The sequence below is a fragment of the Syngnathus leptorhynchus genome, chromosome 2 (genome assembly GCF_054491065.1).
Source record: "Syngnathus leptorhynchus isolate UIUO chromosome 2, UIUO_Slep, whole genome shotgun sequence".
Taxonomy (NCBI): Eukaryota; Metazoa; Chordata; class Actinopteri; order Syngnathiformes; family Syngnathidae; genus Syngnathus; species Syngnathus leptorhynchus.
This window is the reverse complement of record NC_141196.1, coordinates 25,071,109-25,193,004: the sequence shown is the minus strand read 5'-3', so window position 1 is coordinate 25,193,004 and position 121,896 is coordinate 25,071,109. Positions and strand designations below refer to the sequence as shown.

The 121,896-nt window shown below is 43.7% G+C and overlaps 2 protein-coding genes across 3 annotated transcripts in view; both read left to right on the top strand.

Annotated features, from left to right (window-relative positions):
- Positions 1-414: 414 nt before the first annotated feature.
- On the top strand, positions 415-80,678 carry hars (histidyl-tRNA synthetase). Of its 2 annotated transcripts, XM_085905840.1 has the most exons (14): positions 449-611; positions 1,370-1,701; positions 1,952-2,041; positions 7,616-7,735; positions 7,821-7,916; positions 8,963-9,088; positions 18,194-18,301; positions 18,372-18,470; positions 29,233-29,326; positions 55,896-56,023; positions 56,139-56,411; positions 56,538-56,654; positions 58,669-58,815; positions 80,284-80,678. In XM_085905840.1, exons 2-14 carry the CDS (start codon positions 1,591-1,593, stop codon positions 80,341-80,343), a joined length of 1,569 nt encoding a protein of 522 aa, XP_085761966.1. In that variant the 5' UTR covers positions 449-611; positions 1,370-1,590; the 3' UTR covers positions 80,344-80,678. The 2 variants fall into 2 exon arrangements, with proteins under 2 accessions (XP_085761967.1, XP_085761966.1); XM_085905841.1 differs by lacking the exon at positions 1,370-1,701 and having other exon boundaries at positions 415-611.
- A 29,005-nt stretch (positions 80,679-109,683) lies between these two features.
- The window catches only part of hvcn1 (hydrogen voltage-gated channel 1), a 40,596-nt gene continuing 28,383 nt past the window's right edge, over positions 109,684-121,896 (top strand). Inside the window, exon 1 of the mRNA XM_085934968.1 lies at positions 109,684-111,118. Coding sequence (XP_085791094.1) covers positions 110,945-111,118 — 174 coding nt within the window. The 5' untranslated portion in view covers positions 109,684-110,944. The remainder of the gene's footprint in view (positions 111,119-121,896) is intronic.

The following is a 121,896-nucleotide window of genomic DNA, read 5'->3' as shown; positions in this document are numbered from 1 at the left end:
GGATGGATCAAAATCACATGGGGATGGGTTAAATGCAGAGGACAGAGCCCTTTGAGACTGCTTGTGATTTAGGGCTATATAAAAACTTGACTTGACTTGACTTGACTTAACTCCCTCCCCGACCACCTCAGAGCACCCCAATCCACGGACTCTTTCAAAACTGGACTTAAATCTCACCTCTTTACTCTAGCATTTCCGTAATTCCTGTTCTCATATCCTGGTTGTCGTCCAGTTGTTTTATACTTGTCCTTGCTTTGTATTCTTGTTTTTACTTGCCATGTAGCACTTTGAGATTCCGCCGAATGTTAAGTGCGTTATAAATATAATTTATTATTATTATTATTATTATTATTATTATTATTATTATTATTATTATTATTATTATTAGCGATCGAGAAAGGCCCATCCTCTGCGCATGCGCGCCTCAGGTCGTGCAGGAGCCACTGATCGTGTCTTGACAAGGGTTTTTCGACACAGACGTTAAGTGTGGGTGTTGAGCTAAAATACACATTTGATGAACAATGGAAGGCAAAACTCAGATCCAAGAAGCAATTAAAACTCAAGGTGACATGGTTCGTAGGATGAAGTCCGAGAAGGCAAGCAAAGAGGAGGTAAGCGTCGTTATAATTGCGTACAAGTGACCCGTCATTATACCGTTTAGGGGTTAACATGGTGTGCCCATGTCACACATGATGAGTGCATGAAATGGGGGAAGAAATCGAACAATAAAGAAACTCAGATTACAGTCATTATCGTTATATATGTATATTAGATATTTTTATTATTTTCCTCCGGAAGGTGTTCATCGGCGGAATTGAACTACGAATATAACGACATTCATTGTTAGAAAAGGGATATAGAGAAGCCAGGAATGTTTGCAAAAGTCCAGGAAGCATCATAAATTACTTCTAAAATTGTAATTTGGTCTCGGCACTAACATATTTACTTTTCCTAGTGGCGTTTTAGTTGTACTCAGACGTCTGACGTCAGGTAACTGGGTAGACAAGCAGCGGTATTTGCAAACTTACTTAAATACTCAAATCATTATAATAAAATACAATGACGATCTACGCTTATCCGGGTAACTCTGACAACACCTTTACACCGTTTTAGTTTTAAACTGATTGTCCTTGAATCTGTACGCTACATTTTACCGCAGTTCTTGGGGGAACAGAAGCTTTGGGACCATTGACACAGTATTAACGTCGTGCACTGTACACTGTTACTGCTGATGCAATCTTTACAGATTGAAGCAGGGCTGTATCTATATGTGGATTGCTTTCGATCGGATACTTTGATTGACTTCGTACATCTTATGTTCTGTCCTTTTCAACTGGGGTATCGATGCATCATACACCGCCACCCCTAGTGATAGGGTTGCTTACCACTTTTCTCCTGTTCTTCCTGCCTGACCGTTGGTGTCCTGCTGGCCATTCACGGAATATATTGACCATCTATGGAATGCGTTGTACCAACTGGCTTCTTCATTACTTTGAATGGCTTTTGGGTTGGCTGCCACAATACCATTGGATGATACACTCCTGAATTTTGATTTATTTTTGACACTGTTTTGTGCCCTCTGTTCTTGAAATGAACATGTTCGCCATGTTTGCTGTCCGGACCCACTCTGGTACTGTTGGCTTGCAACTCGCAAACTGTGCCAAATCTCAATGTTCTTTGATGGGAATCACTGTGGCTCAGGTATGTACTATATTTATGTCTAGTATTTCACATGTATGTGCTTGTTTCTTTATTGCATGTATATCACATTTTATAAGTGTTGTAAGCACATATAAGGATTTTTTTAAATCGTTTTTGTGGACCTTTCAATTTATTCTGAATCGCCAGGACTAGGAATCCAGATTCTTTGTAGAATTGATTTTTTTTTTCTTGCACTCCTAGTTGTGATAATGCCATGTTATAAATTCTATTGGTAACTTGCCCAACACAGATTGACAAAGAAGTTGCCAAACTTCTACAACTGAAAGCGCAATTGGGAGGAGATGATGCAAAACATCAGTTTGTTCTTAAAACAGCTAAGGTAAGGTTCACTGTGCAGCAAGTGACTTAAGATATTCTTTTGATCATCGAAACAATCTAAGGTTTGCTGGAAATCTGTAAAACTGTGTGAACATATCTTTAGTTTTACTTTTGAGGGGAAAGGCGGCTCGGTGGAGCACTGGGTAGCACATCCGCCTCACAGTTAGGAGGGTGCAGGTTCGATTCCACCTCCAGCCCTCCCTGTGTGGAGTTTGCATGTTCTCCCCGTGTCCGCGTGGGTTTCCTCTGGGCACTCCGGTTTCCTCCCACATCCCAAAAACATGCTTGGTAGGCCGATTGAGCACTCCAAATGGCCTCTAGGTGTGAGTGCGAGTGCGGATGGTTGTTCTTCTCTGTGTGCCCTGCAATTGGCTGGCAACCATTTCAGGGTGTCCCCCGCCTACTGCCCGATGACGGCTGGGATAGGGTCCGGCATGCCCGCGACCCCCGTGGGGACAAAGACTTACAGAAAATGGATGGATGGATTTTAAGGGGATTGTAAGTTTTCAACAAGATGTTTGTTGCTTTGGGAATATGTGTATATTCTATGTAAGCTTTATCATTTTTGTTTTCTGCTTATTTTTGCCACAATAAATACCAGCCAGATAGTAGTTATTCACTGTTGAACTAAGACATCCATCCATCCATCCATCCATCCATCCATCCATCCATCCATCCATCCATCCATCCATCCATCCATCCATCCATCGATTTTCTGTACAGCTTTGTCCTCACTGGGGTCGCTCTGTAACAAAAACAAACAAACAGAAGAACCCTTTAATACCCAAAAATTGTAACGCATCACTGAAGACCAGTGCGGGTTTTGCAATCCAAATTTTATTATTGTAAAAATCAATATGAAGTTTATTGTTTTTAATTCAATTAAAGTTCAACTATTAACAGATTATGTACATTTCACAACGTGAACTGATTGGTCTATCAGACCTGCAGGATGTGAAAATTCAAGACTGAGACGACACTTTTCTATTATTTTACTTGAAGGGCTTTTCTATTAGATTTTGTGACCCACAGCCACTTTCACCATTAATATGCATAGTTGGAGGTAAGACTTAGCCAACAGTACTTGCCTCACCCAGTGTGCAAGCATGGGAGTGGAACTGTCAAAGTCAAACTCTGCTTTATTGTCAATTTTTTCACATGCCAAGAAACACAAAGAGATCGAAATTTCATTTCCAACTGTCCCACGGTGACAAGACATATTACATCACGGACAAACAAAACATTCAAGTAACAACACAAAAAGTAAAAACAAGAAGGCACATACAATGAATAAATAAGAGCGATGAATAAATAATAAATAAACAAGAGGAGGAAAAATGGAGAAAGTGTGCATACAGCAGACAGTCAGAATATAGCGCAAGAGTAGTGCAAGGCAGCCAACGTGGCCCAAAAGGCCAGGACGCTATGCAACTGAAGGTGGAGAAGGAAGAGAGTTCAGGATCCTAACAGCCTGGAGTATGAAGCTGTTGGTGAGTCTGGTGGTGCGGGAGCGCAGGCTTCTTTACCTCTTCCCAGAGGGCAGCATATCAAACAAAGTGTGAGCGGGGTGACTCACATCACACACAACCGTGGTCGCCTTGCGGGTGAGATGGGAGGTGTAAATATCCTTCAGGGAGGGGAGTGAAGCACCAATAATCCTACCAGCTGTGTTCACTATGCGCTGCAGGGCCTTCATGTTGTATTCAGTGCAGCCAGCACCCCACACAGCGATACAACTGAAGAGGACGCTCTCAATGGTGCCACGGTAGAATGTGGTCATGATGGCTGGTGGAGCACCTGCTCGCCTGAGTTTCCGCAGGAAGTACAGGCGGCGCTGAGCTTTCTTCGCCAGTGATGCAGTGTTGGTGGTCCAGGAGAGGTCTTCACTGATGTGCACCCTCAGGAATCTGGTGCTGCTCACTCTTTCCACCACAGCACCATCGATGGTCAGTGGCAGGTGTTGGGTGTGACCCTTCCGGAAGTCAACAACAATCTCCTTGGTCTTGCTGACGTTCAGCATGAGGTTGTTGTCCCTGCACCATGTGGCCAGAAGGTCGACCTCCGAGCTGTATCGAGTCTCGTACTAAGTTCATTTTGTTTTTCACCTATCAATCATTTCAGTGTATTGAGTCTCGTCGCCCTTGGTGATGAGACCCACCAGAGTCGTCCATCCATCCATCCATTTTCTGAACCGCTTTGTCCCCACGGGGGTCGCGGGCGTGCTGGAGCCTATCCCAGCCGTCATCGGGCAGCAGGCGGGGGACACCCTGAACCGGTTGCCAGCCAATCGCAGAGCACACAGAAACGAACAACCATCTGCACTCACACCTAGGGGCAATTTGGAGTGCTCAATTGGCCTACCAAGCATGTTTTTGGGATGTGGGAGGAAACCGGAGTTCCCGGAGAAAACCCACGCGGGCTCGGGGAGAACATGCAAACTCCACACAGGGAGGGCAGGAGGTGGAATTGAACCCGCACCCTACTAACTGTGAGGTGGACGTGCTACCCAGGGCACCACCGAGCCACTATACCACCAGAGTTGTGTCGTCAGCAAATTTCAGCACGCGGTTGTTGCTGTATTATCATGGTTGTCATCTGCAAAATCAAGGAGGTTTCTGGTTTCTCCTTTAGAATATGAATTTGAACAACTATGTAAATTGTGATGGTTTGATTTCTGTGGCTTGTACAAAGTAGACATAATAGAAAAGTATTTTATTATTCCAAGTAGAGAAAAAAAAGAAATCTGCATTTAAGCCATTACGGGAAGCAAGTGGGAAGCAACTATGCAGGTTTGAAATGTAGCTAATACCTTTAATTCTGTATTTTTGGGACTATAAGTTGCTTCGGAGTACAAGTCGCACCAGCCATTAAATGCATAACAAAGAAGAAAAAGAGGTGTAAGTCACAATGGTGTCTAAGTCACAGTCAGTGACTCAATGCTTGGTCTGGTAGTGTCTCTTGATATTGAATTCTTTCAAAACAGCCACAGTCTCTTGGCAAATTAGGCAGACACAGTTGTTTATTTATGTGAAAAAATACTCCAATTTCCACTTGTCCTGGAAGCGGCGGCCCTCAGTGCCAACTTTACCTTTTTCTGGTTGTCGCCATTTTAGAAATGAGCTGGAAGGGTCAAGAGTCGTGCGGTTAGTGTGTGGCCACAGGGCTGCTGCCATCTTCTGGTGAAATATAAAATAGCTTTTTTTGGACATAGGTTTTTTTTTTTTTGACGGGCCGCATAATATTGATTTTTTTTGACAGAGGCTGCGGGCCAGTGGGAAATTGGACACGGCATTTGGCCCGCCGGCCGCATTTTCGACATGCCTGCAATAAAGCCAATGAAATCTTCATTCTTTGTGGTACTTTTATACAACTCTGGTTACTCCGGGAATAGAAGATGCGGCGCTTCCACTTCTACGTCCCGAGTAGAAGTCGCACCTCCGCCAAACTATGTAAAAAAAAAAACTGCGACTTACAGTCCGGAAATTACGGTAGATTTGGAGTGCGTTTTATTTGTATTTTATTTAACGTTAATTCATTCAGGTAAGGCCATTGAGAAAAGATTCTCTTGCAATGCCAAGTATACCATTAAAAAAAGCAAAAATGGTCTATACAATACAGTTGTGACACTACCGTAATTTTCGGACTATAAGTCGCGGTTTTTGTCATAGTTCGGGTGGGGGGGCGACTTATACTCAGGAGTGACTTATGTGATTTTTTTTCACAAATGTTCAAAATTCAAAAAAAAAAAAGGGAACTCTCAGCTGGCCTGGGAACGCCGGGGGATCCGGATGTGCTGGACGAAGTGGCTGGGGAGAGGGAAGTCTGGGAGTCCCTCCTAAAGCTGCTGCCCCCGCAACCCGACCCCGGATAAGCAGATAGATGGAAGGATTGTTTTTTCCATTTTATTTAGTTCAAGACAATCGTGTTTGACCAAAAGAACAACAAAATTGTTTATTTAATTATTTATTTACTTTCCAATATTTTAAAGTTATCACTGCACCAATCATGTATTTGTTTTTTCTTCTCCGTTATTAAGTTGGTACTGCACAATGCATTCAATAATTTCTTCACTCTCAGAGTACTCAGTCATACATTAGTTAAAAGGGACATTTCTATTAAAACCCTCTTCTAAAATATGTATTGGTTTAGCTTTTCAAACACCTCATTGTGCACCTCATTAATTAAACACACATATACCGTAATTTTCGGACTATAAGTCACGGTTTTTGTCATAGTTTGGGTGGGGGGGGGTGACTTATACTCAGGAGCGACTTAGATGTGATTTTTTTCACAAATTTTCAAAATTCAAAAATCCGCGATGTAGTGAAACCGCGTTAAACGAACCACGATGTAGCAAGGGATTACTGTCATTTGAACTGCAAGTGACGTCACCCGTGCCGCGTGGCGGTTGTTTACATAAAGGGCAAAGGATTTGATCACGTGATGACGAAGATGACGAAGGGCCCCACGTACAACCGGCATCATAAGCGGCTTTGTTTGTAAGTGACACGGAGGACGAAGAGTTTCAAGGATTTAATGATTTGGAGTGACACAGAAGATTTGAAAAACTATTATGGTTTTAACGCACGCCCAGTCTTTCTCGACGGGAGCTCTCTTTCACCTCTGTGGATGGAAGTCGGGGGCCGGCGCTCGGCCGGGTAGCTGTCCAGGGACGGTGGATGGGGCTCGGACATGGCTTTTACGCACGCCTGGTCATACTCTACGGAGCTTTCTTTCACCTCCGTGGATGGAAGGTCAGTAGTTGTTGGCTCGTTGAATTCTTGTTAAATAAAGAGGCGTTTACCAAACCCACGTCTTTCCTGGTACTTTGTTAACGCTACAATATAGTTATATACTAGATCTCTGCAGCGCACGCGCGGCGTTGTTGACATAAAGAACAAGGAATTTGATCAATGGATTTAATGATTTGGAGTGACAAAGATCGTTTGATAATGTTCTTGTCATATGATAGTTATTTAAAATATACTTTATATATCGTTATATGGGTCTGTGGAATAATTAGAAATGCAACTTTCAACGGGTCCGACGTCAGCATATACGGCTTATACACGGCATTGTTTACATAAAGCACGATCGATGGATTTAATGAATTGGAGTGACACAGATGGTTTGATGAACGTGTTATTTATGTAATACTTACTTGAATAACTCTGAATGTTACGTCAGGCCTGTTCTCAGCTCCTCGTTCTGTATATGTCACGTTAGCATACCGTATTGTTTAGCCTGTTGTTGCTGGTTCATGTCTGTTTTTGGTGTTGGATGTTGACAAATAAATTTGCCCCAAAAGTGCGACTTATACTCCGGTGCGACTTATATAGGTTTTTTTTCACTTCATTGTGCATTTTATGGCTCGTGTGACTTATATTCCGGAGCGACTTATCCGAAAATTACGGTACATAACTTTACCTGTCTTTTTTTGTTGTGTGTTATAATAAAATATTTTGAAGAAACCTATTCATCATTCTGTCCACTTCACAGTGTAGCTTGCAGTTTGAAACATTAAAAAACATAGAATAGTTCATCATTTGCAATTGACAAATTGTCCTTGTTTCAGGGAACGAGAGACTACAACCCTAAGCAGATGGCAATAAGAGAGAGAGTTTTTAACACCATCATCAACTGTTTCAAACGTCATGGCGCAGAAACCATTGACACACCTGTTTTTGAACTAAAGGTCAAGATTCTCACAGCCTTACACAAATGTAAATGATTGATTACTTATCTTTGCGACATAACACTTTGTGCTTGTCGATATGTAGGAGACTCTGACGGGGAAATATGGTGAAGACTCCAAACTCATCTATGACCTTAAAGACCAAGGAGGAGAGCTGCTGTCCCTTAGATATGACCTCACCGTATCCTTAATGTATACATCCATCCTATGTCATAGTCAAGGGGGTTGAGGCTTACATACAGATCTCTCATATTTAAAGCCCAAGTATCATGGTAATGAATTCTACTGTTTTACGTTTTACTCATTTAGTTGTAGTCTACATAAAGTGGAACAGCGATGCTTTTTGTCTGAATTCCTCGTTTTGATACCATCACAGGTCACTCTTTTCTACTTGTTCTGAGGTGCATGTCAAAGCAAGCCGTTTTGGTGCGGTCTCTTTAAATGCAAATGAGATACTTCACATTCCCCAGGCCGCAAGATGTGCACCTCCCTTTTGACATATTTGTATTTTTTTTTCAGCCGAGATACGCTTTACTTGCGCCACAAACATTTTGATTGATTGAAAGATATCAATGGCAGAAGACTTGTCCACATACATAACCTGTAATAAAATAAATCCCCTCACAATATTTATTAACGTCTTGTAAACAAGCACTGCAGTCAAGTTAGAAAATAAGCTAATGCTAACGCCCAGCATTGGCGAGAAGCTAACGAACGCATTTAACACATTGTGTTCCCTAAGAATAAAACAGCATCTTCAATGCAATTCATCTGATGCAACTATTCAAAATACATCCTCAACAAGTGAAAACATAGAGCGCACAGCTCCAAAATCAGCAGAATGACTGACGCTAATGCAATGAAAACGAGTGCATAGACAAAGTGAAATACAGTTTAATATTTTGTCATCTCATGCTAACCGCTTTACTGTTTCAATCGTTTCCATCGTTCAGAATTACACTTATTACACTTATATACATATATTGCACTTTTCAACACTCCTGGAGAGTCCAAACACACAAGAAAATTGTTTTAAATGCAAAAAAGTCAGTTTTCCATGATGTGTCCTTTTAAACAACACAAAATATGAAACTCAAATCATATATTGTTTTTCATCAGTTTCTCCAGAAAACCAAATAAGGGAACTACCAGTTTAAGAAATTTTAAATCATTCAGATGACTTCTATCACAACAAAATGATGTTTGCCTTAATACCCTCACTTCCAGGTGCCATTTGCTCGTTACCTGGCGATGAACAAAATCACCAACATCAAGCGCTATCATATTGCTAAGGTTTACCGCCGTGATAACCCTGCTATGACCCGTGGACGCTATCGAGAGTTTTACCAATGTGTGAGTTCATTCAAATTTGCTCTATTCAAGTTCTGCTGTTAACCTTTTGCTGATTTTCCCAATTTGGTCTGTCAGATGTTTTCTGATATTACCAGAATGTACAAATGTCAGTTTTGACGAGAATGTCCTCCAGAATATTATTTATTAGGGCCCGAGCAGCAAGCGCTGTGAGGTCGCTAATGTTTTTCTAGGAATTATTTGGGCCTGAGCAGTGACCGCTGTGAGGTCCCTATCTTTTTTTTTTGTAGGAATTACCGCAATTTTCGGACTATAAGTCGCTCCGGAGTATAAGTCGCACCAGCCATAAAATGCACAGTAAAGTGAAAAAAAACATATATAAGTCGCACCGGAGTATAATTCGCACTTTTGGGGCAGATTTATTTGTCAAAATCCAACACCAAGATCAGACATGAACGAGCAACAACAGACTAAACGATAGGTATGCTAACGTGACATAAACACAAACGAAGAGCTGAGAACGGGCCTGACGTAACATTAAGAGTTATTCTAATAACTATTACATAAATACCAAGTTTATAAAACCATCTGTGTCACTCCAATTCATTAAATCAATCGATCGTCCTTTATGCAAACAATGCCGCGTACGCGCGCCGTCGGACTCGTCGTGATTATGCATTTGTAATTATTCCACAGACCCATATAACAATATACAAAGTATATTTCAAATAACTATCATATAACAACAATATTATCAAACCATCTGTGTCACTCCAAATCATTAACGCCATCGATCAAATTTTCTCGTCCTTTGTCAACAAAGCCGCGCGCGCGCCCTGACGTCAGCCTCGTCGTTATTCCACAGATCTAGTATATAACTATATTGTAGCTTTCACAAAGTACAATCAAAGTGAAGTGAGTGACAATCAAAGACGTGGGTTTGGTAAACGGCTCTTTATTTAACAAAACAAGAGTTCAACGAGGCAACAAATACTGAACTTCCAGCCACGGAAGTGGAAGAGAGCTCCATAGAATAGGACCGGGCGTGCGCAAAAGCCATGTCCAAGCCCCGTCCACCGTCCCCGGACAGCCACCCGGCCGAGCGCCGGCCCCCGACTTCCATCCACAGAGATGAAAGAAAGCTCCGTAGAGTATGACCGGGCGTGCGTAAAAGCCATGTCCAAGCCCCATACACCGTCCCCGGACAGCCACCCGGCCGAGCGCCGGCCCCCGACTTCCATCCACGGAGGTGAAAGAGAGCTCCCGTCAAGAAGGACCGGGCGTGCGTAAAAACCATAATAGTTTTTCAAACCTTCTGTGTCACTCCAAATCATTAAATCCTTCAAACTCTTCAGCCTTCGTGTCACTTACAAACAAAGCCACTAATCATGCCGGGAGTACGTGGGGCCCTTCGTCATCTTCGTCATCCCGTGATTGAATCTTTGTCCATTATGTAAACAACTGCCGCGCCACTGACGTCACTTGAAATTCAAATTATTATTATTTTTTTTAATTTTGAAAATTTGTGAAAAAAATTCTCATAAGTCGCTCCTCAGTATAAGTCGCCCACCCCCCCAAACTAAGAAAAAAACGTGATTTATAGTTTGAAATTTATGGTATTTTTTTATTTTTCTTGGTAAAGCATCGCATTTTGACACCCAAAACATGCACGGAAATTCATCAAATGTACATTCATCAGCTCTGATGAAAAAATTGCAATTTTGAAGTTGTCATGAAGAAAATTGCTCTGTAGCGCCACCTAGAGTGAGGAAAAATCCCATTGACCCAGTACTGTGAAAATTGACAGGCACGCGTAGCACCCCGAGATGTTCAAAAAAGATCCATGCCAGCCCATGTCTAAAATGAATAGGATAAGCGTTATGAATGTATTAATATCTAGTTTTGGCTGAAATTTTCACATTTACAGAAGTCATTGTCCTAAAGGATCCAATCCGATGGGTTGTACCATCTTTAGACCTGAGAAAACAACTGGGAAAAAATAGTTTTCAAAATGACAACAGTGGGTCAGAAAATGTTAACTTTCATATTTTCTTTGACATACAATGAAAATCTTAACTACATGAGCCGAAATATCTGAAACGTCACATGAATATACCGTACTTTTTGGACTATAAGGCACAGTTTTTTTCACAGTTTGGGCGGGGGGGGGTGACTTATCCTCGGGAGCGACTTATATGTGAATTTTTTCACAAATTCTCAAAATTCAAAAATCCGTTATAAACGAATCGCGATGTAGCAAGGGATTACTGTAATTTGAACTGCAAGTGACGTCAGCGGCGCGGCGGTTGTTTACATAAAGGACAAAGGATTCGATCATGGAATGACGAAGATGACGAAGGGCCCCTCGTTTGAATGATTTAATGATTTGGAGTGACAGAAGGTTTGAAAAACGTATTTACTTTTTTTTCGTGTAGCAACTTGTATATGGTTTTATCGTTACAGTCCAGTAAATGTTGGCTCGTTGAACTCTTGTTAAATAAAGAGCCCTTTACCAAACCCACGTCTTTCTTGGTACTTTGTTAATGCTACAGTATAGTTATATACTAGATCTGTGGAATAACGACGAGGCTGACGTCAGGGCGCATGCGCGGCGTTGTTGACATAAAGGACAAGGAATTTGATCGATGGATTTAATGATTTGAAGTGACAGATGGTTTGATAATATTGTTCATATATGATAATTATTTGATATATACTTTATATATTGTTATATGGGTCTGTGGAATAATTAGAAATGCAACTCACGCAGAGTCCTACGGCGCGCGTACGCGGCATTGTTTATATAAAAGACGATCGATGGATTTAATGAATTGGAGTGACACAGATGGTTTGTTAAAGGTGTTATGTAATAGTTATTTGAATAACTGAATGTTACGTCAGGCCCGTTCTCAGATCCTCGTTTGTGTATATGTCACGTTAGCTTACCGTATCGTTTATCCTGTTGTTGCTGGTTCATGTCTGTTCTTGGTGTTGGATTTTGACAAATACATTTGCCCAAAAAGTGCGACTTATACTCCGGAGTGACTTATATGTTTTTTTTCTTCACTTTATTGTGCATTTTATGGCTGGTGTGATTTATACTCCGGAGCGACTTATAGTCCGAAAATTACGGTAGTAGTGGAAGCGTTGATAGGCGAACACGATGCTCAGGCACTCTTTTTCTATCTGTGCATTAGGGATGGATATTGATAGCAACCTCTTGATTCGATTTTGATTCTGTAGGTTTCAATTCGATATTGATTTAAATGTTTCGATTCAGTAAAAAGTAATTACCCAAATAATTAATAGTACCTGTTGGCAATTTTTAAATGTTTACTTTAATGCTCATAATAACACATGGTATGTTCCTTCACAGTACCTTTGAGCAATAAAACATCTGAAAACAAACATTAGCAGGCAGCACCATGACAATAGCGAGCCATTTAATAGGACAAAATTATGGGTATGTGGAATAATTAGAAATGCAAATCACGACAAATCCGAGGTCGAGCGTATGCTGCATTGTTTACCTAATAGATGATCGATGGATTTAATGATATGGAGTGACACAGATCGTTTGATAATGTTGTAATATGATAGTTATTTGAAATATACTTTATATATCGTTATATGGATCTGTGGTATAATTAGAAATGCAAACAGTCTGACGTCAGCATATGCAGCGCATATGCGTACGCAGCATTGTTTACATAAAGCACATCGATGGATTTAATGAATTGGAGTGACACAGATGGTTTGATAAACGTGTTATTTATGTAATACTTACTTGAATAACTCTGAATGTTACGTCAGGCCCGTTCTCAGCTCCTCGTTTGTGTATATGTTACGTTAGCATACCGTATCGTTTAGCCTGTTGTTGCTGGTTCATGTTTGTTTTTGGTGTTGGATTTTGACAAATACATTCGCTCCAAAAGTGCGACTTATACTCCGGAGCGACTTATATATGTTTTTTTTTTCACTTTATTGTGCATTTTATGGCTTGTGCGACTTAAACTCCGAAGCGACCTTTAGTCCGAAAGATACGGTAGTCGCGACCTGATGACATTTGAATGAGTAATTCTTCTGTTTTCGGTGTTGGATTTTGACAAATACATTCGCCCCAAAAGTGCGACTTATACTCCGGAGCGACTTATATATGTTTTTTTTTTTCACTTTATTGTGCATTTTATGGCTTGTGCGACTTATACTCCGAAGCAACCTTTAGTCCGAAAGATACGGTAGTCGCGACCTGATGACATCTGAATGAGTAATTCTTCTGTACTTTAAAGCGCCACTTATACTTATAGCGCCACCTAGTACACTTTGATGTCCTGCACCGAACCCATTGATGAAATCCATCTGAAAATTTTGCAGAACAACTCAAGATGTTGATTGAATACGCCCTACATCGAAATTTGTGACTTTTCATTAAACGGTGCAGCTAAGTCTGGTGATGCACCATGACAATAAAACCTGCTGCGTCTTGACCCAGATGATCTTATCTTCTTCAAATTGTACACATTTGATGATAGTCCCGGTCTGAAGACGATCTTATATTTTAGTACTAGCGCTACCTCTTGGCTCGAGAAATTTAAAGTTTAATTTTTTTATGTTTCTCTGCTAGCGGGTTAACCTGAGGGGTATTCCATAAATTGGGTCATGTAAAAACTCTGAATAAATTAACCCTGAAATGAGGGAAACTCTGGCTCCGTTCCAGAAAGAGAGGGAACTTAAACTCTGGGTCAGTTACCGTGGTAACTTACTCTGTGAACATAACCTGCTCGCTGGCACGCTTACTATGATACCCAGAGTTTCAAACAGTCTCCTCCCACACAAAGAAAGCGCGGAATCAAGGATTGGCCGTTCATTCAAAATCCGATCGACATCGAAGCCGTAATAATTCGAAAAGCTTTACGCCGTGAGAGAATCTTCTGACCCAGATTAGGGACGTTTTATCATTTCTAGAAGAATATATTTTCAAACGCTACAGCTTTTTTTAAAACAGTATATTTTATCTCATCAACTTTCTAAGGCCGTGGGATGCTTGATGGTGTAGTGGTGTCAAACTCAAGGCCCGGGGGCCAGATACAGCCCACCACATCATTTTATGTGGACGTTAATGAGTGTTTGTGTAGGGGACAGCGTCACGTTTTAAATGACTACAATAGGTATAAAACATAAATGCCTTTGTGTCAAGTGTTAATCCACCAAGTGTAAAATTTATTGAGAGGACGTTGGAAAACATTTTGTTTGGGGTTTAAATTGTTCGAAGTAGCCACCGAATTAATATTTTTGTTTGAAATTATAATGACTTCGTTTAATAGCGTAAGACCATTGAAAATAATTAAATTAAAATCAAAGTAAGATGCAATCACAGCCTATCAAAACATACCTTACCCTTTTGATTAATGCTGGTGTTCCTCACTCTACCTTCTTTGCAAGAACCACACTGGAGACAGTTTGCCCTTTTAGCACTTGCAAGTGGAGAAAGCCTTTATCACCTTGTAGGATACAGAGGTGCTTGAAAACAGTGTTGATGGTGCACTGCTTCCCCCTCCTGAGACGCCGGATGGTGTACCAAAATTTTTTCGAAGCCGTCCGAAAGTCATTTTGCATGGCCTTGCCAAACTCCTCTCACGCCCGGGTTTTTGCCTCAGCAACCACCGAAGCCACGTTCCGCTTGGCCATCCAGTACCCATCAGCTGCCTCCGGAGTCCCACAGGCCAAAACGGCCTGATAGGACTTCTTCAGCTTGACGGCATCCCTTACTGCCGGTGTCTACCAGCAGGTTTGGGGATTGCCGCCACAACAGGCACCGACCGGCTTACGGCCACAGCTACGGTTGGCTGCCTCAACAATGGAGGCACAGAACACGGTCCACTCGGACTCAGCGTCACCCGCCTCCTCCGGGACATGAGAAAAGCTCTGCCGGAGGTGGGAGTTGAAGCTCTTCCTGACAGGGGATTCTGCCAGACGTTCCCAGCAGACCCTCACAGTGCGTTTGGGTCTGCCAGGTCGGACCGGTATCTTCCCCCACCATCGGAGCCAACCCACCACCAGGTGATAATCAGTTGACAGCTCCGCCCCTCTCTTCACCCGAGTGTCCAAAACATGCGGCCGCAAATCCGATGACACAACTGCAAAGTCGATCTAGGGTGTCCTGATGCCAAGTGCACACATGGACACCCTTATGTTTGAACATGGTGTTCATTATTGACAAATCCGTGTCGAGCACAGAAGTCCAACAATAGGGTTCGGGGCGTTCCTCCCAATCACTCCCTTCCAGGTCTCACTGTCATTGCCCACGTGAGCATTGAAGTCACCCAGTAGAACGATAGAGTCCCCAGAAGGAGCGCTCTCCAGCACTTCTTCTAAGGACCCCAAAAAAAGTGGGTACTCTGAGCTGCCGTTCGTTGCATAGACACAAACAACAGTCAGGAACCATCCCCCCACCTGAAGGCAGAGGGAGGCTACCCTCACGCTCACCAGGGTGAACCCCAATGTGCAGGCGCCCAGCCGGGGGGCAGTAAGTATGCTCGACGCCTCTCACCGTGGGCAACTCCAGAGTGGAAGAGAGTCCAGCCCTTCTTGAGAGGGCTTGTACCAGAGCCCAAACTATGTGTGCAGGCAAGTCCGACTATGTCTAGTCGGAACTTTTCTCTCTCACACACCAGCTCGGGCCAGAGAGTTGACATTCCATGTCCCTAGAGCCAGTCTCTGCAGCCGGGGATCGGATCGCCAAGGTCCCCGCCTTTGGCCGCCGCCCAGCTCACTTTGCACCCGACCCCTTTGGCCCCTCCTACAGGTGGTGAGCCCATGGGATTTTTTTTTCCTATTTAATTAATTAAGTAGGACTGTCTCTGAAAGTCATCTTGAATTTAAAATGGCGGCTGTGGCTCAGGCAGTAGAGTGGGTCGTCTAGCAACTGGAGGGTCGGTGGTTCGATCCCAGCTCTGTCACAGTCACATGTCGTTGTGTCCTTGGGCAAGACACTTCACACACCTTGCCTCCAGGTCGCCATTGTAAATGAGAAAATGTTCTCAATTGGCTTACCTGGTAAAACATTGAATTCAAAAGAAAAAAAATGTTTACAAAAGTGTTTAAAAATGCAAATAAAGGTGTTAATAAAACAATAGTGTATAAAACTACACTAGGCTGAGTGGCCTAGTAGTAGAGTGTCCGCCCTGAGACTGGAAGGTTGTGGGTTCATTATAAAAATGGAACCCATTGCCTCCCTGCTTGGCACTCAGCATTAAGGGTTGGAATTGGGGGGTTAGATCACCAAATGATTCCCGAGCGCGGCACCGCTGCTGCTCACTTCTCCCCTCTCCCCCAGGGGATGGATCAAAATCACATGGGGATGGGTTAAATGCAGAGGACAAATTTCACCACACCCAGATGTGTGTGTGACGATGATCATTGGGACTGGGGGGACTTTAAAAGTCTAGTGTGGATATTGCAACATATTTACTCTTATTTATATTCTTTATTTATTATTTAAATAAATGTTTTTGAAAGTCAGTTTGACTTTAAAATGTTTACAAAAGTGTTCAAAAATACAAAAAATGTGTTTAAAAACAATAGTGTATAAAACTACATAAAAGTTCATAAAAGTCTTATGTGACTATTGTAACAATGTATTTTCTCTACATCGCGGATTTTCACCTATCGCAGCTGGTTTTGGAACCAATTATCCACGATAAACGAGGGATTACTGTATCATCAATATGTTAATGTATTATTTTTTTTAACGTGGCTCTGGTGCCCACAAAAAAAAAATTAACGATGCAGCACCAGCTGTATGCTTCACCTAAATCGATTACAATTTTGTTGAACAATATGTACTAGCCCAAAATTTACAAAAAAAGTCTCTTCGAGCCATATGGTAAAACGAACAGGATGTTGGCCATTTTTTATTTACTCTATAATTTATTGAGGTCTTATCAAAGTTGCTTTCAATATCATGTAAATTCAATTCCAATGTGCCGGTATCTCAACAAGCCAGTACCCCAACGTTGACAGCGCTGCAAGGGCCCTGTATAGTTGCTCGTAGATCTAGTTAAATTATTTATGTTGGTATGTACGTAGGTAGGTAGTTATTTTTGCCTTTTACATTTTTGCTGATGACCAAACGTATATACAGTAATCCCTCCTACTTCGCGGGGGTTACGTTTCCAGACCCACCCGCGAAATGGGAATTTCCGCGAAATAGAAACTAGATTTTTTTGAAGTATGAGCCATAATTTTAACACTTCAGAACACTTAAACTGCTTTCTAAACTTTCGCAATTATTATACATGTAAGTACATTCATATCAATGGACTGTGCGCTCCGCATTCATGCCTTAGCGACGAGACTAACAGTGTATTGCTATGTCCAGATGAAGGCCACCGCCGGTGGAGAGAACGCCCTGAAGTCACATGTGACGATAAAGTATACTGTACTGACTCTTTAATTTATTCATTTCAAAACAAGAAAACGACTTTTAAACATAAGCTATCATTATTAAAGGAAAATGAAGAAACTCAAGTGGCCGCGAAACCTCGTGAAATGATGAAATTTCTGCGATAAAATCATTAATTTATTTTTGAAAACCCGCGATACAGCGAAGCCGCGATAGTTGAAGCCGCGAAGTAGGAGGGATTACTGTACGCAACAATTTCAGATTGAGGTAAAATGAGAGAAATGCAAAAGACATAAACATGCTGGTCATCAGTTTTTACTAGGGGTTCCGAAAAAGTTGACCACTTTGACCAAGTCGATCAAGAAAAGGGTTGACGCTGTCTTTTGCCCTGGTTTCTTGATTATGCAATGAATGGCTTGTTGGAATAATCAATCCAAAATGATTTGTGAGTGAGAGCCCTAATTTTTTTTATTTTATTTTTTATTTCTTCATTTTTTTACAATATTATAAGGTTATCCTTCCAAATGGCTGGAAACATCATCATCAATCGTACTTCATCGGCCACTACAGTATCTGTCTATACCAAAGACTTTGTTTGAATTATTATTCTTTAGTTAGTAGTATTTGTTAGTGGAGCAGGCATCCCTTTAGTAATGTTGTTGTTGCTTTGTTGGTCTTAGATGTTTTTAGATGATTTTCAATTCATAACTGCTGCATTTCAGAATTAATTCTCTGCGTTGTAGGATTTTGACATTGCTGGCCAGTATGACAGCATGGTTCCAGATGCTGAGTGCTTGAGAATTGTCCATGAAATCCTCAGTGAGTTAGGCCTTGGGGACTTCCGCATCAAGGTAACATCACACAGATCTTTAAATATCATTTGTACTGAAAAGTAATTAAGAAAGGACATCTGTGTTTAAGGTCAACGACAGACGCATCCTTGATGGGATGTTTGCTGTGTGCGGTGTTCCAGGTGATATGTTCCGTACTATCTGTTCAACAGTGGACAAATTGGACAAGGTAGGCAGAATTTCTTCTTTGTGTACACTACCTGTTCATTTAGCAAATGAGCATTTTAATTTGACACCGCCGCAACCATTTGTAAACGGATCAAGCCTATATACTTTTTACCCAAATTATTTCTGATAGGCAGGATAACAGTCTAAACTTTCATTTAACATGGGAAAAGGGAGGAGATCAAATAAGACTTGGCTAAGGTGCACCAAGCATGTTGCTTTTTTTTTTGGGGCAGGGAGTTTGATGGAGCTCAATTTTTGTTGCCTCATTCCCAAATGACTTGTTCAAGCAAACAAATCCCTTGCAACATGTGGAGAGATGACAGTGGCTGAGTAATGGAGCATCTGCCACTATTTTTGGACATAAGTAAATTGTACCGGTCCGTCAGTCTGTCAGTTATTGTGTTGAACTAGTGAGTAGTGAAGATGCTCCTGCTTCTGTCTCTGCTGTACTTCTATTTGCTATTCATGATCAAATGTGCAGTACATTTAAAGTTAAACTGACTTTTCAAAACATTCTTTCGTGCAGGGGTGGCCAACCAGTCCGAGACTAAGGGCCACATATTTTTCTGTGTTACCGCAAAGAGCAACATCATACACGAGCACACATGAACATCACCCCATCCCTTCCTCTTACACACACACACGCGCACGCACACACACATACCTCTGCTCAGTTAAATTTATTGTGTGACATTATCATGTCACATACCAACATGATAATGACAGAAATTGACTCCTACAGTACTAAGACCAAAGATCACATGTTCTACAATGAACATCGTGTGCATTGTCTCACACACACAAACTCTCAGTTCAACAAAGTCCACAAAAAATCATACATAATACAATACAATAGCATTTTTTAACTTACTGTGCATGTCGCTGGCATTCCTTGCCTTGAACAATCTTCTTCAAATCTGGCTTGTATTCCGTTGTTGCCACACGAAGCAATTCTTTCACATGGGTGTCAGTCAGAACAGATCGATGCTTTGATTTCAGGTGCTTCAGGGTAGAGAACACAGACTCGCAGATGTATGTTGACCTAAACATTGACAGTATCCTCAGCGCAGCCCGTTTGACATTGGGGTATTTTTCCACTGGCACACTTTTCCAGAACTCAATGGTCCCTTCTCTTAAAGCAGGTTTCAGTTGGTCCTCCTCACAAAGGTTGATCATCGCCAACTCAGCCGCAGCCTCATCTGACTAGCGGGACTTTCAAACAGTCCGTCTCCGCATTATGGGTCCGCGAGGAACGTAATCTGTGGCCTTTTCAGTTGTAGATCACGGAAACGGATGAGAAAGTTCAGTCTGTCCAAGTGAGACAGCATGTCGACCATTTTGAGAGCGAAATTGACACAAATTGTTTCCTCTAATGGGTTTGTCCCTCGTTTGCAGGATTTCACCTCATGCGCATGCATGTTTGACAAAAATACCATATTGAACTCAAGCGAAGCAAACACGCACCAAAAAAACAAAACAAAACAAACAAAAATGACAAAAAACACAAATGTTGATATGAACGTAAAAGAGCCGCATGAAACCAGGCAAAGAGCCGCATGAAACCAGGCAAAGAGCCGCATGCGAGCCGCTGGTTGGCCACCCCTGCTTTAGGGCTTCACTAAAACTCACAAAGTCACAATAAAACAAACTACCGTAAACGTGTCACGGCTCAGGTCTGCTCGTGCCATGCTGGCCGTCATCCAATGCGGAGCTGTGGCGCTAATAAATGCTGATCGATGCCACCTGTGCCCTTGTCACCGGCTCTTTAAGGCGTGTATTCAAACCCCACAAGCCCGTCAATCTGCGGTGGTTGGTCTGCCTCGATTGACATATGCCTGTCACCCGGTTCTGCTATTCCACCTGATGCCCATTTGCCTCAGCCGCTTTGTAGCGCGGTGCCTGTTTCCTGATTCACTGTTTAGCTCCGACATACATCCTATTGGTTTACAATGCACATTTAAGGTTGTATTTTACTGGTCAAAGTTACATCAAAGTATACAATTTCATATGAATTTATTGCATGTCTTTTGCATTCTGCACTGCATGTGCCATTATCACGATGATATATTTTCAATATTGTAATGCCCCTCAGTGCGTCAAGGATGTTCACACGCTTTGATTGCCGCTTTTATTATAACAGAAAAAGGCAACAGAAAAACACTTGCATAGAGGAGTTGCTGGTGGCCACAACTCACACACATGCGCTCCACACACTGACTGATTGCCAAGCTAACCAGTTCGCACAATTTACATGCATGACGTCAGTCCTCACTCCTGGCCCCGTCCTCACACGCACAACTACAATGAACAGATAATACAAGACCTTACAATATATTCTGCAGCCCCACTTTAAATTATGCCTTCTATGTATGGGTAGAAAACACAGTAGTCGTTCCCTTATTAAAGCCCAAATATCTGTTTTACTCATTCAGTTGTGGTCTATGTAAAGTGGAACAATGATGCTTTTGTCTGAATTCCTCATTTTGACACCATCACAGGACCCTCTTTTCTACTTGTTCGGAGGTGCGGCTCAGAGCAAGCCGTTTTGGTGCGGTCTCTTTAAATACAAATGAGATACAGTAATCCCTCGCTAAATCGCGGTTCATTTATCGCGGTTTCCCTACATCACAGATTTTTTTTTCCAAATCAAAAAAAAATTTTAAGTCAAAATAAAACTTCTAAATTGAGGAATTATGGCACAAAACCTGACCACATGCCATCAGAAGGCAAGGAGTGCCCAGACAATTGCAGTGTGTACACTTGTAACTTTTTATTAAAAATAAATAAATAAATAAATAAACAAATAAATAAGAATTCTAAAAACACATTTACAGTGTTGTACCTTGTTATAGAAAAATTCTCATAAGAGTTCTAAAAACATATTTACAGTATGTACATTTGTACCTTGTTATAAAATAAATTATAATAATACCGTTTTGGCCCAAATATAAGACAATATTTTTTGCATTAAAATAAGTCTGAAAAAGTGGGGGTCGTCTTATATTCGGGGTCTCAACATTATATCCATTTTCACTTGTGCGCAGCGGTAAGTTAAAGGTTGCTGGTATCGACTGAGTATGTTGCTGTGATTGTGTGCGTCTTTGACACAAAGTGAGTACCGTATTTGTGAGTCACTGAGAAGTCATATGATTTGTACCGTATTTTTCAGACTAAAAGTCGCTCCGGAGTACAAGTCGCATCAGCCATGAAATGCACCACAAAGGGGGAAAAAACATATATAAGTCGCACCGGAGTTTGAGTCGAATTTTGGGAGAAATTTAATTGACAAAATCCAACACCAAGAACAGACATGAACCAGCAACAACAGGCTAAACGATATGGTTTGCTAACGTGACATAAACAAAAACGAGGAACTGAGAACGGGCCTGACATAACATTAACCGTTATCCAAATAACTATAACAAAGGACACCTTTAACAAACCATCTGTGTCACTCTAAATCATTAAATCCATCGATCGAATTCTTCGTCCTTTATGTAAACAACGCCGCGTGTGCGCCGTCGCGTGTGCGTCGCCACGTGTGCGCCGCGCCGCTGACGTTGTACTCGTCGTCAGTTGCAATTCAAATTATTCCACAGGCCCAAATAACGATATATAAACTATATATCAAATAACTATTATATAAAAAACAATATTATCAAACCATCTGTGTCACTCCAAATCATTAAATCCATCAATCAAATTCTTCGTCTTTTATCTGCGTGTGTGCTGCGCTGCTGACGTCGTTAGTTGCAGCTCATATTACAGTGATCCCTCATTACATCACGATTTGTTTATCGCAGTTTCGCTACATCGTGGATTTTTTTCCCCAAATTAAAAAACAAAAAATTCAAAATAAAACTTTTAAATTGAGGAATTATGACACTAAAGTTGCCCACATGTCAGCAGAAGGCAGGGAGTGCTCACACAATTGCAGTGTGTACACCTGTACCTTTTTATAAAAAAATTTATAATAATGAGTTCTAAAAACACATTTAAGAGTGTTATACCTTGTTATAGAAAAATCGTAAATAATAACAAAACTGTTCTAAAAACATTTACAGTATGTACACTTGTACCTTGTTATTAAAATTGTTATAATGATAAAAGCTGTTATAAAAACACATTTATAGTATGTGTTAAGAATTCTCCATGTTATTTATGGTATTCAGCCGTGCTTTGATTTGAGGTTGGGTGCTTTATTTTGAAGGCCGTTTTCAGCCGATACCATTTCAAATCATTAAATCTCCTGACTCCGGAAGTCAGTGAATGGAACTCATTGTCAGTGAGGCTCCAGTTATTCCACAGCTATAGTGAGCCCTCATGCAGTTTAAAGTGAAATTAACATGCGAAGTGATCAACTTTACCAGTAAGTAATGTGTTAATGATCAAGTACAAATTTGTGAATAATTTCACATATAAGTCACTCCTGAGTATAAGTCAACCCCCGACCCAAACTATGAAGAAAAAAAAATGCGACTTATACTGAAATAAATACGGTATATAAATTTCATTGTTACTACTGTCCACTGTTGTGCCGGTTGTCCGATCGCGGTTTGCTTTGTGTTCGCGCCGTTTGATTGACAGCTCCGGCGCCCTCATAATCGACTGAGTATGTCGCTGTGATCGTGTGCGTGTTTTAGAAAATTTGAATATTGTGATAAAGTTCGTCATTTTCTGTAATGCAATCAAAAAAACAAAAATGTTTTACATTCTCTTAGTGAAACTATGCTCTCTATCGGTCATCCATCGCTCCCACGCCGCTCGCAGCTTTACTTTGATTGGCCGGTTCACACCAATGTCCAGCGGTTGGAGTTCCTTTGTCGTGCCTCGCGGAATGACAGCCAGCTCGGAGTTCATTTGCTTCACTTGTTTTTTCACATCGGCTGTGAGATGGGCATGCATAGTGTCACGCCCGTGCCAGAGGACGCTCAGCCGACAACTTCCTTCAGCCACACCACTTCATTACCGTAATGACTGTCACCTGCTCCCTCATGTTTTTAAACCCTGTCCATGTGTTTCCTCTCTGTCTCTGTTTCTTCTTGTGTCCGCGCCTGTAGTGTCATCGCCAGGTCTCGTGTGAAGGCTCGCGGTCAGAACCTCTTCCTTGTCTGCGCTTGGTCTGAGGGGAATCCCATTTCCCACTCGCTGTCCATGAGCCTCTTTCCGCCGGTTCCTTTGTTCACCTTCCCCCTTCCCTTCAATAAATCCTGGTTCAAGCTGCATTTGGTCGCCCAGCTTCATTCCTTCATGACACATAGAGTCACAGATCAACAGCGATGGTGATGCGTGGAAAAACCCCGACCTGGTCTCCTTAGATACACCTCCCTCAGCCACTCAGTCATCATTTCCTCATCCATCCAGCCCTTTTCATTTGCCTTAATGATGACTTCTACTGGAAACTTCTCTTTAGGCAAAGTCTTTCTCTTAAAAATCACCATAGGCGGCAGTTTCTGTCCCTATCTTTAATCACCCTAACCTGCTGCACATCCTTCCCATCTCTGTCTCGCCAACCTATATAAATCCTTCTCTCGTTCCTCACCGTCCAACCTGGCATACAGGTCGTCATATGCTCTTTGTTTGGCCTTTGCCACTTCTGCTTTCGCCTTACGCTGTATTTCCCTATATCCCTGTTTACTCTCATCAGTCTTCCCGGTGTCCCACTTCTTCTTAGCTAACCTCTTGTCATGTATGCACTCCTGCACTTCCTCGTTCCACCACCAAGTCTCCTTATCGACTTTCCTTCCAGAAGACACACCAAGTACTCTCCTGCCTGTCTCCCTGATCATCTTAGCTGTAGTCGTCTAGTCATCTGGAAGCGCTTCCTGCCCACCCTCAGCCTGTCTCAACTCCTCCCTGAAAGTTACACAACACGCTTCCTATTTTAGTTTCCACCACTTCGTCCTCTGTTCTGCCTTTGTAGTATTCATCTTCCTCTTCCTCACCACCAGGGTCATGCTACACACCACCATTCTATGCTGTCTGGCTACACTCTCACCTGCCACCGTGTTGCAGTCACTGATCTCCTTCAGATTATATCATCTACACATGTAATCCATCTGCGTGCTCCTATCTCTGTTCTTGTATGTCACCAAATGTTCCTGCCTCTTCTGAAAGAAAGTATTCACTACAGCAATTTCCATTCTTTTTGCAAAGATGACTATCATCTGTCCTTCTGCGTCCCTATCTTGAATGCTAAACCTGCCCATCACTTCCTCATCACCTCTGTTGCCTGCACTGACATGTCCGTTCAAGTCTGCACCAATCACTACCTTCTCACCTTTGGGGATACTCTGCATCACCTCATCGACCTCACTCCGGAATTTCTCTAAATTTTCTTAATCACATCCTACCTGTGGGGCGTACCCACTGACAACATTGAGCATCGCACCTTGGATTTCCAGCTTCAAACTCATCACTCTGACATTCTTTTCACCTCCAGAACATTCCTCACAAACTCCTCTTTCAGGATAACTCCTACTCCATTTCTCTTCCCAGCCACACCATTGTATCCTGCTCCTATGGTTCTGGCTTTGCTACCTTTCCACTTGGTCTCCTGAACACACAGTATGTCCACCTTCCTCCTTTGCATCATGTCCATTAACTCTCTAGCTTTTCCTGCCATAGTCCCAACATTCAAAGTCCCGACTCTGTCATAGACTTGCATTTTTCCTGTCTTCTACCTGCCTAAAGACATGCCTTCATCCTCTCTTTTTTCAACCTACAGTAGTCAATTTCCACCAATGCTCTGGAGGTTCACAAAACTGATGGCAGCCGTTGTTAACCCGGGCCTTGTGATGTGGGAAGAAACCGGAGTGTCTGGAGAAAACCCACGCGGGCACGGGAAGTGGAATCGAACCGGCACCCTCGTAACTGTGAGGCGGACTGGCTAACCAGCGCTCAACCGTGCCGCCGCATTTCTGAAGTCTTTTGTCTTTTAAATAAATTTGTAGAGATGCAAATATTTACAAAAATAACAATTATTGATTCTTGAAGCTGGTTGTTGTTGTAATGGGGCGAACCCCAAGCAGTTGATTTTTTATTTTTATTTTATTTTTTTGGTAGTCGAGTAGTTACTATGCACACCTTCAAGATCATTATCCAAACGAGACTTCTAAGACTGTCTTTAGATATTTTTCCCTGTCTCTGTCAAAGTCAAAGTCCGCTTTATTGTCAATTTCTTCACATGTTAAGGCACACAAAGAGATCAAAATTACGTTTCCCACCGTCCCACGGTGACCAGACACAGTATACAACACTCACAATCAAATAGCGCAGAGTAAAAACGAACAGACAAGAGCAACGAATAAGTAATAAGCAAATAACCCAAATAAATAAACAATAAAGAAATAAATAGACAAATAAGAGCAGCAAAATGGAGCAAGCGTGCTAATAGCAGACAGCCAGATCATAGCGCAAAAGAACAGGACGTCATGCAGCAGAGGGTGGAGGGGGGAGGGAATTCAGGATCCGGATAGCTTGGAGTACGAAGCTGTTTCTGAGTCTGGTGGTGCGGGAGCGCAGGCATCTGTACCTCTTCCCAGAGGGCAGAAGTTCAAACAAAGAGTGAGCGGGGTGACTCACATCACACACAATCGCGGCCGCCTTGCGGGTGAGACGGGAGGCGTAAACGTCCTTCAGGGAGGGGAGTGGAGCCCCGATGAGTTTATTTGCAGTGTTCACTATGCGCTGCAGGGCCTTCATGTTGTACTCAGAGCATCCACCACCCCACACAGCGATACAACTGGAGAAGACGCTCTCAACAGTGCCACGGTAGAATGTGGTCATGATGGCGCGAGGAGAACTTGCTCGCCTGAGTTTCCGCAGAAAGTACAGGCGGCGCTGAGCTTTCTTCGCCAGCGACGCAGTGTTGGTGGTCCAGAAGAGGTCCTCACTGATGTGCACCCCCAGGAATCTGGTGCTGCTCACTCTTTCCACCACAGTACCGTCGACGGTCAGCGGCAGGTGGTGGGTGTGACCCTTCCGGAAGTCAATGATAATCTCCTTGGTCTTGTTGATGTTCAGCAGAAGGTTGTTGTCCCTGCACCATGCGGCCAAAAGGTCGACCTCTGATCTGTAGTGAGTCTCGTCGCCACCGGCGATCAGACCCACCACAGTCGTGTCGTCGGGATATTTCAGCACGCGGTTGCTGCTGTAGGTCGCAGTGCAGTCATGCGTCAGCAGGGTGAAGAGCAGCGGACTGAGCACGCAGCCTCGAGGGGCCCCCGTGCTCAGCGTGATGCTGCCGTAAACATTGTCGCCCACACGGATTACTTGAGGCCTCTGCCAGAGGAAGTCCAGTAGCCAGTTGCAAAGGGAGGTACTGAGGCCCAGCTTGTCGAGCTTGCAAATGAGATGCTGTGGAACAATGGTGTTGAATGCAGAACTGAAGTCCACAAACAACAATCTCACATACGAGTCCCTGTTCTCCAGGTGGGTGAGGGGAGAGTGGAGGGCAGAGCAGACTGCATCCTCAGAGGACCGATTGGGTCGGAAGGCAAACTGGAAGAGGTCAACATGGGGGGAAGAACAGATTTGACGTGCGCCAAGACAAGCCGCTCAAAGCACTTTATGACGATGGGGGTCAGTGCCACAGGGCGGTAGTCATTGAAGCAGGAAGGAGCAGGATTTTTCGGCACAGGTATGATGGTGGCAGCCTTGAAGCATGACGGGACGATGGCCTGCTGCAGGGAAATGTTAAAGATGTCCGTGAAGACATCCATCAGCTCCTCAGCGCAGTCCTTCAGCGCCCGTCCCGGGATGCTGTCCGGGCCCGCCGCCTTACGGGTGTTGATAGAAGCAAGCGCCCTCCTCACGCCAACGGCAGAGAGGCACAGGGGCTGCTTGTCCGGAGGGGAAGGAGTCTTCAGCGGGCAAGTGTCGTCCCGGGCGTCGAAGCGAGCAAAGAAGCGGTTCAGTTCGTTGAGCAGGGGGACATCGCCCTCACAGCTCCGCGACGCGGGCTTGTAGTCCGTGATGATCTGTTTGCCTCGCCACAGGCCCCGAGCATCCCTGCTGTCCTTGAAGTGGGCAGTGATTTTGGAAGAGAACGCGTTTTTCGCATCCTTGATGCCCAGGGACAGCTTCGCCCTGGCTGATCTCACGCCCGCTACATCCCTAGCCCTGTAGGCTTTGTCTCTGGCCTTCAGCAGCCCGAGGACAGCCCGTCAGCCATGGCTTCAAGTTAGCCAGAGTGACGACGTACTTAGTGAGGGTCACATCATCAATGCACTTTGCGATGTACGAGGTCACAGAGTCAGCATACTCCTCAATGTCTGTCCAATCGTTGCAAGTGGCCGCCCGCTTAAACATTTCCCAGTCCGTAGTGCCAAAGCAGTCTCGAAGAGCATCAGAGGCCCCCTCAGGCCACACTCTAACTCGCTTGCGAACCGGCCTGGAAGTTCTCACTCTCTGTCTGTACGCGGACGTAAGCAGAACGGTGACGTGGTCAGAATGTCCGATGTGGGGGAGGGAGGTGGCCTTGAAAGCTCCTTTATGTGCAGTGTAGATCAGGTCCAGGAAGCTGTCACCATGAGTTGGAAAATTAACATGCTGGTGAAGCTTTGGAAAGACAGACTTCAGGTCAGCATGATTAAAATCACCAGCGAAGATGATGAAACCGTCAGGGTGCGCCGTCTGCTGATCACTGACAGCCTGATACAGTTCACTAAGGGCCGTGATCCTGTCACCTCCAACGTTGGAAGGCGGGATGTAGACTGCGACAAGCAGAATCGCAGTAAACTCCCTTGGTAGGTAAAAAGGACGGCTCTTAATGATCACAAACTCCGCCAGTGGCGAGCAGTGTCTGCACACAACTACAGAGTCCCGGCACCATTCGTCGCGGATGTAGACACAGATACCTCCTCCATGCGATTTTCCTCCTTAATCAATAGCCCGGTCCGCCCGATAGCACGCGAGCCGCTCCAGTTGCACAGCAGAGTCCGGAATGTTAAGATGAAGCCAAGTTTCAGTGAACACGAGCACACACCAGTTACTCACTGCCCGGTTCGTGGATCTCAGCAGACGAACGTAATCCAGTTTGTTGTCCAGCGACCGAACGTTCGCCAGAAGAATGGAAGGCACGGCCGGGTGAGTTGGGAACGCCGCTAGCCTGGCCCAGACGCCTCCGCGCTTGCCCCACTTCCGCCTCCTCGCACACCGCTTCCGACGCTACCTATCGTAGCTGACGAGTCCGGCGTTGATTCAGGCCGGAGTAGTTAGTCCCAGTGACTTTAATGTCCCCGTATCAAAGTTCAAAACGCCGCAAAATTCGCTCACGCCGATGTCGAGCAGAACCTGCCCGCTGTACTTGTAGCATGACGTGGTAGGAACAGATAAACACATAAAACTGTCTGACAAACACTCATTAATTGAAAAACACCGATCGGTTGGAGGCCGCTTGCGTGTGCACGCGCCGCCATCTTGATCAAAGAGCACGCTGTCTGTCTGTTTCTTTCTTTCTATTATTTTCTTTTTTTTCATTTATTTGTTTCTGTCTGTCTGTTTCTTTTTCTTTTGTTTGTTTCTGTCTGTCTTTCTGTCTTTGCTGCTTTACTTTAGACACGTTTTTTGCCAAAAACCTTGGCATAGATGGTGGTGAAATTACATTTTATGATCAGTAGATTCTGTCAAACATGAAGTTCCAAAATGTTCAATACTTTTGAGTCCTATGACAATCAACTTAAATGATTTTTTTTTCTGTTCTCTACTTTTTAATGTGCTGCTGCTTATATTCCACTCATCTGTGATCCATTGTCCACAAGATGCCATGGGAGGATGTCAAGAGAGAGATGGTGAATGAGAAAGGCTTATCAGAGGAGGCTGCTGACAAGATTGGGGAGTACGTCAGTCTGCAGGGTAAGTGCACAATTGTATGAAATTACTGCGGCGACCCAGGGTGCTAGCTTATAGCTCATATGGCTCATATGCTGAGCTCTTGTTTTGTGAAATAAAGAGCCAGTTACCAAACCCACATCTTTTCTGGTACTTTGGTAATGCTACAATATAGTTATATACTGTGGAATAATTGGAGCTGCAACCGACAACGAGGTTGTCAGCGGCTCACATAGTTCTGGAGTCAACAGCTGTTTTTTCTTCTTTTTTAAGTGACACAGCAGATGAAGATTCCGATAGATTTAAGTAGTCGGAGTGACACGGATGGTTTGTTAAAATTGTTGTTTATATTACTTTTATTTGATATATCTAGTCTGACGTCAGTGGCGCACGTAGTTCCGGAGTCAACAGCTGTGTTTTTTAATTTATTTTTAATGTTTTTATAAGTGACACAAGACGAAGATTCCGATGGATTTAATGATTTGGAGTGACACGGCTGGTTCGATAAAATTGTTGTTTATATTATTGTTATTTGATATATAGTTTATATATCGTTATATGGGCCTGTGGAATAATTAGAACTGCAACTGACGACGACGAGTCCGACGTTAGCGGCGTTGTTTACAGAAAGGACGAAGAATACGATCGATGGATTTAATGATTAGGAGTGACACAGATGGTTTGTTAAACGTGTTATGTTATAGTTATTCGCATAACTGTTAATGTTACGTCAGGCCCGTTCTCAGCCCCTTGTTTGTGTTTATGTCACATTAGCATACCATATCGTTTAGCCTGTTGTTGCTGGTTCATGTCTGTACTTGGTGTTGGATTTTGTCAAATAAATTTCCCCCAAAATGCAACTCAAACTCCGGTGCGACTTATATATGTTTTTCCCCCTTTATGGTGCATTTCATGGCTGATGCGACTTGTACTCCGGAGCGACTTTTAGTCCGAAAAATACGGTACAAATCATATGACTTCTCAGTGACATTTTGCTCCTGACCAGATTGTCGAATTCAGTGGAACCTCGGTTAACGAACCCGTTCCGACAAGTCTGTTGGTATCCGAAATGTTCGCAGTCCAAAGCAATGGTCCCCATAGGAAATAGTAAAGCAAATTGAAATCAAAATTTAACAAAAAAAGAGAACAGATATGGTACAATAAAATGGAGTCAAACACAAAAACTTTAAAGAAAGCATTTAAACATGAGAAAACATTTAGTAAGCAAAGGAAAACTTAACGTTTTGACTGTGAAGTTATGTCCTGTGTGAGTGAATGGCGGTAGTGGTGGTTGGGGGAGGTTACTGCTTGGAGGGGGAATCCCCCGCGATCAGTACACATCCCTTATCTGTCGCTTTGAAAGAAAATACTTGTCAAGCGTCTGTTGCTATTCCTTCTTTAAAATCGTTGAAATTGTCGACTTCGACATGCCGTATTCAGCCAAGATATGCAACACATGCATCGCCGTCTCAAACTTGGCTATCGCTTCTTTTTTCAAAACGATTATTTGCACTCTTTCTCTTCTTTGGAGCCATGATGCAGTACGCTGTGGTGGTTACGTACACAATTCTCCCATGGAACTGTCAAATCCAAATACTTATCGACCGTAAGTAATCCGACCCTCCGTTTAAAGGGTTAAAGTCCCTTCGACCCCGCTGCTATAACGCAGCGCAGCCCACATGGGGAGACAAGAGTTTCCAGGTCGGGGCTGGGAAAGATTCGTCTGAGTCTAACCACCTCTACGATATCAGTTTGGAAAGAATTTATTTATTCTTTTTAGGACGCCAATCCCTTTCAAGTCAACCTGAATCCGGGGCAGAGTAACCACATGAGGCCCGGAATCAAGACGACCGTGCCCTTTTTACTGTGACTCCTTCCCCTTTTTGATTTGTAGCTCTTGTTACCATTCGGATAAATGTATCCGTCTTTGGTAAGACCAAAGAGATTCGTTGATTTACTAGAGCGCACTCGCCCTAGCTCAGTTTAAGATAACTACTTTGAACCAGATCTGACAATTCCTGATTAAAGCTGTCTTTACTTTGAGAAGAATTGAACGGGTTTAAAGAATGACTACGATAGGGAAATAAAGAAAATGTAAAGTTCTAATTACTGCATATAAAATCATGCTCGACATAGTTAATACGAAATAATCGATGACCAAATTAAGGATTAAGAAAAAATGTTAATGACAAAGTAGGAAGAAGAGTTACAAGTCGCACAAACAACAACAATTTCATTCACCAAACTCAGAGCAAAAGAGGAGACAAAAGTTCTAAAATGCTATTTGGTGGAAAAAGTCGAGTGATCAGTTCTCCTTTGTTCAAAAATTCAAATTCTGTTTGAATAGATATGCGGCCTTAAGGAGGAGGACCACGCCTTGAAAATGGCATCTCTCTTCTCTCTTCTATAAGCTTAAAATTTGACAAAGTCCAATTTGAAGACTCCAGAAATTCCAATCTCAAAAAGGATGGAAAATCCATCTTTGTCTAAAGGCGTTTTTGGCTCCGGGCACGCAGTCTCACCATATTGGCGAGAGAGAGCAAGTTTCCTGTCCAGAACCAAGCTTTTATAGGCTCCTCAGCTCCTCCTGTCATTACCTCATATAGGTGAAAGGTCAGAATCCCTGCACTAGGTCATAGAAATATCTAGGTGAAAGGTCAGAATTCTTGCACCAGGTCATAGGAATATCTAGGTGAATATCTGGTCGATTCCATCAGTATAGCAAACAACCTCTTTTGTCTCCCCACAACTCAATACATTAATGTATCGATGGAACAACCATGTTAACTACATGTTGGATATCGATTAAACATTGCAACATCAAAAAAGCATGTTTCACAAGAGTCAATTTACCAGATAATCCTCATTAGCCTTAATAATGGGTTCTTCTAACTTTAACATACAGTGGATCTTCGGTTTTCGAACGTCCCGGTTCTCGAACAATTTGGTATTCGAACAAAAAATTCAAGATTTTTTTGCTTCGGATGTCGGACAAAATTTGGTTGTCGAATCTTGCGAGATGAGCTGAGAGGACCCACATACCAACTGACTCCGTTCGTTAAAACATTCTCGTTTTACTGATTGCATCAACTCTAATCATGCCTCCAAATGAAGCAAGTAGGAGCAGTAAAGCCATCCTAAAACACAAAGACGCTCCTAAAGCAATGCGACAGTGAGCGCCTGGCGCGCTGCGGGCGGTTGCGCGATCAGACCAAATTAAATTATTAAATTAAAAACTTAAATTTTGGAAAGTCCATTAGGACTTTAAAAATGTTTTCTAAATTTTAGCGACCGCTCTGTCACAATAATGCGACCAGCGCGGTGCAGTTGCGCGGTCGGCGGGGCACTACGGTTGCGCATTCGGCGGTGCGCTGCAGAGCGCGATCAGACAAAATTAAACTTCCTGCGCACTGAGGTCCACTTAAATTTTGGAAAGTACATCAGGACTTTAAAAATATTCTCTAAATTTCAGCGGCCGCTCTGTCACAATAATGCGATCAGTGCGGTGCAGTTGTGCGGTCGGCGACACGGTACTTGGCATTTTTTTGCGAAATCTATGATCGTTATCCGAATTGTTCTCTATCAGAGGCGTTCATTAACCAAGATTCCACTGTATATCAGTTTGTAGGTAAAGAGTACAATCGAGACTACAAATATGAATTGGCAGTGTTCTTTTGTTTGCTGAAAACAGCTGATTTTTAAGCCCCTTTTACCCCTTAAGAGCAGTTTGAAGAGAGGGATTTCTATTACAAGTAATATTTTAAAATGCTCTGGAATTGTGGAGACAGAATCCATATTTATCCACATAATCGTTATCTTTAACAGCTTGACAGGATTCAACGATTTAGGTTGACCATTAATTAGGATGAAAGGTGACATGTTCGCTACAAATTGATGATGGTTTATTCTATCAACAGAATTGGTTGATATTGGTAGCTCGTTTACCATTCTAGTTTATAAATGTTAATTTCTGAGCAAGAATTAGTTATGTGGGTAGGTGTGTAATGTTTGAGAGATCAAATAATTTTTTTAATCACTGGGTAGGGACTGACTTGGAGATGGTGTAATCCTGCAGTTCAAAACAGGCTCAATTAAAGCTTACGTATCACAGTAATAAATTCTACTGTTTTATGTTTTACTCTTTTAATTGTGGTCTAAATAAAGTGGAAGAGCAATGTTTTTGTCTGAATTCTTAGTTTTAATAGCATCACTGGTCCCTCTTTACTTGTTTTGAGGTGCAGCTCAGAGCAAGCTGTTTTGGTGCAGTCTCTTAATGGTCGATATCGATGTATATTCCATCCATTTTCTAAACCGCTTTGTCCCCACGGGGGTCGCGGGCATGCTGGAGCCTATCAGGTGACCATTTCCTGAACAGGCAAGTGCTCTGTGGTAGTCTCCTTGTCAACAAATATGTCCGAAGCGTAGTACCGAAGCGGTTGAGTCCTAGGATTCCATCATATTTTTGGCAGAAATGTTTGATATTGAGCTGTCACGGGTCCGCCGCTCCAGTAACCCTGGTCAGCGCTTGTCTGCTACGCACATTGTTCACAGCCACGCCCCAATGACGCACTTAATTCACAGCTACGCCCTGCAGCAATAAACCTCATCGACATAAGCTCAACTCTTCAGCCACACTTTTGTCAGTTTGTATATGATGCTACCCATAGCTCACTGGCTATTCTCCGACTGACTCCCGTTGCCAACCTTGTTCCAACCACTCCTGAATCCTGCCTGGCCTGAGCCACTGCCTGTTCCTGACCACGTCTCTGCTTCTGGTCCTGTCTGCCTGTTTGCCTGATCAGCTCCAAACTCTGCCAGGCACATATGATAATTTCTGGACTATAAGTTGCACCTGATTATAAGATGCACGAGCAAAAATTAGGGAAAAATGTTTTTAGTTTCATAAATAAGACTCACCGTACTAAAAGCCGCATGTGCACGCAAGTTATTTACAAAGAAAGATGGTGCACAGAAAACCTTTTAAAGTTTTAGTAACATACCTTAACATTTTTTTTCCAAACGCTGCCTGTGACACGGCAGTAATACCGCAACAACATGTAACACAGCACTAATAGGGCTGGATAAAAAAAACATACTGGTAAAAGTCACTGAGACGTGGAGGTAACAAAGCAGCAACACGGTAGCACAGCACTAACAGGGCTGGTTAAAAAAGATACCAGTAAAAGTCACTGAGAGCCGTCTTCATCTTCCACCGGTGCACTGAAACCATCGAAGTCTTCCTCCTCAGTGTCGGATTGGAATAGCGTCAGATATACTTCGCCACACACTTTCTCAGTCTCTCTTTCGTTGTTCTTTTTATGCATTTTGTCTAGCTTTTTCCATGATGAGGGTCTGTTAATGCTAATTTTGATCATGCACGAAAAGCTTAGTTACATTAATGTAGCGAGCTACGCATAGCTTCAGAGTAGACGTGACCGGGAAATAAAGAAACGGGTGACGCAACAAGATGTCACATAGGTGTTTCTCTGATCCAGGTGAGTGAGGGCTGTGTGAAGCGCCATCATGACTGCATCCTCCGTTGACCTGTTTGCTTGGTAGGCAAACTGGTACTGGTCAATGTTGGCTGGGATGGCAGACTTGATGGAGGGAAGGATGAGTCTCAAAGCATTTAGTGATAATAGGGGTAAGGCTAACCGGGCGATAGTCATTCAGGCAGTTCACTGTGTTCTTCTTGGGTATAGGGACAATGATGGCAGATTTAAGACAGGTGGGAACCATGGCCTGCTGGAGCGAGAGGTTAAAGATGGTCATGAATACCTCCGCGAGCTGGTCTGCGTAGGCTTTGAGTACCCATCTCGGGACACCATCTGGGCCAGGCGCCTTCATCGCGTCAACTTTCCTCAGGGTGTCTCTGACTTGTTGTGGCTGGAGCTGTAGCTGACTGTCATTCCCTGGTGGCGGAAGAATGGGGTTTTCCCTGCTGTGATGGTCAAAGTGGGCGAAGAACTTGTTCAGTGCATCTGGGAGGGTGCTATCTGATGGTACTGTGACTGTGGTGTTGTTATTGTAGCCAGGCTGAGCCTTAATCGCCTGCCACATACCTCTGGAGTTATTTTTGTGAAGTGTGTCTCGATACCACAATATGAAGGTAGCTGTGCTTGGCCTTCTGAATGCCCCTCCTGTCACGGGTGGAAGCGGAATGGAGCAGGGCGACCATGTGTAGCTTGGACCAGGGTTTATTGGCGGAACTCAAAATACAGACTCAATAACTTGACATGACTTAAAAAAACTAACATGATTTCCTAACCAAAACATACTTGAAAACGACAGGAACCAAAAGGACTTGAAGACGACGCGACAACAAAACAACAGACAACAACTAGAATTGGCAATTTCTGGAGAAATTGCGTGTGAAGGCGAAGGCACTTCACACTATTGTGGGACTCGAAATGATGATTAAATGACATAAAAATGGTAAATTGATGATTAAATAAAATAAAAATGTTAAATTAATGATGATGATGAAAATAATTATTAAAGTGATGTGTTAAAATTGAATGAATGAAAAAAAAATATTGGTCAAGCCGGATTCGAACTCGCACGGGAACAGCGCTCGTGCTCCAAATTCCAGTCTCTTCTTACTGAGCTAAACAGCGGCTTAGTGTTGCTGCGGTGGAATGATGATATTAAACAAGAAATAAAAATGGTAAATGCCGTTAAAACGGTAAAATGATGTTTTTAACTTAAAATTAAATGAATAACTAAATGAATGAATGGAAAATAAATAAATAAAAAATAAAAGAGTTAAATAAACGAGTTAAGGAAAGAAATCATGAAAAAAGTTGTCAGATGTCAAAATTTGAACTCACTCCTGAACGTCGCTCGTGTCTAATGCGCCATTAAGAATGAATGGGAAATTTTAAGGCACAAATTTGCTAATTATGCAAAAACGGTAAATGTTATGAACAAATGAAATACTAGCAGTCATGCCGTGAATTTTTGGAACGTGTGAAAGTTGGAATGAGGTGAATCGGTTAAAGCATGTGGGAGTAGTTAGGTGTCAAAAAAGTGGGAGGAATAAAGTAGGACAATAATAACTAGAATTGGCAATTTCTGGAGAAATTGCGTGTGAAGGCGAAGGCACTTCACACTATTGTGGGACTCGAAATGATGATTAAATGACATACAAATGGTAAATTGATGATTAAATAAAATAAAAATGGCACGGCATTGATGATGATGATGAAAATAATTATTAAAATGTGTTAAAATTGAATGAATGAAAAATTAAAGAATAAAAAAATTATCGCCAACCGGGATCGAACTCCCTCGCGGAAGTGGCTCGTGTTCCAAACGCCATTGTATTCTTACTGAGCTAAACAGCGACATAGTGTTAGTGCGGTGGAATGATGGTATTAAACGAGAAATAAAAACGGTGAATGCCGTTAAAACGGTAAAATGATGTTTTTAACTTAAAATTAAATGAATAACTAAATGAATGAATGAAAAATAAATAAATAAAAAATAAAAGAGTTAAATAAATGAGTTAAGGAAAGAAATCATGAAAAAAGTTGTCAGATGTCAAAATTCGAACTTGAACGTCGCTCGTGTCTAATGCGCCATTAAGAATGAATGGGGGATTTTAAGGCACAAATTTGCTAATTATGCAAAAACGGTAAATGTTATGAACAAATAAAATACTAGCAGTCATGCCGTGAATTTTTGGAACGTGTGAAAGTTGGAATGGAGTGAATCGGTTAAAGCATGTGGGAGTAGTTAGGTGTCAAAAAAGTGGGAGGAATAAAGTAGGATAATAATAAGAAGAAAAATAAAGTAGAATAACAATAGTGTGAAGGCCTTCGCCTTCACACTAACTAGAATTGGCAATTTCTGGAGAAATTGCGTGTGAAGGCGAAGGCACTTCACACTATTGTGGGACTCGAAATGATGATTAAATGACATAAAAATGGTAAATTGATGATTAAATAAAATAAAAATGTTAAATTAATGATGTTGATGAAAATAATTATTAAAGTGATGTGTTAAAATTGAATGAATGAAAAAAAAATATTGGTCAAGCGGGATTCGAACTCGCACGGGAACAGCGCTCGTGCTCCAAATTCCAGTCTCTTCTTACTGAGCTAAACAGCGGCTTAGTGTTGTTGTGGTGGAATGATGATTTTAAACAAGAAATAAAAATGGTAAATGCCGTTAAAACGGTAAAATGATGTTTTTAACTTAAAATTAAATGAATAACTAAATGAATGAATGGAAAATAAATAAATAAAAAATAAAAGAGTTAAATAAACGAGTTAAGGAAAGAAATCATGAAAAAAGTTGTCAGATGTCAAAATTTGAACTCACTCCTGAACGTCGCTCGTGTCTAATGCGCCATTAAGAATGAATGGGGGATTTTAAGGCACAAATTTGCTAATTATGCAAAAACGGTAAATGTTATGAACAAATGAAATACTAGCAGTCATGCCGTGAATTTTTGGAACGTGTGAAAGTTGGAATGGGGTGAATCGGTTAAAGCATGTGGGAGTAGTTAGGTGTCAAAAAAGTGGGAGGAATAAAGTAGGATAATAATAACTAGAATTGGCAATTTCTGGAGAAATTGCGTGTGAAGGCGAAGGCACTTCACACTATTGTGGGACTCGAAATGATGATTAAATGAAATAAAAATGGTAAATTAATGATTAAATAAAATAAAAATAATAAATTAATGATGATGAAAATAATTATTAAAATGTGTTAAAATTGAATGAATGAAAAATTAATGAATAAAAAAATTATCGCCCACCGGGATCGAACTCCCTCGCGGAAGTGGCTCGTGTTCCAAACGCCATTGTATTCTTACTGAGCTAAACAGCGGCTTAGTGTTGCTGTGGTGGAATGATGATATTAAACAAGAAATCGGTAAAAACGGTAAAATGATGTTTTTAACTTAAAATTAAATGAATAACTAAATGAATGATGAAAATAATTATTAAAATGTGTTAAAATTGAATGAATGAAAAATTAATGAATAAAAAAATTATGACCAAGCGGGACTCGAACTCGCTCGCGGCTCGTATTCAAAGGACCATTGTCTTCTTACTGAGCTAAACAGCGGCTTAGTGTTGCTGTGGTGGAATGATGATATTAAACAAGAAATCGGTAAAAACGGTAAAATGATGTTTTTAACTTAAAATTAAATGAATAACTAAATGAATGATGAAAATAATTATTAAAATGTGTTAAAATTGAATGAATGAAAAATTAATGAATAAAAAAATTATGGCCAAGCGGGACTCAATCTCGCTCGCGGCTCGTGTTCAATGGACCATTGTCTTCTTACTGAGCTAAACAGCGACTTAGTGTTGCTGCGGTGGAATGATGATATTAAACAAGAAATAAAAACGGTAAAATGTTTTTAACTTAAAATTAAATGAATAACTAAATGAATGAACGGAAAATAAATAAATAAAAAATAAAAGAGTTAAATAAACGAGTTAAGGAAAGAAATCGTGAAAAAAGTTGTCAGATGTCAAAATTTGAACTCACTCCTGAACGTCGCTCGTTTCTAATGCGCCATTAAGAATGAATGGGGGATTTTAAGGCACAAATTTGCTAATTATGCAAAAACGGTAAATGTTATGAACAAATAAAATACTAGCAGTCATGCCGTGAATTTTTGGAACGTGTGAAAGTTGGAATGGAGTGAATCGGTTAAAGCATGTGGGAGTAGTTAGGTGTCAAAAAAGTGGGAGGAATAAAGTAGGATAATAATAAGAAGAAGAAGAAAAATAAAGTAGAATAACAATAGTGTGAAGGCCTTCGCCTTCACACTAATAAGAAGAAAAATAAAGTAGAATAACAATAGTGTGAAGGCCTTCGCCTTCACACTAATAATAAGAAGAAAAATAAAGTAGAATAACAATAGTGTGAAGGCCTTCGCCTTCACACTAATGACATTTCTTAAGGCAAAGTCTTTCTCTTAAAAATCACCATAGGCGGCAGTTTCTGTCCATTAGCATGGCAGCCAAGCACAACAGTAAAAGAAGACTTTTCGTACCCCGTTGTATCTATCGCAACCGTGCTGGTCCCCTTCTTCTCCACAGTGTGACTCACCGAGATGTCAAAAGTAAGCGGCACCTCGTCCATGTTAGTGATGTGGCTGGGCTGGATGTGTTTGCGGCAATGTGTTTGCTGCAGTAGGAGCAGAAGATGGCCAGCTTTTCATGATAATCCGCTGGAAGTTGCTGCGCTACTGTAGTCCTGGTCCGGATGGAAAAATGGCACCGTTTCGTGAAACGAAAGCACCAAGACGGATTTCCTTGGAAATGTTCAATTTTCATTTCTTCTGCTAGCGTGACTACTTTTAGTCAAATGGTGACTGTCGAAACACTTGTCCCATTCGTTCTTTGCTCAATGATCCACTGGTCAAGTCTTTCCTCCAACTCAGGCCACCTCGCCTTATGTCCGCGGAAACTCAGCTGCGTCTTCATGACTTGTCAGAGCTTGTTTTCCAGCTTCCGCCACTTGAGAACCATCGATTCATTAATCTTAAATTCTCTCGCGGCTGCTCGATTTCCATGTTTCTCTGCGTAGCTGATGGCGTTTAGTTTGAACTGTGCTACAAAAGTGTGTCTCTGCCATTTTCAGGGTTGTTAAAACAACGATGTTCTGCATAACCGACATACCCGTTCTTTTATATACAATCAACACCCATACTTCCCCCTTAACGTTCTCATGGTGTCCTCTACTACGTCCGCCTTACAACAACACACACAGGTTGCACTGCAAGTCAACGCCCACGCTTCCCCCTTTAACGTTCTCGTGGTGCTCTCTACTACGTCCGCCTTACAACAACATTCACAGGGTGCACTGCATGCATAATAGGGCACGCCACTCATTGGTCGTGAAAATACGGTAATATGTTTTGAACAACACTGTAAAATAACCATAAAATAAACTATAAATTGTCACAACATCTAGACAACTGTTTACATCGGCTTGAGGCGCACACTGCACACATTTTTTTTTATGGCAAAACTCCTCTGATGGGAGAAAAAAAAGTTACAGCATGGCCGACAATTCACTATATGGTAATCTAAACATTGTTGAGTCTTTGTACAGTCCAACGGCTGAAAAATTAATACCGTATTTTTTGGACTAAAAGTCGCTCCAGAATATAGGTCGCATTAGCCATAAAATGCACAATAACGTGAAAAAAAACACAAGTGGCTCCGGAGTATAGGTCGCATTTTGGGGGAAATTTATTCGACAAAATCCAACACCAAGAACAGACATGAACGAGCAACAACAGGCTAAACGATAGGTATGCTAACGTGACATAAACACAAAGAGCTGAGAACGGGCCTGACGTAACATTCAGTTATTCTAATAACTATTACATAAATAACACGTTTATAAAACCATCTGTGTTACTCCAATTCATTAAATCCATTGATCGCCCTTTATGTAAACAATGCATATGCACCGCTGACGTCAGACTCGTAAGTTGCATTTCTAATTATTCCATAGAGCCATATAACGATATATAAGTATATTTCAAATAACTATCATATTACAGCAATAAAGTCAAAGTCAAAGTCCGCTTTATTGTCAATTTCTCCACATGCCAGGCACACAAAGAGATCGAAATTACGTTCCCCACCGTCCCACGGTGACTAGACAGTACACAACACGCGCACCAAATAGCACAAAGAGTAAAAACGAACAGACAAGAGCAACGAAGAAGTAATAAGTGCCCGGTCCGCTAGATAGCACGCCAGCCGCTCCAGTTGCACAGCAGAGTCCGGGGTCCAGCGACCGGACAGTCGCCAGAAGAATGGAAGGCACAGCCAGGCGAGTTGGGCACGCCGCTAGCCTGGCCCGGACGCCTCCGCGCTTCCCCCTCTTCTGCCTCCTCGCACACCGCTTCTGACGCTGCTGGTCCGGGGAAGGAGTAGCAGACGAGTCCAGCGATGATGCAGGCATTGTAGTCCCAGTGACTTTAATGTCCCCGCATCAAAGTCCGAAACGCCGCAAAACTCGCTTTCGCCGACGTCGAGCAGAACCTGCCTGCCGTACTCGTAGCGCTACGTGGTGCGATCAGACAAACACATAAAACTGTCTGACAAACACTCATTAAATGAACAAAAACACCGATCGGCAGGGACGGAGAGAGGCCGCTGCGTGTGCACGCGCCGCCATCAATAATATCAAACCATCCGTGTCACACCAAATCATTAAATCCATCGTTCAAATTCCTCGTCCTTTGTCAACAACGCTACGCGTGTGCCCTGACGTCAGCCTCGTCGTTATTCCACAGATCTAGTATATAACTATATTGTAGCGTTAACAAAGTACAACCAAAGACGTGGGTTTGGTAAACGGCTCTTTATTTAACAAAACGAGTTCAACGAGGCAACAACTACTGAACTGTAACAATAAAAATATATACAAGTTGCTACACTAAATAAAATGTATCATATAACTATAACATAAATAGTTCACCGCCACACGTCCCCAAGCACCGGTCCGAGCCCCATCCACCGTCCCCGGACACCCACCCAGGCGAGCGCCAGCCCCCGACTTCCATCCACGGAGGTGAAAGAGAGCTTTGTAGAGTAGGACCGGGCGTGCGTAAAAGCCATGTCCGAGCCCCATCCACCGTCCCCGGATAGCCACCCGGCCGAGCGCAGGCCCCTGACTTCCATCCACGGAGGTGAAAGAGAGCTCCGTCGAGTAGAACCGGGCGTGTGTAAAAGCCATAATAGTTTTTCAAACCTTCTGTGTCACTCCAAATCATTAAATCCTTCAAACTCTTCGTCCTTTGTTTCACTTACAAACAAAGCTGCTAATGATGCCGGTAGTACGTGGGGCCCTTTGTCATCTTTGTCATCCCATGATCGAATCTTTGTCCTTTATGTAAACAACCGCCGTGCCGCTTTTTTTTTTTTTGAATTTTGAAAATTTTTGAAAAAAATTCACATATAAGTCACTCCTCAGTATAAGTCGCCCCCCACCCAAACTAGGGAAAAAAACGCCACTTATAGTCCGAAAATTATGTTAAATAAAAATGTAAAAACATACCAGGTATGCGAAGTTCCTCACTCAAAGTCCCCCAAGCCTGCTTCACGACACCTACGAAGTAATAACAAAAGACCCACCAGAAGACAAGAAAAATAAACTCAAAGCATTACTGAAACCATTACTCATTGAAAACAAAATAGACAGTCATACAATCACTTAATACTTACAGCAAACATCATCCCCAGAATCTATGGCATACCCAAAATCCACAAACCAGGTACACTTCTCCGCCCCATCGTAGAAAGCATAGGGTCAGTCACATACAATCTTTCAAAAGCACTCACAGAAATAATAAAACCATTATTAGGACTCACAGAACAACACTGCAAAAACTCAAAACAATTTGCCACAGGACTCACACACATAAAGGTACAGAAAGACGAAATGTTTATATCACACGACGTCATTTCACTCTTCACAAAAACACCCACACAGGCCACCATACACATCGTGCATAACAGACTATCAACAAACAGGACACTCAAGAAACGCACAAATCAACACAGGACATCACGCAACTACTCCATTTCATAGCCACCTCCACATACTTCCAAAACAGAATCACAATCTACAGGCAAAAGAGGGATTCCCCATGGGAGACCCTCTTTCTGCCATCATGTGCAATTTTTTTATGGAGGATTTAGAACAAAAAGCACTCTCAACAGCCCTGGATACATACAAACCCACACTATGTAGACGCTACGTAGATGATATTCTAGAAAAAACAAAAACAGGACACACACAACACCTTACAGACCACCTCAACACCATAGACACCACTGGCAACATAAAATTCACTCACGAAGAAGAAACAGATCAATCCATAGCCTTTCTAGACATCAACATACACCACACAGACAACGGAGACATACAAATAAAAGTACACAGAAAACACACACACACCGACCAATACCTCCTCTGGACATCAGAACATCCCACTATACATAAACTGTCAGTCGTCAGAACACTATACGAACGAACAACAATAATCACGGACCCGGAGGACAGAACACAGGAAGAAAGGCACATGCAACACGCACTCAAAAAATGTCAGTATCCACAATGGGCAATAACTAAAGGTGCAGAACAGGAAAAGAACAAAAAATACACAACACAGGGGGGAAGAAAAAAGAAAACACAGAAACAAGAACCCACCGGTATGGTGACGCCGTATGTGAAAGGAATTACGGAACACATCAAAAGGGCCATGAAAAAATATAACATAAACACACCTATCAAACCACACACAACACTCCGTCAGATACTGGTCCACCCAAAAGACAGAATCAACCCAGAAAATAAATGCAACTCCATATACGAGATATCATGCAATAATATCGGGGAGACAGGGAGGAATTTCACCACTAGGAAAATGGAACACAAAAAGGAGTGTGAGAAGGAGACAGCAACAAGACAAACAAGATCAACAAAACAACAAGCAGAACATGAACACTACAAGTCAGCCATCACCGACCACTGTAAAAGAGAAAACCACATCATGGATTGGGAAAAGGCCAGAGTCATCCGCACCAAAGAAAATAAACATCAGCGTTGGATCAGGGAGCCCATTGAGATCGGAAAACGAGGCCCGAGGACCATCAACAGGGACGAGGGAGCCTACATGCTCTCTAACACCTGGAGCAGCATTTTGGAGAGGTGAAGGGACAGCAGGGGGCGTGACTAAGGGACAGCAGAGGGCGTGACTCATCTGTCAAATCTGACAGGTGAGGTACGCCTTCATTCATCCATCAGCTGATAAAGACGCGTCACAACTACAGCAGTGACACTGATGAAGGCGGAAGTAAATGCCGAAACATGTCAGGTAATTTTAACCTAAAATTAATTTGTTTGTGATAAAAGAACCAAAAAAAGTGATTGACAAGGGAAACAAAATGAACTTAGTACAACTGACTAGAAATACAGCATGTAAATCAACGCTCAACTTCTGACGTTACACAACACTAGTAGACGGCACACATTACACAACTAACTGCGCGTAACGGTTCCGCTATACTAAATAAACAAATGAAATACTCTCTGCAAAACACCAAACATAAGTCATCGTTCAGGACAACAAAATACATTTGCTGGCGACCGTTAGTCACCGTGCCGCTGCGTATCGGCTGCTCGTTTGATGCGAGGCAAACTTAAAGGAGCGCGCCAAAGCTGTCAATCAAAAGGCACACACAGAAAGCAAACCGCGATCAGACAAACGGCACAATAGTGGACAGTGGTAACAATGAAATGTATATACTCACTTTGTGTCAAAGACGCACACGATCACAGCAACATACTCAGTCAATTATGAGCGTGCCGGAGCTGTCAATCAAGCAGCGCGCACGAAGCAAACCGCGATGGACAAACGGCACAACAGTGGTCCATAGTAACAATCAAATGTATATACCGTATTTTCTGGACCAAAAGGCGCACCGGATTATAAGGCGCACCTTCAATGAATGGCCCATTTTAAAACTTTGTCCATATATAAGGCGCATAAAATAGAAGCTATACTGCAGCAAACTGCGGTTGACTAGGGTTGCAATATGCATCCACTAGCCAATAACCAATGAGCCCTCTGTAAACAATCGCGTTTCTTAAACTATCCTATAAAATGATCAGAACTAACTAAAGTTCAATCTAACACCAAGTTGACCAGCAAACCTTGATTATGGGCAATAGCAGAGAAATGCTTCTTTAATTGTGTCTTGAATGCTTCTACTGAGGTAGCAGCTCCTATAACTGTGGGTAGGGCATTTCAAATCTCTGGAGCCCGAATAGAAAATACTCGTGACCCTGCAGACTCCTTTTTAGCACTTGTGGTCACTAAAAGACCAGCGTTGTGCGAACAAAAATTTCGGGACACAATGTATGGAACAACAAGGTCGGCGAGATTGGAAAGTGCTCTAATATTTTATAGGTTAGTAACAGAACCTTGAAATCACATCTCAAGTGGACCAGGAGTCAATGCAAGTTGGCTTGTATCGGAGCAATATGATTGAACGTTCTTGTCCTTGTGAGCATACTCGCTGCAGCATTTTGTACAAACTAAACTTTTAATACTAGACACCAGAAAACAAAACATTACAATTATCAAGGCGTGATGTAACAAACGCATGTATAATAATTTCTGCATCATGGGTTGAGAGAATTGGACGGATCTTGGGATAATGCGAAGGTGAAAAAAACAGTTCTAGCTATGTCATTAGTGTTTTTTTGAAAAGAGAGCGTTTGATTAAATATAACTCCGAGATTCATTACAGAATCACTTTGGATAATAGAACATCTGTCAAGACTTAAAGGTGCTGATGACGAGCAGGAATGATTATCAACATCTTGGTTTTATCTGGGTTAAGAAGTAAGAAATTGAGAGACATCCATTGTTTCATCTCAGGAAGACATGTTTCACTGATTTCAAGTAGAATTTATTCGCCATGTTTGAGCGTGCCAAACAAGGAATTTGGCTTCGTTACATCACAGTCTCTGTTCAACATTTAGGTGACTAACAACACTCAGGACATGTGGAAATGACAAATGACAATAATCTCAGCCATCCCCTGATCTTAAACTCCCATGAGGGCAAGGAATAACTCAAATCTCCGACTAGGGGAAGTGAGAAATCTTGAGAAGAGACCACAGATGGGAGGGTCCTACTTCCATGATGACCAGGCTGCAATGGATGCAGAGAAAACACATAGTGCAAACAGTGTAGATAATCCAAAAAGGTGTGGAGAGCAGGATGTTATAGCACAGCAATGAGACTCTAAGAGTGGTGTGAGTTCATCAGAGCAACAGCCTGGGGGAAGAAGCTGTCTCTGTGTCTGCTGGTTTTGGCGTACAGAGCCCTATGACGCCGTCCGGAGGGGAGTAGTTCAAACAGACTGTAACTTGGGTGAGAAGGGTCTGTAGAGATTTTGCTTGCACGATTATTACAGAATCACTTTGGGTAATAAATAGGACACTTATCCAGACTTACAGTGGTGCCCTTAAATATGTAGGTTTTGATAACAAGCAGGGATAATTATCAACATTTCTGTTTTATCTAGGTTAAGAAGTAAGACATTGCAAGACATCCATTGTTTAATGTCAGTAAGACATGGCTCAAGATTAAAGCAATCCCGTGGATTTGTCATTTCCAACGGCATATACCGTCATTTTCGGACTATTAGTCGCTCCGGAGTATAAGTCGCACCACCCATAAAATCCACAATAACGTGAAAAAAAACATATATAAGTCGCTCCGGAGTATAAGTCGCACTTTTGGGGCAAATGTATTTGTCAAAATCCAAAACCAAAAACAGACACGAACCAGCAACAACAGGCTAAACGATACGGTATGCTAACGTGACATACACAAACGAGAGGCTGAGAACGGGCCTTACGTAACATTCAGAGTTATTCAAATGATTATTACATAAATAACACGTTTATCAAACCATCTGTGTCACTCCAAATGATAAAATACATCGATCATCGATCGTGTAAACAATGCCGCGTACGCGCTCTGTCGGACTCGTGATTTGCATGTCTAATTATTCCACAGACCCATATAACGATATACAAATTATATTTCAAATAACTATCATATAGCAACAATATTACCAAACCATCTGTCACTCCAAATCATAAAATCCATCGAACATTGATCGTGTAAACAATGCCGCGTACGCGCGCCGTCGGACTCGTGATTTGCATGTCTAATTATTCCACAGACCCATATAACGATATATAAAGTATACTTCAAATAACTATCATATAGGAACAATATTACCAAACCATCTGTCACTCAAAATCATAAAATACATCGATCGTGTAAACAATGCCGCGTACGCGCGCCGTCGGACTCGTGATTTGCATGTCTGCCGTGATGTGTGCTCGCATGCTGTCCATCACAAGCAGAGCTTGCATCCTAAATTGCTGCCCCTACTGGGTTTTTCTTTTTTTTTTTTTTTTACATCACCACACTAAATTCTCTTCACCAGACCTGTGCTTTTCAAAAACTAAAAACAAAACAGCGCTTTCCCCTCCCAGTTGTTGCGTCACGGCCAATGGTGAAATTTAATTCACCCTCGTTCAGTTTAGTTTGAAAATAACTATATTTCTTTTTCAGTTGTTTTTTTTTGTTTTGTTTATTTGTTTCATGAACTTGAATATTGTGCTTTAAAGTGTGAATTGCTTTATTCGTTTTTTCAGTGTATTAAAAATAATATGTGAGGTGATCAACTGTACTAGTAAGTAATGTGTTAATGATCAAGTAAATTTTTTTGAAAAAAAAACACATAAGTTGCTCCTGAGTATAAGTCGCCCCCCCACCCAAACTATGAAAAAAAACGCGACTTATAGTCCGAAAATTACGGTATACCGTATTGGCCCAAATATAAGACGACCCTGATTATAAGACGGCCCTCTCTTTTTCAAGACTCAAGTTTGAAAAAAGACTTTTTGAACACCAAATTTAATTTTTATACAGAAAATAATTACAGTACATCTGAAACAAATTCAAGATTCAAGAGTTTTTTGTTCGCCATGTTTGAGCGTGCCAAACAAGGAATTTGACTTCGGTACATCACAGCCTCTGTTCTACATTTAGGTGACTAACAACACTCAGAACATGTGAAAAATGACAAATATTCTCAAACATCCCCTGATCATAAACTCCCAGGTGGGCAAGGAAAAACTCAAAACTCCAACTAGGGGAAATGAAAAACCTTGAGAAGAGACCACAGGTAGGAGGGTCCCTCTTTCAGGATGACCAGGTTGCAATGGATGCAGAGAGGACACATAGCACAAACAGCGTAGACAATTAAAAAAAGTTGTGGAGAGCAGGATGTTATTGCACAGCAATGACTCTGAGACTCTAAGAGTGGTGTGAGTTCATCAGAGCAACAGCCTGGGGGAAGAAGCTGTCTCTGTGTCTGCTGGTTTTGGCGTACAGGGCTCTATAACGCCGTCCGGAGGGGAGTACCGTAATTTTTGGACTGTAAGTCGCGGTTTTTGTCATAGTTTGGATGGCGGGGGCGACTTATACTCAGGAGCGACTTATATGTGATTTTTTTCACAAATGTTCAAAATTCAAAAATCCGCGATGTAGTGAAATCGCGATAAACGAACCGCGATGTAGCAAGGGATTACTGTCATTTGAACTGCAAGTGACGTCACCCGTGCCGTGCCGCGCGGCAGTTGTTTACATAAAGGGCAAAGGATTCGATCACGGCATGACGAAGATGACAAAGGGCCCCACGTACTACCGACATCATTAGCGGCTTTGTTTGTAAGTGACACGGAGGACGAAGAGTTTGAAGGATTTAATGATTTGGAGTGACACAAAAGGTTTGAAAAACTATTATGGTTTTTACACACGCCCGGTCCTTCTCGACGGGATCTCTCTTTCACCTCTGTGGATGGAAGTCGAGGGCCGGCGCTCGGCCGGGTGGCTGTCCGGGGACGGTGGATGGGGCTCAGACACGGCTTTTACGCACGCCCGGTCATACTCTACGGAGCTTTCTTTCACCTCCGTAAATGGAAGTTCAGTAGTTGTTGGCTTGTTGAACTCTTGCTTTGTTAAATAAAGAGCCGTTTACCAAAACCACGTCTTTCCTGGTACTTTGTTAATGCTACAATATAGTTATATAATAGATCTCTGCAGCGCACGCGCGGCGTTGTTTACATAAAGAACGAGGAATTTGATCGATGGATTTCATGATTTGGAGTGACACAGATGGTTTGCTAATAGTTGTAATATGATAGTTATTTGAAATATACTTTATATATCGTTAAATGGGTCTGTGGAATAATTAGAAATGCAACTTACAACGGGTACGACGTCAGCATATGCGGCGCATACGTGGCATTGTTTACATAAAGCACGATCGATGGATTTAACGGATTGGAGTGACACAGATGGTTTGATAAACGTGTTATTTATGTAATACTGACTTGAATAACTCTGAATTTTACGTCAGGCCCGTTCTCAGCTCCTCGTTTGTGTATATGTCACGTTAGCATACCGTATCGTTTAGCCTGTTGTTGCTGGTTCATGTCTGTTTTTGGTGTTGGATTTTGACAAATAAATTTGCCCCTAAAGTGCGACTTATACTCCGGTGCGACTTATATATGTTTTTTTTTTTCACTTTATTGTGCATTTTATGGCTGGTGCGATTTATACTCCGGAGCGACTTATAGTCCGAAAATTACGGTAGTTCAAACAGACTGTAACCTGGGTGAAAAGGGTCTGTAGAGATGTTGCTTGCACGTTTCCTGGTCCTGGATAGGTACAAGTCTTGGATAGATGGGAGGTTGATTCCAATGATCTTTTCTGCAGTCCTGATTGTCCGTTGCAGTCTGTGCTTGTCTTGTTTGGAGGCCGATCCAAACCAGACAGTGATGGAGGTGCAGATGACAGACTAGATGATGGCAGTGTAGAAGGTCTTCAGCCGCTTCTGTGGCAGGTTGAACTTCCTGAGCTGTCTCAGGAAGTACAGCCTCTGCTGGGCCTTCTTCCGGACAGAGTCTATGTGCCCGGTCCATTTCAGGTCCGGAGAGATTGTGGTTCCCAGGAACTTGAAGGTGTCTGAGGAGAGTATAGTATTACTGCGGATAGTGAGGGGTGAAAGTGGTGAAGGGTCTCGCCTGAAGTCCACTGTCATCTCCACGGTCTTGAGCGAGTTTAGCTCCAGGTGGTTTTGGCTGCACCAGTGGACCAGCCGCTCCACCTCCTGTCCGTACGCAGTCTCATCACCGTCCCGCATCAGTCCGATGAGAGTAGTGTCGTCTGCATACTTCAGGAGCTTTACAGGAGAGTCACCTGAGGAGAAATCATTGGTGTAGAGAGAGAACAGTGGGGAGAGGACGCACCCCTGAGGGGCGCCAGTATTGGTGGTCCGGGTGTCAGATGTGATGCTCCCCAGCCTCACACGCTGTCTCCTGTTGGTCAGGAAGCTGGTGATCCACTGACAGGTGGAGGCAGGCACCGTGAGCTGGATGAGCTTCTGTTGGAGGATGTCAGGAGCGATGGTGTTGAACGCCGTGCTGAAATCTACAAACAGGATCCTGGCGTACGTTCCTGGGGTGTCCAGGTGGTGCAGGATGTCGTGCAATCCCATGTTGACAGCATCATCCACCGACCTGTTTGCCCGGTAGGCAAACTAGAGGGGGTCAAGCAGGGGGCCCTTGACATCCTTCAGGTGGTTCAGCACTAACCTTTTGAAAGATTTCATGACCACAGATGTCAGAGCGACAGGTCTATAGTCATAGGTCTATAGGCTTCTTGGCCACTGGAACGATGGTGGATCTCTTGAAGCACGAGGGCACCTCACTCAGCTCCAGGGAGCGGTTGAAGATCCGTGCAAAGGTGGGTGCCAGCTGCTCAGCACAGACTTTCAAGCAGGACGGTGACACGCCGTCTGGGCCAGGTGCCTTCCTGATCTTTTGTCTCCGGAACATCTAGCGCATTTCCTCCTCGTGGATCTGGAGTGCGAGCACGGCCTCTGCAAGAGGGAGAGTAGGTGACAGCGTTGACGGAGGTGTGGACAGAGCGGTTGTGAGGGGAGGTCAGTATGTAGATTGTGCTGCGTCCTGTTGTTGAGGTCCTGTTGTGTGGGAGGACCGTTCAAACCTGCAGTCGAAACTGTTTAGCTGGTTAGCAAGCCTTGGTCTCTCCACAGGACGGGGGGTTCGATTTTGAAGCCTGTGATGCTCTGCAGACCTTTCCACACTGTTGAGGGATCAGGATTGGCAGAGAGGTGTCTCTCCAGGCTCTCCCCGTAACAACTCCTGGCTTTCCTGACCTCTTGGTTCAGTGTGTTTCTGGTCTGCTTGAACAGGTCCCGGTCGCCGCTCCTGTAGGCCTCCTCCTTGACTTTGCGCAGCCTCCTGAGGTTTGGTGTAAACCAAAGTTTGTCGTATGTGCAGAAGGTCTTAGTCTGCACACACAGATCCTCACAGAAACTGAAGTTGCAGCTTCAAAAACTCCCCAATCGGTCCAGTCAAAGCAGGCTTGGAGATCCACTTCCTCACAGTCCTCACCACAGGCTTAGACGTTTTTAGTTTCTGCCTGTAGGCCTGGATCAGATGAACTAGACAGTGGTCCGAGAATCCTAAAGCTGCACGAGCCACAGAGTGGTATACATCCTTAATTACGATGTAGCAGTGGTCCAGTGTCTGTGCCCCTCTGTTGGGACACGTTATGTGCTGTCTGTATCCGGGGTAGTTTGTGTGCAAGGTTCGCCCTGTTAAGATCACCCAGAACAATGATTAGTGAATTTGGTAGAGGTTTCTCCATGTCTGTCACCTGGTCAGCCAGCATCTGCGTGGCTTCACTCGCACGTGCGTGTGGTGGAATGTAAACAGCCGCCATGACGATCGAGGAGAACTCTCGTGGTGAATAGAACGGCTGGCAGTTTATGAAAAGTGTTTCTAGGAGAGGGCTGCTACACTCAACACCGTGACATCAGTACACCAACGTTCATTAATGTAGAAACAGAGTCCACCTCCCTTTGATTTTCCAGAGAGCTCCGCGCTGCAATCTGCCCGCATTAACCGAAACCCAGCTAACTCCACGGCGTGGTGGGGGGTGCGTCCGGTAAGCCACGTTTCAACGAAACACAGTACGGCGGATCTGCTGAAGTCAGGAGCAGCAGTTCGTCCATCTTGTTCGCCAGGGAGCGGACATACGCCAGATGAATTGATGGTAGGGCAGAACGGAACTCTATTTGCCTCAGCTTTATGAGCGCTATGCCTCGTTTTCCGCGTCATCGTCGTGCTAGCTTGTATAGCACCGCCGCTCCAGATAAAAGCTCCGGCAAATAGTCTGAATCAGAGAGATCAGGAGAGAAAATGCCAGACGAAGACTGTCCGATGTTTAACAGCGCTTCTCTGGTAAAAAGATCCAGGATGGACAGCAGAATACACAGAAAACACACAAAATAAGACAAAGAAACAGAGAGCGACACACCGTGGCGGCCATCCGCGGCGCCATCACGTGATCATCAATCAAGATAAACATTGCGATAAAATAATACAAACTGCTACCGCAATTTTTATTTTTATTTTTCGTGACAGGTGTTCGATTTGGCCTGCAGGAGTTAAGTTCAGCATTCACTTTGAAGATATGTGGCGCCATCTAGCGTTGTGAATGGGTATAATGTCTGGGCCCCAAATGTAAGACAACCCCCACATTTTCAGTCTTATTTCAATGCAAAAAACACGGTCCTATATTCGGGCCAATACGTTAATTAATTAGGTATCATCCACATAACAATGAAAACTAATGTTATAACTACATATACCATATTTTCACGTTCAAATAATAAAAGGCGCAGTCTCAGTTGTGTGCCATGACTGTGTTTAACACACACATAGGGCGCAACGGCTCATAGAGCGCGAGTTTTATATATACAATCCATGCCCACACTTAGCCCTTCACCGTCCTCATGGGGCTTTCAACTACGTCCGCCTTACAACACACACACACACACACACACACACACACACACACACACACACACACACACACACACACACACACACACACGGTGCCAGCAGACACGTTAGCTTTACTTGTTTTACATGTTTGCTTTGAACGGCCGTTTCACACCGATGTCCAGTGGTTGGAGTTCCTTTGTCGTGCCTCCCGGAATGACAGCAAGCTCGGCGTTCATTGCTTCAATTGTTTTTTCAGATCGGCTGTGACGACAGCACACACACACGGGCTGCACTGCAAATTCACACCCACACTTCCCCCGTAAAAGTTCTCATGGCAACAACAACAACAACACACACACACACACACACACACACACACACACACAAGCATACAAGTGTACGTATTTAAAAATGAAGCGGGAGCAAAACTGAGTTTGGTAGTCACATTTTTATTATCGGTAATGGTCATCAATTAAACTGATCGAAGTCCTCATCTTCTGTTTCCGAATTGAACAGCAGCGCTAAATCTCCAACTGACATGCTAGGTTCACTTTCTTCACTGTGAGTCACTTTCCATGCCGTGTGGCTCCTCGGATATGATGCCGGCTTTTACGAAAGCTCGAACAACAGTGCCAGCAGACATGTTAGCATGTTAGCAAGCTCGGTGTTCATTTGCTTCACTTGTTTTTTCACATCGTCTGTGAAATGGGCACACATAGAGTCACAGATCAACAGCCATGGTGAAGCGTGGAAAAAAAACGCCTGTTCCCTTTCCATATGTTTGTGTGTATATGTATCGATAATAATGAGACAGAGAACGACAGCGAGTGTTCAAGTGTGTGACTGTATTGAACCGACGCCCGTGCGTCATGACGTAACACAACACAGCAGTGCTGCTGGGGAAAACCATTGTATGTGGGAGCGGGGGGGTTTCCACTCCCTCTAACATCTCCCCTTTTATGGATGGTACCTTATACATTGATTGCTTCAAGCTCCCACAAAAAAATATAAGAAACAAACACCAAATTTAAATTCATTCATACTGCAAATCCACGCCCACAATTCTCCCTCTAATGTTCTCATGGCACTCTTTAATACGTCCACCTTACAACAACAACACACATAGAGACCACTGCATGATAGGGCGCGCCGCACATTTTGAAGAAAATCTAAGACTTTTATCCGCGCCTAATAAACGTGAAAATACGGTAATGTCACCAAGGGAAAGCAAGTACGTATATACTAAACAGTAGAGGTCCAAGTACCGATCCCTGCGGGACACCACATGTAACATTATTAAGCTCAGAAGACATAAGGCTTCGACGATCTACCTCCATCTGGACCTGTCTTGGGCAACATGCTGTGCATCGCCTCAGTTTAGGTTCATCTCCTTCAGTTCAGCTGTCACCTTACACCGCCATGTGTTCTTGGGCCGGCCTTGCTTCCTTTTCCCAGGTGGAGTCGATCGTAGTACGATCTTGGGGATGTGGTCTTGGTCCATCCTGAGAACATGAACAAGCCATTGGAGTCGGCCGCGTTTGATCTCTCGCACCACACTGTTGCACTTGGTCTTGTATAAATGTGCATTGGGTATTTTCTCGAGCTAGAAGATTTGACAGTTTCCTGAGCCATCCATTGTGGAAGGCTTTGACATTTTTCATGTCATAAGATGTTACTTGCCAGCACTACGACCTGTACAACAATACAGATTTTACAATACTGTTGTTACTTTGTTCTTAATATATATTGCTTGGACTTCCAGATCGTGTATAGCCTCGTATGTCTTTTTGTGCAGAGGTTTCCTCACTGGAGGTAGGTTAAGTCCTCAACATAGTCGAGAGCATGTCTATTCACGGTGATTGGTACATCTGGAGTGGCATTAATTCTTGTCTAGATCTCCAAGTTGACAGAACAAAGTCCATTGAATACCCCTGGGTCTGTCAGTTGTATTCCGCATGACCCAGTCGATGGCAGTCAGGAAGAGAATGGGGGGAAATAGTCCACCCTAGGTGCACACCTGACTCCACACTGAACCATGTAGTTAGCTCACCACTAACAATGATGCTGCATTCAAAGTGAAGGTTGAACATCCCTATGAGAGTGACCAGTTTTGGAGGAACTCCATAGGTCCAAACGATGTTCCATAGGGTGTCACGATGTAGGCTGTCAAAGACTTTACGAAAGTTGATGAAGTTGATGTGCAGAAGAGTGTTCCATACCGAGGCGGTTGACTTCTGGGGTTCCCTGTACAAATAAATGCTATATTTCCCATTATGCTAATATCTTTAACCGTAGAGTCCACTCCTCCTCACCGACATATTGCGTGCAGTATTTTTTTTACTCTTTCCAGGTTATTTTCGTGAGTAGATTTTCTCTGTAGATTTAAAACATTTATCAGCCTGCTGTAAACATGTATTTATTCTGCTGTGCAAATTTGGAGATGCTCTCATTTAATATGGTTTCAGACAGATGTCTGTGAAGTAATTCTTTTACCAAGCACTTAGTGATTGCCTTGTTAAGTGCTATCCGTGTGAATTTTAGCTCAGGGATTATCATGGTTTGTAACATATTCATTGCCACAGAGTGGATGCTTATTAGTCTTTTGGAAGCAACTTCACGTGTTTGTCAGCACCACTGAACTCGACAGCTGTTAATATAGGGTGATGTCAGGGCATGGGAACAGAACTGGACTACAGCCCATCAGAGGAGGGTCACGCCCTTCACAAGCTCTGATTGGCTGAGACTATGATGTGCGTGATTGTTGTGAGAGGTTTTGAGTCGAGGCAACCTTTTTCTATCCACCATTGGCAGGTTGCCATGTGTGCTACCTTTGAAATTTGTCAGTTACACCTTTATGAAATTAGGGCGCCACATGCACAAATTAAGCACATTCTGGAGCACTGCATACTGCACAATCATAATTGAGTGACAGGTAAAAGTTGAGCTGACACGCCCAACAGTGTCTGACAACTTGATGGAGGGCTCTATTTTTAATTGTTTTGCATCGCATTGAATGTATTTGCCCTCCCCATTCAAATGTATTTCTTGGTGTGTAAAATAAACACACCACCAGACATTTTTATTTTTTGTTTACAGGAAGTTTAAAAGCAGCCATTTCTGTTCTTTGTAGGCGGAATGGACCTAGCAGAGCGCCTCCTTCAAGACCAGAAAATGTCTGGGAGTAAACAAGCTTGTGCAGGTCTATCAGACATAAAACTGCTGTTCAGCTACTTGGAACTTTTTCAGGTTACAGACAAGGTATATAATACCCTTAACTATGGGATTATATACACCCAGTTTTGCTATTTTATTCATATCCGCAGTATTTCGTTTAATCATTGTTGCTCTAATGTTGTCATCTTGTCATCTCCAGGTCGTGTTTGACATCAGTCTAGCTCGAGGTCTGGACTATTACACAGGAGTTATCTATGAAGCAGTGTTGTCTCATGCAGGTATAGAGTCATGTTCCACTGAAGTACGAAATGGGTCACCTGCTGATGAGTGTGTTAGTGTGGGCAGCATTGCTGGAGGGGGTCGCTATGATGGGTTGGTTGGCATGTTTAACCCCAATGGTAAGAAAGTACCATGCGTTGGTGTCAGCATCGGCATTGAGAGAATCTTCTCGTACATGGAGCAAAAAGCTGAGGTATGTATGGAATAGGTTTCTGAGCTCTATTGTTTTGTATGTTTTTTCATGTTAAATCTTTATTCTTTATGGCTTAAAGCCATACTGAAGTTTACTGTCAAGAGTCACAGAAACGGTTTTCTTTAGGCTTTAGCTTTGAAGATACGCACAACCGAGGTGCAGGTGATGGTTGCATCTGCACAGAAGAACTTGATGGAGGAGAGACTCAAACTTGTCACTGAACTTTGGAACGCTGGCATCAAGGTTAGGCTTTCTACTTTTCATGTGCAAATGTGGTCAGGATGAGCTGTTATTGCTGTTGTCTTTAAACTACTACAGTGTCATTAGTTTATACTACACACTGATATAATCTATAATCAAATGGGGTCTACTGTATGCCAAAAGTCACACCTGGGTATCTACCGTTGTTTTAAAGTCACGCTTCAATTGACATTCATACAGAAGAGAACAAATGGAAATCTTTTGTATAAACAGCAGCAGGTTCAGAGCTTGAAGTACGTTTCATTTGAATAGGTGGTGAGCCGAGGCCGTTTATCTGCTTTAATTTTTTACATCAATGATCGCTGACAAGGGAGGAATTGATCTCAATTTTTTTAATTTATTGTCATCTTAATCAGATTTTGTTTCTTAGCACATGTAATTTCTCATTTTTTCAAAATCACATTTTAAAATTTAAATCCGCAGGCAGCACGGGAGCCTACTATGTCAGTTGACCCAATAGCGCGCAAAGCTACAAATCACATGACATTATCCAGCCGATCTCAGGCCTACATAGGTATACAACAGCTGTGGGTGAAGTCAAAAGTCAAAGTCAGCTTTATTGTCAGATTTTCACATGCCAAGACACACAGATCGGAATTGCGTTTCCCACTATCCCACGGTGACGAGACATATTACAAAACATTCAAGAAAACAACACAAAAAGTAAAAACAAGAAGGCACATACAACGAATAAACAAGAGTGATGAATAAATAATAAATAAAGAAATAAAGAAATAAGAGGAGCACAAATGGAGCAAGTGTGCATACAGCAGTCAGTCAGAATATAGCGCGAGAGTAGTGCAAGGCAGCCAACGTGGCCTAAAAGGTCAGGATATTATGCAGCCGAGGGTGGAGGGGGGAGAGAGTTCAGGATCCTAACAGCCTGGAGTATGAAGCTGTTGGTGAGTCTGGTGGTGCGAGAGCGCAGGCTTTTGTACCTCTTTCCAGTGGGCAGCAGATCAAACAAACAAACAAACAAGCAAACAAACCAAGTCGGCTGTTGGTGTTCGCTTAACACTACATGGCAAAACGCAAGATATTCTGAGAGAAAGCTTCCACATTAGCAGGTAGCTATGTTATTTATTTGTTGTTTAAGTTTGGCAATGTTTATTACGAGTTGCTGAATGTGAATCAGAACACCCTAGAATGGTTGGCAGTTTGGCGTGACAAGCTATGATGATTACGAGTAAAGTAAGCCTCAACCGTTAGCCTATTAGTTAGCTAGCTAGCTTCTCTCATTAGCTAAGCTACGCACATACTGTGTGACTTAAATTGACGTTATGGTTTGGTTTATTAAGTATATTCTATTGGTGTTGTCGTAATGTAAATGGCCATTGAGGGTGAGGTAATGGAAGGCATGTAAATGATCCAAAAATATGGTATGTGGTACACCAAAAAAAAAAAAAAAAAGGAAAGACATGATATTTTGGTTATTTATAGCAGACTATGGTATAATTTTAACAGTCCAGCCCACGTGACATCTACTGAGGCCGCATGGGGCCCACAATGTGAAATGAGTTTGATACCCCTGCCCTAAACCATGATGTTGAACAATCTTTTTCAGGTCATTTGTCAGTTGTTGCCGCTCTTCAGAGAAGATGCAAAGAGGAGAGCAACTGCGCTAACCAGTGCTCCATCGTGCCAACCCCGTTATATTTATTTACAACTATTTGTGATGTAATGTAAAGCTTGTTTCATATACAAGCATAGGTTCAGTAAACAAGAAATGAGTAATTTTCAGTTTGCAACCCTTTTGGATCATGTAATTAAGCTTTTTGCTAGTATTTCTGTTGATTATTCTCATTGTTTTTAATTGTCGTATATGTTCAGAATAAAAAGTGCTCACTGTGCCTGTTATCATACCAAAGTGTCCCATATTATAGAATCTTTATATTTACACATATACTGTTGCACTACTACTAATCAGTAGTTTACACAATTCAATGTGCCAAAGTACTAATTGGAGATTTTTTTTTTTTTCTTTGCTCGTTTGAAGGCAGAGGTGATGTACAAGAGGAACCCAAAATTGCTCAGTCAGCTACAGCACTGTGAGGATTCTGGGATCCCCCTTGTGGCGATTCTTGGTGAACAGGAACTAAAAGATGGCGTTGTCAAACTCCGTGTTGTGGCCACCAGAGAGGAGGTACAGTGTGCAGTGCACTTTATTGTGCAAATTATTCATATTGTGTTCAGGTTTTTTATTTGTAAAGAAAATGGTGAAAAAGATATATTTAGATTATATACTGTATATGTGTAGATACGTGTGTGTGTATATATATTCAAAGTTCAAAGTCCGCTTTATTGTCAATTTCTTCACGTTAAGACACACAAAGAAATCGAAATTACGTTTCCCACCGTCCCACGGTGACTAGACACAGTACACAACACATACAATCAAATAGCACAAAGAGTAAAAACGAACAGACGAGCAATAAATAAGTAATAAGCAAATAACCCAAATAAATAAACAAATAAATAAATAGACAAATAAGAGCAGCAAAATGGAGCAAGCGGGCTAATAGCAGACAGCCAGACCATAGCGCAAAAGAACAGGACGTTATGCAGCCGAGGGGGTAGGGAATTCAGGATCCTGACAGCTTGGAGTATGAAGCTGTTTTTGAGTCTGGTGGTGCGGGAGCGCAGGCATCTGTACCTCTTCCCAGAGGGCTGAAGTTCAAACAAAGAGTGAGCGGGATCACTCACATCACACACAATCGCGGTCGCCTTGCGGGTGAGACGTGAGGCGTAAATGTCCTTCAGGGAGGGGAGTGGAGCCCAGATGATCTTACTAGTAGTGTTTATGCGCTGCAGGGCCTTCATGTTGTACTCAGAGCAGCCACCACCCCACACAGCGATACAACTGGAGTGGACGCTCTCAACGGTGCCACGGTAGAATGTGGTCATGATGGCAGGAGGAGAGCACTTGCTCGCCTGAGTTTCCGCAGAAAGGACAGGCGGCGCTGAGCTTTCTCTGCCAGCGACGCAGCGTTGGTGGTCCAGAGGTCCTCGCTGATGTGCACCGCCAGGAATCTGGTGCTGCTCACTCTCTCCACCACAGCACCGTCGACGGTCAGCGGCAGGTGGTGGGTGTGACCCTTCCGGAAGTCAATGACAAACTCCTTGTCATATATATATATATATATATATATATATATATATATATATATATATATATATATATATATATATATATATATAATAACCTTGTTGGAGGTACCAAAGCCTACCAGTTTCATATTGGCATTCACTGACTCCCTCATTAGTGAAAAATAACTTAAAAGCCTTTAATTTTCTCAAGTCAAGTTCATTTGTATAGCCCTAAATCACAAGCAGTCTCAAAGGGCTTCACATAGATAAACAATTGACAACTACCATAATTTTCGGACTATAAGTCGCAGTTTTTGTCATAGTTTGGGTGGGGGGGCGACTTATACTCAAGAGCGACTTATATGTGATTTTTTAAAACATTTTTCAAAAATCCGCGATGTAGTGAAACCGCGAAAAACGAACCGAGATGTAGCAAGGGATTACTGTCATCTGAACTGCAAGTGACGTCACCCGTGCCGCGCGGGGGTTGTTTACATAAAAGACAAAGGATTTGATCACGGGATGACGAAGATGACGAAGGGCCCCACGTACTACCGGCATCATTAACGGCTTTGTTTGTAAGTGACACTGTGGACAGAGAGTTTGAAGGATTTAATGATTTGGAGTGACACAGAAGGTTTGAAAAACTATTATGGCTTTTACACACGCCCGGCCGGGAGCTCTCTTTCACTTTCGTGAAGTCGGGGGCCGGCGCTCGGCCGGGTGGCTGTCCGGTGACGGTGGATGGGGCTCGGACATGGCTTTTACGCACGCCCGGTCATACTCTACGGAGCTTTCTTTCACCTCCGTGGATGGAAGTCGGGGGCCGGCGCTTGGCCGGGTGGCTGTCCGGGGACGGTGGATGGGGCTCGGACATGGCTTTTACGCACACCCGGTCCTATTTATGGAGCTCTCTTCCACCTCCGTGGCTGGATGTTCAGTAGTTGTTGGCTCGTTGAACTCTTGTTTTGTTAAATAAAGAGCTGTTTACCAAACCCACATCTTTCTTGGTATTTTGTTAACGCTACAACATGGTTATGTACTGCAGCCCACGCGCGCCGTTGTTGACATGTAGAAGGAGGAATTTGATCGATGGATTTAATGATAAGGAGTGACACAGATGGTTTGATAATGTTGTTGTAATATGATAGTTATGTCAGCATATGCGCATAGGCAGCATTGTTTACATAAAGCACGATCGATAGATTTAATGAATTGGAGCGACACATATGGTTTGATAATATTGTTACTATATGATAGTTATTTAAAATGTACTTTATATATCGTTATATGGGTCTGTGAAATATTTAGAAATGCAAATCACGACGAATCAGAGGGCGAGCATACTCTGCATTGTTTACCTAATAGACGATCTATGAATTTAATGATATGGAGTGACACAGATGGTTTGATAATGTTGTTGTAATATGATAGTTATTCGAAATATACTTTATCTATTGTTATATGGATCTGTGGTATAATTAGAAATGTCAGCATATGCGGCGCATACGCGTACTGCAGCATTGTTTACATAAAGCACATCGATGGCTTTAATGAATTGGAGTGACACAGATGGTTTGATAAACGTGTTATTTATGTAATGCTTACTAGAATAACTCTGAATGTTACGTCAGGCCCGTTCTCAGCTCCTCGTTTGTGTATATGTTACGTTAGCATACCGTATCGTTTAGCCTGTTGTTGCTGGTTCATGTCTGTTTTCGGTGTTGGATTTTGACAAATACATTCGCCCTAAAAGTGCGACATGTACTCCGGAGCGACTTATATATGTTTTTTTTCACTTTATTGTGCATTTTATAGCTGGTGCGACTTATACTCCGGAGCGACTAATAGTCCGAAAATTATGGTATTCTCAAAGCATCCCCTGATCTTGAGCTCCCAAAAGGGCAAGGAAAAACTAAAAAAAAAACTACCAGGGGAAAAATGAGAAACCTTGAGAAGGGACCACAAATGGAAGGATCCCCCTTTCAGGATCACCAGGCTGCAACGGATGCAAAGAGGGCACATAAAATACATAATATGGAAATCAAAAAGTTGATGTCCAGGCCAAAGCGAAGAGCTGTCGGAGGAGCCCTCGATCGTACTGGCAGTGTATTCGAGGAGGGTAATCAAAAAATGAAGGTGCGCCTTTTAATAAGGTGCGCCTTTTGTATGGACCAAATTAAAAATCTGTCATGTTGTTTTGTGTGGCTTCCATAATATACAGAAGTAATATGAAGAGCCGATCAACCAATCAGAGGACATATGTTTTACGTACGTAGATTGGGACTAAAAAAAACAATCAGAGGACTAGACGTTAGAGGAGTACGTACCTTCACCGCCATTGGTAAATAAATACTATCATTTGTGCAAACCTGTAAAGTTGTTTTGTGTGGAGAAGTAATATACAGGCACCCGATGAACCAATCAGAGGACATTACGTTTTACGTCGATTGGGGCGGTAGACCAATCAGACAACTGAATGAAACACTTAGAGGAGTACGTACATCCGCTGCCATTGGTAAATAAATACTATCGTTTGAGCAAAGTACGGACCTCCGCCGCCATTGATAAATAAATACTACCGTTTGTGCAAATTTGTAAAGTTGTTTTGTGTGGCTTCTGCTGTCTATGTGTAGACCTAAAATTAGGTCTACACATAAACCTAACGTAGCCGTCGATCAGGTTACAGAAATAACCACACTTCACCTGGATCAATGATCGTTTAAAACAAAGCAATGCAACCTCTGTTCATTATTGATACAACCTACAGCTGGTTTATGGTTTAATATTTCATATTTAATGGATTTGTCGTCTATTTTAGGTCTATATATAGACGAAATTTAGACGTCTAATTTAGGTCTACCATAGACCTAATTTAGATGTCTATTTTAGGTCTATACAATAACCTAAAATAGGTTACATATAAAATAGGTCAATATCAGGTTACAGAAATAACCACATGTACGGATCAATTTGGTTGTTAAAAACAAAGCCAAACAACTTCTGTACATTATTTATACAATTTACAGCTGGTTGAGACGTTAAAATTTCGAAATATGACCATATTGTTTTCAATTTAGACATGTTTTAGGTCTATACATAGACCAATTGTAGACGTCTAAATTAGGTCTATACATAGACCAGACGTCTAATATACGTCTATGGCTGACAAGGTGGTTGTCTTGCCTCGTTCGTGAAAGGCTGGCTGCCGCGCTTACCGTTTTGTACGCAGTGATGCACCTTGTTCAGAGGCAAGGCCCGTCCTATCAGCGTGTATTTAATCACCGTTCTCCCGTCACTTATAAACCTACAAAGTAGCACATTCGCTAAAGGTGAAGCGCACAGTGGCGAGGGATCACTGTATATACAAGTAATCCCTCGCTACATCGCATTTCAATTATTGCGGCTTCAGTACATAAAAAAACATAGATAAATCACAAATTCAAACTAAACTTTCTAAATTGAGGAAGTATGGCACGAAAGTTGCGAACACGCCAGCAGAAAGCAGGGAGTGTCCACACAATTGCAGTACATACATGTGTACCTTTTTATAAAAAAGTTATGCACGCAAGCACGCGCACACACACTCACGCACACACAAACACACATCATATTTACTATATATTAGTGATACATTATTTTCTGTTCGTCATTTATTCTACATATTAATATCCATACATCCATCTTCTTCCGCTTATCCGGGGGCAGCAGCTTTAGGAGGGACTCCCAGACCTCCCTCTCCCCAGCCACTTCATCCAGCTCATCCCGGGGGATCCCAAGGCGTTCCCAGGCCAGCCGAGAGACTATGAGCGCGTCCTGGGTCGTCCCCGGGGTCTCCTACCGGTGGGAAATGCCCGGAACACCTCCCCAGGGAGGCGTCCAGGAGGCATCCTGATGAGATGCCCGAGCCACCTCATCTGGCTCCTCTCAACGTGGAGTAGTAGCGGCTCTACTCCAAGTCTTTCCCGGATGACCGAGCTTCTCACCCTATCTCTAAGGGAGAGCCCGGACACCCTGCGGAGGAAACTCATTTCGGCCGCTTGTATCCTGCATCTCGTTCTTTCGGTCACGACCCATAGCTCATGACCATAGGTGAGGGTAGGAGCGTAGATCGACCGGTAAATCGAGAGCTTTGCCTTTTGGCTCAGCTCTCTCTTCACCACGACGGACCGGTACAGAGTCCGCATTACTGCCGACGCTGCACCGATCCGCCTGTCGATCTCGCGCTCCATCCTGCCCTCACTCGTGAACAAGACTCCAAGATACTTAAACTCCTCAACTTGGGGCAGGATCTCATCCCCGATCCGGAGAGGGCATTCCACCCTTTTCCGACCGAGGATCCTGCCGAGGGTGTAAAGCTGGTCCACTGTTCCACGGCCAGGACGAAAGCCACACTGCTCCTCAGGAATCCGAGGCTCGACCTCCCGACGGATCCTCCTCTCCAGCACCCCTGAATAGACCTTACCAGGGAGGCTGAGGAGTGTGATTCCCCTGTAATTGGAACACCCTTCTTAAAGAGGGGAACCACCACCCCAGTCGTCCAATCCAGAGGCACCGTTCCCAATGTCCACGCAATGTTGTAGAGGCGTGTCAGCCATGACAGCCCCACAACATCCAGATTCTTTAAGAACTCCGGGCGGATCTCATCTACCCCCGGGGCCCTGCCACCGAGGAGTTTTTAAACTACCTCAGTGACTTCGACCTCCGAGATTGGAGAGTCCGCCTCAGAGTCTTCTGGCCCTGCTTCCACAATGGAAGGTGTGTCGGTGGAATTGAGGAGGTCTTCGAAGTATTCCCCCCACCGACTCGCGACATCCCGAGTTGAGGTCAGCAGCACACCATCTCCACTGTAAACAGTGATGACCGTGCACTGCTTCCCCCTCCTGAGACGCCGGATGGTGGACCAGAATTTCCTCAAAGTCATCCTCCATGGCCTCGTCAAACTCCTCCCACGCCCGGGTTTTTGCCTCAGAGACCGCCAAAGCCGCATTCCGCTTGGCCATCCGGTACCTGTCAGCTGCCTCGGGAGTCCTGCTGGCAAAAACGGCCCTATAGGACTCCTTCTTCAGCTTGACGGCATCCCTTACCACCGGTGTCCACCAGCGGGTTCGGGGATTGCCGCCACGACAGGCACCAACAATCTTACGGCCACAGCTCCGGTCGGCTACCTTAACAATGGAGACGCGGAACATGGTCCACTCGGACTCAATGTCCCCCGCCTCCCCCGGGACGTGGGAAAAGCTCTGCCGGAGGTGGGAGTTGAAGCTCTTCCTGACAGGGGATTCTGCCAGACGTTCCCAGCAGACCCTCAGAGCGTTTGGGTCTGCCAGGTCGGACCGGCATCTTCCCCCACCATCGGAGCCAACCCACCACCAGGTGGTGATCAGTTGACAGCTCCGCCCCTCTTTTCGCCCGAGTGTCCAAAACATGCGGCCGCAAATCCGATGACACGACCACAAAGTCGATCAACAAACTGCGGCCTAGGGTGTCCTGGTGCCAAGTGCACATATGGACACCCTTATGCTTGAACATGGTGTTCATTATAGAAAATCCGTGTTGAGCTCAGAAGTCCAATAATAGAACACCGCTCGGGTTCAGATCGGGGGGGGGGCGTTCCTTCCAATCACGCCCTTCCAGGTCTCACTGTCATTGCCCACGTGAGCATTGAAGTCACCCAGTGGAACGATGGAGTCCCCAGAAGGAGCGCTCTCCAGCACTTCCTCCAGGGACTCCAAGAAGGGTGGGTACTCTGAGCTGCCGTTCAACAGTCAGGACCCGTCCCCCCACCCAAAGGCAGAGGGAGGCTACCCTCTCGCTCACCGGGGTGAACCCCAATGTGCAGGCGCACAGCCGGGGTGCAATAAGTATGCCAACACCTGCTCGACGCCTCTCACCGTGGGCAACTCCAAAGTGGAAGAGAGTCCAGCCCCTCTCGAGAGGGCTTGTACCTGAGCCCAAACTATGTGTGGAGGCAAGTCCGACTATGTCTAGTCGGAACTTTTCTGCCTCACACACCAGCTCGGGCTCCTTTCCAGCCAGAGAGGTGACATTCCATGTCCCTAGAGCCAGCCTCTGCAGCCGGGGATCGGACCGCCAAGGTCCCCGCCTTTGGCTGCCGCCCAGCTCACTTTGCACCTGACCCCTTTGGCCCCTCCTACAGGTGGTGAGCCCATGGGAAGTGGCGAACTTGTCCAACTGTTTAATTTGGAAACAGAAGATGAGGACTTGGACGGATTTGCGTATGAATATTGAACAACAAGGATGTGAGTACAGTCGAGTACATGGTTAAACGGTAGAATAAAGTACAACCAAACTCACTTTCTTGCTCCCGTGACTTTTTTTTTTTTTTTTAAACCGTAAATCATGGCATGCATGCACCCTATAATGCAGTGCGCCCTATTTGTGGATCAAATACGAAATTGCCTTTTAACCCGAAGCGCCTTATCGTTTTGAAAATATGGTATTTTTTCCAAATTCAAGAAATGTGTGGATTTTTACTGGTGCACAAAATGAGCCGTGCATGAACGTCACTTTGTTCAAACAACAAAACTAACACAATGCATGAACTCACAACAAATTACATACCTGCAAATCAGTGTGACTTCTGCTGTTGCCTTTGCGAGACCAGTTCAGACATGCGTCATCACAAATTTACACAATAATAAGCTGTGTTCGGAACTCCGTATTGGGGGCTCTGCCAAATCCCTGAGACCAACTCACCGAACCCCTAGGGTTCGCTCAAACCCAGGTTAAGAACCATGGCTGTATATATCAATGTGTATGTTCCTATATTAGGGTTGTCACAAGAACTGATACGTCTGGTACCAATTAAGTACCAACATGCAAAAAATACATAGATACCTGCTTTTTTGTGGTACGGTCAGAATTGAATACAGTAACCCAGGGGTGTCCAAACATTTTGCAAAGAGGGTCAGATTTGATACACAGTTTTTTCAGACATTTTTTAACGGCAAAAATTTCATGCAAATACACACTGGTATAAAACAAATTTCATTGTCACAGTTGTCTTTGTTTTTCAAATGACAAAACAATCAAATATAAGCACTCAGGCAGATGTGAATCAATCAATCAATCAATCAAGTCAAGTTTATATAGCCCTAAATCACAAGCAGTCTCAAAGGGCTCTGTCCTCTGCATTTAACCCATCCCCATGTGATTTTGATCCATCCCCTGGGGGAGAGGGGAGCAGTGAGCAGCAGCGGCGCCGCGCTCGGGAATCATTTTTTGGTGATCTAACCCCCCAATTCCAACCCTTAATGCTGAGTGCCAAGCAGGGAGGCAATGGGTTCCATTTTTATAGTCTTTGGTATGACCCGGCCGGGGTTTGAACCCACAACCTTCCAGTCTCAGGGCGGACACTCTACTACTAGGCCACTGAGCTGGTGGACAACTCTAAAAACACAAATTCTGCCTTTCATTCATATCTGAAGAGTCAGATAACATTAAACAAACTGTATGAAATATCTTAAATTTAATTTTTCCTCATGAACATTTTAAACAGGAGTTATGAGTAATGCAAAGTTGTCTGTTATTATTAAAACTTAGAACAAGTGAATTTTGCTCGTCATTTACAATATCTTTTAGTAAGTAATAGTTTGTGTCACGTCTACAGATTCATAACATCAACAGTATTAACATGGCCACTTCGTAGCTTGCTTTTGTAATATTTACTTTTGACTCACAGCCCCGCGTGAAGAACCGCTGTTGTGATGCCAGTTCAGATGCGTCTGTGCTTTCATCGCAGGATAACGAAAAAAAGTCAAACTCAGCCTTTGCTTCAAGCTGTCTCTTAGTATCAGAAGAAACATCTTCAATTCTCCTTGCGACCGACAGTGTTACGAGCCAGGCAAACATCGGCAAACTCTTGCTTCTTGTCAGGACAAATTTTCTCCACCAGTTTCATCACACAGTCTTTTATAAATTCACCTTCAGTAAAAGTCTTGCAGTGCTTGGCAATCAGTGTTGCCATCTCGTGGCTCGCCCTTGTGGCATTTTCATTTGACTCACGGGCTCTTGTGTAAAAGCGCTGCTGTGACATCAAAGCACCTTCCAGTTGCTTCAATTTGTTACTGCATTAGTTCCCAGTTAGCTTCTCGTAGTCAGCATGCTTGGTCTGGTAGTGTCTCTTGATATTGAATTCCTTGAAAACAGCCACAGTCTCTTGGCAAATTAGGCAGACACAGTTGTTGCGTATTTCAGTGAGAAAAATACTCTAATTTCCACTTGTCGTGGATGCGACGGCCCTCAGTGCCATTTTTTCTTTTTTTGTTAGTTGCCATTTTAGAAATGGGCTGGAAGGGTCAAGAGTCACGGTTAGTCTGCAGCCACAAGGCTGCTGCCATCTACTGGTGAAATATGAAATTGCTTTTTTTGGACATAGGTTTTTTTGTTTTGTTTGTTTTTTGTTGGCAGGCTGCACATGATTGCTTTTTTTTGACAGAGGCTGCGTGCGGGCCAGTGGAAAATTGGACACGGGCCGCATTTGTAACCCCTCGCTACATCACAGTTCATTCATTTATTGCGGTTTCACACACATAACAAAAAAATTCAAATTCAAAATAAAACTTCTAATTTGGCGAATTATGGCACGAAAGTTGCCCACACGCCAGCAGAAGACAGGGAGTGCTTACACAATTGCAGTGCGTACACTTGTACCTTTTTATAAAAAAAATTAATAATAATAAGAGTTCTAAAAACATATTTCCAGTGTTGTACCTTGTTATAGAAAAATTGTTATAGTAATAAGAGTTCCAAAAACATTTACAGTATGTACACTTGTACTTTGTTGTAAAAAAATGTTATAATAACAAAAGTTGTTCTAAAAACATATTTACAGTATGTGTTAAGAATTCTCCATGTTATTCAGTCGTGCTTTGATTTGATGTAGGGTGCTTAATCTTGAAGACCATTTTCAGGCGATACCACTTCCTGTTTCACGTTCGTGTATACATGTTACAGTGGTACCAGTCATTGACGATGTAAGTGGGTCTCCTAACAAGAGAAATGAACGATCACATATGTCTAGCCTTTAGGACAATGTAGTATTGCTCCAAATGTTGGTTTACATTCCTATTGAGGTCGGTTTTCGCGTTAGCACGATCGCGAATTAGCGTCTTTCCGCTAACTCGTTAGCCTGCCGAGTACTTCTTGTTCACGTTACACGCACACACGTATATTTATATTTTCAATATTCATAAAAAAAGTCTGTATGTTATTTATACTATTAACGTATTATTTACATGTTAGAAACAATTATTTAATGTTCCAATAATAACATTTTCACTTAAATGGTTTCATATACTTTTATTCACAAAAAATGTACAGATGAGCGGGTGACCCGACTTCACGGATTTCACTTATCGCAGGTGTTTTTGGAACCAATTATCCGTGATAAACGAGGGATTACTGTATTTAACTTTTCACTCGGCGAGCTGTGCCGATTCGTGCCAAAACTGAAGGAGCACGATACGCATGCGAGCAGCACAGAGCAGCAGCCAGTGGCGCTGAAGAAGAAAACAGCGCCAGCAAAAATGCGGTTGCTGAAATAACATGTCAACACTTACAAAAGAAGTCACTACTCACACACTAATTTGCTTCATGCTTAGACATTGTGCATGAACATTTTTGTTTTTGCTGACTTTTGCTGGAGTCAGCAAAAAAACAAAAACGCCTGGAAAACAAGGTGGCCAAAAAACCAAACTGAAACTCCCCAGGCCGTGGGAGTGGAAGTCCAACACTCTGGCTTGTTGAGAAGCCAGGTTTCTCAAAGACTCGTGTGTGTGTGGAAATATTTTGCATTTGAGGCTGATGCAACCGGAGCAATTATAGATTCAAACAAGCCGTGCGCACAGTGCCCAAAGGTATTGGCACCCCTGCAAGACAATATTATTATTTATTTTGCTTGCAATGAAAAAACACAAAAGATAATGAAAGAGTCAAATCAATTGTCATTTTACACAAAACTCAAAAAATTGGCCGGACAAAAGTATTGGAACCCTCAGCCTAATACTTGGTAGCACAACTATTAGACAAAATAACGGCGAACAAACGCTTCTGGTAACAATCAATTAGCTTCTTACAATGCTCTGCTGGAATTTTAGACCATTCTTCTTTGGCAAACTGCTCCAGGTCCCTAAATTGAAGGATGCCTTCTACAAACTGCCACTTTAGGATCAGAATCAGCTTTATTGACCAAGTTTGAGCATTCTAAACAGGGAATTTAACTCCGGTTGAGCTCAGCCTCTGTACAACATTTAAGTGACTGACAACAGAATGACACTTGCCCGCTGAAGACCCCTCCCCCTCCGGACGAGCGGCCCCTGTGCCTCTCTGAGGAGGACGCTTGCTGCTATCAACACCCGTAAGGCGGCGGGCCCGGACAACATCCCGGGATGGGCGCTGAAGGACTGCGCTGAGGAGCTGATGGATGTCTTCACGGACATCTTTAACATTTCCCTGCAGCAGGCCATCGTCCCGTCATGCTTCAAGGCTGCCACCATCATACCTGTGCCGAAAGATCCTGCTCCTTCCTGCTTCAATGACTACCGCCCTGTGGCACTGACCCCCATCGTCATGAAGTGCTTTGAGCGGCTTGTCTTGGCGCACGTCAGATCTGTTCTTCCCCCCACCGTTGACCCCTTCCAGTTTGCCTTCCGACCCAATCGGTCCTCTGAGGATGCCATCTGCTCTGCCCTCCACTCTGCCCTCACCCACCTGGAGAACAGGGACTCGTATGTGAGATTGTTGTTTGTGGACTTCAGTTCTGCATTCAACACCATTGTTCCAAAGCGTCTCATTTGCAAACTCGACAAGCTGGGCCTCAGTACCTCCCTTTGCAACTGGCCACTGGACTTCCTCTGGCGGAGGCCTCAAGTACTCCGTGTGGGCGACAATGTCTTCGGCAGCATCACGCTGAGCACGGGGGCCCCTCAAGGCTGCGTGCTCAGTCCGCTGCTCTTCACCCTGCTGACACATGACTGCACTGCGACCTACAGCAGCAACCGCATGCTGAAATATGCCGACGACACGACTGTGGTGGGTCTGATCACCGGTGGCGACGAGACTCACTACAGATCGGAGGTCGATCTTTTGGCAGCGTGGTGCAGGGACAACAACCTTCTGCTGAAGGTCAACAAGACCAAGGAGATTATCATTGACTTCCGGAAGGGTCACACCCACCACCTGCCGCTGACCGTCGACGGTGCTGTGGTGGAGAGAGTGAGCAGCACCAGATTCCTGGGGGTGCACATCAGAAAGCTCAGCGAAGAAAGCTCAGTGCCGCCTGTACTTTCTGCGGAAACTCAGGCGAGCGAGTGCTCCTCCCGCTATGACCACATTCTACTGTGGCACCGTTGAGAGCTTCCTCTCCAGGCCAAAGCGAAGAGCTGTCGGAGGTGCCTTCGATTGTCCTGGCAGTGTCCTCTAGGAGGGTAATCCGCTGCAGTTCCCTCATCCTGAATTGGTCCACGAGAATCTAGATAGCTGCCGTCAGCTTGGGTGTCACCTAACCACCTCCCCAGCTGGGGAGGGGTGTGGGGAGTGGGGTCGGGGAGAGGGAGCAAAAACAAACTCCAGCCGAATCGGATACTACAGGCTAATTAAAGGCCATATCATAGAAGTACGTCTTTAAACGTGTCTTAAATGTTTCTACTGAGGTAGCAGTTCTAATATCCATTGGTAGGGCATTCCAGAGCTCTGGAGCCCGAATAGAAAATGCTCTAGCCCCTGCAGACATTTTCTTGGCCCTCGGTGTCACTAAAAGACTAGCGTTTTGCGAACGAAGGTTACGAGACGGAACATATGGAACAACTAAGTCGACGAGATATGAAGGCGCTAAGCCATGCAATGATTTATAGGTTAATAGAAGAACCTTGAAGTCACATCTTAAATGGACCGGGAGCCAGTGTAAATTGGCTAATATCGGGGTAATGTGATCAAATTTTCTTGTCCGTGAGAGCAGCCTTGCAGCAGCATTTTGTACTAACTGTAGACTTTTGATGCTGGACTTGGGAAGACCAGAGAATAATGCATTACAGTAGTCCAGGCGCGACGTGATAAATGCATGTAGAATAATTTCCGCATCACCGGTCGAGAGGATTGGGCGAATCTTAGCAATATTATGAAGGTGAAAAAATGCTATTCTGGTTATATTCTTAATGTGCTTTTGAAAGGAGAGCGTTTGGTCAAATATTACTCCGAGATTAGTTATAGTATCACTCTGAGTGATAGTACGGTTATCTATAGTTAAAGTGGTTTCCTTAAATAAATGGTGATAACGGGCTGAACCAATTATCAACATCTCAGTTTTATCTGGATTCAGACGAAGGAAGTTGAGAGACATCCATTGCTTGATCTCCGCAAGGCATGCCTCAAATTTACAACAGTCCCGCGGATCTGTCATTGATAACGGCATATATAATGGGTGTCATCCGCGTAACATTGAAAACTAATATTATATTTACGTATTATGTCCCCAAGAGGAGTCATATAAATATTAAATAGAATTGGTCCTAGTACCGATCCCTGTGGGACACCACACGTAACTTTATAGAGCTCAGAGGACGCATTGCCATGGACCACTCGGTGCGTCCTATCTGATAGATATGAATGAAACCAGCCTAGTGCTGACCCCGAAATACCAACACAACCTTTAAGACGCTCTAATAAAATATCAAAGTCAACAGTGTCGAAGGCAGCTCTAAGATCGAGTAATAACAAAACCGAAGTGTTTGAATCTATAGCTATGAGGAGATCATTAGTCACTTTAGCAAGTGCTGTCTCAGTGGAATGATTAGCTCGAAAACCAGACTGAAAAGATTCATATCAATTATTAGCGACCATGTAATCAATAAGCTGCTGCGCTACTACCTTTTCAAGCAGTTTTCCTATGAATGGGAGATTTGAAACTGGCCTATAGTTACTGAGACAGTCCGGGTCAAGATTTTGTCGCTTAAGTAGAGGTTTAATGATAGCGGTTTTAAAGGCTTTTGGCACTATCCCAGAGGAGACAGACAGATTAATTACATTTAAAACGGACGGTCCTAAGATTTGAAATAATTCTTTAAATAGTTTGGCTGGAAGTGGGTCAAGTAAACATGTTGTTTGTTTAGCCGCACTAACTAATTGTGTAAGCCTTTCGAGGGACACGCTTTAAAACATTTCAGAGGGTTATTGTATGATAGTCAGTGCCGGTAATCGGCGGGCCCGACTGAGCGATCGGAATAGTCATCTTGATCTCATCCCTAATGGATTCAATCTTTCGAGCAAAGAATTTCATGAACTCGTCAGCCGAGTGAAAGGAGCTATTGGGGGTCGGTTGGCGTAGTGTTAGCTTTGCCACTGTATCAAACAGGTATTTAGGATTGTTCTTATTGAGATTAATGACCTGTGAAAAAATAACAAGTTTTTGGTAAGATAAGCGCAACTTTATATTTCAGGAAGCTGTCGCGCCATGCCTTTAACAATGTAGCATTGAATTCATTTGTAAGATTATCAATAGAGCCGGTATATGAGGGAAATACGGTAGTTGCTGGTGGCAGTAGCCCAGATAGCGCAGTCGCAGTCATGGAGTTAATATTACAACTATTATAATTAGTGTGAAGGCGAAGGCCTTCACACTATTGTTATTCTACTTTTTTTTTTCTTATTATTAGTGTGAAGGCGAAGGCCTTCACACTATTGTTATTAGTGTGAAGGCGAAGGCCTTCACACTATTGTTATTCTACTTTATTTTTCTTCTTCTTATTAGTGTGAAGGCGAAGGCCTTCACACTATTGTTATTCTACTTTATTTTTCTTCTTCTTATTATTATTATCCTACTTTATTCCTCCCACTTTTTTGACACCTAACTACTCCCACATGCTTTAACCGATTCACTCCATTCCAACTTTCACACGTTCCAAAAATTCACGGCATGACTGCTAGTATTTTATTTGTTCATAACATTTACCGTTTTTGCATAATTAGCAAATTTGTGCCTTAAAATCCCCCATTCATTCTTAATGGCGCATTAGACACGAGCGTCGTTCAGGAGTGAGTTCAAATTTTGACATCTGACAACTTTTTTCACGATTTCTTTCCTTAACTTGTTTATTTAACTCTTTTATTTTTTATTTATTTATTTTCCGTTCATTCATTTAGTTATTCATTTAATTTTAAGTGAAAAACATTTTACCGTTTTTATTTCTTGTTTAATATCATCATTCCACCGCAGCAACACTAAGTCGCTGTTTAGCTCAGTAAGAAGACAATGGTCCATTGAACACGAGCCACGTCCGCGAGCGAGTTCGAGTCCCGCTTGGCCATAATTTTTTTATTCATTAATTTTTCATTCATTCAATTTTAACACATTTTAATAATTATTTTCATCATTCATTTAGTTATTCATTTAATTTTAAGTTAAAAACATCATTTTACCGTTTTTACCGATTTCTTGTTTAATATCATCATTCCACCACAGCAACACTAAGCCGCTGTTTAGCTCAGTAAGAATACAATGGTGTTTGGAACACGAGCCACTTCCGCGAGGGAGTTCGATCCCGGTTGGCGATAATTTTTTTATTCATTAATTTTTCATTCATTCAATTTTAACACATTTTAATAATTATTTTCATCATCATTAATTTATTATTTTTATTTTATTTAATCATCATTAATTTACCATTTTTATTTCATTTAATCATCATTTCGAGTCCCACAATAGTGTGAAGTGCCTTCGCCTTCACACGCAATTTCTCCAGAAATTGCCAATTCTAGTTATTATTATCCTACTTTATTCCTCCCACTTTTTTGACACCTAACTACTCCCACATGCTTTAACCGATTCACTCCATTCCAACTTTCACACGTTCCAAAAATTCACGGCATGACTGCTAGTATTTTGTTTGTTCATAACATTTACCGTTTTTGCATAATTAGCAAATTTGTGCCTTAAAATCCCCCATTCATTCTTAATGGCGCATTAGACACGAGCGACGTTCAGGAGTGAGTTCAAATTTTGACATCTGACAACTTTTTTCACGATTTCTTTCCTTAACTCGTTTATTTAACTCTTTTATTTTTTATTTATTTATTTTCCGTTCATTCATTTAGTTATTCATTTAATTTTAAGTTAAAAACATCATTTTACCGTTTTTATTTCTTGTTTAATATCATCATTCCACCGCAGCAACACTAAGTCGCTGTTTAGCTCAGTAAGAAGACAATGGTCCATTGAACACGAGCCACGTCCGCGAGCGAGTTCGAGTCCCGCTTGGCCATAATTTTTTTATTCATTAATTTTTCATTCATTCAATTTTAACACATTTTAATAATTATTTTCATCATTCATTTAGTTATTCATTTAATTTTAAGTTAAAAACATCATTTTACCGTTTTTACCGATTTCTTGTTTAATATCATCATTCCACCACAGCAACACTAAGCCGCTGTTTAGCTCAGTAAGAATACAATGGCGTTTGGAACACGAGCCACTTCCGCGAGGGAGTTCGATCCCGGTTGGCGATAATTTTTTTATTCATTAATTTTTCATTCATTCAATTTTAACACATTTTAATAATTATTTTCATCATCATTAATTTATTATTTTTATTTTATTTAATCATCATTAATTTACCATTTTTATTTCATTTAATCATCATTTCGAGTCCCACAATAGTGTGAAGTGCCTTCGCCTTCACACGCAATTTCTCCAGAAATTGCCAATTCTAGTTCTACTTTATTTTTCTTCTTCTTATTATTATTAGTGTGAAGGCGAAGGCCTTCACACTATTGTTATTCTACTTTATTTTTCTTCTTATTATTATCCTACTTTATTCCTCCCACTTTTTTGACACCTAACTACTCCCACATGCGTTAACCGATTCACCCCATTCCAACTTTCACACGTTCCAAAAATTCACGGCATGACTGCTAGTATTTTATTTGTTCATAACATTTACCGTTTTTGCATAATTAGCAAATTTGTGCCTTAAAATCCCCCATTCATTCTTAATGGCGCATTAGACACGAGCGACGTTCAGGAGCGAGTTCAAATTTTGACATCTAACAACTTTTTTCATGATTTCTTTCCTTAACTCATTTATTTTTTTATTTTTTATTCATTCATTTAATTTTAATTTAAAATCATCATTTTACCAAACGGCATTTATTTAAATTTAAAAACATCATTTTACCAAACGTCATTTACCAACTTTATTTTTTGATTAATAGCATCATTCCACCATAGCAACCCTAAGCTGCTGTTTAGCTCAGTAAGAAGACAATGGAGCTGTAAACACGAGCGCTGTTCCCGTGCGAGTTCGAATCATGCTTGGCCAATATATTTTTTTCATTCATTCAATTTTAACACATCACTTTAATAATTATTTTCCTCATTTTTTATTTATTTTTCATTCATTCATTTAGTTATTGATTTAATTTTAAGTTAAAAACATCATTTTACCGTTTTAACGGCATTTACCATTTTTATTCCTCGTTTAATAGCATCATTCCACCACAGCTACACTAATTCGCTGTTTAGCTCAGTAAGAAGAGAATGGAGCTTTGAACATGAGCGCTGTTCCCGTGCGAGTTCGAATCCCGCTTGGCCATTATTTTTTTTCATTCATTACATTTTAACACATCACTTTAATAATTATTTTCATCATCATCATTAATTTACCATTTTTATTTTATTTAATCATCATTATTAATTTACCATTTTTATTTCATTTAATCATTATTTCGAGTCCCACAATAGTGTGAAGTGCCTTCGCCTTCACACGCAATTTCTCCAGAAGTTGCCAATTCTAGTTATTATTATTAAACAATTTATTCCTCCCACTTTTTTGACACCTAACTACTCCCACATGCTTTAACCGATTCACCCCATTCCAACTTTCACACGTTCCAAAAATTCACGGCATGATTGCTAGTATTTTATTTGTTCATAACATTTACCGTTTTTGCATAATTAGCAAATTTGTGCCTTAAAATCCCCCATTCATTCTTAATGGCGCATTCAACACGAGCCATGATCCCGAGCGAGTTCGAATTTTGACATCTGACAACTTTTATCATGATTTCTTTCTTAACTCATTTATTTAACCCATTTATTTTTTATTTATTTATTTTTCATTCATTCATTTATTTATTCATTTAATTTTAATTTAAAAACATCATTTACCATTTTTATTTCTCGTTTAATAGCATTATTTCACCACAGCAACACTAAGTTGCTGTTTAGCTCAGTAAGAAGAGAATGGCCTTTCCAACACGAGCCATGTTCGCGAGCGAGTTCGAATCCCACTTGGCCATCATTTTTCATTCATTCAATTTTAACACATCACTTTAATAATTATTTTCATCATCATCATTAATTTACAATTTTTATTTTATTTAATCATCATTATTAATTTACCATTTTTATTTCATTTAATCATTATTTCGAGTCCCACAATAGTGTGAAGTGCTTTCGCCTTCACACGCAATTTCTCCAGAAATTGCCAATTCTTGTTATTTTCATCATCATCATTAATTTACCATTTTTATTTTATTTAATCATCATTATTAATTTACCATTTTTATTTCATTTAATCATTATTTCGAGTCCCACAATAGTGTGAAGTGCCTTCGCCTTCACACGCAATTTCTCCAGAAATTGCCAATTCCAGTTCTGATTGCTCTCTTGTCTTTGACTAGGAACTAAAATTTCAAATTTTATTAAGTAGTTATCAGACAAAACAGTAGTGTATGGCAGTACTGTTATATTAGAGGTTGCCAGTCCTCGGGATAATACCAAATCTAAGGTATTACCATTCTTATGCGTTGCTACGTGTACGGCTTGCGTAAAACCAAACGTATCAATTAGAGTCTGAAACGCCGAAGTAAGTGGCTCTGACGGTAAATTCATGTGGATGTTACAATCGCCCATGATTATTATATTATCCGCATTTGTCACTAGATGAGCCACGAATTCTGAAAATTCATCCAGGAAGCCAGAGTAAGCCCCAGGTGGACGGTAAATAACAGCAAGATAAAATGACGGTAAAGCGGTGGATCGGACAGTGAGAACTTCAAATGTTTTAAATATGTTAATCGAACGAGGTGTAAATCTAAGATCGGAATTTGAGATGAGGGCAACACCCCCACCCTTTTTTCAAGGACGCGCCACATGCGAGCTCATAAAATTTGGAGGCGAGGCAGTTCATTAGGTTGTAACCAGGTCTCGCAAAGACCAAATATATTTAGATTATGTTCCATGATGAGGTCATTAACGAGAACTGCTTTCATATGAAGCGATCTAATATTCATAAAACCAAGTTTAAGTGTAATCGGTTGATCAGGGTTTGTATTTATCTTGTATTTAACTTCTGCCCTCTGGGAAGAGGTACAGATGCCTGCGCTCCCGCACCACCAGACTCAAAAACAGCTTCATACTCCAAGCTGTCAGGATCCCGAATTCCCTCCCCCCTCCACCCTCGGCTGCATAACGTCCTGTTCTTTTGCGCTATGATCTGGCTGTCTGCTATTAGCACGCTTGCTCCATTTTGCTGCTCTTATTTGTCTATTTATTTATTTATTGTTTATTTATTTGGGTTTTCTTTGCTTATTACTTATTCGTTGCTCTTGTCTGTTCGTTTTTACTCTTTGTGCTATTTGATTGTAAGTGTTGTGTACTGTGTCTAGTCACCGTGGGACGGTGGGAAACATAATTTCGATCTCTTTGTCTGTCTTAATGTGAAGAAATTGACAATAAAGCAGACTTTGACTGACTTTGACATTCAGGTAACTAACAATATTTAAGTGACAAGAGCAGGATGTTATCGCACAGTGACAACTCTGAGTCTCTATGAGTGGTGAGAGTTCATAAGAACGACAGCCTGGGGGTAGAAGCTGTGTCTGTGTCTGTGTCTGCTGGTTTTGGCGTACAGCGCTCTGTAACGCCGTCCAAAGGGGAGGAGTTTAAACAGGGTGTGAAGGGTTTGCGGAGATTTTACTTGCATGTTTCCTGGTCCTGGACAGGTACAAGTCCTGGATACATGGGAGGTTAATCCCGATTGTCTTTTCTGCAGACCTAAATGTCCGTTGCAGTCTGTGCTTGTCTTGTTTGGTGGCCGATCCAAACCAGACAATGATGGAGGTGCAGAGGATAGACTGAATGATGGCAGTGTAGAAAGTTTTTCAAGCGGCTCCTGTGGCAGGTTGAACTTTCTGAGATGTCTCAAAAAGTACAACCTCTGGTGGGCCTTCTTCCGGACAGAGTCTATATAGCCGGTCCACTTCAGGTCCTGGGAGATTGTGGATCCCAGGAACTTGAAGGTGTCTGGGGTGGGACTAGCATTGCTGATGATGGTGAGGGGTGGAAGTGGCGATAGGTCTCTCCTAAAGTCCACTGTCATCTCCACGGTCTTGAGGGGGTTCAGCTCCACGTGCGTTTGGCTGCACCAGTGGACTAGCTGCCTCACCTCCTGTCTGTACGCAGTCTCGTCGCCGTCCCGGATCAGTCTGATGAGCATGGTGTCGTCCACGTACTTGAGTTTCACCAGAGAGTCCCCTGAGGAGCAGTCATTGGTGTAGAGAGGGGAGCAGTGGTGAGAGTACACACCCCTGGGGGGGGGGGGGGGGGGGGGGCAGTGCTGGTGGTCCGGATGTTGGATATGATGCTCCCCAGCCTCACCTACTGCCTCCTGTTGGTCAGGAAGCTGTTCATCATCATCATCATGATGAGGAAGCTGGTGATCCACTGAGGTGGAGGCAGGCACCGTGAGCTGGGTGAGCTTCTGGTGGAGGATATCGGTAGCAATGGTGTTGAACACCAAGCTGAAGTCCACAAACAGGATCCTGGCGCACGCCCCTGGCGTGTCGAGGTGGTGCAGTAGTGCAGTCCAATGTTGACCGCATCATCCACCGATCTGTTTACCTGGTAGGCAAACTGCGGGGGGGTCGAGCAAGGGTCCTGTGATGTCCTTCAGGTGGCTCAACACCAGCCTCTCAAAGGATTTCATGACCACAGATGTCAGGGTGACAGGTCTGTAATCATTCAGTCGTGTGATGGTGGACTTCTTGGGTACCGGTTTTATTTATTTTATTTATTTATTATTTTTATATTTTATACTTCCCCAAAAATAAAAAGGGTCAACTTGGCAGTGTGTGCCCACCACAAGGAGGGGTGGGATTACTCTAATAATCGATAGAATACTTGATAAAATTTGTTTGCGACAGCCCAATATATAACATGTTTCTAATACATTAGTGAACCTCTCTGCATAAAATGATCAAAATATTAGAAACCAATGTGTAGAATGCAATTCAGTTGTAGACCACTGTCAATTACAAACAACAGGTTGCATTTTCAAACATTATTGTGTGCAGATGTTGTTTGGTGTATGTTAACATTACTATATCATTAAGAATTGGCGATCTTTGTTGGATACAATGTAGTTTTCTATGACCATGTGTTTTGACCAAAGGTATTTACTTTCTAAATCCCATGATCTCCTTTTGTTTAACTTGTTTCCAACAGGTTGATGTTTCAAGAGCTGTTCTCGTCGATGAGATCAAGAGGAGGACATCTGAGGCCTAGTTATGTCACAAATGCATGCCCTTGTTAGTTCAGGCTGTCTTGTGAAAATATACTTTCATTATAATTTCTTCAGACTGCTTGTTTTGTAAAGATACACAAAGTTTATTGTTACCAAATTATGTTGCAGTTTCCATTTCACTCAGATGCATTGAATTGCTTTCACTTTTGACATGAACCTGTGAAGAACAGCGCTTGTCAAAAAATAAAATAAAAAATTGGTACATTTGTGGATTTAAATTTAGGACTAACAATGGGGGCACTTGTGTACTTGGCCTTCAATTCTTGACAATAAAGATAGACTGTCAATAAAACATTTAATTTTGCCTGAACCTTAATGATCTATTTTCATTGTTGCCAAGCACTTATATAGTGATAGGCATGAAAGATCACAATCACTACCATTTATCGCTTAACTAGCATGTGCTGTATCTTGGAAATCACTTGCAGTCATTGAGATTTGTACCCGTAAAAGAGACATTGCTTTAAGTATTGGTATTCAAAACAGTTTTTTGTTCAAATACCTCAAGGATCAAGAACTAAAGAATGCACTTTTCTAGAAGTATTTTGGTTGGCATGTAATCCGCATACAGAAGCAATGATTTGAATCTCCTATCCCATTTAATCCGCTCATATCACTTTAGACTGGCCAGCCCAGCCTACTTCGTATCAAAGTGACTAGATTTGAGGCGTGACTTACCGTAATTTTCGGACTATAAATCGCGTTTTTTTTCCATTGTTTGGGTGGGGGGGCGACTTAAACTCATGAGCAACTTATGTGATTTATTTCAAAATTCAAAAATCCGCGATGAAGTGAAACCACGATAAACGAACCGCAATATAGCAAGGGATTACTGTCATTTGAACTGCAAGTGACGTCAGCAGCGCGGCAGTTGTTTACATAAGGACAAAGGATTCGATCACGGGATGACAAAGATGACGAAGGGCCCCACGTTTGAAGTATTTAATGATTTGGAGTGACACAAGGTTTGAAAAACTTATTTATGTTATAGTTATTTGATGTATTTTATTTCGTGTAGCAACTTGGATATGTTTTTATCGTTACAGTTCAGTAGTTGTTGGCTCGTTGAACTCTTGTTTTGTTAAAGAGCCGTTTACCAAACCCACGTCTTTCCTGGTACTTTGTTAACGCTACAATATAGTTATATACTAGATCTGTGTGGCGCGCGCGTGCAGCGTTGTTGACATAAAGAACGAGGAATTTGATCGATGGATCTAATGATTAGGAGTGTCACAGATGGTTTGATAATATTGTTATATGATAGTTATTTGAAATATACTTTATATATCTTTATATGGGTCTGTGGAATAAATAGAAATGCAACTTACAACGGGTCTGACGTCAGCGGCGCATACACGACATTATTTACATAAAGGCCGATCGATGGATTTAATGAATTGGAGTGACACAGATGGTTTGATAAACTTGTTATTTATGTAATACTTATTTGAATAACTCTGAATGTTACGTCAGGCGCGTTCTCAGCTCAGATGGTTTGATAAACGTGTTATTTATGTAATACTTACTTGAATAACTCTGAATGTTACGTCAGGCCCGTTCTCAGCTCCTTGTTTTTGTATATGTCACGTTAGCATACCGTATCGTTTAGCCTGTTGTTGCTGGTTCGTGTCTGTTCTTGGTGTTGGATTTTGACAAATAAATTTGCCCCAAAAGTGCGACTTATACTTCGGTGCAACTTATGTATGGGTTTTTTTTTCACTTTATTGTGCATTTTATGGCTGGTGCGACTTATACTCCGGAGTGACTTATAGTCTGAAAAATACAGAAAAACCTGGAATTGAGTGAAATGAACAGAGTGGCAATTCTATTGACAAGGTACTGTACATGTATTATGTTTGAGGCAGCCCAACAAAATCCAAGATGATTTTGAAATTCCCCCCGGACATTTTTTTAGGGCTCAAAAGTAGGACATGTCTGGGAAATAGAGGACGTCTGGTCACCCTAATTATGGAGTCTTAAGATTGTCAATGTCTTTCCAGTCATCATCGTTCTTGAAGGTTATGAGGATTTGTAAGGGTTTCTCGTTACGATTGGGAGTCGTGGCCTGCCAGCACCCCGGTAACAGGTCAGCAGCCTGAACGGACTCCAGCCCCGACTGCTCACACAGTTCATCATCCTTTAGTTGGCCTCACGTTGTTTTCTTATTTTCTTTTTAAATTCCGACATCTGACGAAACGTGGACATCATTTCTCTGGTCACCGTGTAGTCAGCCTTTAGCTTTTTCCTCATGGCCGGAATTCCCTCATTCCCAAGGGAACCAAACCCTATTTTTCCTCAGCTTTCAGTACAGTTGCGGCAGTGTGAGGGTCAAAGAGAGCCATCCCAGAATGATGAGAGCCAAGATGTACACATCTTCCACATCTTCTGTTTCCAGAACACTGAGGCACAAGACACACCATTTGCTATACCTGTCCATTGTGTAGCGCACAAGAGTGGTACCATGTGGGCATGGCGGCTCGCCAGGTCCGGTGTGTCTTGTGGAGATGGTCTGATGAATTAATTGCATTGAAGATTTATCTTGGGAGATCCATTGTGTGATTGTTCAGCATCGCTAGTGCCTCTTCTCACGCTCACAGACCAGCTCTCAGTGCGCCTGGAGGTCGCAAAATCTCCCATTTAAGTGCTGTTCTATCAATAGCACTGTGAATTCAGACATAATACAAATTACTGTAACAATAAACCACAGAGACATTTAATCATGATTACGTGTTAACACAGGTGTGGTATCAATGAACTTGTCACTTTTTTTTTTCTCACTCATTCCTGTGATTGTTATTTAACACCGGCCACTGATGGCATGTGGCGTCATAGTGTGCTGTTAATCTGTATTTGCTCAAACAACCACATTCTTCTGAGATCAAAATTTTCCTGCCTTCGTTTGAATAAATTCTGAAAATTCTGAGGCATTTAATTTCTGGAGACTTTATACATCTTTATTAATAAAATATATTGAATAAGATCTTCTATTTGTAGGATAAGTATTTCAGCATTGAGAAATAGATCATTTGTGTGGAAATTGTAGGGTTATCTGTGTTTAAGTTTGAAGAGAGGTTCCAGTGAAGTGTGATAAGTGAGACTCCAAACTTCAGTACAATCATACAGGTGTGGTTCTATTAATACAGAATAAACTATTTTTCGTTGACAAACTAACCTTTTGTCGCCTTTCTATAATTTATGTACAATATAAATAATTTGTGCCCCAAATTCTGTGCAGGGTAATTTTGTTCTTTCTTCCTGGAAATCTAAGTAGCATGGTTATCACTAATTCCAGCTCCAGTAGCTCTTCTCTTGGGAAGCAGACTCATTTGAGACCTCATTTGGTCTGATTTTCAAAATAATCAAAATCGGCCCAAATTTGGCCAGGTCGTTTCAATTTTATTATTCTCTCATAAAACAGTACATACATATGTCTGAGTGAAAGTCAAACTGACTTGCAGAAACATTCTTATTTTTTTAAATAAATAAGAAAATAAATATGAGTAAATATATTGTTTGGGATGTGCGTTGTTGAGCAGGCAAAACATAAATGTGGAGTAACAGTTGGTTCTTTATTGGCAAGATCTTGGGTTGCCTAATGGCAGCCATTGCACGAGGCACTGCAGCTGATGAAACAACAACCCCCATTTCCAGGTCAGGTTTGCCTCCCTCTGCCTACAGGTGGGGGGAGGGGTCCTGACTGTTTGTGCCTATGCAGCAACTCAGAGTACCCACCCTTCTTGGGGTCCTTTCAGGAAGTGCTGGAGAGTGTTCCTTCTGGGGACTCTATCGTTCTACTGGGTGACTTCAATGCACACGTGGGCAATGACTGAGACCTGGAAGGGGGTGATTGGGAGGAACGGCCCCCCCGATCTGAACCCAAGCGGTGTTCTATTATTGAACTTCTGTGGTCAACACGGATTTTCAATAATGAACACCATGTTCAAACATAAGGGTGTCCATGTGTGCACTTGGCACCAAGGACACCCAAGGCCGCAGTTCGTTGATCGACCTTGTAGTCGTGTCATCGGATTTGCGGCCGCATGTTTTGGACACTCGGGTGAAGAGAGGGGCGGAGCTGTCAACTGATAACCACCTGGTGGTGGGTTGGCTCCGATGGTGGGGGAAGATTCCAGTCCGACCTGGCAGACCCAAACGGAGGGTGTGTTCCAATTACAGAGGAATCACACTCCTCAGTCTCACTGGTAAGGTCTATTCAGGGGTGCTGGAGAGGAGGGTCCGTTGGGAGGTCGAACCTCGGATTCAGGAGGAGCCGTGTGGCTTTCGCCCTGGCCATGGAACAGTGGACCAGGTCTACATCCTCGGCAGGATCCTCGAGGGGACATGGGAGTTCGCTCACCCAGTCCACATGTGTTTTGTGGACTTGGAGAATGCGTTCAACCGTGTCCCTTGGGAAGTTCTGTGGAGGGTGCTTCGGGAGTAAGGGGTGCCGAGAAAACTGATAAGGGCGGTTTGGTCCCTCTATTGCCGATGTCAGACTTTGATCCGCATTTCCGGCAGTAAGTCGCATTTGTTCCCAGTGAGGGTTGGACTCTGCCAAGGCTGCCCCTTGTCACCGATTCTGTTCATAACTTTTATGGACAGAATTTTTTGGCGCAGCCAAGGCGTTGAGGGTGTCCGGTTTGGGGACCTCAACATTGCGTCTCTGTTTTTTGCAGACGACGTGGTGCTGTTGGCTTTTTCAAGCCGTGATCTCCAGCTCTCACTGGATGATTGCCCTCTCCGGATCGGGGATGAGATCCCGCCCCAAGTGGAGTTAAAGTATCTTGGAGTCTTGTTTACGAGTGAGGGCAGGATGGAGCGCCAGATCGACAGACGGATCGGTGCAGCGTTGGCAGTAATGCAGACTCTGTACCGGTCTGTCATGGTGAAGAGAGAGCTGAGCAAAAAGGCAAAGCTCTCAATTTACCGGTCGATCTACGCTCCTACCCTCACCTATGGTCACGAGCTATGGGTCGTGACCAAAAGAACGAGATCCAGGATACAAGCGGCCGAAATGAGTTTCGTCCGTCATCATGAGATCATTAGGATGCCTCCTGGACGCCTCCCTGGGGAGGTGTTCCGGACGTGTCCAACCGGTAGGAGACCCTGTGGACGACCCCCAGGATGCTCTGGAGAGACTGTCTCTCAGCTGGCCTGGGAACGTTTTGGGATCCCCCGGGATGAGCTGGATGAAGTAGCTGGGGAGAGGGAACCCACGACCCAACCCCAGATAAGCGGAAGATGGATGGATGGATGGATGGATGGATGGATGGATGGATGGATGATACCAAAAACGGAAATGAGTCCGGAATTTGGCAGTTAAACTCCAACCAAATCACAGCTATGGTATTTCCCTCTCAATGACAAGAGTGTCTTGACTATGTCATTAACCTTTTTGTCACGTCTATCCTTCCCTTTCTTTTTTCTTTTTTTTCTTGCCTGTACTAAATAACTGCCTAGCCTTCTTGACGAGCTGAACTGCCTCAGTATCAGATGTGACACTCACTAACCCGTCATCTACATAAAAAAAATTGCTGGATGAATTTAACTGCATCATGGCTAAATTCCTCTTGACCTTCAGTGGCTAGATGTATAGAGACCAAAATTGGCACAGCCAGGGGAGGAAGCTGCGCCAAACAAGTGGACTCTCATTCGAAAGACTGATGGTGGTGACTCTAGATCTCCGTTTTCCCACCATAAGAACCTCAGGTAATCTTGGTCCTCATGTCTTACATGAAATTGATGAAACATATGTTCCACGTCAAACATGATAGCGACTAGGCCCTTGCGAAATCTACAAAGGACTCTCACCAAGATATTTGTGAGTTCTGGCCCGGTGAATGAGAAGGTGGTCGTTCAAGGCTGTGTTCTGGAACCTTGCAGAGCAATCGAAAACCATGCGTATTTTAGCTGGTCTTTGAGGGTGATAGACACTGTGGTGGGGGATATACCATGCTGGCTGGTTTTCCAGTTCTTCTGCTGGAACCTTCTCTGCATCACCACGAGTGATGATGTCTTGCATGAAGTTCACATAGTCTGAGCAGTACTTCTGATCTCTCCCGAGCCTTTTCTCTAGACCCTTCAGACGCTGCACGGCACATGACTTATTGTTTTGAAGATTTGGTCGACCTTGTATGAAAGGTAGGGGCATTTCAAAATGACCGTCTTGTTTGTGTTTGATTCCTTCTTGTAGCTTGGTAAGGAGGTGGAGATCCTCTTGGGATACAGGTGTCTCTTCTTTAACTCTTTCGCTGAAGTCAGACTCCAATACCTTCAGAACATCTACCAGAATAATGACTTCCGAGTGTTGCAAGCAAAGTGAACTTCACCTTTGAGCTTGACTGCTTGTTTGGGCTCAGGTGTCACTTGTCGTGCAATATTGCGGTGACTCACTACTATGACGTCATCTTCATGCTCACCCGGACTACCAGAGCTCGCTATGCTCCAGCCCAAGTCAGTCTTCTGAGCGAATGGCTGGTTCTTTCCTCCACACAGATCCTCTCTAGGCATGATTGCTTGCGGGCAATTGTAGCCGATTAGTAGACCAATCTGATAATTCATTGGCGGAGCGATATTCTCTGCCAAAGAGGTAGGAATGTGTTTCTTATTTTCAGGGATGAACTCACACGTGTATGTGGTCGGAACTGTGATTTTGTCCATGGAGAATATCCCTTTCACTTGCAGATCTCTGATTCTTTTACAGTGCACAGTGCGTGGGAAGCCTGCTAGCTGTTATGGCCTCAGCCAAAACCTTCACTAGATCTCCGGTGTCATTTTGTGGTGCTTTATTTGGAGATGTCGCTGGAGCTACATGTAGAGTTTGGGTGTTATAGACAGGGGACTCATACTACTTGCTCCTGTTTATGTACTTCCGAGCACTGTGGTTTGATTGAACTCTGCTTCATCATAGACTTGAAGTCTGGCCTTAGCTGCATTTAGCCATTTTAGCTCTTCTAAACGTGTCAGTTCTCTTTTTAAGCCATCAACCGACTTCTGCCTTGCAGCATGCTCCTCCTGCTGTTTCTTTATGAGAGCAGCCAATTTAATTATAATCAATGTCAACTTATTTATAGGATGCATTTTATATAAGTCATAACGGAGTAGGGGCCATGAGTAATTTGATACTTTGGATATTTAGCAAAGTAGTCACACAGGGCAACAGTTAATAAAATGACAATAAATGGGGTGTTAAACAACAGTACAGGTTACGATGATTGAGTTGATTGGAAATTTAGAGTTCTAGTTGAATGTTACTTATGTGCGTCTGAAGCGTATCACTAGAATTCAGCTGAATCACAGATTTTTTGGGCTTCTTTGACTAAGGCCTTCCAGTACTCATAACTTCTCTGAAAGCGATGTAGAAGGTGGTTTATTTTTACACTGTGAAGTTCTTCACCTTTCTCTGTCAGTGTATGCTCTCTTTCGCTTCTATGTGGTGGATCTACTGGCTGCTTGGTATAATGCTTAGTTTGCTGCTCTACCTCATCTTTTAAAACATCACGTAGCTCAGACACTTCCTCTGGGTCATATAGCTGCTGAGACTCATCTATATCTAAAGGCAGCTCTGTCTGATCTACTTGTGATATTTTTACACTTGACTGATGAAATAAACTAAAATGTCAACACATTTATCATTACCCAAAATAAATAAATTGGGCTCTCGATATTCATCCATCCATCCATTTTCTGAACCGCTTAGTCCCCACGGGGGTTGCGGGCATGCTGGAGCCTATCCCAGCCATCAGTCGGCAGTAGGCGGGGGACACCCTGAACCGGTTGCCAGCCAATCGCAGGGCACACAGAGACAAACAACCATTTGCACTCGCACCTACGGGCAATTTGGAGTGCTCAATCGGCCTACCAAACATGTTTTTGGGATGTGGGAGGAAACCGGCGTGCCCGGAAAAAACCCACGCGGGCCCGGGGAGAACATGCAAACTCCACACAGGGAGGGCTGGAGGTGGAATGGAACCCGCACCCTCCTAACTGTGAGGTGGACGTGCTACCCAGTGCGTCACCGAGCCGCCTGCTCTCAAAATTCAAACCAATATTAACATAAGTGGATGATAAGAAATCAACAAACGTCACAAATGCTCCTACTTTCTTGAGGAAAACGATAACACGCTACACACAGTTCCTTGTGGTTTATCCACTCACTTATGTCCCTTTTTAACAGACAACTTAAGTGTCTATCTTGGACAATACTGAATGAAGAACGGTAAACTGATGTGCCAGGCTTATCTGATTTCCAGCTTTGATTTGTCGTCTTCTTCCTTCATTGAGCACGCTTTGATCTGTCATCGTCCTCCTTCATTGAGCACGTCCGAGCAGAAAGGCAGCGCGGATGATTGCTTCTTCCTTCATCCAATGCAGTCGAAGCTAGCGGAATGACGGCGCAGATTATCACTTCTTCATCCAACGCAGTCGAGTTGACTTTCGACGCAGACACGTTTGACTGCCTCGAGTTTGACTGCCTTGAGTTTGACTATCACTCACGCCAGATAGACCACACCATGGTTTGCAACAGCAGACGTTTATTCGTCTCCGTCAAACTCGATGGCTCCACAACACTGAAAACGGGAATGAGTCCGAATTTGCACCGAGAGCCCTGGAACGCAAATCCGCTCAGAGCTCTCGGTGCAAGCTCGGACTCATTCCCGTTTTCATTATTGTGCAGCCATCAAGTTTGACTATCACTGTACCTTGCTAAAGACTGCTGAAGCAGTATGGAAGTTGTTGGACCTTGAGACAAAAGAGATGGATGTGTGTGTGCTGGGTCGACATAACTGAGGGGTTTTGATAAAAAAGGGATTATTATAGTTACTTATTGATACAGAAACTGATAAAAAAAAAAAATGAACACAGATATAGAAAATCAAGCGACAAATTTTTTGCTCAGTGAACCTAGATAGAAATTGTGATCAATAGGATACAATTTAATTATAATCAATGTCAACTTATTTATAGGATGCATTTTATATAAGTCATAACGGAGTAGGGGCCATGAGTAATTTGATACTTTGGATATTTAGCAAAGTAGTCACACAGGGCAACAGTTAATAAAATGACAATAAATGGGGTGTTAAACAACAGTACAGGTTACGATGATTGAGTTGATTGGAAATTTATGTTATGAACTTTGAGTTAAGATTACCAATCCATCCATCAATCCATTATTGGTACCGCTTATCCTCATTAGGGTCAAGGAAGATGAACAAGGATAATCAATAATAGCAAATGCATCTCTAATTGCTTTTGAAGGATACTAAGGGAAGACCTGGAAGAAGGTTTTATATTATTAGTATGAATGGGGATTTTTTATTGTAATTGGCTTCAATAAAATTTATACAGAGAATCTTTATAGTGATAGTGTAATTTACAGGAGGAATCTGCTTACCTTTTAGAAAGGGGTTAGCGTTTCATGTGAGGTGAGGAATGAGTGAACTTAAAGCTGAAGTTAAAGCTCAACACAATGTGTAAAAAAAGTAAGTGTGAAAAGTAAGCAAACCAAAAATCATGCCCCAGGATTGGCCATACACTGCTAAAAAAAAATAACGGGACACTTTGAAAACACATCAGATTTCAATGGTGACAAAAAAAAGTTGGATATCTATACTGATATGGACAGTTTAATGTCTCAGGAACAAAAGGATGCCACATCTTTTGATGGAAATAAAAGTTTTCAGCCTACAGAGGGCTCAGTATATAGACACCCTAAAAATCAAAGTGAAAAAATGATGTGGCAGGCTCGTCCATTTTGCCTAAATTCAATTTCTGCAATTCAAAACTCTTTTCAATATCTTATGTAGCCCCCACATGCTTGCATGGCCGTTTGTCTACCGTCGATCATCGGACACGTAAGTATGGCTGCAGATCAAGAGGTTTGTACGGCTTCGTGCACCAACTGCACCCTTCTGTTAGAGAGGTTGTCCCTGCTAGAGGGACGTGTCCGCCAGTTAGAGCAGAATAGTGCAATAACAGTAGATGTGGCGGACACTGTTGCGGACTGTAGTCAGCCCGCTAGCCCCGTTAGTATTAGCCCCAAGCGGCTTGCTAATAGCGATGAGCCAGGTAAGACGCACAGCCGTCCAAAGTCATATTGGTCTACTAGCCCTCGCACCTAGGTCATAAGTGACTCAATCACCCGAAATATCACGCTTAAAAATCCAGCCACGGTAATGTGTATTCCTGGGGGCAGAGCACCCGACATAGAAGCTAATCTTAGAGAGCCGACTCGCAATAGGACTAGTCAACAGCAAAGTTCCAACAACACTAGCTACTCGGACATAGTGATACACGTCGAAGTCAATGATGTTAGGATGAGGCAATCTGAGATCACAAAGAAAAACATAGCGAGGACTTGTGATCTCGCCAGAAAGATGAGTCGGCATCGAGTATTTGTCTCTGGCCCCCTGCCTGGGAGAGGCTCTGATGAGAGGTTTAGTAGATAAGTCTCCCTTAATCGAGGGATGGCTGGGTTCTGTAAAAAGCAGGGACTGTATTTTATAGATAACTGGTCCTCCCTCTGGGGCCGCCCCGACCTGCTGAGGAAGGACGGCCTTCATCCTAACCGTGAAGGCGCCTTCACTCTTTCTAGGAATATAGATTACTGTTTGAGCCACTCATGACAGGTCACTTTAGAGCAGGCCGGGGCACAGGTGATTAGACCACCTGTCAGGTTGGGTTTGGAGTCAGTTAAGTTAAAGTTAACTAGCGCTAGGCTAGACTTCCAGCATGCACAGAGCTCCTTGTGTAGACTAGAGCGTCACAGTTTGAATAGTGCTACAGTACACGTGAACACACTTTCTACTGAGGTAGTAGACAAATCCAATCACTCCACCCCGACCAGTATAGCCGATGATAAGGTGCCTCTTTCAGATAAAATTACATGTGTACCAAATATTTACTATCAAATTCCTACGGTCGTATCATCCCAACGCGCTAATAAACAATTAAGAGGTGATGTCAGGCCTAGAGAACACAATCTTACTTTCATTTTGTTTAAAAATCCTTTGATAGATACAAACCCTGATCGACCGATTACACTTAAACTCGGTTTTATCAATATTAGATAGCTTCATAGGAATGCAGTTCTCGTTAATGACCTCATCACGGAACATAATCTAAATGTATTTGGTCTTTGCAAGACCTGGTTAAAACCTAATGAACTGCTACGGCTTAATGAGGCCTCGCCTCCAAATTTTGTGAGCTCACATGTGGCGCGTCCTCGAAAAAAGGGTGGGGGTGTTGCCCTCATCTCAGATTCCAATCTTAGATTTACGCCTCATTCGATTAACTCTAACTGATACGTTTGGTTTTACGCAAGCCGTACAGGCAGCAACGCATAAAAATGGAAATACCTTAGATCTGGTCTTATCCTGAGGACTGGCAACCTCAAATATAACAGTACTGCCATACACTACTGTTTTGTCTGATCATTACTTAATAAAATTTGAAATTTTAGTTCTTAGTCAAAGACAAGAGAGCAATCAAAATTATAGCAGTCGTAATATTAACTCCATGACTGCTACTGCGCTATCTGAGCAACTGCTACCACCAACTGCCGTATTCCCCCCCCATTGATAATCTTACAAATGAATTCAATGCTGCATTGTTAAATGCCATCAACTCTGTGGTGCCGCTACGTCTGAAACGTCGCCATTGATTGCCTACTCCGTGGTTCACGGATGAAACACGTACGCTTAAGCTATTATGTAGGAAGCATGAACGCAAATGGTGTTTAACCAAACTTGAGGTTTTCCATCACGCATGGCGCGACAGCCTCCTGAAATATAAAGATGCGCTTATCTTAGCGACCCCCGGTAGCTCCTTTCACTCAGCTGACGAGTTCATGAAATTGTTCGCTCGAAAGATTGAATCCATTAGGGATAAGATCAAGATGACCATTCCGATCGCTCAGTTGAGACCGCCGATTACCAGCGCTGACGATCATGCAATAACCCTTTCAACTTTTAAAAGCGTGTCCCTCTAAAGGCTTACACAATTAGTTAGCGCGACTAAACAAACAACAGGTTTACTCGACCTGCTTGCAGCCAAACTATTTAAAGAATTACTTCAAATCTTAGGACAGTCCGTCCTACGCTAATTAATCGACCAAATCTTGACCCGAACTGTCTCAGTAATTATAGGCCAGTTTCAAATTTCCCATTCATAGCAAAACTTCTTGAAATGTAGTCACGCAGCAACTTATTGATTACATGGTCGCTAATAATCGATTTGAATCTTTTCAGTCTGGTTTTAGAGCTAATCATTCCACTGAGACAGGACTTGCTAAAGTGACTAATGATCTCCTCATAGCTATGGATTCAAACACTTCATCTGTATTGTTACTACTCAATCTTAGTGCTGCCTTCGACACTGTAGACTTTGATATTTTATTAGAGCGTCTTAAAGGTTATGTTGGTATTTCAGGGTCAGCACTATGCTGGTTTCACTCATATCTATCAGACAGGACACACCGAGTGGTCCATGGCAATACGTCCTCTGAGCTCTATAAGGTTACGTGTGGTGTCCCACAGGGATCGGTACTAGGACCAATTCTATTTAATATTTATATAATTCTGCTTAGGGACATAATACGTAAATATAATATCAGTTTTCAATGTTACGCGGATGACACCCAATTATATATGCCGTTATCAATGACAGATCCGCGGGACTGTTGTATTTTTGAGGCGTGCCTCGCGGAGATCAAGCAATGGATGTCTCTCAACTTCCTTCGTCTTAACCCAGATAAAACTGAGATGTTGATAATTGGTCCAGCTCGTTATCAACATTTATTTAAGGAAACCACTATAACTATAGATAACCGTGCTATCACTCAGTGATACTGTAACTAATCTCGGGGTAATATTTGACCAAACCCTCTCCTTTCAAAAGCACATTAAGAATATAATCAGAATTGCGTTTTTTCACTGTAATATTGCTAAGATTTGCCCAATCCTTTCGACCGGTGATGCGGAAATTATTATATATGCGTTTATCACGTCGCGCCTGGACTACTGTAATGCATTCTTTTCTGGTCTTCCCAAGTCCAGCATCAAAAGTCTACAGTTAGTACAAAATGCTGCTGCAAGGCTGCTCTCTCGGACAAGAAATTTTGATCACATTACCCCAATATTAGCCAACTTACACTGGCTCCAGGTCCATTTAAGATGTGACTTCAAGGTTCTTCTATTAACCTATAAATCATTGCATGGCTTAGCGCCTTCATATCTCGTCGACCTAGTTGTTTCTTGTGTTCCGTCTCGTAACCTTCGTTCGCAAAACGCTAGTCTTTTTGTGACACCGAGGGCCAAGAAAATGTCTGCAGGGTCTAGAGCATTTTCTATTCGGGCTCCAGAGCTCTAGAATGCCCTACCAATGGATATTAGAACTGCTACCTCAGTAGAAATATTTAAGACACGTTTAAAGACATATTTCTATGATATGGCCTTTAATTAACCTGTAGTGGCCGATGCGGTTGGAGTTTGTTTTTGCTCCCTCTCCCCGACCCCACTTCCCCTACCCCTCCCCGGCTGGGGAGGTGGTTAGGTGACACCCAAGCTGACAGCGGCTATCTAGATTCCCGTGGACCAATTCAGGATGAGGGAACTGCAACGGATTACCCTCCTCGAAGACACTGCCAGGACAATCAAGGGCACCTCAGACAGCTCTTCGCTTTGGCCTGGAAATCCACTTTTTGATTTCCATATTATGTATTTTATGTGCCCTCTTTGCATCCATTGCAGCCTGGTGATCCTGATAGGGGGATCTTTCCATCTGTGGTCCCTTCTCAAGGTTTCTCATTTTTCCCCTGGTAGGGTTTTTTTGAGTTTTTCTTTGCCCTTTTGGGAGCTCAAGATCAGGGGATGCTTTGAGAATAATTGTCAATTGTTTGTCAATGTGAAGCCCTTTGAGACTGCTTGTGATTTAGGGCTATACAAATAAACTTGACTTGACTTGACCATGACACACGCATGCCTATCACCTGATTCCCGTTTGCCCGAGCCGCTGTATAACGAGATGCCACCACGGTGCACGGCAAGCTGACTGGATCGTCAGTTGCCTCATGCACCTGCTCTGCTGGCATTCCAGCCTTCCTTTTCCCCTTTTCCTGTTTTTGCATTCCCTAAATCACAGGTGTCAAAGTCCAGTCTTTTGGGGCTTATTTTCCATGTTTCCCTCGTTAAACACAACTGATTCAATTATCAGGCTCCTGCAGAACGTAAGGATGAACTGGGTTTTATGTTGCACTTTGACATCCGCCCCGGTTTTCGGAGTGTGAGAGTCAAGGCAATGACATGTCATAAATCCAAGCTCCATATTGAAGATTGCAATTACGACATACGCTTTATGCATATGCTCAACAGTAGCTAAGCATACATAAGTATATTCAAGCTACCAATAACAGACCAATTCCAAAGATTACGCAAGACAGTTGTGATTATTTCTACAATCGAGAATAAGTCAAAAATCAATCTGTACCTTGTGGAGTCCAGTCAGTTTTTTAATAAAGATGCCCCTCTTTTCTCTAGGCTTGGAGTCTAAAAAACAGGGAAAGGTAAAAAGAACATGTCTGATTTGAAAATTCGCCCATTAACCGCTGTTAATCATAAACATGACACGACACAATTTTAACTTTTGAAATGATTTGCCTTAGAGTTTCGAGCCCTGTTGAGCGCAAAACAAAGTTAGGTACGCATTTTAATGACATCAGAAGATAAAGACCTATCTTTACACGTGCCACTTCTTGTGCTAAATCTGGAGTCACAAATCACAACATGGGTAAAGAGGGAAATTACATATTTGCCATGCCATCAGAAAATCTCAAATTTGTGATCTATACTTACTGTTTGATCTTGCTTTTTCCTTTTGTTGGAATAATTAGACCCCTCCGTGAGTCGTCACCTTATCGTGGTGGAGGGGTTTGCGTGCCCCCATGATCGTAGGAGCCATGTTGTCTGGGGCTTCATCCCCCTGGTAGGGTCACCCATGGCAGAAGGGTCCTAGGTGAGGGGCCAGACAAAGCACGGCTCAGAAGACCCCTTATGATGAATACAATATATGGATGTCGTTTTCCCTAGCCCGGACGCGGGTCACCGGGGCCCCTCTCTGGAGCCAGGCCTGGAGGTGGGGCTCGAAGGCGAGCGCCTGGTGGCCGGGCCTTCGCTCATGGGGTCCGGTCGGGCATAGCCCGAAAAGAAAACGTGGGTCCCCCTTCCAATGGGCTCACCACCTATAGGAGGGGCCAAAGGGGTCGGGTGCATAGTGAGCTGGGCGGCGGCCAAAGGCGGGGACCTTGGCGGTCCGATCCCCGGCTGCAGAGGCTGGCTCTAGGGACATGGAATGTCACCTCTCTGGCTGGAAAGGAGCCCGAGGTGGTGTGTGAGGCAGAAAGGTTCCGACTAGACATAGTCGGACTTGCCTCCACACATAGTTTGGGCTCTGGTACAAGCCCTCTCGAGAGGGGCTGGACTCTCTTCCACTCTGGACTTGCCCACGGTGAGAGGCGTCGAGCAGGTGTTGGCATACTTATTGCCCCCCGGCTGGGCGCCTGCACATTGGGGTTCACCACGGTGAGCGAGAGGATAGCCTCCCTCCGCCTTCGGGTGGGGGGGACGGGTCCTGACTGTTGTTTGTGTCTATGCACCGAACGGCAGCTCAGAGTACCCACCCTTCTTGGAGTCCCTGGAGGAAGTGCTGGAGAGCGCTCCTTCTGGGGACTCCATCGTTCTACTGGGTGACTTCAATGCTCACGTGGGCAATGACAGTGAGACCTGGAAGGGCGTGATTGGGAGGAACGCCCCCCCCCGATCTGAACCCGAGCGGTGTTCTATTATTGGAATTCTGTGCTCGACACGGATTTTCAATAATGAACACCATGTTCAAGCATAAGGGTGTCCATGTGTGCACTTGGCACCAGGACACCCTAGGCCGCAGTTCGTTAATCGACCTTGTATTCGTGTCATCGGCCAAATCATTAAGTTTCTGTAAGACATGTACGGCTAAACAGCATCATCGCAATCTACGTAGATCAATTTTAGTGTGTGAGTGAAAAACCTGCGGCAAGATGTTATAATGCAGGAAAAGTCTCACACGGTCCCTCTGCCTTAGGCGACCAGAATGTTACCAATAACAACAGTCAAGACAAAAATTGCTCGTGATTGTTCAGCCGTCGGGGGCTTGGCACGTCCACTGTTGGAGGGTGAGCACAATTCTCACCCCCTCTGCAGCACTGCTTCGTCGGGGGAGAACCTGGAAGTGTCTGCCGCGCTCTTGTCGTCTTCAGTCTTCAGTGGCCAGGGTAGACTACCTGGCCACCAAGGGGGAAGAGGATTATTCTGCCTCTATTTGAATTGGGGGCGGGGACGCTGTCGATGGTGGATCTGCTTCCTTGCTGGAACCGTCGTGTTGCAGTCATCAAGTCCAGAACCATCCCCAGACAGGATCATGAGAGTCAAAGGTCACAACAGCCCTGCGTCGACGTCCAGAAGAGTTGCGTGCTGTCGTCAGCTGATGATGTTGTATCCTGTAGGTGTGGTCTGTCACCCACACTGGTGCACACACTCTTGTCCAGTTGGCGGGCAGCATCGGACAACCACTTGAAATGGCTCTCTTATCCTGACACTCAGTAGTGATGTCCAAAGCTCCCATCCAGTGTCCTCCTGGAGAGTTGTTTCCTTGGATGTAACATGTATAGTTCACTTCAGCTGGTCTCTCTGTGTAGGCCACTTGCGGCAACGTTCGTCCTTTAACAGTTGCGTTGACATTAATCCAAAAGAGTTCGATCACAGGTTCTTTTCTGTGAGTCCAATAAAATCCATGTGCATGATTTGGAATGGGTAAGATGGTTTTGGAAATGAGCCTCTCTTAGGTCTCATGTTTCCTTGTGGATTATGTTTTACACAAACAGGACATGTTTTACAAAAAATTTTTAAGTAAGCATCTAAACCAAAGGTAGTGAATTGACCATTTTTTAAGTAAGTATCTAAACCAAAGGTAGTGAATTGACCATGAATTGACCTCATCCCTCCTGTCGACACATGGCAAGGCCCATGTGTCGCAATTGCTGCTGCCTTAAAAAGTGTTTAGAAGCGTGTGTGGGTCAAGCACATTAGGTGCAGATTCGCCAATCAATTTTATTGGTCCTTTTGGACCGGAAAAACAGGAGTCTTGCAAGGAGAATTAATCAGATTTTTTTTTTTTCCTAAATTGGGTTTTGCAATGTGTGCAATCCACAATTTTGTTTCATCCAATTCTAGAAAACATGTTTTCTCTGTCTGTCGAATTTGTCATCAGGGTGAGACACAAATGAGCACTAGTGTAAACCAGTTTTCTGTCTACAAACAGATTTCTTTTTATCAGTTTAACAAATATGCACACACATGTACAGCTCTCGGTGCGAGGGGAGGGGACCTGGCATCAATGATTCGTCACAAGCTGGCCATTTCTTGCGGTCGATCATGAAGCTGGTCCCACCCACGCACGCGAGGACAGCACATTCTAATTTTTATATGTATCTTTTAGAAACAAGGTGTATTTCTTTACCACTTGATTTGCAAATTTTAACTTCAGTGTGCACACATAATTTGACCCCTTGTCATTTGGGCATACAATCAGCATTATCATAATTTCATTGTATGTACAGGAGTTCTAATAACCTAAAAAAAATGTTTTAAACCAAAAGTAGGAGCATGAGAGGTCAAAGGAGAGGAAGCCCGTCATGCAAATTTGGCTTTTCCTCTGCCCCTTCCTCCACCCTTTGATTGGTCTCGTTTTGCATAACGACACTCTCTCGCAAAGTGTCCTCGTCTCCCACAGTTCCAACAGTTGTCAGAATTTTATTGGTCTCGTTTTGCATAACGACACTCTCTTGCAAAGTGTCCTCGTCTCCCACAGTTCCAACAGTTGTCAGAATCTGGTGGGGGTTTTGAACCATATGGCGGCCTGCGACCTTGTTGGCCTTGACCTCTTCCTCTGCCCCATTGGGAACTTTGGAAGAAGACTGTTGCATCTCCATCTACATGATTATCATCATCATCTAGATGAAATACATCGGACCTTTTGCCTTTCTTGATCACTTTGTCAACGTCTCTGGCCCACTGCATGGTTGTTGTAACACAAGCAGTGTGTGCTTCCACCAAGTGTTTCCGCACCCTGTTGTCTAATTCAGGTGGGGAACCATTGAGGAGCGCATATTTTAGCTGTTGTCGATAAGCACTCTCAGCTGCATCATTGAATGGGATGCCATTATGCACCCTAAATTCTTTTTCAAATGTTAATGGAATGGACTTCTCATCACCTTCAAGAGTTAGAGATTTACCGTTTTTATTTCCCATCTTAACTTGGTATTTTTAGATTTTTCCAAATTTTTTTTTTTCAATTTTTTGTTTTTCTTTTTTGAGGATCCTCAATGCAGGATTAAATTTACCCTTCAACAAAATTACTAGCCTGTGTATTACCGTTGGTTTTTGCTAGTACTGTTTTTTTTTTTTCAATTTATCCTACCATTCACACTCTCAACCACACAACTTTCATGCAAACAGCTCGGAAAAACAGACCAAAAAAAGAATCTAAGCCCTTCTTCAATTAAGAAAAAGAAGCTCTGTTTTTTTTCTTAGCCTGTTCCTTCCCCTGGGGCTAGAACCCCAGCTGTTTCTTAGCTCGGACAAACCAAACCGTAAACTTCATAGCTCGGATAAACCAAAGCCGTATCTCATAGCTCGGACAAACCAAAGCCGTATATCTTGTGCACCTTTTTTTTTTTTTTTTTTACGCGTTTCACAACAACACAATCACACAATTTTTAGGGCTTTAACTTACTTGTCCCCTGGTTCGTTGCACTGCCGGATTCCGTCAATCCACTGTTGTTCGACGAAGGCAGACCTAAGATGCTGGCCCAGCGAAGAATTTACTTGCCAGGTCTTTTCTTTACCAGGTCCTCCTAATGGACGCTGGCTTGTCGACAATGCAGCACGTCGTCCTCCGTCGATCAGCAGTGGGTATGTTGGATCCAGGTCACGGCACCAAAATGTTAGAGATGTTCCGACTCTAACTTATTTTGCAAGAACCACATGGGAGACAGTATGCCCTTTGAACACTTGCAAGTGGAGAATTTGTTCGTTACTGTAGATACAGCAATGTCCGAACAAAGTCTGCCGTTGCATTCATGCAAGACAGTATTTATTGAGAGAAGGGTGGGGGTGACAATTTACATGTGTGGTGGCCAAGGTGGGGGTGAAACCCCTGGCCTCTGATCACATCATAGCAGGGGTTGTTTTACGATGTTGAGTAGACAGAACAACTTTGATTGCGTTTTCTACAGTTGGTCAATCAATGCAAAGGATCTTAGCACTTTGTTCTACTACTTTGTTAAGACAGGACAAGCTTAGGTTAATTATTACTGATTACATTCCAACATAATATGATCAACCTAATCTATTCAACCCTAACAGAACGCGGCTTCGATGGTTGCTGAGGCAAAAACTCGGGCGTGGGAGGAGTTTGGCGAGGCCATGGAGAATGACTTCCGGATGGCTTCGAGGAAATTCTGGTCCACCATCCGGCGTCTCAGGAGGGGGAAGCAGTGCACGGTCAACACTGTTTACAGTGGAGATGGTGTGCTGCTGACCTCGACTCGGGATGTCGTGAGTCGGTGGGGGGAATACTTCGAAGACCTCCTCAATTCCACCGACACGCCTTCCATTGTGGAAGCAGGGCCTGAGGACTCTGAGGCGGACTCTCCAATCTCGGAGGTCAAAGTCACTGAGGTAGTTAAAAAACTCCTCGGTGGCAAGGCCCCGGGGGTGGATGAGATCCGCCCGGAGTTCTTAAAGGCTCTGGATGTTGTGGGGCTGTCATGGCTGACACGCCTCTACAGCATTGCGTGGACATCGGGGACGGTGCCTCTGGATTGGCAGACTGGGGTGGTGGTTCCCCTCTTTAAGAAGGGGGACCGGAGGGTGTGTTCCAATTACAGGGGAATCACACTCCTCAGCCTCCCTGGTAAGGTCTATTCAGGGGTGCTGGAGAGGAGGATCCGTCGGGAGGTCGAACCTCGGATTCAGGAGGAGCAGTGTGGCTTTCGTCCTGGCCGTGGAACAGTCGACCAGCTCTACACCCTCGGCAGGATCCTCGAGGGTGCATGGGAGTTCGCCCAACCAGTCCACGTGTTTTGTGGACTTGGAGAAGGTGTTCGACCGTGTCCCTCGGGAGGTTCTCTGGAGGGTGCTTCGGGAGTACGGGGTGCCGAGCCAACTGATAAGGGCGGTATCACCGATGCCAGAGTTTGGTCCGCATTTCCGGCAGTAAGTCGGATTAGTTCCCAGTGAGGGTTGGACTCCGCCAAAGCTGCCCTTTGTCACCGATTCTGTTCATAATTTTTATGGACAGAATTTCTAGGCGCAGCCGAGGCGTCGAGGGGGTCCGGTTTGGAGACCTCAGCATCGCGTCACTGCTTTTTGCAGATGACGTGGTGCTGTTGGCTTCTTCAGTCCGTGATCTCCAGCTCTCACTGGAGCGGTTCGCAGCCGAGTGTGAAGCGGTCGGGATGAGGGTCAGCACCTCCAAATCCAAGTCCATGGTCCTCGGTCGGAAAAGGGTGGAATGCCCTCTCCGGATCGGGGATGAGATCCTGCCCCAAGTGGAGGAGTTCAAGTATCTTGGGGTCTTGTTCACGAGTGAGGGCAGGATGGAGCGCGAGATCGACAGGCGGATCGGTGCAGCGTCGGCAGTAATGCGGACTCTGTACCGGTCCGTCGTGGTGAAGAGAGAGCTTCGGATTAGAGCCGCTGCTCCTCCACGTTGAGAGGAGCCAGATGAGGTGGCTCGGGCATCTCATCAGGATGCCTCCTGGACGCCTCCCTGGGGAGGTGTTCCGGGCATGTCCCACCGGTAGGAGACCCCGGGGTCGACCCAGGACGCGCTGGAGAGACTATGTCTCTCGGCTGGCCTAGGAACGCCTTGGGATCCCCCGGGATGAGCTGGATGAAGTGGCTGGAGAGAGGGAGGTCTGGGAGTCCCTCCTAAAGCTGCTGCCCCCGCGACCCGACCCCGGATAAGCGGAAGATGGATGGATGGATGGATGGATGGATGGATAGTCTATCTGATTTGCATCACAAAACAAAAGCAATTTTGAAAGATGTGTCAAATTAAATGATAATGGAATCGTATGTAGTAATAGAACAACTTACTACATATGGGTTCTCTAAGTTATAAAACATACATTTTGATTTTTATTCGAATTTCGAAGATTCTTGTGATAAATGATGAAAAGATGATTGTAAAGTAACTAAAGAAGGTACAAGAAAGTGAAACTGTCTAATCGTTTGCTTGCTGGATCGCTCCCCATTCGGGGAAGCCATCCATTTATTTGCCAAGCTAGTTGTGGAAGCAGTCCAATTGCCACGAAAAGTAGCTACGTATATGCACGTGTGCAGGCCACACGTACGAGACTGATAAGGTGTCAAGATGTAACGGGCTTGCTGACAGAACCGCATAGCTGCAGCGCAAAAGTCACTTCAAACTTTATACACACAGGAAGCAGATTAAATTACTGAAACATTTTTAAGATGTGCAGCGACAAAGTCCATAGACTGAAAATTAATTATGGACGAAAAGAGGGGCAAGAGTAGAGAATGGCATCTATAGATGACCAGAAGACTGACCTATCCTACCAAAATAAAAAAACATGATAAAATGGGCAGTAATATTGAGCCATGGTGTGTGTCACATGGCTCAAGAGGAGGGATAGTGGGGCAAGTCAGCTTTATACAACATATGGATTTGATTCATATTCAAAACATTTATAAAAACAAAAAAACAAAAAAATCGTAGAGCTTGTTTGACATGTGCTAAAGAGAATCCATAGGGTTATAATGCCTGATCATAATAGATGCATTCTCAAAATGGATTGAATTGTTTCAAAATTAACACTGAATGCCTTAACAGTGGCAAAAACGTAATGTGAAGAAACAATGACGTTATTGCATGTTAGGTGGCCATCTTGGTTGCTGTTTTGTTAACTTTAACAATATGGTATTTTTGGGAACTAAGAGTCATAATGAATAGGGGAGAGATGAGTTGGCAATTTATATAGAACAGTCCTAAAATTATCCTGCATTGCGTTGATTTAAAAAAGATAAATTTGGCCTTTGCAGTGTGATCCGCTGTGTTGTATCTGGCCATGGAGTAAGTATGATGTTTATTTGTGTACTTTGTCAACAACCGATGTAGATGTTAAAGAATGAAATTAATAGCTTTATGTTGTACCGTTGCCATTGACCAAAGAATGTGTGAAATCTGTCACGTCTACTGATTGTGAAATGTGCGACAGAGATATATCTGTTGAGAAAAAAAAAAAAAAACCAACAACATTGCTTTCAGAGAATGTAGTCAAGCGAAATTGTATATGTATCGACATGTCAAGATCTGGGGAAAAGCTGGTAAAAACTAAAATGCCTTTAAATTTGAGTGACGACGATGATCTGACTGAAATTGATGCAATTGAAGTCCCAAGAGGAGTTCCTGATTAATAAGAATTAATTGACCAAATTGCAGTAGGATGGGAGTCCTCCATTTGCTGCTGGTGAACGATGAACAAGAACGTTGACAGGATAAATTACATCCATTGCAACATGCTGAAATTGGGCAAACGGACACAAGCGGGATTTGAGGCAGGGCATGAACAGCTAGCCTTCCCTAATGGACTTCCAGAATCGCATTGCTCTTGATATGTTGTTGTCTGAGAAAGGGGGGGTCTGCGCCATGTTCGGAGAACAATGCTGTACCTTCATCCCCAACAACACTGCCCCTGATGGGAGCCTGACGAAGGCCATTGCAGGCCTGCGGTCCCTCAACATGAGGACGAAAGAGCACTCTGGTGTGGACACATCAATGTGGGACAACTGGATGAATGCCTTTGGGAAGTATAAAGCCCTTGTGTCCTCAATTATAGTGTTAATTGCAGTATTTGCTGCTATACTCACCTTGTGTGGATGTTGTTGTATTCCATGTCTGCGTGCTCTGTTTAATCGTCTCATCACTACAGCAATTTCGCCCATGGAAGACAAGATGGCCCGAGTATGCCTAATGTCTGAACGCCAGCAAATTGATGATAACAGTGATGATGATGGAATTCTTGCATTTGAGTTTACAGACTTTTTCCCAGATCTGTGTGTTTCTGAATGATGATGTCGCAACGTTGATCCTTTTTGATGTGAACATGTTTGTGCTCATACTTGTGATCCGACAACTGAAAATCTTGAGAAGTGGTTGGTTTTTGGTGATGTAAAAAATTTAGCAAATATGTGATAAACAGGAGGGAAATGTTGGAATAATCTCGGGGGAAGCCTTGGCCTGCCAGACCAGGAGGCCTTATCTTTATGAGTTTACGACTCTCCTTTAAACTAAATGCTTTCTATTTGGTTCAAGGAATGTCTTTTGATCCCCGTCAGCCTTATGTTTCCTTCCTGTCCTTATGTTACTTTTGTGTTTGTTTTGTAAGAAGTCTTCAATGACAATGAGCAGGTCTTCTTTGCTTGCGAGATGTTCTTTGTTTAGGGACTTCATTCCTTTTAGTTAACTGTAGCTTTGATTCATAGATTGTAGATGATCAAAATTGGTTATATACAGTTTGAAGAAGTCACATTAAAGTTATCCCATATTTACTCAATGTTCGTTTAAGGAACTGTATACCAGTTACCTTACATTTACTTAATATGTGTTGAAATGTTTAAGTAGGGCTAGATATTATTATTATTATGTGTTGTGTTAGTTTACTAAGAAGATAAACTTAGCAAGGGTTTAGTTGCATTGTTCCACAGGTAAGCGACATTCAACGTGCCTCAAGTTATCTGATCACAGTCGAGGAGGAGTCGGCCACTCATGGAGAGGACAACTGGTTGGGGGAAGAAAGCAGACTCTGCAGTCCCAATGCGGGGGTCGAGGGCCGACGAGTGCTAGATCACACTACACTACATTCCTTAGCTAATCAGCGTTGCTACAGCCACTATCTCCCCTCCCTTTAGTGTAGCAACGCCTCTGTAACCAGGGCAACCAAGACATTAAAAAGAGGAGCACGTGGAGGAGGAACTCAGAACTGGTGGAGATTGTGACTGAGCTTCCTTTCACTATCGTTCTCCTCGCGAGTAAACTCATCCTGGTTGTCTTCTCCTCTTCGTTCCAGCATGTGATTTAATGTCTGATCATATTCAGACCCAACAGTTAAAGTAACTGCACTGTCGGTAATTGTTCTAAGTGCTTGAAATTCCTCTGGATGTCGTGTGATTTATTCCTGGAGGATGTCCACATGTTAATATGAAATTGAAAGTGTGTGTGATCTGACTGCATCAATTTAGTCTAAAACTAACCTCCGCTTCACTCCTACAATGTTGACCCAAGCACGGCTAGAAAGAAGGAGTTCCGAAATAGTGTCTCCACAGCCTTCCATTCTTTGATACCATTCAGAAAGCGGTATATTCAATAATGTCTCGGTCTGTGGAATAATTAGACATGCAAATCACGAGTCCGACGGCGCGCGTACGCGGCATTGTTTACACGATCAATGATCGATGTATTTTATGATTTGGAGTGACAGATGGTTTGGTAATATTGTTGCTATATGATAGTTATTTGAAGTATACTTTATATATCGTTATATGGGTCTGTGGAATAATTAGACATGCAAATCACGAGTCCGACGGCGCGCATACGCGGCATTGTTTACACGATCGATGATCAATGTATTTTATGATTTGGAGTGACACAGATGGTTTGATAAACGTGTTATTTATGTAATAATCATTTGAATAACTCTGCATGTTACGTTAGGTCCGTTCTCAGCCTCTCGTTTGTGTATGTCACGTTAGCATACTGTATCGTTTAGCCTGTTGTTGCTGGTTCGTGTCTGTTTTGGTGTTGGATTTTGACAAATTAATTTGCCCCAAAAGTGCGACTTATACTCCGGAGCGATTTATATATGTTTTTCTTTCACGTTATTGTGCATTTTATGGGTGGTGCGACTTATACTCCGGAGCGACTAATAGTCCGAAAATTACGGTATTTAATTTTTTTTTCTTGTTCTCTGGTTTGCAGCTTGTTTTGCCATTGTCAACCAATTGTTTCTTTTACCAGTTACTCTTATAGTTACCTGAAACCAATTAACCACATTCATTTTAGAGATATTAATTTCATTCTTTAACATCTACATCGGTTGTTGACAAAGATAAACGTCATACTTTCTCCATGGCCAGATGCAACACAGCAGATCACACTGCAAAGGCCAAATTGATCTTTTTTAAAACAACACAATGCAGCATAATTTTGGGAGTGTTCTATATGAGTTGCCAACTCATCTCTCCCCTATTCATTATGCCTCTTAGTTCCCACAAATACCATATTGTTAAAGTTAACAAAACGGCAACCAAGATGGCCACCCAAAATGTAATAACGTCATTGTTTCTTTACATAACGTTTTTGCCCCTGTTAAGGCATTCAGTGTTCATTTTGAAGCCAATTCAATCCATTTTGAGAATGCATCTATTATGATCAGGCATTATAACCCTATGGATTGTGTTTAGCACATGTTAAACAAGCTCTACAAAAATTTTTTTTGTTCTTATAAATGTTTTGAGTATGAATCAAATCCATATGTTGTATAAAGCTGACTGACCTGCCCCACTATCCCTCCTCTTGAGCCATGTGACACACACCATGGCTCAATATTGCTGCCCATTTTATTGTTGTTTTGTTTTGGTAGGATAGGTCAGTCTTCTGGTCATTTATAGATGCCATTCTCTACTCTTGCCCCTCTTTTCGTCCATAATTGAATTTCAGTCTATGGACTTTGTCGCTGCACATCTTAAAAATGTTTCAGTAATTTAATCTGCTTCCTGTGTGTATAAAGTTTGAAGTGACTTTTGCGCTGCAGCTATGCGGTTCTGTTAGCAAGCCCGTTACATCTTGACACCTTATCAGTATCGTACGTGTGGCCTGCACACGTGCATATACGTAGCTACTTTTCGTGGCAATTGGACTGCTTCCACAACTAGCTTGGCAAATAAATGGATGGCTTCCCCGAATGGGGAGCGATCCAGCAAGCAAACGATTAGACAGTTTCACTTTCTTGTACCTTCTTTAGTTACTTTACAATCATCTTTTCATCATTTATCACAAGAATCTTCGAAATTCGAATAAAAATCAAAATGTATGTTTTATAACTTAGAGAACCCATATGTAGTAAGTTGTTCTATTACTACATACGATTCCATTATCATTTAATTTGACACATCTTTCAAAATTGCTTTTGTTTTGTGATGCAAATCAGATAGACTATCCATCCATCCATCCATCCATCCATCCATCCATCCATCCATCCATCCATCCATCCATCTTCCGCTTATCCGGGGTCGGGTCGCGGGGGCAGCAGCTTTAGGAGGGACTCCCAGACCTCCCTCTCCCCAGCCACTTCATCCAGCTCATCCCGGGGGATCCCAAGCCGTTCCCAGGCCAGCCGAGAGACATAGTCTCTCCAGCGCGTCCTGGGTCGTCCCCGGGGTCTCCTACCAGTGGGACATGCCCGGATCATCTCCCCAGGGAAACGTCCAGGAGGCATCCTGCTGAGATGCCCGAGCCACCTCATCTGGCTCCTCTCAACGTGGAGGAGCAGCGGCTCTACTCCAAGTCTTTCCCGGATGACCGAGCTTCTCACCCTATGTCTAAGGGAGAGCCCGGACACCCTGCGGAGGAAACTCATTTCGGCCGCTTGTATCCTGGATCTCGTTCTTTCGGTCACGACCCATAGCTCGTGACCATAGGTGAGGGTAGGAGCATAGATCGACCGGTAAATCGAGAGCTTTGCCATTTGGCTCAGCTCTCTCTTCACCACGACGGACCGGTACAGAGTCCGCATTACTGCCGACGCTGCACCGATCCGCCTGTCGATCTCGTGCTCCATCCTGCCCTCACTCGTGAACAAGACTCCAAGATACTTGAACTCCTCCACTTGGGGCAGGATCTCATCCCCGATCCGGAGAGGGCATTCCACCCTTTTCCGACCGAGGACCATGGACTCGGATTTGGAGGTGCTGACCCTCATCCCGACCGCTTCACACTCGGCTGCGAACCGCTCCAGTGAGAGCTGGAGATCACGGCCTGAAGAAGCCAACAGCACCACGTCATCTGCAAAAAGCAGAGACGCGATGCTGAGGTCCCCAAACCGGACACGCTCAACGCCTCGGCTGCGCCTAGAAATTCTGTCCATAAAAATTATGAACAGAATTGGTGACAAAGGGCAGCCTTGGCGGAGTCCAACCCTCACTGGGAACAAATCTGACTTACTGCTGGAAATGCGGACCAAACTCTGGCATCGGTGATACAGAGACCAAACCGCCCTTATCAGTTGGCTCGGCACCCCTGCCGAGGGTGTAGAGCTGGTCCACTGTTCCACGGCCAGGACGAAAGCCACACTGCTCCTCCTGAATCCGAGGCTCGACCTCCCGACGGATCCTCCTCTCCAGCACCCCTGAATAGACCCTACCAGGGAGGCTGAGGAGTGTGATTCCCCTGTAATTGGAACACACCCTCCGGTCCCCCTTCTTAAAGAGGGGAACCACCACCCCAGTCTGCCAATCCAGAGGCACCGTCCCCGATGTCCACGCAATGCTGTAGAGGCGTGTCAGCCATGATAGCCCCACAACATCCAGAGCCTTTAAGAACTCCGGGCGGATCTCATCCACCCCGGGGCCCAGCCACCGAGGAGTTTTTTAACTACCTCAGTGACTTCGACCTCCGAGATTGGAGAGTCTGCCTCAGAGTCTTCAGGCCCTGCTTCCACATTGGAAGGCGTGTTGGTGGAATTGAGGAGGTCTTCGAAGTATTCCCCCCACCGACTCACGACATCCTGAGTCGAGGTCAGCAGCACACCATCTCCACTGTAAACAGTGTTGACCATGCACTGCTTCCCCCTCCTGAGACGCCGGATGGTGGACCAGAATTTCCTCGAAGCCATCTGGAAGTCATCCTCCATGGCCTCGCCAAACTCCTCCCATGCCCGAGTTTTTGCCTCAGCAACCGCCGAAGCCGCGTTCCGCTTGGCCATCCGGTACCTGTCAGCTGGTTCCGGAGTCCCGTAGGCCAAAACGGCCCTATAGGACTCCTTCTTCAGCTTGACGGCATCCCTTACCGCCGGTGTCCACCAGCGGGTTCGGGGATTGCCGCCCCGACAGGCACCAACAACCTTACGGCCACAGCTCCGGTCGGCTGCCTCAACAATGGAGGCGCGGAACATGGTCCACTCGGACTCAATGTCCCCCGCCTCCCCTGGGACGTGGGAAAAGCTCTGCCGGAGGTGGGAGTTGAAGTTTTTCCTGACAGGGGATTCTGCCAGACGTTCCCAGCAGACCCTCACAGACCGTTTGGGTCTGCCAGGTCGGACCGGCATCTTCCCCCACCATGGGCCGTTCCTCCCAATCACGCCCTTGCAGGTCTCACTGTCATTGCCCACGTGAGCATTGAAGTCACCCAGTAGAACGATGGAGTCCCCAGAAGGAGCGCTCTCCAGCACTTCCTCCAGGGACTCCAAGAAGGGTGGGTATTCTGAGCTGCCGTTCGGTGCATAGACACAAACAGTCAGGACCCGTCCCCCCACCCGAAGACGGAGGGAGGCTACCCTCTCGCTCACCGGGGTGAACCCCAATGTGCAGGCGCACAGCCGGGGGGCAATAAGTATGCCAACACCTGCTTGACGCCTCTCACCGTGGGCAACTCCAGAGTGGAAGAGAGTCCAGCCCCTCTCGAGAGGGCTTGTACCTGAGACCAAACTATGTGTGGAGGCAAGTCCGACTATGTCTAGTCGGAACTTTTCTGCCTCACACACAAGCTCGGGCTCCTTTCCAGCCAGAGAGGTGACATTCCATGTCCCTAGAGCCAGCCTCTGCAGCCGGGGATCGGACCGCCAAGGTCCCCGCCTTTGGCCGCCGCCCAGCTCACTTTGCACCCGACCCCTTCTGACCCTCCTACAGGTGGTGAGCCCATGGGAAGGGGGACCCACGTTTCTTTTCTGGCTATGCCCGACCGGACCCGATGGGCGAAGGCCCGGCCACCAGGCGCTCGTCTTCGAGCCCCGCCTCCAGGCCTGGCTCCAGAGAGGGGCCCCGGTGACCCGCGTCCGGGCGAGGGAAAACTAGGTCCATATATTTTACTCGTCATAAGGGGTCTTCTGAGTCGTGCTTTGTCTGGCCCCTCACCTAGGACCCTTCTGCCATGGGTGACCCTACCAGGGGCATGAAGCCCCAGACATGGCTCCTAGGATCATAGGGACATGCAAACCCCTCCACCACGATAAGGTGACGACTCACGGAGGGGACATATTAATATAGTATTTAAATATTTGAAACTATGATTTAATGTTCTAATGATAACTTTGGATTTATTTGGTTTGATATACACATATTGATATACAAACAATGCATGTATGTTAAAACAAAGGTGACACTACGCGGATTTTCAATATCGCGGGTGGTCTTGGAACCAATTATCCGCGATAAAGGAGGGATTATTGTAGGGTGTGTGCGTGCATGTATTCATATGTTTGTGTACGTGTGTTTTTGTGTGTTGCACATATATATCAGTGGACTGACTCACTAAAATTAATTACTAGTATTAAGACTTAAAACCAAAATTCATAGCACTGACACTCAATCGCGAGTGATGATTTTCAAAGGTTATATCTCTTCAGAATAGGCGTAGCTCCGCGGATTTGTCAATAGGAAGCAGTGAAAGTAAACGGATACAGATACATTGTCAGGGAAGGCTGACTTTCTGACTGGCGGATTTCCGTTTATAGGGGTTGTTTTCTTCGCAAAGCGACGTGCATAAATGCATCGGCGGTGAGGACAGACAGGGTGAGAAAATTTTTGAAAACCGTTGAAACCCTCATCTGAAATTACAACGCGTGTTAGTTACGCAAATCAGATGATGTCCAAAACTAATGACGGTAGCGATACAGGAAGGGAAATTTCAGTACCTTTTAAATACCCCCCCCCCCCCCCCACACACACACACACACACACACACACAAAATAACGGTGAATTGACTGAAAATTACATAGACCTGACAAAACAATCAGACATCTCCTTCTTGATCAAATGTAATGTTCCCTTGGATTTTGACGGAATTCTAAACGTACACGCATTGCGTTTTACGCGAGTCTTTTTTGTTTTCTTATGCTTACTTGTTGACCAACAGTAACCCTTTTTTCTAAACTTGTGCGCATCTTTAAAAGTCTAAAGTTGCGGTTGTTGCTCTCCGTAAATATTTTCTTTGTTTTTGTAAAGGCAATGTTTATGTAAACGGTTGGCTTCATAGGGTTAAATGCTTCCAGCTTCTTTTAGTGTATTGCTTTCTCAATAACATATTGCAAGATTAAAAAAAAAAAAAAAAAAAAGAGAAGTAAACTCAGATTGTCTGCTATGGTGAAACAATGACTCACCAAACAGTATGAGAGCCTTTGGGCGGTATGTATATAATGCATTTTACCTGCAGGTTCTTCTGTCTAGCTGTGGTCCCTCTGGGAGATTGTCATGGCTCAGTATTTGAGATATTTCACCACAGTGGGAGATGAGCAACCTGGCCAGTGGGAGGATGACGAATTCCTCACAGACAGTGACGAACTGGGTCCTGCCACTGGGCAGTACCCTGAAACCTTAACCTTCAGGGATTCCCTGAAAAGACTCTACAATTCTGCGCGCTTTCAGGTATGATTACAAATAGCATGTTGCTAAATGAAATGTATAGTTATATATCAATAAGGCCACATTTCCACAACAAGACTCAAGTGGCAATTAAGAGAATCAGGGAATCAATGCAAAATGAAGAGGGGAAAAAAATCAGAATAAGGCCTCTTTCAAGTGTGGATAGAAATAATTGGTTATTTGCCGATGCAACTGTAGCATAAAGACAATCAATATTGTGCGACTAAAACTATAAAAGTTATATTAACCAAATGTAAACGTGCTGTCATTAAAATATACTGATTGTGAATGTGTCAAGCCAAGTCTAGTTATTATACCGTATTGGCCTGAATATAAGACTCCGATTATAAGACGATCTTTTTCAAGACTCAAGTTTGAAAAGAGACTTTTTGAACACTGAATCTAATTTTTATACAGAAAATGATTATATCTGAAACAAAGGATTATAACAATATGTTCGAGAGAAAAGGCATGTTATTTTGCCTCATTCAAATCATGCAAAAACTGTCTATCACATCTTAATATCTGAATATTTAGATATGTAAACTAAAGTGCAATCTAATTTGTAAATGGATGGCTTCTGGTTTTTGAAATATAAATAAACCAATCTACTGTGATAAAACAACAAAATTGCAATAACTGCATTAACCATCAAAGTGAAGTTTAACTGTTACTGTAGTCTTGAAACAAATCTGAAAAAGGAATAACATTGCAATAAAATAATGCAAACTGCTACTGCTATTGATGCGGAGCCTGAGGACTGTATAGGGGTTGGCTCGGATGGTTATGGTCTTTTCGCCCCTGGGTGTCAGTCAGAACACAGGAGGGAAGACGTGGTTCAGTTTTGATTGCTTTACTGAACTATTGGCAAAAAGGTAACAGGCACTGTGACTCATATGGGCATACAGGCAAACTGGCAAAAGGGTATAGGCACACGTTTGGTTGTAAGGATGTGAGAGCAGGTGTGTGTTGTATACATGGGCGAGTCTTTGGATGTGTGGATGTGATTCTTGTGTGATTTTTGTATGAAGCGTGTGTGAGGTGTGTGTGTTGCACATATACGTATAACAGTGGACTGACTGACACCTGCGTGGCTGTTGATCTGACTCCAAATTGCGATCAACACTTAACACAAGTTGCTATGTCCCAATCCACACACTGCCGCACCTAACAATTTTGCGAGTTCGTTCTGTCAAAGAGAAGACCAGTAGATCAATCAGACCAAATTTACCAATTGTTTATTCCTAACAAAGCGCACTAATACAGGCCTGGGTCCCGGATCCCTCACACTAAAACTCGTGCGTTTTTGTGACCACCAAAAGACGACACATTCTTCCGGATTGCCCAGTTTTAAAGATACACAATATGAATATTAAAACATGCAAAACATTGTGTGATGATTGGTCGATGGCCATCTCCTCCCCGTCGAGGTGTCATCACTCTGGTCAGGGGGTTGGTTTTTTCCTCTCGAAGCCCATCCACCTGGACGTGGTGGTGTTCTTTGTTCTCGTTCCTCACCGACCTTGAGGTGTTATCGTCCGGTACTCCTCTCGTCCCGTACCGTCCCGTACTCTCTTCGCCTGGTACTCCCTTCCTGGGCCTGTTCCACAACACTTTGAAGAAGACAAGTTCATGCAGTGTGCCTGCACATTCCTCACCCCCACCAATCCACACAAGCACTCCAATACTAGATATTATATTGATATGATTAGAAGTTTAACACAACCTTAAAAAATATGTTTGCAAAGTGCTGAAAGCACATTTCCCTTTAGGGACCAGACAAAGCACGGCTCACTAAAGCCCCTTATGATGACAAACGAAAACGGACTTAGTTTTCCCTCGCCCGGATGCGGGTCAACGGGGCCCCCCTCTGGAGCCAGGCCTGGAGGTGGGGCTCGAAGGCGAGCGCCTGGTGGCCGGGCCTTCGCCCATGGGGCATAGCCCGAAAAGAAAACGTGGGTACCCCTTCCCATGGGCTCACCACCTGTAGGAGGGGCCCAAGGGGTCGGGTGTAAACCCCTTGAAAACCCTTAAACCCTTTAACCTCAAAATACCGTGCGGCGAATGTTTGCAAGTGTTTGCGCACATAGCAAATTTTGGTTTAAGTCAAGGTTTGTTAAAAGTTGCTCAAACATTCGCCATATATTCACAAACAGTTTCAACAGTCAGTTTTTCTCATCACCTTACAAGAAAGCATTTAACATTCCCAAACCCTCTCAAGCCTTTGCCGTTTGCTGAGATACCATCACCTTGACCTTGTAAAATGTAAACAAGTAGAGGCGGCATTTGTTTGTATGTTTGATTGAGCTAGCCATAAATTGCATCTCATGCATTGGTGATTATGACAGTTTGGGTTGCTAGAATTCATGCAAATTGCATGCCATGTGACTCTCTCTCTTTCGTGTAACGTCAGAGCTCCAACTTAGTGTCGTGGAGCCACGCCAGCATCTCTTGTCCCAGGTCAAAGAGGCCGGCCTCCGAGGGTGGTCTATATAGGGGGCAGGTGTTGATGATGTGGTCGGCCGTCTGCTCGGGGTCTCCGCACTTGCAAGCCACACTGTCCGCCAGTCCCCACTGTCACATAGATGTGTTGAAGCGCCCAACACCAGTTCTTAAACGGTTCAGTGTGGTCCACTGCTGGCGAGGTAGTTCGTCTCCTCCTATGGCGCCATCTCCTGGATCCCAGATGTAACGGTGCATGAGCAAGCCACTCCTGCTTCCAAGCTGCTGCCAGCCAAGCATCTCTGGAGATGTCCTCAGGGATGGAATTGAGCATCTCTTGTGCAACAATGTTGTAGGCGTGGCGCGCCTTGAGTCTGCTTGGTGGAGCTGGAGTTGTTGTGGTGCTATGCAGGATGTGCCTTCCTGGCACTTCCTCGCCTTCCTAGCGAGAACGAGGGTGGCAGCCTCTCGGCGAAGGTTGGCCAGCGCTATTCCCGCAAGGACAGGCAAGAGGGACACAGGGGTGGGCTTCCGGCACCCTGTTATAATTCGGAGGGCGTTGTTGATTGCCACATCCACCTTTTTGGCATGGGGGCTTTTGTTCCAAACTGGGGCACAGTATTTTGCTGCAGAAAAGATCAGCGCTTGAATAGATATCCGCAAGATCTTAGCAGAGGCTCCCCACGTGCCATGTGACCATCGACACTTCATGTGTACGTTGCGGTAATACTCTTCAGTTGTGCAGAGACATTACCCAGCACTGAGGCTCCTTCCCTCAATCTTTTCTGAGTGCAAACACAGCAACTGTCTGCTCGTAGCGGTGAGTGATCACATGGTATGAGTATTCACTCACGTTGCAGCTTTTTGTCGCAACACTCTGTTAAACATATGCCAAACAAACCTTTCAATGTTTTTATATGAGAATATGAAAAAATGCTAATACAACTTCTGTTCAGTTTTTTTTTAATCAACTGCACACATTTTCTGTGCGCTCAGGTGAAAAATGTTTTATAGTGGAATGCTGCATTCTTCTGATATTTCCTTCTTGGTGGCATTGCTCTTTGTTTTGCCATTCTGCGGTTGTTCAGGATCTTTAGTTCCTGTTTTGCTTCATTAGAAGTGCAAGCTTCCATTCTTTGTTACAAATAAAGTCTTTAAAAAAAAACCAAAAAAAAAACCATGTAGCTCAGTACCAAAACATGACTTTCAGTCCTGTACAGCAGTTATGTCCGGCCCGCCAAATACCAAAGGCCAAATTTAAACTGCCCCGAACAATGTGTCATAAAATCAATAATAAGTGGCCCACTGGCACTGTCGTGGGAACCTGTGCACCCCAGAGCGAGCCCAGAAATAAAACTCCTCCTAACGGGAATCCGCACAGAGCCAGCGCTCATGATCAGTTGCGAGCGTGTCTCCTCCGTCCCTTCCCAGTTCAAGCGCACACAAGTGTCCGTTTGCAAGGTAATCAGTGACACAGACACTTCCTCATTCCACACATCAAGGACAGGGCTGTGCCTAGACCTTTGGGGGCCCTAGGCAAACACATTTATGGGGGCCCCCTGGAGCGTTAACAAAGCGTGCCCCTGCAGGCACCAGAAGCGCTCTTAGCATAGTTTATTTCGGGGACAACAGAGAGCTGACAAAATTAGAGTAGAATAGACTATATGGCAGGCATATATCGTGTAGTTAAGTAAAAAAAAAAGAAATAAAAAAAAAAAGTGACAATTAATTATAAATGTCAATTTATTAACAGTTATTAAACATTCAAACAAATATCAAAGTGACATCACAAACATCAATAAACATTGACTCTAGTGTAGGAGAGTTTTCACAAAAAACAGATTCTACAAATGCTGCTCACGGACCTTAGCAAGTGCAAATACTGTAACCATGTCCTTCAGATTCAAAGACCTCCGTATGTTATGCTCTATTGAAATAAGAGCCAGTCCTGACAGTCTCTCCTGTGACATGGTTGTCCTGAGATAGGTTTTGATTAGTTTTAAAGCAGGGAAGCTTCTCTCCCCAGAGGCAACAGTGACTGGAAGGCTCAATAGCAGATGAAGGGCAATGCTGAGGTTTCCATAGAGATCGAGAAGCTGTTCCTTGATCAAGCATCTCTCTTGGGGAGGAAGATACCTCATCAGGAAAGGCATGGACAGCGGCCCTGACCTTCAGACCTAAATCCTCTGATTCTGTCATGTAGTGTTTTCTCCAGTTTCTTACAGTTTTCTGCAAGTGTACCATTATGAATAGATTTTGACATATTTTCTTCACAGCAAACCATAAACGACATAAACATCTTCGAGTTTTAAAAATCAGCCATTCAAGCTGTTGAGCGCTGTGTCTACTAGGGGCAGAAAGAACTCTGTTAAAGTGCTCATCTGGAGTGGACTGGGTTTCTTCTCTTCCCTCATAGAGGAACTGCCTGTTTTTTTTCCTCACTCTTTTTTCATGAAATGTTCTATCTCTAGTTTTTCTGCTATCTCTCTAGCATCAGTTTGAGAAGCAGCAAGTCCACTTTCCCTGAAATTCTCCAGATATACTCTCACTGCGCTTGTTTCTCTTTTAAGTGTTTCAAGAGAAACATTGGGACTCTGTATAATCTTGCTGGCGTAGTTGATCTGATACAAAAAGTTGTACCAGATTACAGTGCATAGTACAATCCTCCAGGTCATGAGTTCAGCCTTTATGCTGGTTGCTGTGGAGAATGTCTCAGAGTCCTTCTTTTGAAGAGCAGACAATGCTTCTATGATCTCTGGCAGGTAGTAACGCACCACTTTAACACTATCAATCCTGGCCTCCCATCTGGTCACTGACAAAGGTTTTACTGTTAAGTGCTGAACATGTTCCTTTAAAACAGCCCAGCGTTGCACAGAGGAGCTAAAAATCTACTGTACAATCTCTGGAGAACACCAAAGAAGGAGACTGAGACTACTGAAAATTTGGCTGCATCTGCTACAATCAGATTCAAAGTGTGACTGGCACATGGGACACACAGTGGCTGCTCATTTAATTGCAATATTCTTGCTTGAACCCCTTGTCTATGTCCCATCATGTTGCTTCCATTGTCATAAGACTGTCCACGACAGTCTGCAATGCTCAAGTTGAGCTTGCCCGACTTCACCGTGTGTCACACAGACCTTTCCCAGGGGTGTCTTGAACATCAATAAATCCAACAAAATGTTCAGTTACGCATGCACCAACTGATGGTTCACAGTTCACCACTCTCAAGACAACAGAAAGTTGTTCAGTGTGGCTCAGGTCAGGAGTACAGTCCATTATGATGGCAAAGTACTGAGCTTGTTTTACCCTTCTGACTATCTCATGAATTATTTTGTCTCCAATTAGTGCAATGATTTCATTTGGAATGTTATTGCTGAGATAGTGCACCTTTATTTCGTTGTTTTTAATCCTCCTCAGATGTTCATTCATAAGTGGATCAAATAGTGCCATCAACTCTATCTGTGCTAAGAAATTGCCATTATGTGGGTCATATAGTGCATGTGTATTCCCTCTTAAAGCGTGGTTTCTTTCAGCTAGGTCAGTGGTCCCCAACCTTTTTTGTGCCACGGACCGGTTACGCGTCAGAAATGTTTTTGCCGACCGGCCTTTATATAAATAAATAATACATTTATAATAAATATATAAATACGATGAAGTAAAAGGATACGACTGGCATAAAACAAATATAAACCACAAAAATAAAACTCACCATTACGTTGAATTATTGAGAGCACCGAGCTTGTTTTTCAGAAACAAGCCGGTCCCATCTAGGCGTAATCGGAAACAATGACACCTGAAGTGGTTAAGGTTTGTCTTTTAATGCAGGATACTTGGTCTCTATGTGCCGTAGCAGTTTTGAAGGCTTCATTGCCTCGTCAGCTAGCCTGTCGCCACTTGTGCCGAGTGCGCTTGGCGCGTCAGTCACCTGTGGTGATAAATCCATATTTTAAGTAGGACTCCAGAAATGTTCTTTTAAATGCAGCTTTCCTTATCTTAGAAGTAGTAGCCTCTTCTTCTTCAGTCTCCTCATTGGTTTTTTTTCCCTTTTGAAGAAGCTTTCTTGCTCATTTTTGTTTCCCTCGCGGGCTCGACTGGGGTGACATGTCACGTGACTGAGACGAGCGTCTTGTGTCAAGACACAGCGATGGATGTAATTGGGAGATTATATATATATATATATATATATATATATATATATATATATATATATATATATATATATATATATATATAAAAATATGCGGCTCAGTGGCACAGTGGGTAGCACGTCCGAGAAGAGCAGTGGGGAGAGGACGCACCCCTGAGGGGCGCCAGTACTGGCACGTCCGCCTCACAGTTAGGAGGGTGCGGGTTCGATTCCACCTCCGGCCGTCCCTGTGTGGAGTTTGCATGTTCTCCCCGTGTCCGCGTGGGTTTTCTCCGGTACTCCGGTTTCCTCCCACATCCCAAAAACATGCTTGATAGGCCGATTGAGCACTCCAAATTGTCCCTAGGTGTGAGTGCGAGTGCGAATGGTTGTTCGTCGCTGTGTGCCCTGCGATTGGTTGGCAACCAGTTCAGGGTGTCCCCCGCCTACTGCCCGATGACGGCTGGGATAGGCTCCAGCACGCCCGCGACCCCCTAAGCGGTTCAGAAAATGAATGAATGAATGAATATATATATATATATATATATATATATATATATATATATATATAAAAGAGTTTTGAATTGCAGAAATATAATTTAGGCAAAATGGATGAGCCTGCCACATCATTTTTTCACTTTGGTTTTTGGGGTGTCTATATACTAAGCCCTCTGTAGGCTGAAAACTTTTATTTCCATCAAAAGATGTGGCATCCTTTTGTTCCTGAAACATTAAACTGTCCATATCAGTATAGATATCCAGCTTTATTTTTTCCACCAGTGAAATCTGATGTGTTTTCAAAGTGTTCCTTTAATTCAGAAAAGAAAATCGAAGAATTCATTCAAGGAGGTGGCATCATGTAGACGCACTTTATTCCTAAAACAGAAGCTGCACCATCAGTAGCGGCACAATTATATGTACACATATAATTATATAAATTTTCCTGTGTTTTCTACAACGATGTCATTACAAAGGGCGGGTTGCTGCGGTCATTGCGTTTGCATTTTGGCCACATTGAGACATTGCTGTGGAGTAAAGTTTGTCAGCCTTCGGGGGCCCCCTGGTCAGTGGGGGCCCCAGGCAGTTGCCTGGTCTGCCTAATGGTAAAGCACGACCAAGGGCTAAGGGGATGCTAAAATCAGAGCAAGTGACGCTGCTCAGGGAAGGGAAAAAACAAACGGAAAAAAAAACCCACCGACTACTGGTAAGAGCTGTCTACTTTGTACTAAAACTATACATTACTACCGTATTTTCTGGACTATAAGGCGCACCTAAAAACCTCAACATTTCTCAAAAACCGACAGTGCGCCTTATAATCCGGTGCACCTTATATTTGGACGAAATTCCGGCCTGCGGGCCAAATGCCGCCCACGTCTAAATTTAAACTGGCCCGAAGCATTGTGTCATAAAATCAATCATAGGTGGCCCGGTGAAGACTATGAATCATGAATCAAAGAGACAATGGATCATTATTTTGTGATTATAAAGTAATTTGTTGCGTCTGACGTTGAAATAAAAAAGATAAAATGGAGAATGAATTGATTTGGATTAAAAATCTACATGATTTGACCTGGCCTGTTTACTGCAGTCACAAACACCAATATCACCCTTCTTATTCATCCAACAATAACAATAATAAAACAAACTAAATCCATCCATCCATCCATCTTATTCCGCTTATCCGGGGTCGGGTCGCGGAGGCAGTAGCTTTAGGAGGGACTCCCAGACCTCCATCTCCCCAGCCACTTCATCCAGCTCATCCCGGGGGATCCCAAGGCGTTCCCAGGCCAGCCGAGAGACATAGTCTCTCCAGCGCGTCCTGGGTCGTCCCCGGGGTCTCCTACCAGTGGGACATGCCCGGATCACCTCCCCAGGGAAACGTCCAGGAGGCATCCTGCTGAGATGCCCGAGCCACCTCATCTGGCTCCTCTCAACGTGGAGGAGCAGCGGCTCTACTCCGAGTCTCCCGGATGACCGAGCTTCTCACCCTATCTCTAAGGGAGAGACCGGACACCCTGCGGAGGAAACCCATTTCGGCCGCTTGTATCCTGGATCTCGTTCTTTCGGTCACGACCCATAGCTCATGACCATAGGTGAGGGTAGGAGCGTAGATCGCCCGGTAAATCGAGAGCTTTGCCATTTGGCTCAGCTCTTTCTTCACCACGACGGACCGGTACAGAGTCCGCATTACTGCCGACGCTGCACCGATCCGCCTGTCGATCTCGCGCGCCATCCTTCCCTCACTCGTGAACAAGACCCCAAGATACTTGAACTCCTCCACTTGGGGCAGGATCTCATCCCTGATCCGGAGAGGGCATTCCACCCTTTTCCGACCGAGGACCATGGACTCGGATTTGGAGGTGCTGACCCTCATCCCGACCGCTTCACACTCGGCTGCGAACCGCTCCAGTGAGAGCTGGAGATCACGGACTGAAGAAGCCAACAGCACCACGTCATCTGCAAAAAGCAGTGACGCGATGCTGAGGTCCCCAAACCGGACCCCCTCAACGCCTCGGCTGCGCCTAGGAATTCTGTCCATAAAAATTATGAACAGAATCGGTGACAAAGGACAGCCTTGGTGGAGTCCAACCCTCACTGGGAACGAATCCGACTTACTGCTGGAAATGCGGACCAAACTCTGGCATCGGTGATACAGGGACCGAACCACCCTTATCAGTTGGCTCGGCACCCCGTACTCCCGAAGCACCCTCCAGAGAACCTCCCAAGGGACACGGTCGAACGCCTTCTCCAAGTCCACAAAACACATGTGGACTGGTTGGGCGAACTCCCATGCACCCTCGAGGATCCTGCCGAGGGTGTAGAGCTGGTCCACTGTTCCACGGCCAGGACGAAAGCCACACTGCTCCTCCTGAATCCGAGGCTCGACCTCCCGACGGATCCTCCTCTCCAGCACCCCTGAGTAGACCTTACCAGGGAGGCTGAGGAGTGTGATTCCCCTGTAATTGGAACACACCTCTCCGGTCCCCCTTCTTAAAGAGGGGAACCACCACCCCAGTCTGCTAATCCAGAGGCACCGTCCCCGATGTCCACGCAATGCTGTAGAGGCGTGTCAGCCATGACAGCCCCACAACATCCAGAACCTTTAAGAACTCCGGGCGGATCTCATCCACCCCCGGGGCCTTGCCACAGAGGAGTTTTTTAACTACCTCAGTGACTTCGACCTCCGAGATTGGAGAGTCCGCCTCAGAATCCTCAGGCCCTGCTTCCACAATGGAAGGCGTGTCGGTGGAATTGAGGTCTTCGAAGTATTCCCCCCACCGACTCACGACATCCCGAGTCGAGGTCAGTAGCACACCATCTCCACTGTAAACAGTGTTGACCGTGCACTGCTTCCCCCTCCTGAGACGCCGGATGGTGGACCAGAATTTCCTCGAAGCTGTCCGGAAGTCATTCGCCATGGCCTCGCCAAACTCCTCCCACGCCCGGGTTTTTGCCTCAGCAACCGCCGAAGCCACGTTCCGCTTGGCCATCCGGTACCTGTCAGCTGCCTCCGGAGTCCCGCACGCCAAAACGGCCCTATAGGACTCCTTCTTTAGCTTGACGGCATCCCTTACCGCCGGTGTCCACCAGCGGGTTCGGGGATTGCCGCCACGACAGGCACCAACAAACTTACGGCCACAGCTCCGGTCGGCTGCCTCAACAATGGAGGCGCGGAACATGGTCCACTCGGACTCAATGTCCCCCGCCTTTCCCGGGACGTGGGAAAAGCTCTGCCGGAGGTGGGAGTTGAAGCTCTTCCTGACAGGGGATTCTGCCAGACGTTCCCAGCAGACCCTCACAGAGCGTTTGGGTTTGCCAGGTCGGACCGGCATCTTCCCCCACCATCGGAGCCAACCCACCACCAGGTGGTGATCAGTTGACAGCTCCGCCCCTCTCTTCAACCGAGTGTCCAAAACATGCGGCCGCAAATCCGATGACACGACTACAAGGTCGATCAACGAACTGCGGCCTAGGGTGTCCTGGTGCTAAGTGCACACATGGACACCCTTATGCTTGAACATGGTGTTCATTATTGAAAATCCGTGTCGAGCACAGAAGTCCAATAATAGAACACCGCTCGGGTTCAGATCGGAGGGGCCGTTCCTCCCAATCACGCCCTTCCAGGTCTCACTGTCATTGCCCACGTGAGCATTGAAGTCACCCAGTAGAACGATGGAGTCCCCAGAAGGAGCGCTCTCCAGCACTTCCT

Bases quoted from the DNA above. Each gene is read 5' to 3' on its own strand.
- hars (XM_085905840.1), top strand. From the start codon at position 1,591: ATGAACATGTTCGCCATGTTTGCTGTCCGGACCCACTCTGGTACTGTT. The intron at 18,302-18,371 runs GTAACATCACAC...TCTGTGTTTAAG, and splicing joins TTGGGGACTTCCGCATCAAG to GTCAACGACAGACGCATCCT. The intron at 18,471-29,232 runs GTAGGCAGAATT...ATTGTCCACAAG, and splicing joins CAGTGGACAAATTGGACAAG to ATGCCATGGGAGGATGTCAA.